At 41.8% G+C, this 144,179-nt stretch overlaps 2 protein-coding genes, 1 long non-coding RNA gene and 1 pseudogene across 3 annotated transcripts; all 4 read right to left on the bottom strand.

The window, feature by feature from the left end:
* Positions 1-15,583: 15,583 nt before the first annotated feature.
* Positions 15,584-81,302, bottom strand: LOC147887894 (uncharacterized; annotated as a pseudogene).
* Positions 68,556-71,626, bottom strand: LOC147887895 (heme oxygenase-like, multi-helical). Its single transcript, XM_087393569.1, has 3 exons — positions 71,391-71,626; positions 69,256-69,470; positions 68,556-69,136 (listed from the first exon to the last, which is right to left on the bottom strand). The coding sequence occupies exons 1-3, from the start codon at positions 71,556-71,558 to the stop codon at positions 68,818-68,820; spliced, it is 702 nt and encodes a 233-aa protein (XP_087249695.1). The 5' UTR covers positions 71,559-71,626; the 3' UTR covers positions 68,556-68,817.
* On the bottom strand, positions 69,477-70,806 carry LOC147887896 (uncharacterized). Its single transcript, XR_015543125.1, has 2 exons — positions 70,679-70,806; positions 69,477-70,558 (listed from the first exon to the last, which is right to left on the bottom strand). It is a non-coding gene; the product is annotated as an uncharacterized LOC147887896 (long non-coding RNA).
* A 49,694-nt stretch (positions 81,303-130,996) lies between the features above and the next one.
* On the bottom strand, positions 130,997-132,228 carry LOC147887897 (protein METHYLENE BLUE SENSITIVITY 1-like). The gene is made up of 2 exons (XM_087393526.1): positions 132,126-132,228; positions 130,997-131,768 (listed from the first exon to the last, which is right to left on the bottom strand). Exon 2 carries the CDS (start codon positions 131,748-131,750, stop codon positions 131,442-131,444), a length of 309 nt encoding a protein of 102 aa, XP_087249652.1. The 5' UTR covers positions 131,751-131,768; positions 132,126-132,228; the 3' UTR covers positions 130,997-131,441.
* Positions 132,229-144,179: the final 11,951 nt, after the last annotated feature.

Raw genomic sequence — 144,179 nt, forward strand, 5'->3', positions numbered from 1 at the left:
CCTTGGGAAAGTTGGAACTTCCCAAATATAATGGTAGGGGAGACCCTGCTCGCTTCCTCCAACATTTTGATGCCGCATGTCGAGCAGGTGGTGATCAATCCCATGAAACTAAGGTGGCTTGGTTTCCAATGGCCTTAACTGATGAGGCGTCGGAATGGTACCTCGACCTTCTCATGGAAGAACGTGCCACATGGGACCTACTTCAAACCGAATTCAAACGTCGCTTTCAAACGGAGAGGCTACAAGATGATCCCGCTCTCCAACTTAGCAAGATCGAATAAGGCCGGAGGGAAGATGTACGCACATACCTGGGAAAGATGAAGAGATTGATCGCCAAATGTGACCCACGCCCAGATGCAAAGTACCTCACGGCATGGTTCATAGCAGGTCTACGAAAGAAAATCCGCAAGGATATGAAAAAGATAAGTAGCTATGAAACATTCAGTGCTGCTCATGCGGCAGCCATTGACATCGAAGATGGCATGACAGATTCAGACACTAGCAGTGATGATGCCAGATCAAATACACGAGATAAGCGCTCGAAAAAAGGTAAATCAAAGGACACTGCCGAAACATCCAATGCAGATCGCCTCGAGGCCATGACCTTGAAGCTGAAAGAAGATATGATGCAGGCCATGGATCAAAACTTCACTTGTCTCAGCCGCCAACTCAAACATATCCACGGCGAGAAAATGTCTGGTGCCCACACTGCTTGGCAAATCATACAGCAAATGAATGCCCAGTCCTAAGAGCAAGAATCACTGCACAAGCAAATCCACTGCCACGGTTGTGGTGCCATATCTGTGTCGTCGGCGGCCATGATGAGACCACTTGCATCTTCAACATGCGCAACAATCCGCCTCGACCACCACAATACCAAGCGGCACCCATGCCAGTATACAGGCAACCGGCACTTGCACAAGTGCCCCCAGCTCCGAGACTAAATCCTGTTCCCGTTCGGACACAAGTCCCACAACTACTCAGGAATCCGAATCCACGACCGTATCCAAGAGCACCAAATCCAGCTCCCCAGGCAGTTCCCATACATCAATTACAAGCCGAGGAAGTAGACTCACTATTTGAGTATGAAGCAGAGTACCCAGTGTACTATGTAGAAGGTGCAGAGGGTCTAATACCAGTCTATGCAAATCAAGTGCGACCCAACACATTTCGCGCACCAATCAAGTGTTACGGTTGTGGAGAAAATCATAGAATCGCAGAGTGCCCTCATCGCGGTAGCCCAGCCACTTTCCAACCACTCTACAGAGATTGTGGCATAGGACATGCCTGTATGGATTGTCCCATGAAAAATAAGGTCCCAGCACAAACAGAGGTTAAGCCTGACGTCCCCATCAGCATCATTGGGGTGGACCATCAAAGTCTGGGTCCGGCAAGTCTAAGGTCACAACCTATCAATGTAATTACATGCCAACAGAAAGCGGCCACGAAGGACCCTATCATTCCAATCCAACCGAAGCGACTTCTGAGAAAGAAAGCACAAGTGCCTCCACCTTCGCCAAGCAATGAGCAGCCGAGTTCATCCACATCAACTCCCGAGCCTCGAATAAAAGAAGCTCCATTCCCGAATGCAGAGGTGGAGAAGGCTTGTTTTCAGGTACTTCAGCAATGGGTCCAAAATGAACAAGCTCAATTTGAGGCTCAGAAACAAGCTCAAGACCCACTCCATGACTTGGCCCCACAAAGTACTGATACTGTACTCGAGCCTTTGTTCCAACAACAGACTCCACAACAGAATGTACCGCCACGTCAACTTGAAGGAGCTGCACTCTCTAGCATCCTGAGTTGCCTTGTGTCCATTCCCATCGGAATCCTCTTACGAAATTGTCCCAATCTCTGGGAGAGTTTCAAAGGATGGATTGAACTCGCAAATCCCCCTCCACCTATGAACGACATTGATGATATCCCTGTGCGGATGGGTGAGAAAGATGACATACGCAACATCACTGTGCCTTTGATCCACAAGGCCTATAATGAAATCCAAGCCATAGTGGATGGTGGAGCAGGTGTCAATGTCCTGTCAAAGGAGCTTTACGAAGAATGGGGTCTCCCACCAATGCAAAAGGCTAATTTCAACATACGCCTTGCCGATGATTCACGGGCTAAACCCTTGGGAATAGTGAATGGCGTGTCCACAAAGATCGCAGGAGTCCGCTTTTCCCTTCAATTCACAATCTTGGATCTCCCCAAAAAATCCTATCAAATCTTACTGGGACGTCCTTGGTTACGGGAAGCATCAGTCCTCCATGACTGGGGAACGGATAGATTGACAATCCAGAATCGAGACACTGCAGTCAGGGTGAATGTGGGGACAGGAGTTATTAAACCAATTGTTCCTAGAGCATTGGATGACACATCTTCCACGACAATCTCGAGCAAATCAGATCCCTTGCAACAGCATGCCATAGCAGGTGACTCACAAAGCAATGTCAATAACTGGATACAAACATTGGCAACCATCGACAACTACCATTCAATAGACCCCATCTTCTCACAGATAGATGTTAACGCACTACAGGTCGATCCTCCACCGACACATGAAGAACAAATCGATCTAGAGATGCCATTCTTTATGGCAGACCTCGAATGGGATAATGAACCTGAAGAAGGTACCCATACCAATGATGACTCAGATTTTCCTTGGGACCCTGAAACAGAGGCTGCGAATGCTGAAATTGAAGATCACATCTTTGATAATGACCTAGCCATTCGGCAGTTGAGCTCCCAAAAGTTGAACCTCCACAGTTGAATAACAGCAGAAGATCCCGCAAGAAAGCTACCGGAGGAAATCGCAGAAAAGCCAAGGCCGAGCACTTCAATGAATTCGAACGAGTCCAAACAAGGATTGTCGAATTGTACCTTGCAAAGGCAGTCCCCTCAAAGTCAAAACCACCACCTCTTGAATGGTCCCCTGAGGGGCTGGAAGGAGTTTGTGCAGCACATGAACCCTTACTTGGAAACACCTTGCCAGTGGAAAAGTTACCCCACAGTTCCCAACGTAAGAAGTTTCGGAAATATAAGCCACATGTGCAGATGAAGCTTGATCAAGAGACTTCAGAAAAAGAAAGGAAAGAAGAGCCTAACAAATTACTAAATGCAACTATGCCACCCAGTACTCATGACACATCTCAGGCTAGTTCAACCCCATCAGAGGCCGATCTTCGAGAAGTGCCAGAATACTTTAAGAATTATACAAGTGGCAGTGCACCAATAGCAATGCCACGACCAATCAGAGAATCTGAAGTTCAAGAAACCGATAGCATTGGAGAAACTCCAATCTATGAGGGACCGGCAAAAACACGCACAATAAACCTCGCCCTTGAAGGGGAGGAAGAAAAGTTGGTTTTCATTGGGAAACAGCTCCGTCAAGAAGATGAAATCAAACTCAAAGACCTCCTAATGGAATACCGTGACTGCCTAGCATGGTCATACAAAGAGATGAAAGGAATTTCACCAGAAGTGGCAGTTCACACGATCCCTATAAGGGAAGGTTCTCGCCCTAAGGTATGTGGACCTTATCGCACAAATCCTAAATATGGCACCATGGTTTATGACGAGCTGGAAAAACTCCTAGATGCCGGATTCATCTACGAGATAGAGCACACTGATTGGGTTTCACCCATTGTCATTGTGCCTAAACGCAACAAGAAGCTCAGAATGCTAAACCCTTTGTTCCTCAACCCTTAAAACTCCATGATCTACGAGGGAGACGAGTTCTCCACCATGTACTCTACCCTAACCCTGGAACTCTTCCTGAACCCTGGAACCTCCTTCTAAACCCTGAAACCTCCTTCTGAACCCTGGAACTCTTTCTAAACCCTGGAACCTCCTTCTAAACCCTGGAACTCTTTCTAAACCCTGGAACCTCCTTTTGAACCCTTAAACTCCTCCTAAACCCTACAACCCCCAATGAAGGCGAAAGCCTTCATTACCTCAACAAAGATGGTTTACGTTTCTTTTACACATGCTTGCACTTTGTTTACTTACCACACTTAAGCCTACGTCTCTCACTGGAACACGACTCGAGGTCCTAAGCTACACATATACTACAACAGACAATCCCAATATATCTGTAGGTGACAAAAAGCCTTGGAACCCTGCAAACATAGAATACCCAGCTCTTCCTACGAAAGCAGTAGGAAACAAAAAGCCTCGGAACCTTGCAAACATAGAATACCCAGCTCTTCCTACGAAAGCAGTAGGAAAGAGCAAAAAAGGATCAAATAGTTGCTTCCAAGCTTTTGATTCAGAGTAGGATTGGTCTCTTCTAGGCTGTGCAAAATTAATACCTTGCTCCATCGTGTTCCTATCTCTAGCCAAAACGCTCTTCTCAAGTTTAAGTGATGATAGAGAATCCCAATCTTGGGTCCATTCCTCTTATCCATTATGGGCATAAATGGAGGTGACAAAGAAACATAACTCTCATATTTAGAACTAAACAATAAGAATCCTCCCTCACTATCACCAAAAGAAACTTGAGCCTTGAATTTGCTGGAAGCTAAGATAGCTACTCCACACAAGCCTCTAGAGGGATTGTGCAAAAATATTGGAAACCATTTTCAACCAATCATCCATCGACTTCTGTATCTTGATCTCTTGCAAGTGGGTTTCAAGAAAATTATGAACTTTTTCAAACTGAATATTATGACAATCAAGGGTGGGAGTTTGAGGTACAAGTCCCCAAAAGTCCAAGCAAGGTACCGAGCAACTGCCAACGCATTGACTTGGAAGTCAAAGATCAATTTCCACATGATGTTGAGGCTTTATTGATGCTATACTAATGGAAATGGAAATTTTAGGTATGGGAGAGGTTGCCATATTTCATGTGGCTACTACTGACCTTAATTTTAAGACAGAGGATGAAAAGTTGGAAGAACAACCAAATCTATATTTTGGTCCTTTCACTGAAGACGTGGATATTGAACAAGAACTATTTGATCCTAAGATCACAATCACTCGTCTTGGTTTAGGAACTTGGTTCTAGAACCAACCTAGGAACTCAACTCAATGGGTATGACTAAGGAGCCACATGAAGTTGTGGTAAGTGCCCAATTATTGGATGATTAACTTCAAGTAGGCAAAAGTCTATTCCTACAATATAGAGATGTTTTTGCATGGGGCTACACTAATTTGCATCGGGAGTCCCTCTAGAGATTTACCAGCATTAGACTCCCACTAATACTGGGTGAGCCAATTTATCTAGCAGTGATATAAGATAAATCCAAACAATGCCAAGAAAGTGAATGCTGAGCTTGATAGATCATCTAAGAAGGATTCATTTACACAATTGATTAGAGAAATTGACTATTTTCAATCATGTTGGTGCCCAAGAGAAATGGAAAAATATGAGTTTACATGGACTACACAAAAATTAATGCTAAAATAGTGCTGGATCTTTTTTGTTTGATCCAAACAATGCTGAAACCTTTTTTTTATTCTTTTCATTCTTGACCAGGTTGTCAGCCACAAGATGTACTCATTTATGGATGGCTATAGTGGGTACAATCAAATTTCTATAGCACCCGAGGGTCACTAGAAGACCATATTTCTCATAGAATGGGGACTTGCATATACCTACAAATTCATGCCATTTGGTCTACAAAATGCACCATCAACTTTTTAGGTTTATGGTTGAGACTTTTTAAGATTACTGGACCACGTTTATTGCCATCTACTTAGACAATTTCTATGTATATTCGATAGTATCCATGCATTTTTCTTGACTTGAAAGAGTTTTTGCAAGGTGTAGGTAGGTACGAATCTCCTTGAACCTAACCAAGTGCTCTTTCTATGTGAAGGTTGGTGTGTTGCTTGGTCATGTGTATTCCAAGAAAGACATTTGAAACAAGATGAGTAAGATACAGGAAATCAAGCAAATGCTTGAACTAAAGAATCTAATGTAGCCAAGATCCTTTTTTAGATTCATCAGCTTTTACAAAAGGCTTGTTAAGGATTTTGCTAAAATTGTTACTCCCTTATAAGAGTTGACCAAGAAGAATACCAAGTTCCAATGCACCAAGGGGTTGCTTGCAGCATTTCATGAACTCAAGAAATAAGCAACCAAGACACTAATTCTTAGATAGCCCAAGTGGGATGTGATTTTCCATGTCCATGTGGATGCATTAGGCTATGCAACTAGCATTATTTTGGCACAACCAGATGGTACATTGGACTACCTAGTCTATTATACCACAACTCTACTAGATGACAACACCTCCTATAATTACAACACTATTGAAGACTATATTAGAGAGTTTGGGAAGATCCAAATGCCCACAAAATAAAATATAGTCACTTCAAATCCCCATAACACTATTGAAGACTATATTAGAGAATTTGCGAAATTCCCAATCCCCACAAAATAAAATATAGTCACTTCAAAAGTAAAATTTGATGTTTTTGTTTGAAATATTGGATCCATTGAAGACCCAAGTTTCAATTATGTTGGGGGAGGCTAGATCATGAACACTACTTTCCCAATGAAATATTTGACCCACATCCTAGAACCCTAGCAATGAACCGTATGTTATTCTAGCAAATGGACTTAATAATAGATGTGAACACTCTTGAATGTTGAAATTTTTGGACCCATGGCCAAAACATTTGTTGATTTTGCTAGTGATGATATTTCTATGATGATTAACTATGATTATTGAAAGATGTTCATTGTTTCCTATAGGTCCAAACCACAAACAAAAGCCAATTTATAGATGTTGCATTAGGAGGATTTGTTGGATTAAATTGTATCAAATTCATTCAAAATGTAGATGTTTCTATGTTAATACATTGCATTATTGACATATGCAATAGGATTGTTGTAGGGCTTTGACATCCATCATATAAATGTGGTGTTCAAAAACAATTTTTTGAATAATTTGGATTGGCAATTTCATACATTAGGGGACTCTCCATCATGATAGAGTTTGTGGAATTCAAAGATATGGTCTTGTTGGGATAAAGGGCAGTGTGCCCACCCACTTGTACAATGCCCATGTATACTCATATATATATGATAGAGAAATAAGCTGGAGTAGCTTTCACTCCACCACTTTTGGTGTCTCCTTATCCCTTCCTAAGTGCTCCCTCTTCCCCCACAACTGGTATCAGAGCCAAGGAGAGCTTGGTGAGTGTGGCCAGCAAGGCTCGAGGGGGTCACTCATCATATGTAACCCTATCACGTGAGTTCAACAGAAGGATATTTTTTATTTATAAAATTTACAGAAATAAATATACATAAGGGACTATTTAAAATAGTTTTGGAAAAAATTTACAGATTTGTATAGAAAAGGGGCACATTTTATTAATGAAAAATTTACAGATAAGGGATTTTAGAAATAGGCCTTGAACGCACGTGGTATAGAGGGTTTATATATAGTGACCCCCCCGAGCAGCAAGGTCAGAGAGGAGCAGCCCGGTGGGAGCTTCATCGATCGAATTGGAATTGCAGTGAAGGCGAAGAAGCGGACAATCTGATAGAGAGCTCTTGCAAGAAGCTGAAGCAAGCTTGGGCTTGGTAGCTCATAAGAAGAAGGGTGGTTGGCAGCTTCTATGGGCAGTGTGAAGACTCTTGCAGATTGGTGGCCATGCTGACATAAGGCTTGGACTTGCTCTTTGTCGAGGCATTCTATTGCTTGAGGGTAGCGATCTATGCTGGCAATTCTTCCTCTATTCCTTCGACTCCTTAGCGCCACCATTGATGGCAGTGCTGGCGAGGAAGCTAACTCCACCAATGAGCATGGACGGAGTTGTGGTGGTCCGTTTGGAAGCACAACATTGAAGGTGTGGCACCGTTTTGTCAAGGAGCACTAGAGTCGTTAACATTACTGCTATTGAGCCCAGTCATTGGAGGCCTGCAAGCATGGGTGCTGTTGGAGCTAAGGTGCTAGCTGGGGAGTCGTCGGTGGGCAGCCTTCGATGGAGAGCTATCTATGGGTGAAGCCATTGTAATGAGAATCGTTTGGCCCGTGAGGTTGCAGATGGTGGAGCCGTGGACACTAGAGGTGCCCTTGAGAGGATGGCACGAAACAGGCTATTTCAAAAGGAAGAGATGTGAGCAAAAGGAACAAGAGCATCCCAGCACTAGCAGCAACTCCATCCCGTGAGCAAAGGAAGAGCAGCCCAATGATAGCAACAACATCCATTTTGGAGAAGATGAGCTATTGGGGAGCTTGTGGATTGCATGTTTGATGCAGTTGTATGCTTGGGAGATAGCCGGTGTTGCATTTGAGGTCTTGGAGCTAAGCATTGGCTGATTTTGGTCTCTTTGCGAGACATTTTGCACAAGTACGCCTTGTGGACATTAGCTGTGGATAGGTTGATTTGAGGCTGTTGCTTGGGCACTTTGCAGGACTGGTCATATGCCATTTTGTAGTCTTGCATAATTAGATGCATGGTTATTTGCCTATGTTGGATACATACGGTGGTACGGTGATGTATTGAGATCCTATCAGATTAGCATTGTTTGGAGCACATTTCGGGGCTGTTTTGCCAGTGCTTTTGGGCTATTTTATTGCTGATCTGTGAGCATTCTTGGGGCTGATTTGGTTGGGCATTGTACTTGCCATTTTGCTGGCGTTACAGTTGACATACGGGGTGATCTGCTAGATGTATTTTGACCATTTTTGGGGCTGTTTTTTGCCGGAGCAGATGAGTGCTGTAAAGGGCAACAAACATTCAAGGAAGCTGCTGTTGCTGTTTTTATGACAAAATAGTCATTTTCAGGACTGAATATCTCTTTCCTGGTGCAGAGTTGCACTTTGTGCCGAACTGGAAAGTTGTAGTTCACAGAACATACTACAACTTTTCTTTTGGAAGTAAGTTGATCCGGTATAAGCTGTAGGAGTTACAACCTCTGCAAGACCACAAAAAGTTGCGGTCTACTGTCTATTTGTGACCAATGTGCAGGAAGCTGTTTTTCAGGTGAGAATATCTGAGAATCCACAAGGATTTGGCTCTTGAGGTCAACTCACAAGTTGTAGATCTTTCTACCAACTACAACTTTGCTGTTTACAGCTTTGGCATCCGGTCTTTCGGTGAAAAGATATCATTGTTCAAAAACAAGGACAGTGTGTTAAGTGGATGTGATTTCTCTTGCACAACAGTAAATTACAAAAAGTGATTAGGATCTCACTTCAGTCCAAGGGCATTATTGTCATTTTGGCAAGTCACTTCGGCACATTTGGCAAGTGGTGAATGCTTTATTTTGTTGCCAAAGGATTGCGCGCTTGAGGTGATGCATTGGTGATGCAGTAAATGCCATTTCGATGCATTATGGATTTGCATTGGTGGATGCCGCACTGATGTTTATGGATAGTTGAGCTGGGCTCCTATTGCCATTGGTTGAGCAGGCATTGCTCATTTGATTCAGTGCATTTCTTACTTGGATTGCCAGGCTTTGGCAGGTTACTGGGCTGCATATATTCTTGTTTATGCCACTTTATGGCTGAGTGTTTTTGAGCATTGGATCAGCCAGTTTCTTTGGAGACCTGATTGGTCTGGACAACACTATATTTTTTGGTCATTTGGGTTGCCTATTGCACTATACTGCTCTTTGGTTGTGAGCTATTGTGCCACAGATATGGCATCTACAGCTGGCAGTGCCCTCTTTGATATTGAGAGGTTGGATGGATCAAACTTTCAATATTGGAAAGAGCAGATTTATGATGTGTTAGTGCAGAAGAGGCAGCATAAGTCCATTCAATGCAAAGGTGTCAAGCCTAATAGCATTAAACAGAGTGATTGGGATGACATGGATGAGCAAGCATGCTCTATCATTCAGTCATCACTCTTGAAGTCAGTCTACTTGCAGGTACAAGATGGTGTACAGGGTGTAGACTACCATGCATATGAGTTCTATACTCGTATATGCCGGATGTATGACCATGATAGTGTTATGTTCCAGCATGATGGGCTGAAATGTCTTGATGGGCTGAAATACAGCCTTGATATGCACTCCAAAGGTCAATCAATTGGTAGAAATAGGTCATGTTCAAGGGGGAATTCCAAGAGCAAGTCTAGCTCTTGGACTTGTGTTAGATGTTTCTATTGTGGAAAGTATGGCCACATGAAAAAGTATTGCTGGAAATGGCTGAGAAAATACAAGAAGAAGAGCAAGGTTAAGAATGACACGAAGAAGGAGAAGAAGCATGTTGAGCTTCAAGGCATGGATGCCAGGGTTTCCACTGACAATAGCAGTGATGAAGGCATTCTTTTGTCTATGTCTGACACCTCCTTCTTAGCCACTGATGTACCCATTCTCGGTGATTGGATGCCAGATCCATGTGCTTCATGTCATATGACCCCTCATAGGTCATGGTTCAGTGCATATTAGGAATGCATTGTGGAGAGTGGTTTGATGGGCATTGATCATTCTATGGATGTCTATGGTTATGGGGATATCCACCTTGTTATGCCTAGTGCCTCTATTCTTGTTCTACAGAGGGTTACACATATACCAGGACTTGCTACGAGCAAGATCAGTACTAGACAGTTGGTTAAGGCAGGTTATCATGTCTCTTTGGGTGCCCATGCATGCAAGATTGCTAGAGGCAATCTGGTTATGGCTAGGGGATCATGGGTTGGATTCTCTTATGCATTGCATGTATCAGGTGTCCAGGATAAGATGCTTATGATTAGTAAGCAGCCATCAGTTAGTTTATGGTATGCCAGACTTGGACATATGTCTACTGCAGGTATGGAAGCCCTTACAACATTGAGATACATTCCTGTTATGGATGTCTCTCAAATTTTATTTCATGATTGTGATGATGATCAGCAGTCAGGATCCTGTTTTGTGAGGAAGACAGTCAGTGAGAGGTATCTTGAGCCATTGCAGTTGGTTCATAGTGCAGTTTGTGGGCCTATGCCTACCGTTTCACTGGGTGGCGCCTCTTACGTTGTGACATTTATTGATGCTGCTACAAAGTACATATGGGTATATCCGATTCAGCAGAAGCATGATGTATATGATACATTTCAGCGCTTCTTGGGTAATGCTGAAAATCAGTCAAGAAAGAAGCTATTGAGCTTGATGACTGATGGTGATGCAGAGTTTACCTCTTCTAGATTTCAGCATCTATGTGATACACTTGGTATCAGGAGGGTGTTGAACACTCCTCATCTTTCTGCTCATGATGCCTTGGTAGAAGGCATAAATCGGATTCTATTGGACAAGATTGGTAGCATGCTACGGTATGCAGGTCTTACCGAATGCTATTGGGTTGAGGCATGTAAGACAGCTGCATACTTGCTTAGTAGGCCACCCAAGAGATCTCTGAATGGTAGAGTGCCATTTGACTTCTTGACAGGCAGGGCACCATGTTATGAGCATTTACGTGTGTTTGGCTGCGAGGCTTATGCTCATGGTTCCCAATCGAGGAGGTGTATCTTCCTTGGATATAGTGAGTCCAGTAGGGACTATAGGTTATGGGATTCTTCAACTAGAGAGTTGATACACAGCCATAATGTCTATTTCAGAGAGGATGCTATGTTTAGACAGCCCAGGACTGTGGTTAGCAAGAGAGTGGTGTTCCAGGAGGGTGTAAGTGCACTGATACCTCCAAATTCTTTGCAAGGGCAGCCCATATCCCTTGGAGTGGGAGGTTTTTCCCACGGTGAGTAGGTTATAAAGTTGGGACAGCCACGATTACTTCTTGATTTTGGTCAGAGACGGTCAGATGTCTCGAGGATTCCACAGGTTTATACTCCTATGGAGATTGTTGATGCATCTTCTATGGACAGTTACAATTTACTCTAAGGATGCGGAGTGCCTCTTGCAGATGAGGATGAGGCTATGCATGGTGAGGAGGATACCTTGGCTAATGATGCCTAGTATGATCCATTGGCTAGTTATGCCAGGACAGATGTGGTTTCTACAGTTATTGACTCGGGTCTGCACATGGGTAGGAATCATTGATATGTTTGCTTCGTAAGTGCCTCCATGGCCAGAAGCAATCCCCTCGTGCTTGGCTTCATAGGTTTGATACCGTTATGAGAGCTCAGGATGTGATGCACAGTGAGACAGGTTATGGTCTCAGTATTCAGGAGGTTGCTATCCTTCTGAGGTTACTTGCCATATGGTTCCTTATGGACAGGGATGCTTTGCAGTGGGAGCTGCATGGTCTTGATGATGTTTGTCAGATACTTGGTTGTTTCAGTATGGAGAGGGGGAAGTTACTGAGTACTCCATTGTCTGTATTGGCTCCATACTTGAAACACAGCAGGTTTGATGATCACAGATCAGTTGAGCAGCAAGTTATGGTTGATATGGTAGCCATAGTACTTCATGCATCCATGACTATGTTGAGACTTGGTTCTCACATGTTTGCCATTGGGGCTACACTTCCGGTTCTTGCTTCCGTTGTAGTGGGAGTTGGTAGCATGATTATGGCAGATTTTGGTAGTAGGGAAGCGGTTGTGGACATCAAGTCCTTATGCTTCCAGGAGCAGCATGCAGGTGATGCAGGTTGGGTAGACCAGCAGAGGTCTATTGTAGGTCATGTGCTTATGGTCATAGGTGATACAGAGACATTTTCTCTACACATTGACAATTCGGGTGCTATGGACTTAGCATAGGAGCACGTGGTGGTGAGAGTTCACTCTCCCAGTGAGATCTGGCATGAGATCTTGGTTGACAGGCATCTACAAGTTGTCATTTTCTATCCTACAAACCTGATGTCTGCTAGTAGCTTATCCTCTATGCACTTTGCACATTGTAAAGTGCCGATGGGCATAGGATGATGGTCTGGTCATCTTGTTTTTCAGCCTATGGCTGATTGTATTATGTGTACTATACTCCCTTAAAGGCACACTGGCTTTAAGTGGGAGGTTGTTGGGGTAAAGGGGAGTGTGCCCACCCACTTGTACAATGCCCATGTATACTCATATATATATGATAGAGGAATAAGCTGGAGTAGCTTTTGCTCCACCACTTTTGGTGTCTCCTTATCCCTTCCTGAGTGTTCCCTCTTCCCCCACAGGTCTTGACAAGCATATTTTTTTAAATTGCTTCCGACACGAGAGCTTTCCTTGTGATAAATATAATCAAAACCATTAACACATAGCCAATTTTGCAACTACATTTTGCACCACATCGTTTAACATAATCATTAACAATTCCATACTAGTATTCATACTTGCAAAGTATCTCATCTTTGAAGGAGGTATCCTTTATGGTTTGTATAGTAATGTAGCCATGGGCACCCAGATCTCCTTGTGACTTTTAAGCCCAGGGTGGTAACTTAGGGATGTATACAAATTGTAACATTTATTCTTTCTTTACAATACATTGAGCTATTTATATATCTAGTAATGTTTCTATACAATACATCTCCACATTTCACATATGTCAAAGGCTCAATTAATGGATCTTCAAACATTCCATAAGTCTTTAACCTTCAAAAAAATTTGGGGAGAACTCTTCAAGTATCATAATCATGCTTTGAACCATTTTATAACATTAAATCTTGTTTCTTCTTGATGCTCATCATTACAAAAAAACCCCAAGTATTGCTGATTTCTTTACTTCATAGTAGATGCCATTCATTTCAAACATGTGATCAATGGGTACGGGCATTTCATGTTTCCATACACCATTGGATGCAAGATCGAAATTCTTAATAAGGCAACTCTTCATCTTTTCAAGAAAATCTGCAATACCTATTATATTTGTAAAATCAAAGAATTATCCTTTTAGTAGAGGAATACAAACTCATATCACAAAGCATAAAGCATTTTTTGCACAAGGTACTTATAATTATGTATATTAATTCTTTCACAAAACAAATTGATACATAATGCTTTGTATAACCAAATAGTGTCCAAATATAAATCAAAATGTAGGTGCAACTGTGTTAGTTGAGCATTTGTGTTTGTAGGTCTGATTAATTAGCTCGCTTAGACTTAGATTCACTAGTGATTGTCTATGTGATAAAATCAAACCAAGTTGGCTAAGAATTCCCTTGTAGCATCGACAAAGATGCCCCTTTCCTTGCATCCAAGAACCATAGCAAAGCGTTTTGCCTCAATATCTTTGAATAGCCCCATTTTGGTAATTTTCTCTAGCATACATTCTTCCTCTTCACTCAATGTAACATGTTGAGCATGCACCATGCTTCTTGTAGTAGGACAATTCCCTCTCACTCTAGTTTTGGTTATATGTGAAGCAATACTTTCTCTGTGTCTTTTTTTTAGTCATGAGAGTAGACATATGAGACTCTACATCATCCTTTTCAGCAGTTCTTTGTTTTTTGCTTTGAATTCAAGGATCATTGATTGAAAATAATAGAACATCTCATGACCTTCGACAATTAGAGCTTGACCATATCTATTAGAAGAGATGGCATTGTGCACATCTACTAAATCATCTAGCATCCATATGTATGGCAATAACTCATCAAGCAAAATAGAATCACCACAATCTATATCAAATTTCATAGGGAAGAAGGAGTTTTCTGCTAGATTAACACAACCATTTTAAGGTAAAACATCAATGAATATTGTTCTTGTTGGTTTGCATTACTCTCTAAAACAACACCACACTCTCATTATTGGTTAAATTTTTTCTTCCACATTCACCCTATCTGGTCAGATAATTCTACTCTTTGTATGCTTGTGGCATGCCATCGCACCCCAAACCATGAAGAAATGTAGATTTTTGTTTTAGCATGATGCTCTAAAGTGTCCACCACGTGTTGTACCATGTCCTTTTCTCCTACTATTGACCAAATTCCAACATGGCAATCATTGAGCAACCATTGTAGAAACTCTAAACACCTAGGATGGAGAACAAACCAATGCTTCCCACTGTGCAATCTTATATTTTTGTTTGACTTGGGAAAAAAATGCATTAGCAATAACCCTTTCAAATCAATTATCATTGCTAACCTTATTTTGTTTTGTCACCTCTTTTGACATTATTTTTTAGGGTGACATTATGTCTTCTTCTTCACCTTCTAAGATATCTTCATGCACCTTGACTTCATACAATGATATTGCATCTTTTCCTTGACCTTCTAAGCTTGCATCCACATTTGTCAATGGAACATTAGCTCCAGATAGTGCATCCTCAACATTTTCAATCAACCATGTTGATCTTGGAACTTGCATGCTAATGTTTGAATTAGGCACAAAACGAATCATTGAATCTGGTGTCACACAATGCTTCTAGCAATTTGAAATTGAGGAGGCCATGATCTATTAATAAACAAGGAAATGAAATTCATAAGTAGAAACAAACTAACAAGGTATTGAGATGGAAAAACAAATTGTCAAACTTTATATTGATGCATGAATAGATTTTGGTTGTGTTCTCTCACTACAATTGTTTTTCTTTTTCAAAACAAAATTGTATTACTATTAAAATTGGAAATACAAAAAAACAAAACATTCATGTTCATTTCCTACAATATCATGCTCAGTATACCCCTAACCCAATGGTACAATTATGGAATTATTTCAAAATTAATTTGCACTCATCCAAAATTTTTAACATTAAAGAATGTTGTTCTCTCAATATAAACATATAAAGTTTTTCTCGTAGTGCAACATCTCTCTTTATTTGCATAAATCATTCTTCAATATCAAGAATCATGGAATCAATCTTTGTTTTAGAAATGACTACTGTGCCTTCCTTAATGTCATTTTGAATTTGCACAATCTATTCATCACTCAATCCAAGAAAGCATCTAGACATTGAGATGGTGGGTTGCCTGCCATCTTTCTTGCAGTATAATCCTCAAGGATGGAGATCCAACCATCATTAATCACATCTCTTGTGATGATCATATGTACATACTTCATGGCAAAGGTTGTGAAGATAGTGGGAGAGAGGAAGGAGTCTCACTTGCGGCTTTCTCACATACACAATGGGGGAATACACACAAAGGTGGAGGCTGAAAACTATTTTCCTCTTCGTAGTTGTGAAAGCCAAAAGAACTCTAATACAAAGAAATAGAAGAACCCTATATGTGGGTCTCAAACCAAACTCAACTAACTACGGTGGCATACTAACTAAGCCATGAACTAGAGTAGATAAGGATAGCTATCATCCAGCTATTATTCATGGGTGGTGTACCAACTGCATCTGCAGCTAACAAGTCGGTGACATAAATGCACAACGGTCACCCTGGCATATCACGAGTGGAGCTTGATATCTCAACACTCACCCTTGAGCTCAATTCCAATTCCTGTACACCAAGTAGGTCTCTGAACTTGCGCAGCTTCTCTGTGCCCAATGCCTTCGTGAATATGTCAGCTACCTGATCCTCTGTTCTGACATAAACTAGATCAATAAGTCCTAGTAAAACCTTCTCCCGCACATAGTGATAATGCACCTCAATGTGCTTTGTTCTAGAATGATAGACTGGGTTATTTGCCAAGTGTATTCTACTCATGTTGTCACAATAAATGACAACTGGCCCATCTGTAGACTGATGCATATCATATAGTAGCTTATGCAACCAAGCTACCTCACATGCGGCCATTGCTGCACCCCTGTACTCAGCCTCTGTGCTTGACAAGGCAACTGTAGGCTGTTTCTTGCTGCTCCAAGTGACTGCAGCACTCCCAAAAGAGAACACATATCCACTAGTAGATCATCTATTAGAAATACTACCAGCCCAATCAGCATCAGTGTATCCATGCAACTGTATTTGAACCCAAGCCTCATAAAATAGTCCATACTGCAATGTGGACTTCACATACCTGAGTATGCATTTAGCCGCATCCAAGTGCGGTTTCCTTGGAGCCTGCATAAACTGACTTACTAATCCAACAACATAGCTCAAATCTAGCCTGGTAATAGTCATATAAATCAAACTTCCTACTATGCATCTGTACATAGTAGGGTCTTCCAGAAGCTCACTTGCATCTATGCTCAGCTTCACATTCTGCTCCAAAGGAACTGAAATGGGCTTACAGCCTGTCATCCCATATTTGGATAGCATGTCCAATCCATACTGCCTCTGCAAGAGCTGTATCCCACTTGGTGATCTAATCACCTCAATGCCCAAGAAATAACGCAGCTCTCCCAAATCCTTCATCTCAAACTTTTGCTTCAATAGCATTTTCACATGAAGGATATCTTCATCACTGTCACCGGTGATGATCAAATCATCAACATAAATGACAAGCAGCATAATACCTTTCTTTGTTTTTCTCACATAGAGTGAGAAATCTTCCTTGGAAATCTGAAAGCCAATAGTGACAAGATACTGTCCTATCTTGTCAGACCATGCTCTAGGTGCTTGCTTCAAGCCATACAAGGCTTTCTTCAACCTGCAAACAAACTCAGGATGAATAGCATGAACATAACCTGGTGGCTGCTCCATAAAGACCTCTTCTTGCAAATCAACATGCAAGAAGGCATTATTTACATCCATCTGATATAAAGACCATCCCTTTGATGCAGCCATAGTAATGACTGCTCTTACAGTTGCCATCCTTGCAACCGGACTGAATGTTTCTTCATAATCAATGCCATATGTCTGTGCATACCCCTTGACAACTAATCTTGCCTTGTATCTGTTCACATAAACATTTGCATTGTGCTTGATCTTATAAACCCACTTACAGCCAATTGCATTCTTGTCTTTAGGCAAAGGCCCCAATTCCCATGTAGCATTTGCTTCCAAGGCATCCATTTCTTCATCCATGGCTTTCTCCCATTTTCTTTTCCCATGGCTTGCTCAAAAGAAGTGGGTTCTGCTTCCTGTATCACTTTGATCATATAGGCATAGTGAATGGCTGTAAATCCATCATATTTCAGCCTATCCACAGGATACCTAGCTCACTTCCAGGTGCTCTCAAAATATCTATGGTCTTCCTTACTCCAGGTGTAACAACAGAAGGAATACCCAACTCATCATCAATGCTCTGTTCTGAGCCACTGGATTCACCATCCACATAAGAGTGACCTGCATTCACATCAAACATGGGCTGATCTACCTTCTCTTTTCCTTTTCGTGATACTTGCGTACCACTATCTGCATTGCTTTGAGGAGATTCTCCTGATCTCAATCTACCTATCCATGGTGAAGTATGTGAACCACTGCTAGAGGACACTATAGGTCCACTGATATTTTGTGATTGGTGCTGTGAATTCTATGCAGCATTACCATTTTGTGCATCTACATCAATCATCACATTTACTGGTTTATACCAGCTTCTCATCTCATTAAAAACATCTCTGCTCACTGTAAACTTACGAGTAGAAGGGTTATAGCATCTATACCCTTTCTGCTGCAGAGAATAACCAATAAAGACACACTTCTCAGCTTTTGGATCCAACTTGGACATCAACTCATCTGGCACATGAACATAGGCAATGCAACCAAAAATTTTCAAATGAGAAATGTCTAGTTTCCTACCAGTATACATCTCCTTTGGCGTCATGCCATGTATTACTGCAGTGGGAGTCCTGTTCATTATGTAAACTTCTGTAGCAAGTGCTTCAGCCCAATAATAATCTGGTAGATATTTTTCATTTAGCATGGCCTGAAATACCTCTCCAATATGCCTGTTTTTCCTTTCTGAAAGTCCATTTTGCTGTGGGGTATGACTGCATGAATATTGTTGCTTTATGCCATGCTCCTGCTGCAGGAACCTTGCAAACTCATTTGAGAGGTACTCTCCCCCTCCATCTGACCTTAGGCATTTTATTTGTAGGCCTGTTTCTTTTTCAACCATAGCTTTAAAAGCTTTGAAGTGCCCAAACACTTCACTTTTCTTTTTCATAAAATACACCCAAACTTTTCTACTGAAGTCATCAATAAAAGTGACAAAATAGTGACAGCCTCCAATAGATGCAGCTTTAGTAGTCCACACATCAGACTGGATCAATTCCAATGGCTTTTTACTCTCTTGAACATGCCTAGGAAATGGTTTCCTTGCCTGTTTTCCAAATTGATAGGCTTCACAAACCTTATGCATTTCTGCAACCTTGAATTTAGGCAATCCTGCAACAATATTTTGGGCTTGCATTGATTTAAGTCGCTGTATATTAACATGACCAATGCGTTTATGCCAGATATCAATATCTATAACTACACCAGTCCCATGTGCAAACATTGCTGCACTCAATTTAGGCATGTCCGCATCCAACATAAACATCCTGCCCTTCTTCTTTCCTTTTGCTATCAAGCGACCGTTATTTTTCATATCCTCAACAAAGCATCCATGAGGATTAAATCTGACCTGCAAGCCCTGCTCAACCATTTGACCAACAGAAACCAGGTTCTTGGTGATGTTTAGGATATGAAATACATCAGACAGGTATTTCTTTTTCCCATCCTACATAGACAAAGGAATTTTACCAATCTGCACAATAGGATGTGCAGTATCATCACCAGTCTCCATAAATCTTGGTTTTTCCATTTTCCTTGCATCCTACATCGATTCTGCATGACCTATCATGTGGTTTGACGCACCTGAGTCAACATACCACACATCATTTTCTTCTTCTGCACTTGTCATAGAATTGGTCATGTGCTGCACCATAAATAGATGCTCATTTCTGTCATCACCCTGTCTACTAGAAGATGCATAATTGTCTTGTTGCAATTTTCCATTCATAATGTCATTCTGCTTTTTGTAGCAATCCCTAGCCATACGACCCATTTTACCACAGTAGTAGCATTCAACATTGCTGTTTGCATTTTGGCCTCTCTGCCATCCACCACGGCCTCTTTGGCTCCCCCTGCCTCTAGAGTTACCACGTCCTCCTCCATAGGACTGGTTTTCTTGAGTTTGTTGCATATTCTGATTTCTACCACGGCCTATAGATCAGTCTCCTCTACCTCTGCCTCTACCTCTTCCAGCATTTGAGTAGAAGATAGTTTCTTTTGAAGTTCCTCCTGAAGAAGATGCACCCTCATTTCTTTGCTCTTCAGAAATTAGAAGAGCAAACAACTCTTCAAAAGCAGGAAATTTTTCACGGACAGCAATGGATGTCCGGAACTGTGCATAATCCTTTCCTAGACTATTCAAGGTCACAGAAACTAGATCATCATCTTCCACTGGTGACCCAATGGAAGCAAATGCATGTGCAATTTTCTTCACCTTCATGTGGTAGTCATTGATGCTCATATTTTCTCTTTGCACATTGTGCAACTCCTGTTTGAGCTGCATTTTCCTGGCTTGTGTATTTGTGCTGTACATTTTTGCGAAAGGATCCCATGCCTCCTTTGGCATACTTGCATCCTGAATATGCACAATCATAGAATCCGAAATATTGATAGACAGCCAGTACATAACTTTTCTGGCTCTCTCATGCCATCCTTTAAATGCCTGCATTTCCTGTTGATTGGGAACATTAGGAAGAACTAGTTCTTCTTCATTTCCTGTAATGAACTCCCAATAGCCTTTTCCCATAAGGAAATTCGTCATTCTAAACTTCCATGCCTGGAAGTTGTTCTTGTCAAGCTTTTCAGTGACAATCTATGAAAGAGAATCAAACGCCATTACAGAACACTGTAAAATATTCTGTCACTGCAAAAAACACAGCTTTTGCCTCACACGGACAGATCTACAAAACTGATGAAAGTGGTATTTGACCACACAGTCACTTCCTAGTGACGATTTTGCATCAACAGGAAACACACATGATTCTGCAACTCCCAATATCTCTGCACATAGGCATACGATGCAATTTCTACGGCAACTTTTCACCGACCAGCAGAGCAGTGGTCGCACAGCAAAAACAGGGCCTTTTTTTGAGTGCCTGCAAAGAACTTCCGCCTTCAAAACGGGCCCCGAAATGGCCTCGAATAAAAAAAATAAAGTCACCAATGGCATCGTCCTCTCCCACAGCATATTTTCCCCTCTCGCCACACCACGAAGGGTGTCTCAATCTGAGACAGTGCACTCTTGCACTTCCGGCTATGCTACCTGCAGAGATTTTCCTCAGATTTTCTCCCAAACTCGAAAAAGGAAAGCAACACTGGTCCTCTTACCAGGACACCGCGAACTTGGTTTGGTTTCTTGAGCTCCTTACCACGAACAAGGCTCTGATACCATGTGAAGATAGTGGGAGAGAGGGAAGAAGTCTTACTTGCATCTTTCTCACATACACAATGGGGGAATACACACAAAGCTGGAGATTGAAAACTGTTTTCCTCTTCTTAGTTGTGAAAGCCAAAAGAACTCTAGTACAAAGAAATAGAAGAACCCTATATGTGGGTCTCAAACCAAACTCAACTAACTATGGTCGCATACTAACTGAGCCACGAACTAGAGTAGATAAGGATAGCTGTCATCCAGCTATTATTCGTGGATGGTGTACCAACCGTATCTGTAGCTAACAAGTCGATGACATAAATGCACAACGGTCACCCTGGCATATCACGAGTGGAGCTCGATATCTCAACAAAGGTATTGCCCAATGTTATCTTACAAGGGTTAATGAAAGCCTGCAAAATATATGAATTCATTAGAATGCAATAATTAAGAAAATTGACTCGTTAAAAAAAGGATCCATAATGGAATTCTATACTTACATCCCAATTCTCACAATCTAGATGTCCTTTTGCAAGACCTTGTTGTGCTTTTTTGGGTTTGTCAAAGAGTACATAACCTACTTTAGTATATCAATGTATGGGGATTGCCTCAAGATATTTTGAGACTCTATATTTTCCAACTTTAATATATTGACACACAAATGTGTTGGACAATTTACTACAATCTTGCCTAGTGGGTGCAGTAGTAGCTCTTTCTCCTATCTATCAGAATTGGATGTGAATATCTTAGCAGCATATATTGAATGTTGTCCGAACAGTATCCAGTAGTGTAATTTGGTTAGATCCTTTTTATCTACCCTTTCCAGGGGCTTCTTTGTTTCAATATTTAAAGGCATTAAATCTGCTACAGTAGGAGGCCTAGAGTTATAACTGAAGTCTGTAGAGAAAGCTTCTCCACATGCTCATTATTCAACCCTCTATATACATAGCTTGGAGAAGCTTTTTGACATCTTGCAACAAGGAATTAAAAATGTTGCATGCAACCCAAATGGGTAGTATTTTTCATATTCCACCAAGCCTGATGGTTTCTTTTGCCCTATTTTTCCTATGAACTTTCCACTTGGCTCCAATCCAGTACCATTGCATCTTCCCACAACTATTAGCATACCCTCTGTAGTTATTCATTCCTATTGTACATGAGTTGTAGTAAACTTTCCTTTCTTTGCCCCTTCCCTGCTACCACCTGGTGCATCAACTATAGTCTACTTTCCTTTCTTTGATCCTCCCTCGCTACCTCGTAGCACATCAATAGGCACTATTGTCTCTATGCCAACATGAACTTAGGTAGTACAGAATGTGTGTGTAGAGTAGCGGCAAAGCTCCGCTTGTACTTGCATAAGGCTAGGAATAACCTCTTTTAGGAATCCTCAACATGCATGTTCTACATGTGATTCCTACATGCATGTTCTACATGCGAGTTCTACATGTGATTCCTACATGCATGTTCTACATGCGAGTTCTACATGCAAGTCCTACATGCAAGTCCTACATGCAACTCCTACATGCAAGTCCTACATGCAATTCCTACATGCATGTTCTTCATGCAAGTTCTACATGCAACTCCTACATGCAACATGCAACATGCGAGTTCAGCATGCAACTCCTACATGCAACTTCTATATGCAAGTTCTACATGTAGAGAGAGAATGTCTTGCAATGCCTACATGTAGAGAGAGAAGCTCTCCAACTTGTATAAATACTTCATAATGGAATGAAGCCCACACTCTTTGGGGCATTGTGTTGAGTTCTACTTTAGTATTCCAAGCAATTGTCTCAAATGTCCATGCTTCCTTGCACTCCACATCCAAAAGCATGTCCTAACCTTGCAACTCCTCCTCCCGTCTCCTCCAACCTTGCAACACATCATCTCCCTCTCCTCGTCCCTCCTCTCTCTTCTTTCCCCCATGCTCTTACACCTTCTTCCTATCCCACTCCTATGCTTCCCCTAAACCCTTAGTTCCTCAACCCTTAACCTCCATGATCTATGAGGGAGACGAGTTCTCCATCATGTCCTCTACCCTGAACCTTGGATCCTCCTTCTAACCCTTGAACCTCTTCTAAACTCTGGAACCACTTCTAAACTCTGGAACCTATTCTAAACTCTAGAACCTCCATCTAAACTCTGGAACTTCCTTCTAAACCCTGAAACCTCCTTCTAAACCCTGAACCTCCCTCTAACCCTTGAACTCCTCCTAAACCTTTCAACCTCCAATGAAGGCAAAAGCCTTCATTACCTCAACCAAGATGATACACGTTCCTTTTACACATGCATGCACCATGTTTGATTACCACACTTAAGCCTATGTCTCTCACCGGAATACGACTCGAGGTCCTAAGCTACACGTATACTACAAACGACAACCCTGATATATCTATAGGTGACAAAAAGCCTCGAAACCCTGCATACTGAGAATACCCTTCTCTTCCTGCAGAAGTTGTGGGAAAGAGACAACATTTGGCGCTGCTATCGGGGAGACTAGCATCTCAAGAAATGAGTAAACATACGTAGGTATGTGTAAAAAACAAACTACTATGAATTTTCACGAACATAACACTCAAGGACAAGGAGAGAGAAATTTTATCCAACTCTAGCCAAACATATCAATCCCAAGCATCAACCTTGGGTTACTACCTTAAGAAATTTTCTTTATTTCTTAAAAAGAAGCCACTTGATAAACAATCAGGCTAGGTAGTAGACACGAATGCATAGAGCTTGCAATTTTGATCATTTCGCATTTTTGCAGAATAGCAAACCGAGCTAACCATGAAAAGTTATGACTCGGGAAGAGTTTAGGTTTTAACCCTAAACCTATACCCATTTCCTATAAAAACCCACTCCACCCCCTCATTCTTCATCTTTCACATCTTGCCTCCATCCTCTTCCCCATTTTGAGCCCTATGCAAGACACTCCTCCCTCTCCATCGACTGCCACCCTACTCCCATCCTCACATAGTGAGTGACTTCGAGCCCATCTCGCAACGATAACCTAGCCATCCACCCACCGTCCATTCATCCTCAACAATCCCATTACTTGGAGAGCATTCAGGTGATCATCTCTTCCTCCCTTCGGATTTTCGTCAAGTTTTTTGTCCATCAAGTTTATTTTCCCCCTCCCCCTCCCCCTCCCCCCTTCCCCTCCACCATTCCCCCCACCATCCCCACCCCCTCTACCCCTCCCCCTCCACCATCCCCTCCTCCATCTCCTCCACCCCCCCCTCCTCCATCTCCTCCACCCCCCCTCTCCACACCCCCTCCATTCCAACCCCCCCTCCCTCTTCTCTCTCTCTCTCTCTCTCTCTCTCTCTCTCTCTCTCTCTCTCTCTTTACTCCCCCTCTCTCTTCTACCCCCTTCTCTCTCTCTCTCTCTCTCTCTCTCTCTCTCTCTCTCTCTCGTCTCTCTCTTCTTCCCCCTCTCCCTCTTCTCTCTCTCTCTCTCTCTCTCTCTCTCTCTCTCTCTCTCTTTTTCCCCTCTCTCTTTCTTTTCTCTCCTTCTCTCTCTAACCCCCCCTCTCTCTTTCTCTCTCTCTCTCTCTCTCTCTCTCTCTCTCTCACTTTCTCTCTCTTCTTCCCCCCCCCCTCTCTCTCTCTCTCTCTCTTTCCACCCCTCTTCTCTCTCTCTCTTTTTTCCCCCCCTCGCTCTCTCTACCCCCCCTCTTGCCGGCCACTCCTCCCACTAGCCTATTCTATACTAAGGGCTTATAAGCCCTTGGTGCAAAAGGCACTTGCAGCGTCGCACGTAGCGTGCTCATAGAGTCGCTAATAGTAGCGGAGATGCTAGCGACGGCGCGCTAGCCAGCTACTCGGAGCGGCGCTAATCCGCCTTGCCCTCTTTTGATGCTACCTCCATCGCCTCTGCCCGCCTCCTCCTGTCATTCCATGATGCTCGCCTCCTCCCGCCATTCTGTGCCCACAGTGCCGCACTCCCCTCCAGCGCATCCTACCCCACCCGTCTACTTCCTTCAGCGAGAGGCCTTTAGGGCCTAAAGCTCTCCCTCCCCTCCTTCGTTCGCCCCCTCCATCCCCTCAGGCCACCGCTCAGCACCGCTCGACACCGCCGCCCCTTTAAAAAAAAACCTAACTAACCCTAAACTAACCTAGGCTAGGTTAGTACCTTAGTTTAGGTTAGTGTTGCTAATGGTTAGGCTTGCATTAGGTTAGGCTTGCATTAGGTTAGGCTTGATTTACTCTAATTAGGTTAGTATACTAACCACTATTAGTTAGACATAGATTTAGGTTAGGTGAAGTCTAGCCTAATTGTTGTTAGGATAGGTTAGCTGTTGTTAGGTTAGGTGGAACTTGTTAGGTCAGCTAGCTCAACTAGCTCTAGTTAGTTAGATCCATAGTTTGTTTAGGTTCAATTAGGATACACTAACTATTAATCATAGTAACTGCCCAGTTAAAGTAATTAGGCAATTGGGCTAATTGGCTAACTGGAATTGACATGGTTCAAACCCCTTAGTTGGACTTAAAGTCTACTCACACCAAACCTTAAGACCAAGCCTCCCCCCCCCCCAAACCCCACAAAAAAGGTCCATTTTTCCCCTTCTTTAACCCCTTTTAAGTCAGCCGTTTGGGACACAAACTAGACCCCGTTTGAACCACGATTTCACACACAAAAGCACCACACATATGGGACATTTTGCCAGCCCATTGCACACCATTTTGGCATCCCTAGGAATCGCTCATTTGTGCCCCTGTGTGGGCCTCGTTTTGCACTAATTCGCTCATATCTTTACGCTGTGACCTCGGATTGACGATCCGTCTGCACTGACACATTTCCCTACACACGTCGGACAATCTTAGGCACATTATTAACATGACGGTACCTACAACACTAACAACACTCTAACCCTCTAAACAAAATTACATCAATGCCCGCACTTGCAACAGCAGAGACACCGTTTGCAACGCTCGCCCAATCTACATGCAGCTATGCTCCAGCCAACGCCTCTGACTCCAATGCATGCTCGCCAAATCTGTATACAACTCCATTGCAATCACGGCCTCCAACAATCCTCTACCCCAATCCCCTTCTTGAAATTCAAGAAATCCCTTTACCTCCTCCACACCACAACATCACAAGACGCCGTCGCGACAATGATGGGGATATTAACCTCAATGCAGAGGCTGACAATTTCTTTAATCACAGAAATAATAAAAATCAAGGCAGGCGCCCCCTAGGAAAACTGGATCTACCCAAATATAATGGTAGGGGAGATCCATCCCGATTCCCCCAGCATTTTGATGCCGCATGCCGAGCAGGTGGAGATCAATCCCATGAAACCAAGGTCGCCTGGTTTCCATGGCCTTAACAGATGAAGCGTCTGAATGGTACCTGGACCTTCTAGTGGAAGAGCGAGCCACATGGGACCTGCTTCAAACAAAATTCAAAATGCACTTTCAAATAGAGAGGCTACAAGATGATCCCACTCTCCAACTAAGCAAGACCAAACAAGGCCGTGGAGAAGATGTACGCATGTATCTGGGCAAGATGGGAAGATTAATCACCAAATGTGACCCATGCCTCGATGCAAAGTACCTCACGGCTTGGTTCATTGTGGGACTAAGAAGAAAATCTAAAAGGATATGAAAAAGATTAGCACCTATGAAACGTTCATCTAAGAAAACAATACAACGTCTATGCTCAACAGATAATAGGATCTCATATGCAAGAGAGAAAAGAAGATAGTATGGAGAATAAAAAATTTGATTACTGTAGAACTGATACAATAGATGGCACTGCCTCCTAGCCATGCGCTCCTATGAAAGAAGCTTCGATGGCATGCTAGAAACAGTAGAGGACGGAGGCTGGATGCTAAGGAATCAGGGTTGCTGTAGCCAGTGCTGAAATGGGCTTCACCGGCTTACTCTTATATAGCCACCACTCATAGTCGGTTAGACCCAATTGGGTGACCAACCTAGTCCGCCAAAATGGCCGACTGGGGGTCGGTCTTGAAATAGGCCATCGACCACACGATAGAACCGTGGCACAAAATAGAGCAACTAACCTATGGTTGCCATTCAGCCCAAAGCCATCCGGGATCATTTGGGGCTCCAAACAGGCCCCGCAACTCGAGAGTGGGCTACTCGGGAAATGCTCCATCTACCCTCGGTGCGGTCAATCATGGGATGCCTTCCCGCACTTGCATCTAGCCTAGTTGGTGGTGTGCCAACTCTATCTGAAGCCATCTAGCCATCAGGCCACACATGGCCCCCATCTGGTGTCCAAACCAGGACCTACCAGATAACCGAGCTACTCAAATGCCTTCTCCTCATATGGGGGGCTTACAAGTAGAGTTAGATGGTTCCTGCGTAGTTACATGAGAGTGGAGCATTGATATCCAACACGCCCCCTCAATGTCCACCCGCAAGTGAACTTACTTTTTCGGTCCAATGCCAAGTCAATGAAGATGCCTCTCCAGCAAGTCTCTTCCAAGGAGCTTCCAAGAGCCTTTGTGAAGATGTTTGCAACATTCTCTGTAGTCAAACACTACACCAAGTCAACCTCTCCATCCATGATGAGCTTGCGTACAAAGTGATATTGAATCTTAATGTGTTTTATGCGAGCGTGGAATACAGGGTTCTTTGCAATCGCCATGCAACTATGATTGTCACATGATAACTGCATAGACTTGATTCTACACTACACCCATGTCCCCTAAAATCCTCCTCAACCACACTACCTCACAAGAAGCAAAACATGCTGATTTGTACTCAGCCTCGGTAGAAGAAAGAGCAACTATGGGTTGCTCCTTGCTGACCCATGACACAGCTCCAGATCCAAGTGAGAAACAATAACCTATCACTGATCTCCTGCTATCCATGTCTCCTGCCCAATCCGAGTCACAGAATCTGGTCAAGATGTTGCCCTTGGTATAGGTGATGCCATAATCAAGTGTGCCTTTGATGTATTTCAACACCTGAATCCCTGCCCTCTAATGGTTCTCTCAAGGCTTATTGGAAAACCTGCTTAGTACACCAGTCGCAAAGCTGATGTCTGGCTGCATGTTGCACAAGTAAATCAAACTACCCACAAGCCTTCTATACTTTGCTTCGTCCACCAGTGGTGATGAATCCTCGTTTGAGAGCTTCACGTCAACCTCCATAGGGGTGCCAGCTGTCTTGCACTCAGCCATGCCAAATGCCTTTAGTATCTCTCCAGCATACTTCAGCTGTGAGATGAAGATTCGTTTTGGCTCTTGCCAAACTTCAATCCCCAAACAGAATTGCATCAATCTGAGGTCTGTCATTTCAAACTCTCTTCCTAGCAACTACGTTGTCTAAAGATCTTTTCTTCATGGTTCCCTGTTATGACAAGGTCGTCCACATAAAGGACCACAATCATACACCTGCCTCCTTCTGTGAAGATATACAAATTTGCATCAGATGGGCTCCTCCTGAACCCGTTTTGTTGAAAGTAGGCATCAATCCATTGGTACCATGCTCGTTGGGCCTATTTCAGCTTGTAAAGTGCCTTCTTTAGTTTACAAACTTTACCTTTTGAACCGGGGATCAAAAACCTAGTGGTTGTTCCACGTATACCTCCTCCTTGAGATCTCCATTCAGAAAGGTGGATTTTACATCCATCTGAAACGTGGGCCGACTTCCCTGTGCTGCTAAAGCCAAAACACTGCAAATTGTGGTTAGTTGAGCTGTGGGAGCAAAAGTATCTTGATAATCAAAACCATGTACCTGTGTGAATCCTTTTGCCATGAGCCGAGCCTTATACTTATCCAACATGCCGTCGGACTTGTACTTAGTCTTGTACACCCACTTGGTGCTGATGACATTGTGTTTTGGTGGTCGATCCACAAGGTCCCAAGTGTTGTTCTTCATTATGGAGCCATACTCCGACTGCATAGCCTCCATCCACCTATCATCACCCTGTGCCTCTTCAAGACACTTGGGTTCTTCAGCACGGATCACCTCTGTCATCAAAGCATAGTTGACCAAGTGTTACTGTGCCCTTGTTTGCTCCTCTAATCTCTTGGACTGGTGGTGTTTGGATGGTTCCTCCTCAATGGCTGGAGGTTCTCTGCTATCCAAAATGTGCTTTACCCACTTCGGGAATGGCCATTGCCCTTGTGGTTTTGCAGGCTCTTCTTCCTATTCTTTATCTTGAATCCTCCCAATTACCATTGGGGGAGTTCGGTCTACTATTGGTGGTTGTACTGGATGGATATCCTAGTCTTGGTTGTCTGGGAAGGAAGCATCCTCCTCCAATTGATGCGGCTATTCTAAGAAGACCACATCACGACTTACTATTACCTTCTTGGTAACAGGGTTATAGAGACAATAACCCTTCACCTCTTCACTGTAGCCCAAGAAAATACACTTCCGGCTCTTTAGTTCCCATTTGGATTTGTTAGCATCAGGGACATGCACAAAACAGTCACATCCAAAAACTCTAAAATGTGCAACTAAAGGTTTCTTATATCCCATATCCTTCTACTATAGTCGTCGATCAGTATCATGAAGTAGTAGGAACCACCCAAAGCTTCCGTCTCCATCTTTCTGCAGAGGTCCGTGTGAATGAGCTCTTGAGGAGCCTTTGCCCTATTGGCCTCTTTAGGAAAGGGATGCTGATGCTTCTTGCCCATCATGCAAGCTTCACATACATCGGCGGGCAGATCCGTAATTTCTAGTAGGTCTGCAATCATTCCACTTTTATGCATCTTCTTTAAAGGACTAATGTTTAGACGACCAAACCTCTCATGCCATAGCTTAGTGTTCTTCACATCAGCTCGAGCACTGAAAGCTAAGAGTTTGTAGATGTTGTTGCACCCTGTACCTTTACCAACGACCTTCCCTTGAAGATCCAAAATCTGTGCACCATTCTTATCGAATTGAACTTTGAGGTCCTGATCCGTGATCACAGAAATGGACAACAAGTTCCTCTTAATATCTGGCACATAAAGAACATCGGACAACTGTTGGCACATAAAGAACATCGGACAACTGTTTTTTACAACTCCATCTGACTTGAGAGCAATCGTACCTTTTCCTTTTGTTGGACATTTTGCATCATTGCTGACTGTGTGTCATTCCCTACCGGCTGTAGAGAGGTATGCCAATCCTTCCCACTGGTCATGTGGCATGATGCACCACTGTCAATAATCCAAGGTTCATCTACAGGTATATGAACTGCCTCTGTGCGAATCTCCTCAATTGCTACGAACAGCTTTATTGGTACTGCCTGCGTGCTATTGCTAGACTCTTTCTTTACTCCATTCTTCTCATCTGCAATCTTCTTTCGGCACTCATTCTGCTTGTGCCCTACCTTGTTGCAATAGAAGCACTTGATCTTCTTCTTTCTCTTTTTATCATCAGAAGAAGATGGGTTACCAGAGTCCTTACCCTTACCTTTCTTTGATCCAACATAGAAAGCCGAATCTTCTCCAGTCCTCATCTTTTGATGCATCTCCTCCTCCAGAAGTGTGGCGCTGAAATCCTCAAAGTTGAGGGGCGGATTTCTGTTCTGCGTATTCAGTGTCGTAACAAGACTGTCGTACTTTGGTGGGAGAATCCATATGCACCTTCGTGCTAGATTCTCACTGGTGATGGTGATGCCAATCGCAGTCATCTGATCGCACAGATTCTTCACCTTGGTGATGAACTTCTCTGCCGTTTCAAACTCAGACAGTTTCTCGTTCGTGAGTTGAGTCTCTAGATTCTGAATTTGCATCTGATTCATGGTCTCGTACTGATTTTTCAAGATCGTCCATGCCTCCTCCGCTGTGGTGACATGTTGAATTAACGCCATGACAAAATCACTTACACTGCAGACAATAGAACACAATGCATCTGCACTTCTTCTTGTCCACGCGAGAATCTCATCCATAGTTGGTACTATCTGTTGTGCTGCATTGGCTAGATTCGGCAGTCTTGGAACCAGCTTCAGATCCACCCCAGTAGTAGTATCCCAAAGCTCATATGCACTTAGGATGATCTTCATCTTGAACTTCCAGAGTGGATAGTTAGTGCCATCCAACTTTTTCCTTTTGCTGAATGGTGGGATTCACAGTCTTGCGGGTTGGGCCATCTCTCACAATCTGCTCGCAAACAGAAACACACTACCAAATCTTCTTGCTAGAGCCCAAGCTCTGATACCATGTAAGAAAACAATACAAGATCTGTGCTCAATAGATAACAGGATCTCATATGCAAGAGAGAAAAGCAGATAGTATGGAGAATCAAAAATTTGATTACTGTAGAACTGATACAATAGATGGCGCTGCCTCCTCGCCATGTGCTCCTGTGAGAGAAGCTTCGATGGTGTGCTGTAAATAGTAGAGGACAGAGGCTGGATGCTAAGGAATCAGGGTTGCTATAGCCAGTGATGAAATGGGCTTCACGAGCTTGCTCTTATATAGCCACCACTCGTAGTTGGTTAGACCCAATTGGGTGACCGACCCAGTCCGCCCAAAACGGCCGACTGGGGGTTGGTCTCGAAATAGGCCACTGACCACATGATAGAACCGTGGCACAAAATAGAGCAATTGACCTATGGTTGCTATTCGGCTCAGAGCCATCCGGGATCATCTGGGGCTCCAAACAGGCCCCGCAACCCGAGAGTGGGCTGCCCCAGGAAATGCTCCGTCTACCCTCAGTGCGGTCAGTCATGGGATGCCTTCCTGCACTTGCATGTAGCCTAGTTGGTGGTGTGCCAACTCTATCTCCGTCCAACCATCAGTCCACACATGGCCCCCATCTGGTGTCCAAACCAGGACTTACCGGATAACGGAGCTAGTCAAATGCCTTCTCCTCATATGGGGGGCTTACAAGTAGAGTTATCTGGCTACCATGTAGTTACACGAGAGTGGAGCATTGATATCTAATAGTTCAGTGCTACTCATGCGACATCCATTGACATCGAGGATGGCATGATTGACTCTAATACCAGTAGTAGATGATGGCAAATCCAATGCACGAGATAAGCGCTCTAAAAAGGGCAAATCCAAGTCCACTGCCGAAACATCAAATGAAGATTGCCTAGAGGCCATGACCATGAAGGTAAAAGAAGACATGATGTAGGTCATGGAACAAAAGCTTCACTTGTCTCAGCCGCCACCTCAGACTTATCCAAGGCGAGAAAATGTCTGGTGTCCACAATGTGAAGAGAGTGGGAGAGAGGTAAGGAGTCTCACTTGCACCTTTCTCACATACACAATGGGGGAATACACACAAAGGTGGAGGCTGAAAACAGTTTTCCTCTTCTTAGTTGTGAAAGCCAAAAGGACTCTCTCTCTTAGTACAAAAGGAATAGATAAACCCTATATGTGGGTCTCAGACCAAACTTAACTAGCCTAGGTGGCATACTAAGTGAGCCACTAACTAGAGTACATAAAGATAGCTGTCATCTAGCTATTATTCATGGACGATGTACCAACTGCATATGCAGCTAACAAGTCGGTGACATAAATGCACAACGGTCACCTTGGCATATCACGAGTGGAGCTCGATATCTCAACACTCCCCCTCGAGCTCAATCCCAATTCCTGCACACCAAGTAGGTCTTTGAAATTGCGTAGCTTCTTTGTGGCCAATGCCTTTGTGAATATGTCAGCTACCAGATCCTCTGTGCTAACATAAACTAGATCAATAAAACCTACTAGAACCTTCTCCCACACATAGTGGTAATGCACCTCAATGTGCTTTGTTCTAGCATGATAGACTGGGTTATTTGCCAAGTGTATAATGCTCATGTTGTCACAATAAATGACAACTGGCCCATCTGCTGATGCATATCATAAAACAGCTTATGCAACCAAGCTGCCTCACATGCAGCCATTGTTGCACCCCTGTATTCAGCCTCTGTGCTTGACAAGGCAATTGTAGGTTGTTTCTTGCTACTCCAAGTGATTGCAGCAATCCTAAAAGAAAACACATATCCACTGGTAGATCGTCTATCAGAAATACTACCAGCCCAATCAGCATCAGTGTATCCATGCTACTGTATCTTAATCCAGTCTTATAAAATAGTCCATACTGCAATGTGGACTTCACATACCTCAGTATGCATCTAGCCACATCAAAATGCGATTTCCTTGGAGCCTGCATAAATTGACTTACCAACCCAACAACATAGCTCAAATCTAGCCTGGTAATAGTCATATAAATCAAACTTCCTACTATGCATCTATACATAGTAGGGTCTTCCAGAAGCTCACCTGCATTTGAATTGAGCTTCACATTCTGCTCCAAAGGAACTGAAATAGGCTTACAGCCTGTCATCCCATATTTGGACAACATGTCCAATCCATACTGCCTCTGCAAAAGCCATATCCCACTTGTGGATCTAATCACCTCAATGCCCAAGAAGTAACGCAGCTCTCCCAAATCCTTCATCTCAAACTTTTGCTTCAATAGCATTTTCACATGAAGGATATCTTCATCACTATCACCGGTGATGATCAAATCATCAACATAAATGACAAGCAGCATAATACCTTTCTCTGTTTTTCTCACATAAAGTGAGAAATCTGCCGTGGAAATCTGAAAACCAATAGTGACAAGATACTGTCCTATCTTGTCAGACCATGCTCTGGGTGCTTGCTTCAAGCCATACAAGGCTTTCTTCAACCTGCAAACCAACTCAGGATGAACAGCATGCACATAACCTGGTGGCTGCTTCATATAGACCTCTTCTTGCAAATCACCATGTAAGAAGGCATAATTTACATCCATTTGATGTAAAGACCATCCCTTTGATGTAGCCATAGCAATGACTGCTCTTACAGTTGCCATCCTTTAAACTGGATTGAATGTTTCTTCATAATCAATGCCATATGTCTGTGCATACCCCTTGACAACTAATCTTGCCTTGTATCTGCTCACAGAACCATCTGCATTGTGCTTCATCGAATAAACCCACTTGCAGCCAATTGCATTCTTGTCTTTGGGCAAAGGCACCGATTCCCATGTAGCATTTCTTCCAAGGCATCCATTTCTTCATCCATGGCTTTCTCCCATTTTTCTTTTCCCATGGCTTCCTCAAAAGAAGTGGGTTCTGGTTCTTGTATCACTTTGACCATATAGGCATAGTGAATGGGGCTGTAAATCCATCATATTTTAGCCTATCCATAGGATACTTGACTTTGGTAGACCTGTGCAAAATAGGCTCACTACTAGGTGCTCTCAAAACATCCCTTATCTTCCTTACTCTAGGTGTAACAATAGAAGGAATACCCAACTCATAATCAAGGCTGTGTTCTGAGCCACTAGATTCACCATCCACATAAGAATGACCTGCATTCACATCAACCATGGTCTGATCTACTTTCTCTTTTCCTTTTCGTGATACTTGCATACCACTATCTGCATTGCTTTGAGGAGATTCTCTTGATCTCCATCTGCTTGTCCATGGCGAAGTATGTGAACCACTGCTAGAGGACACTATAGGTCCACTAATATTTTGTGATTGCTGCTGTGAATTTTGTGCATCTACATCATCAATCACATTTACTGGTTTATACTAGCTGCTCATCTCATAAAAAACAACATCTCTGCTCACTGTAAACTTACGAGTAGAAGGGTTATAGCATCTATACCCTTTCTGTTGCAGAGAATATCCAATAAAGATGCACTTCTCAACTTTTGGATCCAACTTGGATCTCAACTCATCTGGCACATGAACATAGGCAATGCAACCAAAAAATTTCAAATGAGAAATATCCGGTTTCCTACCAATATACCTCTCTAGAGGAAGCATAATTGCCTTGTTGCAATTTTCCATTCATAATGTCATTTTGCTTTTTATAGCAATCTTTAGCCATATGACCCATTTTACCACAGTAGTAACATTCAACATTGCTATTTGCATTTTGGCCTTTCTGCCATCCACCACGACCTCTTTGGCTCCCCTTGCCTCTAAGGCTACCACATCCTCCTCCATAGGAGTGGTTTTCTTGAATTTGCTGCATATTCTGATTTTTGCCATGGCCTCCGAATCAGCCTGCTCTATTTCTGCCTCTACCTCTTCGAGCATTTGAGTAGAAGACAATTTCTTTTGAAGTTCCTCCTGAAGAAGATGCACCACCATTTCTCTGCTCTTCAGAAATTAGAAGAGCAATCAACTCCTCAAAATCAGGAAATTTTTCACGGACAACAATGGATGTCTGAAACTGTGCATAATCCTTTCCTAGACCATTCAAGGTCACAGAAACTAAATCATCATCTTCCACTGGCGACCCAATGGAAGCAAGTGCATCTGCAATCTTCTTCACCTTGATGTGGTAGTCATTGATGCTCATATTTTTTCTCTACACATTATGCAACTCGTGCTTGAGCTGCATTTTCCTGGCTTGCATATTTGTGCTATACATTTTTGTCAAAGTATCCCATGCCTCCTTCGGTGTGCTTGCATCCTGAATATGCACAATCATAAAATCTGAAATACTGATAGACAGCCAGTACATAACTTTTCTGGCTCTCTCATGCTATCTTTTAAATGCTTGCAACTCCTGTTGATTGGGAACATTAGGAATAACTGGTTCTTGTTCAACTCTAGTAATGATCTCCCAATAGCCTTTTCCCTTAAGGAAATTTGTCATTCTAAACTTCCATTCTTGGAAGTTGTTCTTGTCAAGCTTTTCAGTGACTATCTATGAAAGAGCATCAGACGCCATTATAGAACACTGCAAAAATATTCTGTCACTGCAAAAAACACAACTTCTGTCTCACAAGGGCAGATTTGCAAAACTGACGAAAGTGGTATTTGACCACACAGTCACGTCCTAGTGACGATTTTGCATCAACAGGCAATAAGAATGATTTTGTCACTCCCAATATCTCTGTGCATAGGCATACGATGCAATTTTTGCGGCAACTTTTCACCAACCTGTAGAACAATGGTCGCACAGCCAAAACAGGGCACTTTCTGAGTGCCTACGAAAAACTTATGCCACCAAAACGGGCACCGAAACGGCCTCAAAAAGTATATACTACCCTCTCGCTACACCGCGAAGGGCGTATCAATCTGAGACAGTGCACTCTTGCACTTTTCAGTTGTGCTACCTGCAGAGATTTACTCCCAAACACGAAAAAGGAAAGCAACACTGATCCTCTTACCAAGACACTGTGAACTTGGTTTGCTTCCTTGAGCTCCTTACCATGAACCGAGCTCTGATACCATGTGAAGAGAGTGGGAGAGAGGTAAGGAGTCTTTCTTGTAGCTTTCTCACATACACAATGGGGGAATACACACAAAGGTGGAGGCTAAAAACAGTTTTCCTCTTCTTAGTTGTGAAAGCCAAAAGAACTCTCTCTCTTAGTACAAAAGGAATAGGTGAACCCTATATGTGGGTCTCAAACCAAACTCAACTAACCTAGGTGGCATACTAACTAAGCCACTAACTATAGTACATAAAGATACCTATCATCCAGCTATTATTTATGGATGGTGTACCAACCACATCTGCAGCTAACAAGTCGATGACATAAATGCACAACGGTCACCCTGGCATATCACGAGTGGAGCTCGATATCTCAACACACATTGCATGGCCAATCATATAGCAAATGAGTGCCTTGGTCCTAAGCGCTAGGATCACTGCACAAGCAAATCCACCGCCAAGGTTGTGGTGCCATATCTGCATCATCGACGGCCATGATGAAAACAATTGCATCTTCAACATGCACAACAACCCACCTCGACCTCAACAATACCAAGCAACACCCATGCCAGTGTATAGGCAACCGGCACTTGGACAAGTGCCCCCAGCTCTGAGGCTAAGTCTTGTTCCTGTTCGGACACAAGTCCCACAACTACTCAAGAATTCGAATCCAAGAGCACAGAATCCAACTCCTTAGGTAGTTCCAATACATCAACTGCAAGCCGAGGAAGTAGACTCGCCATTCGAGTATGAAGCAGAGTACACTGGTACTATGTAGAAGGTGTAGAGGGTCTAATACCAGTCTACACAAATCAAGTTCGACCCAATACATATCGAGCGTGCTACGGGTGTGGAGAAAATCACCGGATCGCAGAGTGCCTTCATCATGGTAGCCCCACTACTTTCCAACCACTCTGTAGAGATTGTGGCATAGGACATGCCTGTATGGATTATCCCATGAAAAATAAAGTCCCACAACAAACAGAGGCTAAGCTTGACATCCCAATCAGCATCATTGGGGTGGACCATCAAATTTTGGGGCTGACAAGCATAATATCACAACCTGTGAATGTAATTACATGCTAGCAGAAAGAGGCCACCAAGGACCCTAACATTCCAATCCAACCAAAATGACTTCTTAAAAAGAAAGCCCAAGTGCCTCCACCTCCACCAAGCAATGAGCAGCCGAGATCATCCACATCAACTCCCGAGCCTCAAATAAAAGAAGCTCCATAACCAAATGCAGAGGTGCAGAAGGCTCGTTTTCAGGCACTTCAACAATGGGTACAAAAGGAACAAGCTCAATTTGAGGCTGAGAAGCAAGCACCAGATCCAATCCATGACTTGGCCCCACAAAGTATTGATATTGTACTCGAGCCTCTGTTCGAACAATAGACTCCACAACATAATATACCGCCATGTCAACTTGAAGGAGCCGCACTCTTTGGCATCTTGAGTTGCCCTATGTCAATTCCCATCGGAATCTGCCTACAGAATTGTCCCAATTTCTGGGACAATTTCAAAGGATGGATTGAACTTGCAAATCCCCCTCCACTTATAAACGACATCAAAGATATCCCTGTGCGGATGGGTGAGAGAGATGACATATGCAACATTATTGTGCCTTTGATCCACAAGGCATATAATGAAGTCCAAGCCATAGTGGATGGTGGAGCAGGTATAAATGTCCTATCAAAGGAGCTCTACGATGAATGGGGTCTCCCACTAATGAAAAAGGCTAATTTCAACATACACCTTGCCCCGTCGATGATTCACGAGCTAAACCCTTGGGAATAGTGAATGGCGTGTCCACAAAGGTCGTAGGAGTCTGCTTTTTACTTCAATTCACAATCTTGGATCTTCCCAAAAAATCCTATCAAATCTTACTGGGACATCCTTGGTTGCGAGAAGCATCAGTCCTCCATGATTGGGGAATTGATAGACTGACAATCCAGAATCCTGACACCATAGTCAAGGTGAATGTGGGGACAGGAGCTATAAAACCAATTGTGCCTAGAGTGTTGGATGACACATCTTCAATGACAATCTCAAGCAAATCAGCTCCCCTGCAACAGCATGCCATAGCGGTCGATTCACAAAGCAATTTCAATAACTGGATACAAACATTGGAAACCATCGACAACTGCCATTCATTAGACCCCATCTTTTCATAGATAGATGCTAAGGTACTACAGGTAGATCCTCCACTCACACATGAAGAACCAATCTATCTAGAGGTGCCATTCTTTATGGCTTGGGATAATGAACTTGCAGAAGGTACCCATACCAATGATGACTTAGATTTTCCTTGGGACCTTGAAACTGAGGTTGAGTGCTGAAATTGAAGATCAAATCTTTGACAATGACCTAGCCATTCTTCATGCCCTAATGGTAGTCGAGCTCCCCAAAATTGAACCTCCAAAGTTGAATAATAGCAGAAGATCCCGCAAGAAAGCTAAAGGAGAAAATCGCAGAAAAGCCAAGGTTGAACAATTCAATGAATTCGAATGAGTCCAAACAAGGATCGTTGAATTATATCTTGCAAAGCTAGCTCCCTCAAAATCAGAACCACTGCCTCTTGAATGGTCCCCTAAGGGACTAGAAGGAGTATGTGCAACAAATGAACCCTTACTTGGGAACACCTTACCAGTGGAAAAGTTACCCCACAGTTCCCAACATAAGAAGTTTCGGAAATATAAGCCACATGTGCAGATGAAGCTCGATCAAGAGACTTCGGAAAAAGAAAGTCAAAAAGAGCCTAACAAATTGGTAAATGAAACTATGCCACCCAGTACACATGGTGCATGTCAAGCTAGTTCAACACCATCAGAGGCCGATCTTCGAGAAGTGCCAGAGTACTTTAAGAATTACACAAGTGGAAGTGCCCCAATAGCAATGCCAAGACCAGTAAGAGAATTTGAAGTTCAAGAAACCGATAGCATTGGAGAAACTCCAATCTATGAGGGACCATCAAAAACTCACACGATAAACCTTGCCCTTGAAGGGGAGGAAGAAGAAATGATTTTCATTGGGAAACATCTTCGACAGGAAGATGAAACCAAACTCAAAACACTCCTAATGGAATACCATGACTTCCTAGCATGGTCATACAAAGAGATGAAAATAATTTCACCAGACGTGGCAATACACATTGACAAAACATGTGTGCCTCAGGATCTATGGAGCACTCTAAGGTGGATGGAACCTATGTGGAAACATGATGAAGAGAGTGCTCATGACATGTACATCAAGTTAGATTAGCTTGGACTCATAAAGAGAATCTTGAGATAGTGCATAGTGCTTGATTGATATTACTTCAAATGAACCTCCCTTTTATAGGTGAGGGTACTTACATCCATTTGCTTGCTCACATGTGGGATATGTCCTCCATGCCATGTGGCAGCTTGCCCTTTACTCATACCTTTGCTCTACATGTGCTCATGGCACCATAACTCTCAATACCTCCCCTTGGTGCCATAATCCTACTGCAAGGTGGTCAGATGTGAGTTACAAATCCATCACCTCCCCTTAGTGCATGCATTGCTACTTAAGGTGGTAAAGTGTGGTTTACATGTCAATACCTCCCCTGGGTGCTTTCATAGCTACTCTCAGGTGGTCAGGTTTGATTTACAAAACATAGGCAAGGTTGGCAAGGTTTTTGTTCCATTGATGTCACCTTTTGGCTCATGGCTTGATGATGACTCGTTTGCTTCTTTGTTGGGTGTAGCTACCTGCATGATGCTTTATTCTTCCATGTGCCTTGATGCTTTGTGTGTGGATGCCATGTTTCGGGCTATGGTCATCTCATGCAGTTGTGCTTTTGGCATGCTTTCTGCATTCATGCGTTGCTTTTTCATTTGTTGCAAAGGTCTTACCAATTGATTTCTTTCAATATTGGCAGTGTCTAATTGCATACAATGATTCTGATTTGACAGACGCGTAGAGCTTGAAAAGACGATCACTTTTCCTTTTTGGAGCATGTCCAAATTCTTTTTGGATTGAGAGTTACGGCTGGTCGAAGGTTCTGTGAAGAAGAGGGGCCTTTGATGATGTGGCATAGGGATACACATGTTGAATTCCATACTGTGCTTAACAACAGGCTGTGTGCTTTTTTGTTCATACGCGTCGAGTCGTTGGAGAAGCTTGGCGTGGCTGGCCATCCGTTGGTAGTATGTGGAGAGCTCCTACCTCTAGAGCCTGGTTTGTCCGTCTGTAGAGCCGTGAGCAGCGTCGCTTGTGTTCTTGAAGTCATGGATGCGCAGAGCCATTGGTCGTTTTAGAGAGGTTTCCTGGCTGCTCTTGGCACGCAGGAGCTGTGTTTGCCTATGCGTGGAGAGTAGAGGGTAGTCGATGCAGTTCGTTGGAGACTGGTCAGCTGTTCGTTGCATGCAAGAGACCTTTTTTGCATCGTTGGAGCTTGCTAGATGTGTTGTGAGAGCTGAAGTTCCATTGTTGAAGGTGTGCCGTGTGCAAGGCCTATCGTCCTCGTTGTCAGTGCAGAAGATGTTGGAGCATTGGCTTTGTATCCATACTTATCTGTTGTTGATACAAGAGGTAGATGGGCTGCCGTGAGCTTTAGAGCCCATGAAACATGGAGTTTCAAGGTCGTTGGAGCGTCGTTCATTGGTGGTCGTCAGACTGTAGAAGCTGGGATTCACGACTGAGCCCTCTGTTGCGTAGCTTCAAGCGGGCGGATTCCAAATTGTAGCTCAAGCGCTGAGTCTCCTATCAATTGCAGGAGCCTGTGAGCATTGCTGCAGCTGTTAATGTTGAGGCTATGGAGGATAGGCGTAGAAGGAGATGGTTGGCTAAGGTCATAGAAGGCAAGGGGCCGTTGAAGTCCATTAGCCCGTTCAATGGAGCTGCGTCAAGCAACTCCTACTCGCCGAACACTACAACAAAAGTTACTAGCAGTCAGCGCTCCAAGACTAGACTGTGTGTTCGAGAAACAAAGCTCAAGACAGCAGAGCATGCAACTACCTTAGTAAACGGCATCTTCACCTTGCATTGTGCAAAGTAGAACTCTCTTTAGATGGAAACTCTCCAAGAAGAACTCTCAAATCTCTCAGTAAGAAACACTCAAACTCACAATGAACTCAACTCTCTAAATGAAGAACTCTCAAGATCTAATTTAACTAATCTTACATTCTAAAACTAATCTAGGAATGGAAGCAATCCTAGTGAACTACTAATGAGCTAAACTAGGAGAGCTAAACCTATGCTCTGATACCATGACAAAACATGCATGCCTCAGGATCTATGGAGCACTCTAAGGTGGATGGAAACATGATGAAGAGAGTGCTCATGACATGTACCTCAAGTCAATTAGGTTCCAAGATAGATTAGCTTGGATTCATAAAGAGAATCTTGAGATAGTGACATAAGAAAGACTACCCATTCTACTTCACCAGTTGACAACTCAATGATGCAGAGATCAACTATACCACCACAAAAAGAGAAGCCTTAGCAATGGTGTATAGTGTTAAGAAATTTTGGCATTATCTACTGGCAAATGATTTTGTCTTCTACACGGACCATCAATCATCACTTTATCTTGTGAACCATCTGTGTACAACTAGAAGAATATCCAGATTGCTCCTCTTGCTTCAAGAATTCCACTCTAATATAGTGGTCCGCAAAGGTGCCCAACACTACTTTGCCGATCACATGTCTCGTGTCAAGTCGGGAGAAGAAGCCACTGGAGTAGAAGATGACTTGCCAGATGCCACACTATTTCATATAGATGATGTTTCAGATTGGTGTCATTGGGTACTTAATGGCAGGAAGGCTACCCTCTGAAATGAAAGCAGCAGATGCCATAAAACTAATTCTAAAGGATGCACCCTATCAACTAATTGCAGGACAACTGTACAAGATGGGCAAGGACTAGGTATTAAGAAGATGTGTAATGCCTCATGAGATCATGCCAATCATGAGTGAGGTCCATGAAGCCATTGCAGGAGGACACTTCCCAGGGAAAGCCACAGCAAGAAAAGTCCTCCTCATAGGCTATTGGTGGCCAACACTATGGGCAGATGCCTATGAATATGTAAAAGGCTATGATGTATGCCAATGGACTACTAAACCACAACACAAAGACTTCAATCCCCTAACAATAGTTGTTGCACAAAAGCCATTTGAAAAATGGGGGATTGACTATGTGGGTCCCATCCATCCAGCAACAGCAAACGGAACACATGCAAACTACATCATTGTGGCCACTGATTACTTTACAAAATGAGCTGAAGCCAAAGCAGTCACAAAGGAAGATGCAAGAAGGACAGCAAGATTCTTATATGAAAATGTGATCACCCGATTCAGATGCCTCATTGAAATTGTGTCAGATAGAGGCACACATTTTGTCAATGAGGTAATCCAAGAACTCTTGTCTAGCTTTATGGTAATCCATAGAAAAAGCACACCCTACTACCCCCAAGGCAATGGACAGGCCGAATCCACCAACAAAATATTATGCATTATCCTCACCAAGGTAGTAGAACCACAGCGTTCTGATTGGGCAGAGAAGTTGAATGCAGCCTTATGGGCATATAGAACCACACTCAAGGTCGGTACAGGGAACACACCTTTTCAATTGGTGTACGGCCTTGAAGTTGTGGTTCCACTAGAATTTGTAATACCAAGCCTATGCATATCAGTATAGGAACGCATGGGAGACCATGAATCCTTGAAAGAAAGACTCTATCAGTTGGAGAAGCATACAGAGACAAGACTAGTCGCCTACTATGCCATGACAATAGAAAAACATAGAAGAAAGGCATGGTTTGATAGAAATCTTAAAGCTAAAGACATCAAGGAAGGTGACTTGGTCCTGTTATACAATGCCAAAGTACACAAGGGGAAAGTGAAGTATCTAGGTCAAGGACCCTACCAAGTAAGAAAGATGAATCCCATTGGAGTAGTAGTTCTTCAGCCAGCTCCCGTTTATTGTTGTGTTGAATTGGACTCCATCCAATGTTTCTAGCAACAACAACACGCAAGCCATCCCCGATAAAAACAAAGATTTGGGAAACCAAGTCTTCCTTAGTTAGGATAAACGAGGCAGCTCTCCAGGCCAGGAAGGATGCAGAGAGTAGCCACAATGGAGCAAGTTGTAGCATCCATGGTGGAGCAATTTGTAGTAGCCGGTGAGGGTACCGTTGTTTTTCAAAACACTATTGGAAGTCCAAAGAGTAAGCTAGAACACCCTGCAACAAGATTACGATAGGGCTATGCACAAGCTTGCCGTGGCTTTTGATAGTTATGAAAAGCAGTCCGTCATGTTGAGAGATTTTTAAACTAGAGTGGAAGTCTTGGAAAGGGCCCATGAAGATGTTTTTGAGTAATTTAAGAAGCTTCAACAGATGCTGAGGGATTTAGATGAAGCTGTTGCATAGAGTGAGCAAAAAGTGGAGGAAATGAAGGAGAATATCCACAACCTTAGGATGAGGGAGGAAAGAATCAAGAAGCAACTTCATCATGTACAGAGCAAGACTCTAGTATTGATAGCTACAATAGTTAAATCGGATGCCTATCCTACTATGCAGCATCATAGATGACTGTTGTATCCGATGGCCTGCGTGCTACCACCCTGTGCAGTTTTTTTGCTTTGGGGTGTTTATGCATACAAATTTGCTATGTAGAGAATGCCATCTGCCATCGCCCAAGCCATGGACAAATCAAATGTGCCTACCTTCTATAGTTATCTACGATGAGAAAGTAGATATTGCAGAGCTCAATTTGCCATTTGGGCGAAAGATACAAAAGACAAGGAGCTCAAATTGAAGAAGGCCAAGACGACTACGAGGAAAAGAGCCTGAAGGGAGGAACTAGGCCCCTTCAAGAAAGGAGCAAGAAGGGCCGAGCCTGCAACCAGGAAGCTTAAATCAAGGAAAGAGGAAGCAACATGAAGGGAGGGGCTAGGCCCTTGCAGGAAGGAACAGCCCCATTTTAGAAAGGGGAAAGGAGGGCAAAGCCTATAATCAGGGAGCTCAACAAGGAGTCCTTGAGATGTGATATGAAGGAAAGGAGTCTTTGAGATGTAATATATGTAATTTGAGTGTAATCTATTGAATTGTTAATCTTCTCCAGAGTGTTGGGATATCTCAAGGTGTATGCCTCAAGCACACCTTATGTTTCTATGTGTGAGTGCTAGAGGCACAGTTAGGTGCCCACAAGCACAGTTAGGTGGTGGAAAAGCCACATAGGATGATTGAGTGAATCTAGGAGCAGATTGAGGAGATGATTGTGGAGCTTTGAGGTCATCAGTGATGTCAGTGACCTTGTATGAGGTGCCTACTTAAGGATCTCTCTTTTCTTCATTCTATAAGCAAGTATTCTGATTTTGTGTCCACTCTACTCTTTCCTTTCAGTGTTCCAACATGGTATCAGAGCCATTTGATCCCCCTTGAGCCCATTTCTGCCACATCATCATCTTCTTCCTCTTCTTCTTCTTCACCATCTCTCCCTCTTCTTCCAAAAATTTGCTTGAGCTTGTTCTCCTCCAATTCTCACCCATTTCCCATGCCCTTCCAGCTGGAGATCCCTCTTGTTGGGCGAATTTCGGGCTGCAAGCAATTGAAGAACTACACGCTCTGCTGGTCGCCATTGTACAAAAGTCGTCGATTCTTCTTCCTACGTTTTCTCTGTGCCTGCTCCGTCTTTGTCTAATTCCTTTCAGGGCAAGCTTCTCCATACCTAGAGCTACCTTGTGCTAAAATCTGAGTAGCAATGGCTACATATTAAAGGAGAAAACAGAGAAAAACCAGTCGACTTTGTTGAAGAAGGTGAAGGCGACCTGACGCATATTTTCGCCTCTTCTTCCCAGAGGACTTACTGTGGTATACCAGCTTTCTTTTGCCTTAGAAAGCCCCCTTTCTTTTGCTTTGAAGAGTGTGCTATGAGCCCTCCAAGTTCAGCTCTCTAGTTTTGACAGTTTTGACATGCTTTTAAAAATGATGCTACATAAAATGCTACTCTAGCATTTCTGGTCTTTTGAAGCTTTCAATAACTTCACTACAAGTGTTGCTTCAGTTTTGTTTTGACTTGCTAGACCTGGTTGTGATTGGAAAGTGTTTATTTCATCCACTTCTATGAAGCATGTAAAAGAAGCATCATTGTTTGAAATCTAGTCACTACTATTTGCTACATCAAGTGCTCATACTTTGGAAGTATTTTAGTTATTTTTGCCTTGTAAGAGAGATAGACACTGCCCAATATTTGGGTTAGACCCTCTCATGGCTACCTTATATAATCTTGAGAAGTTCAATGGAAAGGGCTTCCATACATGGCAAATGAAGGTGAAATTTGCATTGATGCGGGAGAACTTATGGGGACTTGTCAAACCTACTCCTACCGCTTCTTCTACGGCCTCCAATGCTGGACAATCTTCAACACCGACACGACCGGCAAGGGATCCAGCAAGAGAAGAAAAAGCATATGGTATAATTGCTTTAGCTTTGGGTGATGATTACATACATCATATCTCTGACTTAGAGTCTCCTTCGGAAGCTTGGCAGAAGCTAGACATGATTTTTGGTGCAAGCTCTCACATCTCTAAACTATCACTTAAAATCTCTTTCTTTGAATTAAAGATGGCAAGTGATACTACTTTAGCTGCTCATGTCAACTATATGCGGAGTCTTATGACTCAATTAGCTTCTATCAACTCTCCTATCACCCCTGATGATGCTATGGCAGTGTTACTTAAGAGTATGCCTGAAAGTTTTGATCACATTGTTAGCACTTTGAAGAATCTTCCCAATCCTAACCTTGAAGGCATTATCTCTGCTCTCCAAGAAGAAGAAAGGCATATGGAGCTAAGGAAAGGCAATGACACTGCTTATGTTATGAAATTCCAGAAGGGCAAGTATACTCCTTGCAATCACTGTGGAAAGACAAATCACCTTTCAAAGGACTACTTCAAAGTTAATCCATGCAAGCACTGTGGCAAAAACAACCATAGTGAGAAGTTTTGCAGAGCCAAAGCAAAGACAGAAAATTCAAATCTACTTACAGTGAATGAGCCTCCACAAGATGAGGCATCCTTTGAAGATTATGCATTTTAAACTCATCTCTATGTATGCTCCAGATCTCTCTTTTTATGTCAAGGTACTCAGCCTGGATAGTCCTCCAAAATGAATGAAATAAACTATTGTGTTTTATTGTGTTTTGTAAACACCTCTGGTCACCTTATGATGTAGGCCATGTGTATGTTTTGTTCCATGGTACCTCCTGCAGACATTGTGTGCATGTACATGCAGGGGAGATAACCATTGGAAGGTCTGTTTGTATCCCTTTTTGTTTACCTTACACCCAAGGGAACCCTTGCTAGCATGAGAACCTAGCCATAGATTAATCCTTGACCACCATGAGATGGCATGAGAAACTATGAGACTAGATGTATCCTTGACATAGCCTGAGGCATTTCCTTGAGGGGGGGTTTGTTGGGATATCTCAAGGTGTATGCCTCAGGCACACCTTATGTTTCTATGTGTGAGTGCTAGAGGCACAGTTAGGTGCCCACAAGCACAGTTAGGTGGTGGAAAAGCCACATAGGATGATTGAGTGAATCTAGGAGCAGATTGAGGAGATGATTGTGGAGCTTTGAGGTCATCAGTGATGTCAGTGACCTTGTATGAGGTAAATACTTAAGGATCTCTCTTTTCTTCATTCTATAAGCAAGTATTCTGATTTTGTGTCCACTCTACTCTTTCCTTTCAGTGTTCCAACACAGAGTTTACTTGGGCAATGTTTTCTTAGCTATGTGACTAGATAGTGTCCTTTGATCCATGCCAAGGACCATAATGTGAGACAAAAGATTTTGATTTGACAAGTAATGTGAGACGAAATATTTAGATTAGATCACTAATGTGAGATTGAAAGATTTTGATTAGTCAACTAATGTGAGATGAAAGATTTCGATTAGACAACTAATGTGAGACGAAAGATTTTGATTAGACAACTAACATGAGATTGACGAATGACAAGGTCGGGCTCAATGAACTCAAAGATTTTGATTACTAAACTAACATGAGACCGAAGATTGAGAAGGTTGGGCTCAATGAACTCTCTCCCTATTTAAGTGTAGTGCAAACACAACTAAGAGCCCATTATAAAATCTAGCCCCAAAACTTTGTACATCGATCCAAACTTTGTACATCGATCCACCTACAGCGAATATATGGCATACACAAATAACTTTGGAATGCTTTTGTTCTATCTGAAAACAATGTTGAATGCCATCCTCGCAGAAACCGACCCAGAGAAGGAGGAAAATAGCTACAAGGAGGACATGCTTTGGTGGTGGGTGTATTACTTGGAGTCGACAAAGACGATGAATATTAATTTCCCTAGTTACGGTTTTTCCTGCTCCTTTAAGTTGCTTGTCAACAAGCTCATGATGTAGGTTTCTTTTGGCAGCACATGATAGAGGTACGAAGATGTATAGAGTGCAAAGACTAGGATGAAGAGGATCCCCAGCGAAAGGAGGAGTTACTATGGGCATACAAGTCGACAGAGTCAAGCAAGCAGTGTGTAATCCAAGTGTGTGATGAGGTCTGCAATCGTGCATCAGACTGGCCTACAGAGCTAGGAAATGCTTGCTATAGAGAGGTTGATAAGATAGTTGGGAGTCTGAATTTAAAGCCTGTATTCTATAATGTTTATAGGCCTTTGTTTCGCACACAACTGAGTTAATTTCTTTTGGGACAGTAAGTCTAAATTTGTTGGAACTTGAGTTTGAAGCAACCATTCGCAGATCTATCAGTTCCGACTCAAGACATCCTAAATCTCCTTTTTGCTCATCATTTGCGTTCTAGTGGTGTTTATAAATAGATCTATTTGCTAAAACATTTTTTGGTCGGAGTGTTGGACTCGGTGATTGGGACCAGGGATGTTTTTATTGAAGCTCTACTTATATAATATTATAAAATCTTGGTGAAAGTTTCTCAAGCTAGTTTTTTTTAGTTTCATAACATTGATAGAATGTATTCCAATGTATTATCATTTCATTTGAAATTTGGAGAAAAAGTTATAAATCTTGGTGAAACTATAAAATTTTTCTCGTAAAAGTTTCAAATCCTGGCGAATGTTCCAAAACTTTATATTTTTTAGGGCATACAAACTTTCAACACCAATATAAAAGTTTTTCTTCTTAACAAAACTAGCAGGAAAAAATCATCCATGATTGGGACCATGGTTTCCAAAACCATCTGTTCCATTGCATTTCGGAGGCCCAAAAACCCCTACCTGTCAGTTCTTACATGATCCTGTGGAGATTTGGAGAAGTTCTGTCTCCTTGAGACGTCGAAATATCTTCTTTTTTCTCTCTGCCAAAAAATCATTCAAAGGTTTAATTTAAGTCAACTATAAGGGTTGACTGGCTTTTACTCCCTCATGGGATAAGATTTTAGAGATGCGGCAAAAAGGAGAAACATGTAGATTGCATCACTAAGTTTGGATATGCGATAACGCTCATGTTTTGAGGCATCTCATGATTTATTTTGCAGCATTGTTCATTGCTATGAGACCGTGAGTTTGGGCATACCTTATGCAGATCACTCTTATTGTAATTTGAGCCATGTTGCTTATTTGTGGTTTACATTGGGTCATAGTGGATGCTTTACAAGCCATTTGGATGCATTGCAGTCCTTGTTAGATGCATTGATGGGCCCATATTTCCTTGTGGGATGCTATTTTGATGGGATGCTTTGCATATGGATGCTACTTTATGCTGAGGGATAGCTTTGCCATGTTGCAATTGATGCATTGATAGTGCTATGCTCTCTTGGATGAGATATTGTTGATGCATATGCTCGTGGACGATGTTTATGCTTGAGGAATTTGGCACTTATTGGCATTTGGATTGCCATTGTAGTTGGCATTTTTTTATCGGCCAAATTTGCTCATATGGGGGTTATTGTTTACTTAACTGTAGCCATTTTGGGTAAGGTCTCAGGGGGGTCACTATGTATAAACCCTCTATATCACGTGCGTTCAAGGCCTATATTTAAAATCCCTTATTTGTAAATTTTTTCATTAATAAAATGTACCCCAGGCATAAATCAAAGGTTTCAAAACCTTAGAATGAAAAATGCAAAACAGAGCGACGAAATCAAATACACAGAGATCTATAACTCTGAAAATACTCCACTGAATCGCGCAAGAACTGACAGGTAGGGGTTTTGGGCATCCGAAACGCAATAGGACAAATGGTTTTCGAAACTGTGGTCTCAATCACTGGGTCCAACACACAGAATGAAAAACGTTTTTGGAAACAGAGCTATTTGTAAACTCCACCGAAGTGTGAATGATGAGCAACATAGAAGTTTTAGGACCTCCTGAGTCCACCGGAAGTGACAGATCTGCAAATGGTTGCTTCAAACTTGAGTTCTAACACCCGGGCAGAAAAACGTAAGAACTGACACAATGAGTCAGAAATCCAATGAAATGATCCCAAATTCAAGAATGAAGGTGTTTCCAAGCTCTTGAAGTGAAGTGGACACCAAAAGCAAGCAATAGTTGTCTCTACAAGTCAATACAGAGTCTCTGTCATCGAACGGAACAGGGAAAAGCTCAAAAAATGACTTTTTCTTTGAAAACACTTAACAGGCTCTTAAAACCACTTCGCAAAACCAAAGTGACTTTTCCAAAGGTTCCTCCAAGGTCTCTACACACTCGGATGCAAGTAAAGTCACCCACAAAGCTTCCCACAGAGTTTCTCCTTCCTCCCACAGAGCTGTTGAGCTTCATGCATTCACACACGCTCAGCTAGATCACCCGGGCTCTGATACCAGTTGAGAGTGCTCTCAACGGAAGCAAGAACGGAAAAGGGAGAGAGCGAAACAAAGAGCCACACAAGTTTTGGTGGGTGCAGAACACGCTAATCTTCGTTTTCATTCATTTATATATGTGTTTGAGTATTGTACATAACCTGGGTAAAGGCACAGTGACCTTTAACCCCCACATGGTCAACTGTCAACGAATTGCGAGAGGAAAGGTCTCCGGCTGACCGTTCCCCCATACGAAGTCAAGACATACTATGAGGATCGTGCGCCACTTTGTGAAGCCGTCAAAAGTATCTTACTACCGTAATCTTGTGTTAAATTGTGTGAGATTCTTTGTTCCGAAACTTGACAGAGTTATTTCTTCGTTGCAAAGCTTACAAGAATGCGAGACCGGACATCGCATTTTGTGATGTGTGAGAAAACCGGTTTCTAGTTATACGTAGAGACCGTGATGTTTCAACTATATGAGACGCTCAGTACTCGGCGCACTAGATAGCACGCTTCAATCTTGACAGAAGTATATGGTGAGCTATTGTTGCTAGTTTGTGGCTTGCTGGTTAAGCTTCAGCTCTTGCATTCAAGTTAAGGGCAGTAACAAGAAACAGAGCTTCACTACTTATGAAATTACCGTACGCTCTCTTAGCATTATGCAGTTAGCTCTGGTTGCTAACACAGGCAACAGATTTCTTACTTCTGCAACCTTGAATGAAACTTTCGGGAAAGGAACGGCTTTAAAGGTTCGAATTTACAACGCTCAAGCAACTGCAGCTCCAAGGAAAACAACCCTTACAATTTACAACGCTCGAGACAAGTGTAGAAGGAAGGATGACGGAGGAAATGGGTTTGCATCCTTTACGTGTCTCCTTTGCATTCACCACTTTAGAGCTTACAGCCCGAGACAAGTGTAGAAGGAATGGATGACGCTCGCGAAGGAAATGGCATTCCATCCTTTATGTTTCTCCATTGCATCCGGATCTCTACGATGGGTGTGTATTTCAGGATTGTCTGGCTTCAGGAGGCGTCTTGCGTGTGCCCCGATGTCACGTACGCGAAGGAGCAGCTCCTCTTGTAAAGGATCGTTGAAGAACTCAGGGTCGTCAATCAGCAGCCATTCCGAAGAATCAGTCGCAAGTCCTGTAAAGCTTTCAGCGCCATTAATTCTCAAGAACTGGAAGAAAGTACTCTTCCTCTTGTCGACAAGGTCGACGAAAGAAAATGCTGGGCCGTTGGGGAGGAGTAAATTAAGCTCGGCCCCGTATTCCTCTTCGTTGAACCATTCTGGGTCGTCGTTCCACAACTCACAAGCGAGGGAGCAAGAGAGCAACAAGAGCAACAAGAAAGGGAGCTGCTGCTGGTGCAGATACATGGCGAGATGCAGCTGAGAAGCGATTGTATGAAATGGAAGGGGAAGCAAAAGGTGCGTGAAACAAGGGAAGAAAGCGTGTTTATGAATGGGAAGAGGAGGAGGAGGGAAGAATTAAGTCGAGCGGGCAGGCAATGAGGATGGAGGAGGTGGAATATCAGGGTGATGGAGATGCAATGGCGGCAGATTACCTGGATGCATGGATCTAAAGCATTTGCAGGAATTGGAAGGGCAGTGGGTGATCATGTAAACAGGCAACCAAAGCACTAGAGATGGATTGACAGTCGGAAGAACATCGATCACGAAGTGTAAACTGCCGGTTGCTAGCACGTCGGTCCGTATTCCCATTGACATTACGTCCTACCTTTAATCTTCTTTTTTGCCTAAATAATTCGTCCATTAATTCTCGGGAATACCCCTATGTGACATGTCTTACAGATCAAGACATACCATAGCACAAGCTTTGGGTCACTTATAAATATGTAACATCACATAGCTCATTAGTGCACTTAAGGATACTTTTTTTAATGGGGAAACTTACAAGCCGTTTGCATGTAAGTCTCCCTACATGCCTCTGTCCGAAGGATACTTTTTTTAATGTGGGGAACTTACATGCCGTTTGCATGTAAGTCTCCCTACATGCCGTTCGTACACCGTACATGGAGGGGCAATTTTTTAATATACATGTTGGTGGGATTTTTTTAAATTACATGCCATTTGCATACATGAGGGGATTTATGTAATAGCGACTTAGTGCAATTTATATGTGTAGATTTATGGAAGGGTATAAATTCTAAGATTGAAAAAATGAAGACATGCAAGAGGGTATTAATTAATGAGAAAATGTGAAAATACAAGAATGGTGATACTTTTAATACATGCTTGCTCTCATGTGCTCTATGGGGTTTATGAAGAGTGACCCCCCCGTGAGCACAAATGAGCATTGAGAATGCCTCCTACCTCCTAGTATATTGGGAAGTACTTGTACATACCATTAGATATATAGAGTACCTCTTTGTCTTATTTAGAGCTTATAGTTAAATTTAGCTTGACATAACCTTTCACCTAAGCCACCTTTTTTCATGGAAATTGGCAAAAGGAGAATTTGTTTGTCTATTGTATGGTAGCTCATATGGAGAGGGCATACTTTTACCTACGTGATTTCATTCAAATCCCCACAAGGAATGACCAAGATAGAGTTGTATCTTAGGCAATGCCTTCCCTTTCCTTAACCTTATCTCAATATGGTATGGATTAGTTTTTTAATTTTTATAAAAGGAAAAATAAAAACTAAGAAAAAACTTGTTATTATTAATTAGGTTGATCACCTATTCAACAAAAAATGACTATTGCATTAATTAGTTGGAGTGAAAAAGGAAGAGTACTAATCAAAAGAAGGAGGAAAACTAGAGTAATGAGGGAGGGAGTCCCAATCCTAGGATGCCAACTCCCTTTAGTAAGAAAACCTATCAAAATCTTGAGTATGAGATGAATTTAACAATATGCCATGAGTAGAAATTATTCAAATTAACATGGTTGTGTTCTACACTAACAGAGCTTCAAATATGTCTAAGTGTCTAGAATTGCTAACATTGTGAACGCAAGTTTATTCATGTATACAAAGGTTTATATAACTGGTTCATCGTTCATATAGTTTAATATGCATATTTCTTCATTTTGGGTCATCATGGTACGTAAGTGTCTATAATTTCTATCATTATGAATGTGGATAGGATGAAGAGGGTGAGGTAGCTCTAAAGGGCACCTCAATATCAAAATCAAATAGTGACATCCTGTTAATGTATTTGATGAGAAGATTCTTGTTCATGGGAACTTCCTTGTCTAACCATAACCTTAACCCAAGGTTACCTACCCCTAACCACTGGTATGATTCTATCTGCCATGTGTCCTCCCTATGCAAGGACATACCACCAAGGGGGCCTTAACCGCTGGCGCATCATTGGCCCCCAAGAGCAGAAACACCCCCTAGTAAGGAATTGTGCAATGCTACAATACGTCACTACCTAGAGCTGCTATCAATTTGACTAGTTTTTTCATGTTTTCTCCTCACTTAGTGGACCAAATGACCTCAGCTTTGGACTAGAGCTAGTTCATAGCATCACCCATTTGCGCCTAAGAGGAATTAGAAAAATTCAAAGTAGATTAAGAGAATTTGCAATCGATCCATCGAGCAGTCTTTGTGGCGGTGCGACCAATAAAGGTAGAATTATGGAAATCCCTCCAGTGAGGATGTGCGTCCCATTGAGGTAGAGGTTGGCTGAGAGGGCTCAATGAATGATGCTTTAGAGGAAAAAATGAGCTTAGCAAAAACGTGCTTAAGAAGAAGGTGGAGGGTGAAGAGGAAGATGATGATGTGGCTCAAGAAGGCTCAAGGAGGGAAGTATGGCTCTGATACCACCTGTTGGGAAGTGGTAGGAGAGACGAGATGCATCATTACAAGAGATGATAACACAAGAAGAAGCCAAAAGTGTGTTCTATTGATTGTGAGAGAGAAGCCTCTCATTTATAGAGTGGGAGAGAGCGTGTCCTAGATCATAGGCACCTCTCCTACATAAAAGGCAATTAGCCCTACATAATAGGAACTTTCTAAATCATTAGAACCTCCTAGAGAGGGCACCTTCTACTGCATCATCACCTGTTTCATCGTCCTAGATAGTACTAAGTGTACTTTAGTACTAAGTTTTAATACTAAGTGTGCTCACTACACACACACACAAACATGTGACTACTATTAGATGCACACATGCACCTTAGAGCAAGCCCTTGATCACAAATATCCCAATAGATATGGTGGTAGTTCATTGCGAGTAGATACAATGGAACTTACTTCCCTAAATATTTATTATGACATCGAAGGTTATGCTGACACCTGAGGTTCAACTAGCACTCTATTTTTCCTACCAAATTGGTTCAGCATGTATGTTGGTTTAGATAGTCTAAGCCTCCCCTGTGAAGAGAGTGGGAGAGAAGTAAGGAGTCTCACTTGCAGCTTTCTCACATACACAATGGGGGAATACACACCATTATGAGATATAGAGCAATGGATTTGAACTTACCCTATAAAAAATGTTTTAGTCTGCGGTCTAGAAAAAAAAGGGTTGTCTACCATAAAACAATATGCTACGCTACTTGAAATGAAATTAAAACCTAGGAAAAATATTTATGCCATCATATATGAGAGTGATACCAAGTTTCATCTTCTTTCGACCATCGATGTCCAACATGGTTATTGAAATCCAACATTGGTGACCCACACATGTTCTAGTGTATGCGACGAGGTTATTTAAAATCAGAAGCCATGTATAGAAATATTTATGGGATATGATTTGATAAGGGGATTTGGTATAATATTAATGAGAATTATACCAGGTCTCAATCCATTATGAGATATAGAGCCATGGATTTGAGCTTACCCTAACAAAGTATTTTTTGTTGAAGTGCACCAAAGAAAGGGTTATCTAGCCTAAAACAATATGCTATGCTAATCCAAATGCAATAGAGGCTAGACATAATCTTTATGCCACCATCTAGTAGATTCCTACAAATTTTTGTCTTCTTCTAACCATTGATGCCACACATGGTTATGAAAATCCAACGTTGGTGACTCTCACTTGTCGTAGTGTGCACGATGCAGATTTGTAAAATAAAAAGGCATGTATAGACCTATTTATGCAACAAGATTTGGTACATTGCATGGGTACGATGTGAATTAGAGGCATACCAACTGTTGGTACATTATGAGAAATAGAGCCATTGAATTGACCTTACCCTATGAAAAATGTTTTGGCTCATGGTGGGGTACAAAATTTGTTATTTATTGTTAAACAATATGCTACACTACTTCAAATGCAATAACACCTAGCTAAAATATTTATTCCAATTTCAACTATCAATACCCAACATGGTTATGAAAAACCAACATTGGTGACCCACACATGTTCTAGTGTGTGCCACTGGTTTTGTTTTAAAAATAGGGCATAAGTAGAACTATTTAAGGTTGGCCACCTGGGGGGTTCACTATAGATGTTGTATGGTATCACGTGAGTGTAAGGGGAGGGGGGTTTTTGGAAGCAGACACTTAAGCGTATACATTAGAGGTAGACCCCTCTTCATTTCGTATATTGAACTTAAATTTAAGGAGGGGGTAGAGGGAAAAAAGAGGGGGGGGGATCCATTTGATCACCACTCTCCATAGATTAGTTTCTCAATGGCATGCAAGAGACCTTGACAACTCCATGCATCTAAGAATTGTTTCTTCAGACCCTCACTGCCCATCCCATCCTGTTGAACTTCCAGGTGCGGTGACAGTGTCCACAAACTATCCTCAAGACGATAAAGTGATACAACTAGTGAAGCCTGATGAACTTAGGCCATGGGTCTGCACTCTTGATAGCCTCCAAGCCGACATCAACTAGATGCAGACCTATGGTAGGGCCTCCACCATCCAAACGCAAGGGCACCTAGTTGCATATCGTTCCACTGCCTACCATCCCTTCAGAATAATAAATTTGTATAACTGGGTGCTACAGGACTCCCTCGAGTCCTTGGTCAGCAATTTTGAAACTATTCATGTAGCCTACCCTGAAGATGTCATCGAGGAAGGGCAGGAAGCCATATCCATTGTTACGTTAACTATAATACCGTATGACCACGGTATAAGGCGAGAAGCCAGAGGGCTTGACAACACTTGCATTAATAGGGCCTAAAGAGCTTAGATCTAGGGTCATGCCTAGGTCTAGGCATTTATGAGGTGGTGCATAAGGAGTCCTAGAGAGGGTTATAAAGAGAGGAGTCCCTTGTGGGACATGTGGCACCAAAGTTGGAGGCCAAGTGGCAAGTGCTGGGCTAGGAGGGAGGATTCTAGAGGGAGCCAAAAAAAGAAAGAAGGTTGAGGGGGCTCCAAGAAAAAGGAATCCGTGGTCAGGTGGAAGATTATGAGCAGAAGCCCTCAAGGTTTGAGGAGACACAACATTGCCGAAAAATGAATTAGAAAGAGCGTGGGAGGCTTGGGACAATTGCACTATGGGAAAAAACACTCTAGTCCAGTACATAGTGAATTATAGGGAGGCAGTCCTTAAGCTAAAGGGAATTGATGAATTCCAAAAGATAAGGGGTTTCGTGAGAGGTCTCAAAGACACTTATAAGGTTGAGGTGAAAAGAAATTCTCCAAAAGCCTTTGAGGAAGCCATTAAGTATGCCCAAAGATATGATGATACGACGGGGAAATTCAGAATTGGAACTTTGGAGCAAATAGGATTTGTTCCAAAGTTCAATAAATTTTCCAATTTGAAAAGGAAGGGGCACTTTAAGAAGGAGGTTCCTTAGGCACCACCTAAGAAACCTCAAACACAAAATCATCCTCTCTTGAAGAAAGAGGATTATGAAAGGGCCAGGCAAGAAAATCTTTGCTTCAAATGTCTGGACAAAGACCATGCTGCTTGGAACTATCCTAAAAATAAACCAGCAGGAGCTAAAGCCCCAAATAGACCTCCACAAAAACAAGTGCATGCGGTGCAAGTGTTACCGCTTAATGGTACTGAAAAGTACACTGAGGTAGAGGTCTATCATGAGGATAGCACCCACATGTGCTGTCTATCATTGGCAATGTGGTAGCCCACCTTTGGTCCTCATGATTTGATGAGGATGCATGGAAAAATTAAGGGGCAAAGAGTAAGAGTGATGGTCGATGATAGTGCAACACATAATTTCTTAAACTACTCATTAGTTGAGAAATTAAAATTGCCTGAGAGTCCCAGTGCCCATAAATATGTGGTCTCTTTGGCGAAGGGCAGTGATAAAAAAGTTTGGGACACCATGATATATGGTGTAGAGATGGATATTCAAGGCTATCAGAATGCCTTGGATTTCCAAATCATGCATCTCGACCAAACAGATGTAGTGCTTGGTCGAGAATGGCTATATAGTCTTGGGCATAGCGTACAGAGGAGTTATCTTAATAACTCCATTATGTTTGAAAAAGAGGGTAGAGTCTTTCAGATTCAAGGAGAACATGATGTGCCTAACTCTCCTCTTATTTGTTCGATGGAAGTGGAACGACTACTACACCAAGAAGAATGCGAGGTTTTATGATTTTATGTCTTCTACATCGAAAAGAAGTAATGTTGTTTTTTGTAATGTTAAAAAGTATAAATCTTCTTTAAAGGATTTAATGTTTGAATTTAAAGATGTTTTTTCGTCTGATTTACCTGATGGTTTACCTCCTGAGAGAGAAGTAGATCATAAAATAGATTTAATTCCTAGATCTACCCCCATTTGTAAACCCCCATATAGGCTTAGTCAAATGGAGGAACATGAGGTCAAAAGACAGTTAATGGAATATCTTAGAAAGGGCCAAATCCAAACAAGTAGTTCACCTTGGTCTGCACCAGTTTTACTGGTAAAGAAAAAAGATGGTACTATGCATTTATGCATAGATTACCGGGCACTAAATAAAATCACCATAAAAAATAAGTATCCTATGCCTCGCATTGATGAGCTCTTTGATCAATTGCAAGGGGCAAAATACTTTACTAAAATATATTTAAGATTAGGATATCATCAAGTACGAATTAGGGAAGAAGATGTCCCTAAGACATCATTTCGTACTAGGTATGGGCATTATCAATTTAAAGTAATGCCATTCGGATTAACAAATGCTCCAGCAACTTTCATGACACTTATGAATAGTGTCTTAAGGCCATATCTAGGGAAATTTGCTGTAGTATTTTTAGACGATATCCTTATTTATAGTAAAAGTAGAAAAAAACATTTGGAACATTTGCAAAAAGTGTTCCAACTGCTTAGAGATAATTCACTCTTTGCAAAAGAATCCAAATGTGAATTCTTTGCAAAAGAAGTGAAATACTTGGGACATATAATATCCCAAGAAGGGGTTCATATGGACCCTGACAAAGTAAGGGCCATATTGGAATGGCCACATCCTACAAATCTAGAAGAATTACATATATTCTTAGGTTTGTCAGGATTCTATAGGAGATTCATCCAAGATTATGCTAAGATTGCTATTCCGATGATGGACCAGCTTAAGGGGAAGGGAAGCACCTTCATATGGGATGAACCTCAAAAGAGAAGTTTTGAAAAATAAAGGTAGCTATAGCGGCAGCTCCTATCTTAAAAGTAGTGGATCCCAATGAACCATTCGTGGTTGAGACAGATGCCAGTGATTTTGATGTTGGGGCAGTACTTATACAAAAAGGTCAACCAGTAGCTTTTGAAAGCAAAAAGCTTGATCGTGCCCAATGGAATTACTCGGCATATGAGAAGGAACTATATGCTATAGTCTATGCTTTAAAGAAGTGGAGGCACTATTTATATGGTGCAAAATTTGAGATCAGATCATCTTTGATCAAGAAATCATTAAATGGATTTGTAATCAGCCAAAGTTTAAAGGTAGAAAAGCTAGATGGGTTGAGTTAATGCAAGAGTTTGATATACAATTGACATATAGGAAAGGGAAGTTTAATGTGGTAGCAGACTCTCTTAGCCGAATGCTAATTGTTAATGAATTGAGTTTTACTCAATTTCAGAATGATTTCCTAGAGTCCTTAAAAGGGAAATGTGAATTTGATCCTCACTTCTCTGAAATATGGAAAGCAATTAAAAATAGGGATCCAACTAATCGAGAGGCTTTCACTGAGGAGTCGCATGGAAATGACGACACACCATAGGTTGGTGATAAAGGACTCAAGTGGAGAAAATATACTATTGAAGATGGCTACCTACTCTACAAGGGCAGAGTATGTGTCCCGGATGATAATGACATTAGGCGCCAAATCCTTTTTGAATGTCATGATAGTCCGAGTGCTGGACACCCGGGAATTCAGAAGACATATGTACTTCTGAAAAGACAATTCTTTTGGCCTGGAATAGGTAAGGACATCCAAGATTATGTATTGAAGTGCCAAAAATGCCAGGTCACTAAGGTTGAATGCCTTAAGGTAGGAGGTCTCCTACACCCATTGGAGATTCCATCTAGCAAATGGGAAAGCATCTCCATGGATTTCATTGTGGGACTACCTAGGACACAGAGGGGGCACAACTCTGTGTGGGTAATTGTGGATCGGTTGACCAAGATGACTCATTTTATTCCTGTCAATGAAGATGTTAAAACTCCAGAATTAGCTAGGCTATTTGTGGAGCATATTTATAGATTGTATGGGCTACCAGCCGGTATTGTTAGTGATCGGGATAGCAAGTTCAATAGCCATTTTTGGAGGGTTGTGTTTAAGAGACTGGAAACTTCATTGAATATGAGCACCACGGACCATCCACAGAGTGATGGTCAAACTGAAAGAGTCAATCAGATCATTGAGGATATGCTTCGAGCATATGTAAATAAACGGCAAACTAATTGGGAACAGTATTTGCCCATATTAGAATTTGCATATAACAGTGCCAAACATTCAGCTATAGGTTTTAGTCCATTCATGATGATGTATGGATTTCAACCTAGAGCCCCAATGACCGTGGGACTTGAAAAAGAGAAGGTTCAAGCGGCCAAAGACTTTCTTGAGGATATGAATCTAATGCTTAAGTTAGCTAAAAATAGCATAAGAAGAGCTCAAGATAGAGCACGAAGTTATGCAGATCCCCACCATAGAAAGTTGGAGTTTGAAGTAAATGAGAAAGTCTACCTTAAGGTACCTGAATCTTCAGAATCTCTAAAAATATGTAAATGTCCGAAGTTGTCTCCTAGGTATTGTGGACCATTCACAATACTTAAGAGGATTGGAGAACTTGCTTACAAATTAGCCTTACCTGAGGGATGTAGAGTACATCCAGTTTTTCATGTCAGTAGGCTAAAAACAAAATTAGGAGATGATGATAATCTCATTGGAAATGAAGTCCTAGTTGAACTTATTGAACCCGCATCTTTACCACATGAACCAGAAAAAATTTTAGATACACAAGAAAAAAGAATGCGACATACTATATGGAAAGAATGTCTAGTTAAGTGGAAAGATAGATTTGAAGAGAGTTCAACATGGGAAAAGGTAATCAGTTTCCAAAGGAGGCTTCCCAATTTTGTTTTCAAGGACGTAAACAATTCTTAAGGGGAAGGGAATGTTACGTCAACTATAATACCATGTGACCACGGTATAAGGCGGGAAGCCAGAGGGCTTGACAGCACTTTCATTAATAGGGCCTAAAGAGCTTAGATCTAGGGTCATGCCTAGGTCTAGGCATTTATGAGGTGGTGCATAAGGAGTCCAAAGTTGGAGGCCAAGTGGCAAGTGTTGGGCTAGGAGGGAGGATTCTAGAGGGAGCCAAAAAAAGAAAGAAGGCTGAGGGGGCTCCAAGAAAAAGGAATCCGTGGTCGGGTGGAAGATTATGAGCAGAAGCCCTCGAGGTTTGAGGAGACACAACATCCATCTTCAATGCCACCGCCCCCGGTCATTCCACAACCCCCTCCTATAGATCCTATCCAACCCTCCTAGCAACCCACCAATCCGGTCCCACCCGCTCTACCCCGCACAAACCTCTTAAAGTACTCCTACGATGCCTCCAACACAAGCTCTACACAGCAGGGGACCTCCCAGTCCATCTCCTCCAATGCTCTAGTCAACCTTCCTGATGAGGCACTCAACACACTTCTGAAGCCGGTGAATTTTGAACCTATGCCCATCGATCCGTTGCTCACAGGGATTGCTAAGGAGGAACCTATTCCCATGGATGACGATGATCAGGGATGATTTTTTGAAGTTAGTTTCGTTAAGAAGCTAAACTTTTATAGTGTCGAAAGTTTGTATGCCCTAATAAAAATAAATGTTTGAAACATTTCTACGATTTGAAACTTTTATGCAAAAAAATATTTACATTTTTTCCTTCAAAATTCAAAAGAAAATATATAAAAAAGATACTACACTCTACTAATATTGTGAAACTAAAAAAATTATCTTGAAAACTTTTGCCAGATTTTATATTAATATATAAGCATTGCTTCGATAAAAATATCCCTAATGATGATGTCCCTCCAGCACCCCCCTCATCCCTTCCCAAAGATGTCCAATGGCAACTCCTTCCAAGACTTGCCCGACAAGGCCCTAATGCATCACTGGAAGGCTCAACTCAAAGACTCTTACCTCCATCTCTACAAAATTATGGAAGTTTTCCCCCTCACTCAGTTCATTACCTAATCCTTCAATGACTCGCAAGAGGAACCCATCCAAAGCGCACATGTGGTGGGTACCACCTCGCACTTGATGTGCTTGTTCCCCTCACCAACTCAAACACCAACCTTGAACCCCATTGTTGCATCCCTTTTTTGAATAAGGAGCAATTTTGGCACTGCTATTGCAGCACACACGTCGACCGATGAATCCAACCCCTCATTAGGAAAAAAGGGAGCTCGTTTTGGGGCCCTGAGAGAAATTCACGATTTCTTCAAATTTCTTTTCTCTAAAAAAATAAAATATGACATAACCCCACTAACGTATGGTGCAAAATTTGGTATTTTTGACATCACCTGCATGTCTAGAACGGGCCAAAACCCTCGAAAAGACTTTTAAAATGCCAAAAAGGGGCCCTCGGAGGCCCAGAAAGCCACCTATACAAATGAAAGCCATTTGACAAGTTGGACGGGGGTTTTGTCAGGCTCCAAAAATATCAATGATGTCAAAAATACCAAAAATTTCACCGTACATCATATATAATAAAGTAGCTCAAGTGTCCTCATTGAATGCAAACTCGACCACATTTCTTTTTTTTCCATTTTTAGCTTCCTTTTTTCCTAATTTTATATGCTCATGGAATGACGATGGACCTAGGCCCACTTCTAGGAGCTCCAACAAAAGGACTCCAATATTCTTTACAACTTCCCGAAGTATAATTTTCCCAAGGAAATGACTCAGGAGGGATTTTTCTTCTGCCTCCAGTCATTCAATGACACCTATAGCTCTGTTCTCAACCCCACAAACGGTTGCATCGGTCCACTTCAACCACCTCATCCTCTAGCTCCTCTGTGATCTCCCTGCCACAGTTGGCCCATTGACAACAAGCTCCATAATCTCAACAACCAAATTGTCTTCAACCCCGACATCGGCCCTTCTCAATTCTAGGACCTCTACCTCTACCTTCGATTCCGCCTCCATGGCCATCACATTCGCACCTTCGAGGACATGCATGCCATCCACTTTTGGAAGCTCTACTCATACTTCATGCAAATCAGCCCCCGACAATTGGATCGCTACGCAGTCCTCCAAACAATCCTCTCCACCCACCTACTCTAGCACAGCTAGCTCAGCACAATAAGAAGGGGGGCATATTAAGAGCCACAGCCATGGAGCATGATGACGGATCCAGCCATATGGGTTTTGAGTCACAAATGGCCATATAGGGTTTGAGCTGCAAATGGGCCGATGGGGTTTGAGACGCAAATGGCTCAACATCAACCTAGTCCTATGGGTTAAATGGCTTAAGACAGAGGTAGGCATCATGATCATCCCTCATTTGAAGATGAGAGGTGGTTGAGAGAATGCCTTGGTGCCATATGGGCCCGTGGTTGTAACAAAAGAGACATGAGAGAGTGGTATAAGGAAAAGTTCTGGCCCTCCCTTCAAAAGGTGACTTATATGAGGCCAAATGGTTGACTTTATTCTTCATTGTTGTATGCACAAGTTTGGAATACAAGCTCCCTCTTCTCTTCCAAGAGTGTCTTTGGGTGTTCTCTTGTTTCCCTTGTAGTGCCTTTGTGTTTGCCACTCATCCCCCTTCATTCTCGCCTTCCCCTCTCCCTCTCTCTCTACTGTCCCATCTCCCCCTGCCCCTCTCCCTCTCTTCTCCTTTCTCCCCCTTCCCTCTTTTTCTCATGGAAATGCATTGCAAGAATCCGAGAGCCACTTGAGTGACACTTGTGGATGGCTTGTGCTTTACATTACTCTCACAAGGAGTAGCTTGGAGTGGAGGATCCATTGGTGTTCCTTCAATATCCCCACAACATGTGATTCATCATTGAGACTACACAATCTTCATTGGTTTGCATCTTCTTGAATTTTTTCTTTGTTGGTTGGTATCTTCTTGAACTGTTTCTTCTCGAGCGTACGGCTTTAGCTTTCATGGATATAGTGGAAGAGTGGGTAGTCTGAATTGTACTTTGACTCTTTCTTGGCGGAACCTAGGAAGTGGAATTGATGCTTGAGTCTTTCGGAAGCCTGTATGAGCACTTTCCTTTATGTTCTCTTGCCATAGCTAGGGTAGCACCATCATCCCTCGTTAGTGTAGCTATGATGGAAACTATGGTAGGGACCGCAATTGATGAGGAAGCCATTTGTGGAATTGTGGGGTTCATAGGCTGCTTGCCGGACTTCCTCAATATAGGGGATGCAGGAATGGGGGACTTTGCAACAATTGAGACCACTCAAGTGTGACTATCATTAGTTAAGGTAGCCGTGTGTTCTCGCCAATCAATTTGGCAATTGGCTGCAAAGCACCATGTCCTTTCCTAGAATGACTTGTTCATCCATGGCACCTTCTGGCATAACATAAAATCGACTCACCATGCAATGGTTATTAATAACTGACAAAGGAATTTCAATACAACCGATGGTAGGGGAAATTTTGTTGTTTACTACACGAACCATAATAGAGGTGCGTTCTAGAGTTACCTTGAAGGTTAGAAGCTTAGTGCACATGTCGTATGAAATCAAGTTGTGGCTAGCACCTGGATCAATGAAAGTGTCAGCTGAGCATATTGTTTCCCTGCACAATTGCAAATTGGCTTGCACCCTCATGGGGGCAACTGTTAAGTCCTCCATGGGGCTTAACCCTTCCACAGTTGCCTTATAAATCAATAAAAGCCCTATTTTTTTTGCCTTAGCCTGACGTGCTCTAGCTTCTTCTAATGCTTTCTACTTCACCCTTGCAACCTCCAATTTTAGTTCCTTTTCATGTAATGTCTACAATGTCAAAGGGCCGTAGTAGCATTTAAGCTTACTACCATTAATATGGCCGTCCATCATGCTCTTTCAAATCCTTATTGCACAAGTTGTTGTCCAACCATTTTTTGCGATGTAGCTTCTCCACTTTAATACCATGGGTTGTTCGTAGCCTTGTCTCATAAAGCTTTTCTAGCTCGAGTAATCTCTCAAGAATTGCCACATTAGATATTTGATCCCTAAGTGCGACTTTGAGGCTTGGCACAATAAAATTCCATGGGCATGGTTGCCTCTACCCCAAATGCAAGGCTAAAGGGTGTGCAATTCATTGCCAATTTGTAGGTTTTTCGATAGGCCCATAGTGCTACATAGAGTTTATGCTCCCAGTTGGTGTAACTGGCCTCGACCGTGCCTTTCATTATTCATCACAAAAACTTATTTGATCTCTCACCAATTAGGGGAGAATTGGCATCTCAAAAGCGCCTCCAATTAGTGTTTCCTAATTTCAAGGGATTAGAGAGTGATTTGAGGTGTACCAATGAGAGTGCTAGAAGGTGTGGGGCAATGGTATGTTGAGGTGGAGGGTGGGAAGGCCTGCAAAGAGCCCCTATTGGTTTCTCCCCTTACACTAGGGACCACCCAAACCATCCTCCTTTCTTAACCCATGTTTGACCCTCCTACCAGGTGCACCTCCCCCACATGAGCCCAAAACTACCTTCAATGGGATGGTAGGGCCCTTGTGGTGAATTTTCTTCTCCCCTCCCTCTTTTCAAGACCTCTGCACATCCGTACAATCGCCATACGGACTCTCCCAACGTGTAGGCCCGTGCAACTCACCGTTTTTTTGTACATACGTTGCAAGGTGTGTATTTTGATGTCTATATATCAAGCATACAATTGTGGTGGGATTAGTTAATGATTCATTATATTCATCAATATCTATACCATCCCATACTAGTATGATATTGAGAAATAATAAAAAATACAAAGCATAATTCTTTTTTCTTATGATGCGAGTAGCAATAAGTGACATATACTATTCTGTGATCAACAGAAGGGTAGATGTATGTCATGTCTAATCACACATCAAATTTTTTATTTAACTTGGTAGATAATAATGATTCAATATGTATTTTCTTCAGTTGTTAGAAAATACATAGAAAATATTATTTGACATACCAACTACTTTTTATTATCTATAAAAGCAATTTTATAAGAAATTCCCATAGCAAAAAACTTGTTGCAAGCGAACAATCATGCATTCCCTCTTGCTTAGCAAAAATGTTGTGCTTTTTCTTCTTTTTAATTTTCTTCAATTTAGTTCACTTTATCGAAGCCTACCAGATGTATCCAGAGATGCCTTAGTCGCCTCGTCACAATGCTTGTATGCTTGATTGTTTCTACTAAGCTGACAAGAGAAATTGCCGATTGTTGTCAAAGCAATAACATGCATATAGTGTATCTATTTGTCCTTGTTTCATCTCTAGCTCTCGATTCTTAATTTAGTCCTATTGCTTTCTTCCAAATTAAATAGCCGTGGTCTTTCGCTTAGGGGATCGACATCCCTGTTGCAATTTTCATAGGACTTCCATTCTTGAAGTCACATGATGCTACTATTACTTCAAATATCATTCATTCTGTAAGAATATGAATCTTTTCTATCCTCATGTTTAGACCTGTATAAAAATAACATAAGCAATGAATGGATGTAGTATGGTACTTTCTCTTGGTACAAGATAAGAATAAAAATAATCTTTCATAAGTTTTAAATTGGCTAAATTCATTTTAATGAGAGCTTAACATCTCTTTAAGAAATTTTTTGACCATGATGATACTTAATAAATATCCAAGAGAGTACTCTTCACGTCTTTACTCGTTGACTCGAAAAGTCAAATACACAACTGAGGCCAGCTGCAATCCAAGCAAGAGGGATGTTACAAAAATCGTATTTCTAATATTTCTTGCTTTGGATATTATTTTATTTTAGGCTATGGCAAAGTATTCCATAGGAGCGCATCGAACGCAGCGAGGGTCCTAGTGGATGCTTTATGGGGTTTAGTTGGGGACACCTAAGTACCTATATATTGCTAGGCTAGATGGTTAGTATTGTGGGTGATTCCATGTTAATACTTATGTCGCTAGTGTTATTGCAATTGGTCGCAAGGTGTGTATTTTGATGTCTGTATATCAAGCGTACAATTGTGTTGGGATTACTTGGTATGATGATTCATCAATTGATTGTAATAACTAACACAATTGGTGGCTCGAGTACAAATGATGAGTTGGATAACGAGAAACGGATATGGTGAAGGTGATTTGGATTGATCCAAGTATCGAATGGTTGCCAAAGGCCATGAGCCATATTGTAAAGTAATGAATATTAAGTTGTGGGCTAATTTATTTTATTAATTGTGGATGAGGCATATTAAGCCATTTGAGCTCGTGAAGCTATGTTGAGCAATCCCTTCGATTGTGGAGAAAAGATGCTTTTGGATGTACTATTATTGGCTCTTTGCTTTTTGGAATTACAATTATAAATACTCTAGATGGGAAGCAAGAGCCACCATCTAGGGAGATTGGACTCCATGCAGTGTCGCTCTCTCTTTCTCTTCTCTCCCCCACTTATTTCATTTTTCTTGGTTTCTATGGTTTTAGTAAATCATAAATTTGTGATCATGTTTGATTTTGATTTTTGTAATAACTTGGACATAAATACCTTGAAGGTCAAGGTGAGACTATTAGCTCAAGGTGGAAGTCCCTAGGATTAAGGTTTAGAAACACCATTTGGATTGGAGGTCTAGGAATGAAAGGCACTTAGGATATATTTAGCCATGGCCAAAGGCTATAAATTAGCATGAGGGCTTGCGTAATGGGCATTCACTAATCAACACCAAGGCATGGCAAGCTAGCAAGCCAGTTCAATGCTTCCTTGTAAAGGGGATGCTTGTGGTATGGGATGTAAATTTCTATGGCAATAGGGTCAAGTTATAGACCTTACTCGTGACCTCTATGGGCTTGAGGTTGAGCTAGAAGAGCTAAATGGTTGGGAAGTTATAGTTGGTGATTCATGCATCTAGTCTCCGGCTTGGTGAAGATGATGATGGAAGCTAATAGAAGAGGGAGTTGTCTCAACTAATAACCAATGCATAAGATTGGATGCTATGCTCAATACATTCGATACACAACTAATAACCATTACATAAGAACTCATGTATTCTACAATTCATACAACTTTTGGTAAATTTATACCAAAGAAAGTTGAAATTAGTTGAGTATTTGCATGTATATATGTCAAAAGCTAGTTCTTATGTGTCATCACATTAATAGATCGTTGTACACTTCTACATATCACATGAAAATACTAAAACATGATATATATATATATATATATATATATATATATGTCAAAAGCTAGTTCTTATGTGTCATCACATTAATAGATCGTTGTATGCTTCTACATATCACATGAAAATACTAGAACATGAATATGTCAAAAGCTAGTTCTTATGTGTCATCACATTAATAGATCGTTGTACGCTTCTACATATCATGTACCTACATACCACATGAAAATACTAGAACATTTATGTTCTAGTATTTTCATGTGGTAAATACTAGAATATGAATATGTCAAAAGCTAGTTCTTATGTGTCATCACATTAATAGATCGTTGTACGCTTCTACATATCACATGAAAATACTAGAACATGAACCTACATACCACATGAAAATACTAGAACATTTATGTTCTAGTATTTTCATGTGGTATGTAGGTACATGAAAATACTAGAACATGAAGTACCTACATACCACATGAAAATACTAGAACATTTAATGCAGGTTCATGTTCTAGTATTTTCATGTACCTACATACCACATGAAAATACTAGAACATAAATATGTAGGTTCATGTTCTAGTATTTTCATGTGATATGTAGAAGCGTACAACGATCTATTAATGTGATGACACATAAGAACTAGCTGTTGACATATTCATGTTCTAGTATTTTCATGTGATATGTAGATCCATGTTCTAGTATTTTCATGTGATATGTAGAAGCGTACAACGATCTATTAATGTGATGACACATAAGAACTAGCTTTTGATATATATATATATATATATATATATATATAGAGAGAGAGAGAGAGAGAATCGTGATAATTTTAACAAATACAATTAGAAGCAGCAATGGCTTCAATATACTAATTTAAACACATCATTCTATAAATGGAAAATTTATTACTTCTTGGAAGAAATTTCCATTGAATATAACTCAATGAAGTAGTTTGAATAAATCAAATCAAATTTGCTTTCTACTGCTCATCTGTTACTTCTTAACAAAACAAAAATCGCAGACCTAGAATAGCATGTATGCATAATTCATATCATGAAGCTTCGCTACAATGATGAGTAGATAGATAGAGCGTTTGTGTCAAAGCAAAGAGGAAAGGGGAGGGTGGTGGAAATACTGTTTGTAAACTCACTAATTGCTCCTTTCTTATCAAACTCCATAATCTTCAGAGCTTGTTCATTTGAAAATCACTCAAGGGCAACTCCAAGAGAGTCAACATTAGTGGCTTTAGAAATGGCCCACTGAGATTTAACAAACTCACTTGGAACTGTCAATGCTCATGTACCAAAAGTCTATCTCATTTGACAGAACTTTCAAAAAGGCTTGTTCTGCCTTCGCTTGTACATGAGCAGGAGAGTCTTGAAGAAACTTATCAGCCATATTTTGCAAGGCTATGCAGTACTTTTTGAAACCCGGGCTTCCCCACCGTTCACAAGCACCAAGAAGGTCAGGTGGTGTCTTAACATCAGGCTCTAAACAGGCTGCAAAGCTTTCATTGTAAACAACTTCCATAGCCCAGAATGCAGCTAAAGCAACGGCACATTCGGTATGCATATCAGCTAGTTCATCAAGAAACCTGTGATTAAATCCAAATATCTAAATTAGAATTTCGTGTCTTCATAGTAGAGTAGAAAGGATGACCTTGTTTAACAATATTTTTCCCACATTTTTAAGATTTGAAATGGTATGCTGCACCTGCAATATGTTTTATTAGCAGCCTGAGGAGCCAAACCGCCGAACTGCACTCCCCATCTTGATCCCTCAGCTCGAAACCATGAGATCTCTTGCTCCAGAGCACTGATACCACTTAGCAATGTGTCCATAAAAGCCTCATCAGCTTCAATTGGTAGCTTCACGAGAAGGCTTGCAGCAAACCTCACAAACGATCTTACAAAGATATAGTCTTGGCCCTGAACATTGCAGGTTTCAAACACAGAATACAGCATTTAGACCTGCCACAGTTTTTATATCCTTTGTGTAGTATATAGAAGCTTCAATGGTTCTAGCCATCCAAAAGCACTATTGTATAGCAAGTGTCTTACTCTACATAATCACATAATCTTAAAATTAGGACGTACCGAGCCGTTAGAGTACTCAGATGTCTACAAATCATTCCAAATTACATAGATGTCCCACTTCAATTGTTCTATCACTGCCACGCATCAAATTTTTAAGGCACCCCACTCCTAAAGTAAACGCCTTTGAATACCATAGAAAGAAATCTATTTGATTACAAACATCAGGCCATAAGTACTTAGCACAAGAAGACCCTCAATCAGTCACATAACAACCACGCAAACAGGAGTCTCTTTGAAGTACCAAATCAGTCTCTCAAAGGCAGTTGACGTTAGAGGATCTAGGCATGTACCATAATTGACCTTGATACTGTGCTAAACCTTCCATGCAGTGGAAGAATACAAAACCAAAGGAAGGATCTTTGAACCAAATGGAAAGACTCTGGTAGATTCAACTTCAACAGACGTGTGTGCACAAGAATCACACTAAATCTGAGATAATAGACAGCAGTAGAAAAGCCAAAATAACTCAGACTATATTCCTCAAAACAAAGGTCAAAACCTAAGAACCTTCAAGCTCCCAGAGGGCAGCCAACTGCTGCCTTTAGATGCTCTATGATGAGGTGGTTCACTATTCCTAATTCTGCCTCAAACTGTGCTCACCTGGTGCTCCTATTGGAGTGTCTCTCGGCAAGGGCCCAAAATGCCCTATATATAGATGAGGAAGGGACCCAGTCTCCACTCCATATTCTGGCCACCCAGTTTTTCTAACAAGACTGCTCAGTCTGCAATAGCCGACTGATCTGTGGATCGGCCAACCCACAGACTGACCTCTTTGGCCGTGCTGGGCTTTATTAACTCCCACAAGTCCCTTGTAAACGCCCTTAGCTGGGCTACCACCAGCTTTGGCCGATTCCACACAATTGTTTCTGGCGTTTGTGCTCTGCCTACTTCGCCATATTCTTCGGGCTGTGAAGAAATCTCTGCAAATCAGATGAAATTTTTTCAAATTTTCATAATCACAGAAAAACAAGGTATATACATCCCAACCACAAAGATACCAGTCCTTTGTCTAAGTGTGACTCGATTTTTCCGATACAGACCTCTAGCAGCATCATATGATGGCTCTTTATACCTTGATAATGTCAACATGAAGCAATCTCTCTCTCAGTGCAACCAGGACCAAGCATTATTAATCCCTCTGGCAACTTTTGCATAGTCTTAGAAGAGGGTGATTCAAGTCTGTACCACAATAACGATCCTGTCAAAAGGAGTCTAAGGTCTGGGTCAGCCTTCAACAATTGACGTCATGCTTAGGCTTCAACTTGCATCAAGAAGCAACCCCCACTGTGCCTTTGAAAACCCAGTTGGAACAACCAGCCAAAAAGCTAGGGAGCAACCTAAAGGAAGTCCTGGGACACCGCAACAAAGTCCTCAGGCTAGTGCACACGTTAGCTAAGCAAGTACTCACAACATAGCAAGCTTTGTAAAGATTTCTTTCACTGGATAGTGGTCACCTTTCTCATATATTCTGAAGGGTGTCAAGCGGACTTTAATACAACCATATCATGTCATATCATACTTATGGAGTAATTGCCAAGATTTCCAGATTTCTCTCTACATGCGGTTTTGGTGTAGGAAGTTAGCTAAACGACGACACAAAGATAATGTCTTGAATCCTGAAGGAAAATGTAAATTCACGCAAGATATGCGCTGCCACTGGCTTCTTCATGAGTCCCATAGTCCCCAATTGTATCATTGCCATAAATTCTCATTCTAAGGGAAGGCGGGGAAAAGGGGACAAGATAGACACACCAGCCAACGCTTGAAACCGTCCAGGTCAACGGAACCATCGCGAATGCTTAGTATGAAGGGATGGCGAGTAGCAGATTGGTAGAGATCCGCATGGAGCTGGAGCCAGGATTGAGTAATGGATCGCTCTTCTTCTGCCATTGCCTTTGGTGACTCCACCAAGGAATTCATTGTGATTATTATGTTTAAAAGAGGGCATTCATAAATTTCCAAGCTACACGCCCACTCACTAACAACTCATTTAGAGGTGGTGTTGGTGGAGTAGGCTGGTTTTCAAGGAGAAAAGTGTGATTTTGGAGTATGAAAAGTAGAAGCTGCCATTTCCTTCCATAGAGTGTCATTTGCTCATTTGAGCTTGTTTTTGACCTGCCGCTCCTAGTAAATATTTCTTTTTCTGTGTTTCCCTATATTAAATTTTGGTGCATTTCATGACTTTCCATGAAGACACTATGCCATTGTAGGTTTTGGTGTTTTTGGAACAACAGATTTTGTCTTGATGAACTTTGCCTTCTACACCATAGTTACATTCCTTCTAGATTTGTTAGAAGTGACCACTCGAGTGGTAGCCTTATTGACGGTGGGTGAGCTTGGCAAAGCGAAAATAATTTCTAATCCATTTTTTGTGCCTTCTCTAATTTCCACCTTCCCTCTTTCTCTCTTTCTATTTCAAGGCAAGGCCCCCTCCCCCCTTCTCTCTCTCTCTCTTCTCTCTTCTCCTTGCTGCACATCCAAGTCCTCTCTCTCTCTCTTTCTCTTCCAAGCTCCGCATATGAGGCAGGCCTTATGAATGCTTTATGAGCATTCATCTTGTTTCATGTTTTTTGTTGTCACATTGTAGCAGTAGTAGGGATGATTGCTAAGGTGTACCAAAAAATGAGTTTGAATCAGTTTAAGGTCTTCTCCACCACCACCTTAAAAAATCTTCATTTTGATGCTTTTAAGTGGCGGTTTTTTGTGTTTCTTTTACTGGAGTAGGTAGAATAGATAGTGTAGCTTCCATTTGTTCTCACAAATCTTGAACACAAACTTCAAAATTCTCAGAGAGCACCAAAAACATGTTGGCGACTGTGCTAGACTGTGAGTCATTGCTGCTATAAAATTAACGTAGTGACTCAGTGAATCATCATTGCTATATAACACAGCGACTGACACGTGGGCTATCAATTGGCCACCCACCTCACCTAACACCAAGTGGCAGTTAATGAACTCACAACTGTCACTTTAGATGTCAAACATCGCTTTAATGCTAATGTAGTGATTGGTGACTTGACGCTTTATTATTAACGCAATGACTTGTGACCCGTTGCTTTAATCAGTCGCTGCTATAATCAATCGCTTCTTTATTTAGTCATTGCTATAATCAGTCTTGTTACTTTATTCAGTCGCTGCTTTATTCACTTGTTGTGTTATTCACCCGTGCTACTATATTGCTAATGCAGAACTGACAATGCAGCGACTCACTAAGTCATTGCTTTAAGGTTAACGTAACGACTATTGCTTTAAGGTTCGAAAACACATAAAGACTGATTCTCACTAGGTAGCCAGGCAGAGTAGGCGACACATGCACATGAGGTCTAGGAGGGTGATAGATGGTACTTGAACCAAAGGATAGCACTTTCGATCCATATGGTGCTGCATTGTCAGTTTCGTCCGGGATCTCAACCTTGAGCTCATACTCGATGTACGGTCCCGCACACATGGAGTGCTCAAGTTTGGAGGATGCTATGAGCTTCGACACTGAAATTAGAGAAAACTTGGACCCGAATCCTAGAGCCTCCATGGCTCCCAACTTTAGCTCTGTAAGGCCTACACAATGTAGTGCGACTCTACTGAGTGGTGACCAACAACAATCCGAAAACAAAATCTTGCAACAAATTGGGCTATCAAACATCTCTTCATGCATCAAATTGTAGTGTTTGGACCACCTCCAGTCTTAGGGTTAGCAATTAGCATATTTCCTAAATTAGGGTTTTAATAGTAAGGGGTCAAAAAGAATTTTTAAAAATCTATACTAGTGCATTGTGCGACTCTATACCATGCAACACTAGCTTGCTAGCTCAAATTGTCTACTGAGTGGTAATCAACAATAGTACCAAAACAAAATCTTGCAATAAATTGGGCTACTAGACATCTCTTCATACATCAAATTGTAGTCTTGGGACCTCCTCCAGTTTTTGGGGTTAGTAGTTAACATCTATACTAAAATAGGATTTTAATATTAATGGGTCAAAGAGAATTTCAAAAAATCTATAGTAGTGCACTCTGTGACTCTATACCATGCAACAGTAGCTTGCTAGCTCAAAACAATCTCCATAATAAAGAGGCCATTGCTAGCATTAGGAACTAACTCTCCATAGCAAAAAGTAACCACATTGGAGAGGGAATGCCACAGCTAAACTTGTTAGTTGCATCACTTCGTGTAAAAGATTTGACTGCTCCATTACTCTGTCTTTGCACCTTGGAATCTATGACTAGAGAATTGTATAGTATAGTAAAAGCATGATTTGTCCAATACAACTTGGAAATCTACAAAAATATGATTTAGTATGACTAGAGGTCTGAATTCTACACTTATGGGCCAAGACTATCAACACCACAAATATGAAAAAATGTGACTTATATTACTCAAAATTCACCATGGATAATATATGACAATGGTAGGCTAAGCTTTCAATTCAAGAATTCAATAGCGCCTACATGTTAATCTAGAAATTTACAAATAAAAATTGTTTCTCAAAGGTTTTTAATGTAACTTAATTAAAGCTTTGAAGGGAGTCATTCCACCCAACTATTGGTCAAGCACAAATGAAAGAAATTTGAAATGTCTTCATAAAGACAAAGTTAAGACTAAAATCTAGTTGGAATCAAGAAATGAATTTGGAGTTGCAAAGCAACCAAGTGATGAATTGAAAGCACTTTAGCATAAGGACAATTGGATGTGAGGCCATCTAAAGGTATAAATTTTCCCCCCTCTATTTTCATGAGTGAGATACATGGCTTTGCTTATTCCATTATAGGGTATTATGATGGCATAAATGCTCTGCGTGTGTGTGTGTGTGTGTGTGTGTGTGTGCCTCACACATACACACACACACATGCATGCACACACCTATGCACATGCACACGCACACACACACACGCATGCATGCAAACACACATGCTCATGCACATGCGCGCGCGCACACACACACACACACACACACAAAGCATACAATCTTTAAAAGACTTGCATGCACGTAGGTTTGAAGTTATTTTTTGCAGACACTTTTCTAAGTTTGGGTTTTCAAAACTAATTATGACATTCTCAAGGCATGTATTGGAGAATTACTCAAAAATCATTTGAGGTAACAACCATTGTTAGAGAAAATGATGAGGAATTGGTGCAAGCCTTGAATTTATTTCGAAACAAGACATCCACATAATCACAAATAAACTACATTAACTTAAACTACCTCAAATAAGTCCACCTGATCACATTTTCCCACATCTCTTCTTCAATGAGGATGTGAAGAAGTATTTCATTTCACTATGTCTTTACTCGACTAAAACAAGAGGTATTATCTAGGTGATCTATTGATCACATGCATTGCAGTCTTCATTGCCTTAGTCCAAAAACCACCAGAAAGACTTGCATAAGCATACATTGCAACCTTTCCTAAATGGTGCGGTTCATTTTTTATGCACAATGGAATTTGCTCTGGAGTACAAGGGGATGTGAGCTCCCTCTTGCCACGTGTATCACAAAAATGCTGAAAGGCATGAGAGAGATACTCTCCACCATTTTCAGTTCGTAGGCATTACCTGACTGATTTTCAACCAAAGCCAACCATTTCTAAAATACTTGGAACACATCGCTCTTCTGAGCCATAGCATAAGCCCACACTTTCCTAGTTGCATCATCAATGAATGTCACATAGTATTCAACCCTGCCTATTGAACGTGTAGGCATGGGACCAAAACATATGAAATACACCAAATCAAGCTTTTCAAGCTCTTTCTTCCCCCTTCTCTTATGGGCTAATTTAGTATGCTTCCCATAGAGACAATGCTGACAAAATTCAAAGTCAGAGAAACTCAAATGTGGTACATAACCCAAACAACATAAGAGTTTCATTCCATTTTGGCTCATATGGCCTAACCAGCAATGCCACAAAGAAGTACTTGGTTGCTCAATTATTGCAACAACATGATCAGACACCCCTGAAACATGTAAGGGATAAAAAGTCCCACACTTGGCACCCCTGGCCAAAAGCATAGATCCCTTTTGAATTTTCCAACTCCCGAAACCAAAGATGGTCTAAAAACCAACATCATGTAGTTGACCCACTGCAATGAGACTCTTGATCAGCTTAGGCACATGTCTCGCCTTTTTCAAAACAAAAGTGGACCCATTTGCCAAAGAAAACTTTGTCACCTTCTCCCACTATGTCACATGCATAGTTATTTCCAAACTTGTCTTTCCACTCTCATAAGTGGAGAACCATTCCCAATGGTGAGTAACATGGAATGAAGCACCAGAATCCAAAATCCAATCCTAGGAATATGCATCATCTGAAGTGATAAGCAACTCTGCAGGTAGGCTAGACATGAAAAGAATGTCATTGTCACTATCATAAGTGACTGCATTAATCTCCTCGATCTTCACTTTTCCTTTGTCCTCCCTTGGTTGGAGTGGGACTTCCTAATTCAATCCCTATAGGATATGGGTATCAAAATCCTTGTCACCAATGCCATGGCTATCCTCTTCCTTCTTATTTGCACCCCAATTTGCATTCTTTTTCTTATCCTTTTGCTCTCTTTTTAGCGTGTAGCAATCCTTTTTCATGTGGCCCTTCTTGCCACAATGGTAACACTCAATGTTCTGTGCCCTGGATTTGCTATGAGACTTCCCTCTTTCTTGGGACTTCCCCCTGAATTGTGATCTGCCCTCTTTCACATTAAAGGTTGCATCTTGCTTGTTGCCATCCATAAACTTTCATCTATCTCCTTGGCCAACAAGTTGCCCACAACATCATCAAACTTCAGTACTCCACCAGGTGCAGAGTTACTGACAGCTATATGGAAGGTATCTCATGAGGATGGAAATGAACACAGGAGGAACATTGCCTTAGTCTCCGCATCAAAATTCAGCTTCTGAGCCTAAAGCTAGCTCAAAATAATATTAAATGCATTCAAGTGAGAAGCAATGGAGACCCATTCCTTCATCTACAACTCAAACAACCTCTTCAAGGTAAACTTTATTAGAGGCAGTTTCCTTCTCATAAGTGGCACATAATTTCTTCCACAAATCTTCCGTCGTCTTCTCATTTACTACTATGAAATAATTTGACTCTATAAGATGAAGTCTAACAATAGACTTAATCATCTTGAGACATAGTTGCAGGCTTAGCTGCAATCCCTTTCAAGGGTTTAATCTGCTTCTTTTGAATAAGCACATCCCTTATCTATTCTTTCCACAGAGAAAAGATTGTCCCATCAAACTTTTTAATGATGAAAAACTCCTTTTCAGAAAGGGAAGAGGATGCCATGATGCAAATAAAGCAAAATCCCAAATGCTAGTGCCTACAAAAAAGAATCACACCAAATACTAGGTGCACCCAAATGTGTATGCCACAATAGAGTGCAATATCACCAACACTCAAAGCTCAAAGCACTGATCAAAATGCAACTAACTCATGTGCATATACTATGCATCCATGGGTCAACGTTTGCTTGGGTGTACCAATCATGGAACTATTTTTGAGGCCATTTTGGGGCCACTGCGACGTGATGCGCTGCTGGGTGAATATTTGAATTTTGTGCAGACTCATGCTCTCGCAAAAAATTTTCTCGACGTCATGAAGGTGCAGTAGCATAATAATGAGATGCAATTTATTTGTTATGAACACCGCATAGCTCAACACACATCATCTTTGCACTACTTCGCACAGCGCAGTCTGTCGCCTGACTACTTATCATCATGCAGCCTTTTGCTATAGCTTTGCCACCTGTCATTGCTGGGCACCACACCCATGCCGATCATTAAATTTGAAGGTTGGCTTGGAGAGACCACCGTGCTAATTCTTGGCATAATAATTAGATGCAATCTATCATTTTGAACACCATCGCAGTGCAGCAGTCTCTGGCCTAACCACCTATCATCATGCAGCCTTTTGTAGCATCTTCGCCCGTAGATCTAGTTTTTGGCATAATAATGAGATGCAATCTATCATTTTGAGCATTGCCTCAGTGCAATCTCTGGCCTAACGACCTGTCATCACGTCAAGATCTCAAGGTTGTCTTGGAGAGACCACCGCACTGGTTCTTGGAGTTATAGCTCCATCACCTATTTTTACGTATTATAGGAGCAGGTCTACGATGACCAGTGCATTGGCAAATAGAAGGAGATCTATGACAGCCACCACACTAGTTCTTGGAGTTATATATTTTTGTACCAAGGAAAATGTATTCCATTGTGCAACCAAGCAAAATGCAATTGATGATATGGCTTTTGAGGGGTTCCCTTTAGGGGCAAGGGCCATATCGACATGCCATTTCTATCCAGTGGCATCCTGGATATTGTATAATGCATGCCGATATGGCCCTTGCCCTTAGAGGAAACCCCTCAAGGGCCAAATCGTCAACTGCATTTTCTGAAAGTTTAATTGTATTTTTTTAGATGTATCTCCATGCAACCACAACGGTGGGTCATTGGAGTTATTTTAGCACTATTTTGGTCATAAACCAAGGAAACTGTAGTCCTTCTTTCCTGGTATTTTAGTCCTCATTCAAGTAAATATAAATGAGGGAAAAAATTTATTGAGTGAAATTCACTGAAGACATTCTTCAACAAGCGAAGGTCACCTTGCAAATGAGAAAGCTTAAGGAGGCATATACAACCATCTACCAGAAATGAATGAGATGCACTCCCAAAAGATAATCATCTCCAAGGTTGAACTCCAATTGCTAGTGCACAACAATGAGGCAATGGAATACAACACCAATGAAGCCCCACTACAATGCACAACGATGGTGTACCAAGAGCTGTGGCTGCTCTGCAAGTGGAAGATCACCTCAACGCATGCGTGCTTATCCAATGGAAGCAACTCCAAATGAGGATTATATCCTCTCATTCAATAATCAAATGGGAACGTTCCATAGGGACCAAAACTTTGTGCATAATTTTCCAAGACTTGTCCGAAGAAAAATATCTTCTACCTGTTACACATGGTGGGTTCATAGCACTCAGCATGGATGCTTTCATTACATATGTATGCCTCATGGGTAGTCCTCCCCTTAGTGCTGGTTGGTTGCCATTGCTACAAATGCCATCACTATTATTTGCAAGGCATGACATAACCGACATCCCACCCATGCAACTGATGATCCCATCGCACCAGCAAAAAGAAGTGTCGGAAGATGGCAGGGCCTATCTCACATCCAACTTCCCATATCTAACCACTCTCTCTGCCAACCTCATAAGCTCACTTACCTTTGCTGCTACCACCCTCTTAACCTTCCTCGAGCTCCATCCTAACATCTATTGCCTCCATCGTCTCTTTGCTCATGCCTCTCACAATTTTCAACTAACCCAACAATCACAAACTTATGAACCCCTCACATCTAGCTTCTTCCCTTCCCTTGCTAATCCTACCCTCGAGGATTACCAAGCTGCTCAAACCATTTTCCCAGTTCTTCCCCCCCTCCCCTCTGCTCCCCCTTCCACAACTAATACTCTTCCATATTTCTACCCCATGTCCCCAAATTCTCTCCTTGTCCCGTCATCACCTTCAACACTACTTGTGCTTCCATCAGTAGAAAATGACACAGTATTTGATTTTGAATATCAGGATCCAGATAATCCAATTCACACTCCCATGCCAAGTTCCAATGATGGGTATGATTTTGATGAGATACCACTTCCCAATAACCCCATCAAGGAATTTTGGAGCAAATATCATGATATGAAAGCTCGAGGTGGATGGACTTCCCTACCAACCTTCTTTAGCATCAAATTAGTGAAGGTTGGATAAGCAAGTTGGATCCACAACCTAATTGGCACCGTCCCAAGCTCTTTGATGTAATCTTCTTGAAAGAGTACCTATGTGCACCTCCATGTCTCAGAACCCACCCATCCCAAGTTCTATGCAGTTCCACGACGTAAAAAATGGGAAGCCAACATACACACTTTGGATGAAGGTCGCACCATTAATTGGCCAATGATTGAACCATACTCTGGTGTAGAATGGAATATCTAAGGCACAATGATCTGAGCACTTCAGCAGCATGAGAAAATAATGTGCGGCAACATTGATCGCTTCCTTCGCCTAAGTGCTATCTTCTGCAAAACATTGGAATACATTCTGGAGGTCCCATGTTACCTCGATGGCCATTTGCCTCCACTCAGTTTCAATCCCAATGAACGGGTCAATGCTCAGATTACAAGCCAACTCTATCAAAGAGTGATCTTCTTAGACGCAGGCCACATATCTTTGTTTGAACAAATGGTGGATACAGGCTACCTGGAAACTGAGAAAAATTTGTATGGTGCCAAGGCTTTACAGTAGGATCAATTGGCATGACACAAGTTCCATAGCCACTAGACTAAAGACATGGCAACCCAGCTACATGCTCGCAATAAGCCATAACCTGAGGATGGGTAATAAAATGGATCCGGTAGTATGTTGTCTTTGTGCCAACATGAACTTAGGTAGTATAGAATGTGTGTGTAGAGTAGCGGCAAAGCTCCGCTTGTACTTGCATAAGGCTAGGAATAACCTCTCTTAGGAATCCTCAACATGCATGTTCTACATGTGAGTTCTACATGCGATTTCTACATGCATGTTCTACATGCAAGTTCTACATGCAATTCCTACATGCAAGTCCTACATGTGATTCCTACATGCATGTTCTAAATGTGAGTTCAACATGCAACTCCTACATGCAACTTCTATATGCAAGTTCTACATGTAGAGAGAATGTCTTACAATTCCTACATGCAGAGAGAGAAGCTCTCCAACTTGTATAACCCCATAATGGAATGAAGCCCACACTCTTTGGGTCATTGTGTTGAGTTCTACTTTGGTATTCCAAGCAATTGTCTCAAGTGTCCATGCTTCCTTGCACTCCACATCCAAAAGCATGTCCTAACCTTGCAACTCCTCCTCCCCTCTCCTCCAACCTTGCAACCCATCCTCTCCCTCTCCTCCTCTCTCCTCCTCCTCCCTTCTTCTCCTCCTCCTCCCTCCTCCTCCTCCCTCCTCTTTCTTCTTTCCGCCATGCTCTTACATCTTCTTCCTCTCCCACTCCTATGCTCCCCGTAAACCCTTAGTTCCTTGACCCTTAACCTCCATGATCTACGAGGGAGATGAGTTCTCCACCATGTACTCTACCCTAAACCTTGGATCCTCCTTCTAACCCTTGAACCTCTTCTAAACTCTGGAACCTCCTTCTAAACTCTAGAACCTCCTTGTAAACCCTAAAACCTCCTTCTAAACCCTGAACCTCCCTCTAACCCTTGAACTCCTCCTAAACCCTACAGCCTCCAATGAAGGGGAAAGCCTTCATTACCTCAACCATGATGATACACGTTCCTTTTATACATGCATGCACTATGTTTGCTTACCACACTTAAGCCTACGTGTCTCACCGAAATATGACTTGCGGTCCTAAGCTACACGTATACTACAAACGACAACCCCGATATATCTGTAGGTGACAAAAAGCCTCAGAACCCTGCATACTGAGAATACCCTACTCTTCTTGTGGAAGCCATGGGAAAGAGCCAACAAGCACACTCTTGTGATTTTTTAGTATCACTAAAACTTTGTGATATGATTCTATGATTGTTGGCACTGTGTGACTGTCATTTCCATCAAATGATTCGGCACTTATCTAGACTCTTGTGTGCATGTTATTATCCACATTAGACTTCATATGGGATATTCTATGTGACCAAATCTTGTGGGCTTCTTTAAAAGCACCAAGGCCTAGGGAGATTTAGATGTGTGACCAAATCTTGTGGGATTCTTTCAAAGCACCAGGATCTTGGTGATTTGTCTATGCAACCAAATATTTTAGGCATAACAGCGAGTCATGAAAAATGATAATGAGTCATGAGTTGTCGTTTGCAACATGCTATTTTGATTTTCACTAGTCTTAAGTATTGATCAATCTTACAATCCTTTGGAGACATTAGTGAGAACTATTTTCATAACTTTTACAAAATGAGCATAGTTTCAAACTTCTTTTGAAAAATGTACATATTGCTAATTGAAAGATGAAAAAGTTTCTACTTTTCACATCAAATGACAAATTGAAAAAACCAAGATCAATGATACGATCTAATATTCTTTGAAACTACTAATAATTCATGCATCTCTACGTAAAGTGAAATACAATATTTACTAGAATTATAAAAATGTGATTTTTCTTCTACAAAAACTTCATCCCAATCATTGAAGTTCATGCTTGTCATTGAATTAGAGAATATAAGTGGTGTTAAGATAAGTAGGTATATGTCATCCATAGACAAAGAAGAGGATTGTTGAAAGAAAATATTTTGATAGATGTAGAAAGAAAATCAAATATCTGAACAACCAAATTTTAGATGATTGTGAGCAGTACAATTTAGTGGTTTACTTTATTTTAATCTAAATATGAATCATGAAGAGGAAAATAGTTGTCCTTTTTAAAAATGGATTCTGGAATCCACTTTGTTGTGATAAAGTTGAACGGATAAAAAATTTCGTCAATGAAACAAACTTTTCATCCACATAAAGGAAAACTTGTAACATGAATGAATGCAAATGTCATTCCATTAGAAGGAAAAACATTTCATCACATAAAACTTTCATCGATAGAAAATTTCTGTCGTAGGATTTTTTTTCGTGTTGACAGAATTTTTTTTGTCAAAGAATTTTGGGATTCCAAAATCCATTTTTATCAATGAAATTTGGGATTCTAGAATCCCACTGGATTATGGAATCCCAAAACTCTTTGATGGAAAAAATTATTGTCGACGAATTGAAATTTCGGTCAACAGGGAAAAAAATCCACTGACAAAACTCTTTCGTTGATGAAAGTTTTACGTGACAAAGTTTTTTCCCGATATTTTTGTTCATTCATAAATCAAATTTTATATTTTTTCATATGAAAAATTTATTCTATTGACAAAACTTTCTTTTTTTTCAGACAAAAAATTCATTATGTTCATGCTTGTCAACATAGTGGATTCCAGAATCCAAAATTTCATGAATTTTTCAAAAAGACAATTGCTAACATGCTCATGCTTCCAAATCTAGACTAAAATCTATATTTTTTCAAAGGCTAGAGCTTTCAATCGAACTAATAGACCGAAATAGAGTAAATGATAAATTGTACTAATCACGACCATTTACAATTTGACCATTTGTGTTGATGGGCTTCTATCTAAATCTATAGACTTGCTTGCTTTGAATAAACCGCTTCTATGGTCGTGGACTCCATATATACCTACCCATCTTAATGTCAAAATATATTAAAATTCAACCATTTGATCAATTGTGTATAAAAAAGAAAAGTTGTTTTGTTAGATAATGCACTAAAAGTGTTTCATCAAATTGTATTAGATCTTAAAGTAACATCATTTTACCAATTATCAATTTTTGGATAGCATGCTATGTACAACAAGTATTTTAGAAATGTATACTTATCCACCATGAGGGCATGTTGTTACTTATGTGGAAGTCAATTCATAAAAATTTCTTTCAACCAATGGACTTAAGGGAACATATCATCTAAATAATGCGAAAAAAGGGAAAAAAAGTGGAATTCATCGAGGTGTGGATATGCTTGATTTGCAATATGTAGAAATCCTTGTATATGGATTTGAGTTAAAATAATGGACACTCATGAAAAACAATTGGTATTTTAAAGCAAAATGACTCTCTTAGTTGAATGAAGCAATTTCTTCTCTTTTGTAATTTGTCGTGCTTTTCAAATTAAAGAAGAGAACACTTTTTTCAATTGATAATAATAGACATTTTTGGCTTTTGGAGTAAAATGTAAGTAATACTATATGCATTCTTTTTTAATAAAAGTACTAGTTTTTAAAAATGTTTGATATGAGTGTATATTTTGTCCCTCTAATTTTGAAAAAATGCACATTTTTTGGGGTTTTTTTCCAAAAATGAAGTTGACTTGTCATTTGCATGATTTTGTTGTCGTTTTTTATGACTCGGTGTTGCATCTTTTAAAGCATCAGGGTCTGCGGAGATTTGGGCATGTGCAACCAAATGTTGTGGGCTTCTTTCAAAGCACAGGTTCTGGGGAGTTTCGGCTATGCGGCCAAATCTTGCTGGCTCCTTTAAAAGCACCAAGGTATGTGGAGATTTGGCTATGTGCCCAAAACTTACTAGCTCCTTTCAAAGCACCAAGATATGGGAAGATTTGGCCGTGCAACCAAATCTTGTTGGCTCCTTTCAAAGCATCAAGGTTTCAAGAGGTTTGGCCATGTGGCCAAGTTGTTTGTTCTTTTAAAGAAGGCAACAAGGTTTGGCCACCCTGCCAAATCTCTCTAGGCCTTATAGCCAAGATCTTAGTGCTTTGAAAGTAGCCCATAAGATTTGGTCGGATGGCCAAATCTCCCCATTTAAAATTCAAAATTCAAAATTTAGAATTCAAAATTAAAAATTGAAATTTTAAAATTCCGAATTCAAAACTCAAAATTTGAAATTCAAACCATACACTAGAGATCCTACTTTCAAATCACACTAATCCTACTTTCAAATCATATAGTATAGTGGCTTATTTCAAATCACACTTCATACTTTTCAAGGCTCTTGCTTTCAAATCTTGGTTTTTTGAAGATGGAGAACATGCAAGGACCAAGTACAATTTTTATTTTTTGTGGTTTTTTCTTAGTTGTATGATGCAATAACCATTGTTTGAAGAGCTCAACATGTAGTTGAAGCATAGTTTGGGTTGCAAGGGCATGTCAACTTCTAAGTTCAACCACATATGGAACTCCAAATTTGCATGTAAAATTTTCAAAAACATGTGAATTCTCTAAGTGTGGTTTATGTGGTGCAATGAAGGCTCAACTTGTAGCAACAAAGTGTCAAAATGAACATAACAAAATGATGGAAGATCAAAGAAAGCACTTGTTACAATAAAAAAGTTGTAGAAATGTGTACTACACATGGCCAAGTTTTTTGAAATGTGTCCTCAAACATACTTTTGCATTATACATGATAATATGGACCAAAAGAAGACATTGATCCCTAGATTACATAATTGATCAAAGGACATAGACAAGTCCTTTCAACTTCCTTTGTCTTTGACTGTCATGATAACACATGGACATGGTTAAGGACATTATGGTCACTTTTCTTTATCATTGTGGCCATCAGATCCTAACTTCACAATTGGTTCACTGTGTTTGAGGAATCTTGAAAGAATTGATAACCATACACTTGGAGATTCGGTATATGGTGGGATGCCATGGTCTAACAATGCTCTCCTAAATGCACTAACCTAAAGAGAAGCATTGGCTATGTCTCCAATGATAAGTAGCAACTTCATATTAAAGTAGTGGGTGGCACATTTAAAGACCTTGGACCTGGAAGTTCCAATCAATAAAATCCTTACAAGAAACTACCCAAACACCTATTGTTGTAGTATGGGTAATTGCAGTTTGGGAAACAAGAAGTAGGTACTTGTTTGCATACCTATTAGTTCTTTTTTCTCAAGGGATTTTCAAGTTGATCCAATTGGGATTAAAATCATCTTTCACAAAGTTCTACAAGCTGGTGGTGAAGTATTGGAAGAACATGATTAATGTTCTTGATAAAACAATAGTGTAGAGGGCATGTATGAGAGGTTTTGGCCAAAGATTCAACACATCGATTGTGTGTAAGTAGTTCATAATGAAAATGAGGAGTTTCAAGGAATTGAAGAGTTGAATGACCACTACTATGGACCTCAAAGGAAAAAGCCAAAACAATCATTCAACCCAATGGTTGATGTATTGTTAGCCGGAAAAGAAATCAGGACAAGAAGCTAGACACTAAGCATGGCGACGCTCAAGGGCCATAGAGGAAAGGAGAACGTGAGGGTGAAACGTTATCATGGGAGGGGAAAAGGGATTAGAAGGGAAGGGAATGAAGAGGGAGACTATGGCACAAGGGGAAAGGGAGTGGGGGAAGAGAAGTATGTACATGATTGGAGGAGGAATGTAAAGATGGAGACATCAAAGAGGACCATGCGTTATTTGAAAGGAAGGGAAGGGGAAATCAAAGTACTAGCTAGGTGGCTTTACAAGAATGAGTGTGTCCCATCAAGGAATAGCCCACTCCTTTTATAGCCAAGAGAGGGGGTCTCTCCCAATAAATGCATCCTCCCACATGCATAGTGTATGTGGAAAAGTCTGCCATGTGGGCTAAGCAGTTACGCACTCTCAATTGTGTGCAACAACCCTTTGCCTCATTTTTTCACATAAATCAAGCCCCATATCTCAAGTCTATGATACTCCCTTGGTCTCTTCCCAATTTTATAATACGTTCAGACCTCTAGGAGGACAAGTGGAGGGTTGGCACAAGGAATCTTGCCACCTCATCCTACTTTCCCCATTATTTAACTTGCACTCTTGGACCTTCGATACCTCCCCCACATGGGCCTATCCTATATGGAGGGAATAACCCAATATAATATCCATCTCTACCTATTTTATATTACTTCTCCCATGGACTTTGAGCCATATCTCACTAAATGCAGGCATGGGACCACCTAGGTGGAGGGGTGGCACATGGAGGAGCCATGCCACCTTACATTTTATAATATTACTACCATGGATTATGTACAACACACCTTATGGGTCCTCTTACGTGGAAGGGTGGCACACATGGTCATGCCCTGCCACCTCAACCCTGGGCCCTATGCACACCATATTTTATTATACTATTGCCACACATACAAACACACACTCATACTTATGCCTTTTTACTTTGGTCAAATTTATCCATAATAGTTCCCCCCCCCCAGGCTGGGAATGCACAACATTTCCATGCCTGGGACCATCATGCACAAAGAAGGGCTTGAGGTAATGCTTATTGATCACCTTCTTGCCATATGGCTCATGCAACTCCTAAACTTGTACAGACCCACTGCTACGTTCCTTGATGACTTTGTATGGACTGGTCCACAGTGGCAGAAACTTCTTATCCATTTGGTGGTCCAATCTGTTATCAAAGCATAGCACAACATCCCCCTCAGCAAAGTGTCTTTCCCATCCCTTGTGAATCTTAGCATCCAAGCGAGCCTTTTGTCGATTCTTTTGGATGTCTATTTGGTGTAGTGCAAGGCGTCAGGTTTCACCTAACTTCTCAAGTTGTACCAATCTGGCCTCTACATGTTCATCTTTTGTCATCCTCTGTTCTTGTGCCAATCTCAAGGCCGGAATCTCTATCTCTAGTGGTAAAATTGCCTCAGTACCATACACCAACTCAAAAGGAGTGTGACCTGTAGACGTTTTATGAGTGATGTTGTAAGCCCACACGGCTTCAGTGACCTTCTGATCCCACTGGCTCCTGTTCCCTGTGGCCATTTTCCCCATGGTTTTACAAAGGAGGCCATTGGTCTGCTCCATTTGACCCATGGATTTTGGATAATAGATGCTAGAAGTGCGATGATCAATACCCATGTGATCCATGAGTTACTCCACTACTTCATTTAAGAATGGACTCCCATGGTTAGAGACTATTTCCATGGGTGTCCCAAACCTTGTGCAGATACGTTCAAATATGAAATTTGAAACTACCTTACCATTTGCAGCGGGGAGGGCGATAGCTTCAGCCCACTTAGTGATGTACTGAGTGGCTACCAAAAGATACTTCTTTTTGCGGGCAGTCATGGGCAAGGGCCCAACAAAATCTATTCCCCACTTCTGAAACAGATGGATGGACATCACTGGGTGATGTTGCCCAGGACGCAAATCCTTCCTACCAAATAATTGGCATGGTTCACAGGTTTTGCAATACAAAGTGACATCCTTGAACAAGGTTAGCCAATAGTGGAGCATGTAAAATCTTCTTAGCTGTATAGTCACTGGCATAGTGGCCTCCACAAAAGCCATCATGATAATGCTTCAATACCTTAGGCACTTCATCTACATCAATGGCCCGTCTTAGTACCCCATCCATGCCTTGACGGTACAACACCCCATCAAATAGGGTGTAGTGCCTACTATCTCTGTGGATCTTCTTTCTCTCATAGCTAGTACTTTCTGGAGGAAAGGAGAAAGCAGTTAGAAACTTGTAGATACCACCATACCATGGATCCCCAAACTTCTATGGCCGCTACAAGGGTTACATCACGGCACTCCTCTAAATCAATCAAAGCATTCTTCAAGTTGGAACAACCCCCTTTTACAATTTTGAAAGAAAATTCATATTCTTGTAAAACTGCCAACCATGTGGCCAACCAGCCCATGGGATTTGGTGATTGAAGAACTTGCTTTGCAAGACCAGTGCTAGTGAGTATAATGAAGGACTTCCCAGCCACATAATGCTTAAATTTCTCAATGTAGAACACCAAATACAAGGCATGCTTATCAGCCTCTGAATAGCGTGGCTCAATGTTGAGCAATTGTCAAAATGCAAATCGAATGGGATACATGAACCGATCCTCCCCTTGCTGGAGAAGAATACCTGCCAGAGTGTGCTCACCAAACCCAGGATTGATATAGAAAGCCTTTGACCAATCTGGATTGCGTAGAATGGGTTATGAAGCTAGAGCATTCTTGATTTGTGCAAACCCATGATCACACTCCTCATCCTAAGAGAAATCAGCCCCATCTTTTAATAGCATAGTCATGGTTCATGTCAAAGCAGCATATTGATCAATGAAGCGATAGTATCTGCTAGATTGACAAATGAGCATAACTGACATTTGGTTGTTGGTGGGGAGAGCTTGAGGATGGCTTCTACCTTCTTGGGGTAGGCTTGACGCCCTCAGATGAGACAATATGTCCTAGTAACCTCCCTTGAGTGGCTCCAATGGTGCATTTCTCAGGGTTGAGACTTCTATTCGCATCATTGACCCTTTGGAAGGCCAACCTAACCTTCATGACGTGCTCCTTACGTGACGAGAATATACAAAAATCATCTAAAAACACCTCCAAGAAATCCCCCAAATAAGGAGCAAACACCATCTGCATAAATCTTTGAAAGGTAGTAGGAGCATTGGTGAGGCCAAATGGCATTACGGGGGTCCCCCAGGGTGTGGCAAATGTGGTTTTAAGCACATCTTCTTCGGCAATTTTGATTTGATAAAACCCGGAGCTCACCTGGAGTAACCATCACAGAAAGTATACATCTCATGACCACTTACCTTCTCAAGAATGAGGTCTTGAAAGGGAAGAGGATGATGGTCCCTCTTGGTGGCCGCATTGAGTTTCTTATAGTCGATGCAGACCCGCCACTTGTTGTTTTTCTTTGGGGTGACTACCACTTGTGAAACCCATTCAGTATTGTGAACCAGAATGATAAACCCAGCTTCAAAAAGTTTTTGCAACTCTGAGCACAAAGCATCGGTCTGTAGGGACCCTAATCTTCGATACTTCTGAGCCACAGGCTTCGCATCAGCTCTATCTTGTGTTCTATGGCAGTCACATGGCGAAGGTGGCGGTAGCTAGTTGCGAAAAGGTCAGGGAAATCTTTGAACATTTCTAGGAACTCATCTTTCTTACTTGGAGTGAGGTTTGGGGAAAGCATAGATTCTAGCTGTTACCTTTTCTGCAGGTGGTGGGATTGGAGACACCCCCATCATGTAAACTTTCTCATCTGAGAACTCTCCCCCCATCTGATCTTTCCATTGATTTAGACACCGAGGATGAGAGAGTACCACTGTCTTGCTCCTCTTCTTCTTCTGGTTCTGTGGCACCTGGTTGCACCGGGATCTTCTCCTTAGAAGCACCAAAAGACATGTGTCCTGTCTTCCAATAGCTGACTGCATCACTCTTTCTCAACCATGGTCTCCCGAGTATGGCTGGGTAACTCCTGCCTGTATCTTCGATGTCCACTACATAGAAATTGATGGTGGTGGTCAACCCATTGATAGTGATGGGCAAATCCTCAATGACTCCCAGGGTGGCAAGTCGTCGACCATCTGCTACCTTGATTCGAGTGGAGGAACGCCTTGTGCATTTCAAATTCAATTTCTTCATGATTCGGACACCATGATATTACATGCAGCTCCCCCATCAACACACACATTTTTGACATGGCAATTATCTATGATGACATCTACTATATGTGGGTGCTGATCAATTTCTTCAGAGATGGAAGATACCTCTCGTACCTTTCCCTTTTTCTTGTTCCTCCTTGTTGAGAGACCTTGCTGCAGCTCATGTCTCACCTTAGGGCTTAATGCTATTAGTTGAGGGAGCGTGATGCTCAAAGACTGATGAGCAAGGTCTTGAACAACCGAATCGTCCTCTTGCCCTGAGCCGATGGGAAAATCAGAGGGCAACCACTTCCTCCTGCGAGATCTTTTAGTCTTCTCTATTGGTGGGTCTGCCATCTCAACATCTGAGGGCTCTGAGGAGGAGACCTTCTTTCTAGGGCGGCCTGGTCCACCGTTTAGAGAGGGGTCTGAGGTGGTACGACTTCTTTTCTCGAGGTCATGGATCTCTATGTCAGAATCCTCAGAGCCTGATTCACTTAAAAGATTCACCCTTGGAATATTGGGACATTCCATGCGATAATGACCCTTTTGGTGGCACTCGTAGCATACAACATTAGCACGGTCTCTTGGGGGGTGGTTGGCTTGATTTTTGATGCCCACCATCTCAAGCTGAAGATCATTCAGGGCCTTGGCAAGGTCATTGACTCTGGGTTCTTTTACAGGGGGCCTCTTTAGCTAGAGGGGCCGAGGGAGTAGAAAGGAGGGGGGCTAGTGGGCGAGACTAGGAAAATCTTCGAGGCAAAGGGTGAGAATATACACCTTGTTGAGGGTAAGCATCTAAGGGAGGACCACACATTTGAGGTGGAGGCAATGGATACATCCCTGATGGGGGTGGGAGTATGCCCCTGAGTTACACCCCCCAGGTTGTTGTTGCAAGAATTGAGGGGGTTGTGGAGGGACAATCATCTTTTTTGAAGCAGGGTCAGACTGAACTTTATCAAACTTTTGAGCAATCTCATGTGCTAGCACCATAGTTTCTGGATTCTCCCATTTAAGCTTGAGGCGAAATTCGTCACTTGCTCCTGCTACAAGGTAGCCCAACACATGCTGAGTCATTCCAGCTCGAAATTTGGCATTGTCCGCCTGCATGGCAATTATACGGTCTAGGAGCACGGTCACTCAATCCACATATCGTCGTACCGTCTCACCTTCTGACTGCTTCAAGTTTGTCACCTGCAGGTACACATTCTCCAGCTCCTCTTCTTTGCCAAAATACTCAATCATCGCTGCTGTCAACCTTGGCCAGCTTTGGCAAACATCTTCGGCCTGCTTCTCATATCACACTTGAGCCAAACCCTCTAGAAATGTGGGAAGAACCAACAGCCATCTGTCTTCAGTAAGAAAGTTGAGAGAAACACAACGGCGCTTAAAGGCCACAAGATACTCATTTGAATTTTCTTCAACCCATCCACAAAACACGAGAATGTCAGCCATGCTTGGAAAATGGAAAAGAGAGAGACGAAATGAGGCTTATCTATGGGCAAACAATGGAAAGAGGTAGCTTGAACTAAAAATCAGGTGAAGATACATCCACAAAGCACACATAGGCAGGGTAGGGTGTGACTGGTGTATTGTGAAATACTACCCGGGAAGAATTTTCAGCATAGAATAGCTCATAGACAATCTTAAAAGGACCAACCCTCATGATATCGCAGCCATCTTTACAAGTGAGGGTTAGAGATGCGGCGCTGCATGAGGTTGTTCATCAAGGCAAACAAGAATGCCATGACAAATGTCAATAGTTGGAGAGCTTGCACATCACCTTCAACTTCTTCCAGTTCTTGTAGTTGCCATGCTATTTCTTCAAGGGGTGTGCGGTCTGGCATCCTTCTTTTGAGCAATGTCCTTGAGGACCTTTCTGATGATCTTCCGAAGTCGGTAAACTCATATCAAATATGCCCAACACTTAGTTTCATGATGACCACAACCTTTGCATTCCTTACAAATGATCACCCTCCTTCGTGGCTTGCAGCTTTGTTGGGTGGTGCTTCCACTCGCGTCATGCGTGATTGAAGTACAAGCTTCACGTGCCAAGAAATCAGCAACTATATTTTGAGCTCGAGGGATATGCTGAATTTTTACCTCTTCAAATTGGTTGCACAGTTCCAATGCTTGTTGATGTCGTGGAACCAAGCCTTTGCTCCGCTCCTTCCACCTTCCACTAACTTATTCACACACTATTGAGAATCTCCTTGCACCTCAAGTTGCTTGACGTGATGTTCTTGTGCCTTTTGTAGCCCAAAAATGAGTGCCGAGTACTCAGCTTGGTTGCAAGTACTTGCAGTTGCAAGTACTTGCAGGTGCAGACTTGCTATAACAATACTCCTCACCACCTGGTGAAGTGTGCTTCACACCCACGCCAGCACCCCTTGGTCGAAGGTTTGTAAGCTCCATCAAATTAAAGGATCCAAGATGTCATCACACCAAGACTAAAATTCGGACATCCCAAGTTTCTCAGTAGTCCAAGATAGGTAGAAGGAGAGGGTGGGGAGAATTCAATACTTGATCCAACCATTCAGCACCAAATAAACTTGCAATCCTTTGTTGATAGTTTATCTTTAGACCAAAAAGAATTACAACTTGAAGCTCAAAATGAGGCACAAAAGGTTGATTAGGTACAAATGGATTCCTTGGTCAAAACATTACCAACCATAGCCGAGGCCTAGAAACCTTTGTAGTGAGATTGAGAATAAACCATTCAAGATGAGCTTATCCATAGGAATTAATAGGCAGATGTGCCAAATCTCCCCCCAAGCTTGGGGAGCATCCCACCCTTCGAAGAGGACACCCTTTTAATTACCTCCGAAGCAACAAGTAGCTCAATCACCGCACAATGAGTAGAATTAAAATCAAAGTTCTCCCAGTGTATCACTAGTTCTTCACCTTGAATCATCCATGGTGTATCATCCCACCTCTCATCTCCTTGAACAATGCACTAGCCGTTGAAGGTCGACATGAAGATTAAGAAAGAGATTTCGCCAATTGGTAGCCGTAATGAGTAGAGGACCAAGCACCAAATCCTTAAACTCATCGAGAAGTGACATAAATATCCACCCTCCTCATGTGGCGTGCATCCATGAAGTGAACTTGGAAAAGTTCTGAATCAGCGATCTAGTAGGAGATGTGAATAGAGCACATGAAACGAAATACTTTTGCTTTTTACAGCAAGAAAAAACTCCCCATGGTTAGAGAGTTACAGTTCCCGAGATTTCAATATATAAGCAAAAATCATTACATTTTCATTACTTCCTACTTGTTGGCCCAATGATAAGTCTCCCTTTTGTGAAGGGAGAGGTCTTGGGTTCAAATCCCACTCTTTAATAAAAAGAGAGGAGAGGAGAGGAGAAGGAGAAGAGAAAGAGAAGGAGAAGAAGAGAAAGAGGGGGGGGCGCGGGATCTGTTACAGTATTGCAGAAACTCAAAAAAACTGTTCGTGACCAGAAGATGCAGGAGCCCAAAAAACCATCACGATCTATCCATGATGTGCATGGGTGTACACAGTGGATGTGCGAATGCACGCATAGGAGCTTAGAGGGAGCACAGATGTTGCAGTTCTGCAAATGCGATCGGTACAAGTAGAAGATTCGCCAGCCAGAATACACGTAGGAACCGCAAGCAGAAAGCAGGCAGACTGGAAGTGCAAAAGCAGGGAGGTTTTGCAGTCGTAGGGACAAGGAAGGCACACAATTTGGAGGTTCAAAAGTAGAGAACTACACACGGAAGAGGCTGTAGAGCTGCACCCAGTTGTAGGAATAATAGATTTTACACCACTAGCCATGGAGATTTCAATCCCAGCAGCCACACCAATTCTGTTGGCTGGAAAAGAAATCAAGACAAGAGGCTAGACACTAAGCATGGCGACACACAAGGGCCATAGAGGAAAGGAGAACGTGAGGGCAAAACGTTATCATGGGAGGGGAAAAGGGATTAGAAGGGGAGGGAATGAAGAGGGAGACTATGGCACAAGGGGAAAGGGAGTGGGGGAAGAGAAGCATGTACATGATTGGAGGAGGAATGTAAAGATGGAGACATTAAGGAAAGAGGACCATGCTTTATTTGAAAGCAAGGGAAGGGGAAATCAAAGTACTAGCTAGGTGGCTTTACAAGAATGAGCATGTCCCATCAAGGAATAGCCCCCTCCTTTTATAGCCAAGAGAAGGGGTCTCTCCCAATAAATGCATCCTCCCACATGCATGGTGTGTGTGGAAAAGTCTCCCATGTGGGCTAGGCGGTTACGCACTCCCAATTGTGTGTGACAACCCTTTGCCTCATTTTTCCACATAAATCAAGCCCCATATCTCAAGTCTATGATACTCCCTTGGTCTCTTCCCAATTTTATAATACGTTCAAACCTCTAGGAGGACAAGTGGAGGGTTGGCACAAGGAATCTTGCCACCTCATCCTACTTTCCCCATTATTTAACTTGCACTCTTGGACCTTCTATACCTCCCCCACATGGGCCTATCCTATATGGAGGGAATAACCCAATATAATATCCGTCTCCACCTATTTTATATTGCTTCTCCCATGGACTTTGAGCCGTATCTCACTAAATGTAGGCATGGGACCGCCTAGGTGGAGGGGTGGCACATGGAGGAGCCATGCCAGCTTACGTTTTATAATATTACTACCATGGATTATGTACAACACACCTTATGGGTCCTCTTACGTGGAAGGGTGGCACATGGTCATGCCCTGCCACCTCAACCCTGGGCCCTATGCACACCATATTTTATTATACTATTGCCACACATACAAACACACACTCATACTTATGCCTTTTTACTTTAGTCAAATTTATCCATAACAATATAAAAAGAACACTTATTTCAGTCCCACTAGTAGAAACAATTTGCCCAATTTGGCTAGGCATTTCTCAAATTGATGTATGGAAGGATAATAAATCTAAACATTCGTAGAAGGTCTTCACACAATATTTGGAACCTATTTGCGAAAGGCAGAATGCAATAATTGAGGAGGTGTATGCAGATTGTTGGAACAAGAATTGAATGTGCAATAAAAGTGATCCTCCCCATTGGGAATTTATTGATGCTATTGTATAGTCATGAGTTTCAAGAGGTAACCTTTTGAAGAAGGTTTCCTCAAAGAAGATACCCACCATTTTATACAAGTGATATTTATCAATTTTGTCTCACATAACAGATTTTGACTTAGATGCTGACTCCACAACAGAGTGAAGGTGCTTGAAAAGCATGGAATTTTTTTCTTGCATATTGGTAGTTTATTTTAATATGGCAAATATTTTGGAAGGTAGGACATAATATTTTTTCCTTTATATATATATTTTTCCAAACCATTTCTTTGTGGTTGCAAGTTCTGCATACTCGACAAAATATCAAGGACTAGTGTTTCATCCTTACTTTTTTTTTTTTCGAAAAAGCTCATCCTTACTTTTTGATCCACATGAATCTACAAATGCAATTATGCAACTAAACATTCCCCATCCCCACAAGCTCCATTGTGGTAGCTGGTCCTCCAACAAGGTGTAGATTCATATAGAAAAAGGGTATCCTTGAATCATACAATATCCACAAATAAGGAATTTGAAAATAAGGCCATGAGCACATGTGATATATAGAGCTTACATATATGACTCCCCCATCCCCACATCCTCCGCTGTCACAGCTAAGCTTCCAACAAAGTAGACCAAGTCTTCCACTACGATATGTCACCTCAACCATGATGATGGGACATGGCCATCTAATACATCTCTCGGGTCAACATTTGCTTGGATGTAGCCAATCGCGAAACTATTTTCGGGGCCATTTTGGGGCGTGATGTGATGCGCTCCTAGGTGAATATTTGAACTTTGCATGGACCCACACTCTTGTCAAAAAAAATTTCGACGTCATGAAGGCACACTGGCATAATAATGAGATGCAATCTATTTGTTCAGAACACCGCATAGCTTGACACATGGCATCTCCGCACTGCTTTGTGCAACATAGTCTCTAGTCTACGCTGCCTGATCACTTATCATTGCGTAGCCTTTTGCTATAGCTTTGCCACCTTTCACTGGGCACGAACCCATGCAGATCATTAAAATTGAAGGTTGGCTTGGAGAGACCACTATGCTGGTTCTTGGCGTAATAATTAGACGCAATCTATCATTCAGCCAGTGGCTTGACCGCCTGTCATCATGCAGGCTTTTGCCGCTTCTTTGACCATAGCCCATGCAAATCATAGGTTGGCTTGGAGAGACACCATGCTACTTTTTGGCATAATAATGAGATGCAATCTATCATTTTGAGCATCACCTCAATGCATTATCTAGCCTGATGACCTATCATTGCCCAGAATTCAAGGTTGTCTTGGAGAGACCACCGCGTTGGTTCTTGGAGTTATAGCTCCATTACCTATTTTTACATATTACAAGAGGAGGTCTATGACAACTAGCGCACTGGCAAACAAAAGGAGATCTATGAATGCCACCGCGCTAGTCCTTGGAGTTATATATTTGTGTACCAAGGAAAATGTATTCCATTGTGCAACCAAGCAAAATGGAATTGACAATATGGCCCTTGAGGGGTCCCCTCTAGGGGCAAGGGCCATATCGACATGCCATTTCTGTCTAGTGGCATCTTGGATATTGTATAATGCACGTCGATATGGCCCTTGCCCCTAGAGGGGACCCCTCAAGGGCCATACTATCAATTGAATTTTTTGAAAGTTTAATTGTATTTTTCTAGATGTATTTCCATGCAACCACAACGGTGGGGTCGGAGGTATTTTAGTGCTATTTTGGTCATAAACTAAGGAAATTGTAGTTCTTTCCTAGTATTTTAGTCATTGTTGCAATAAATATAAATGAGGGCAAAAATACAATTTATCGAGTGAAAATTGAGCAAAATTTATTACAATGTACATCTATATCTAATAATAGGCTATATAAAAATTATCAACTTATACCGAGCAAAAATTGAACAAAGGATCTTACATTTGTAAAAGCTCGGCAATTGCTGAGAGCCTTAAAGGCCAAAAGATTATAGGTAGCAGCCATAACCATTCAAATACAAATATAAAAGTTAACAACAGTGCATACTGAGAGCCTCAAATTGAACAAAAAGAGATTACATAAATGCCTTAGAGACCAAAACATTACACCCAGTGAGACAAAAGATCATTGAGAGCCCAAAAGATTACATCCAGCCATTGCTGAGAGCCTTGTGTGAGCAAGAGGGAATTTGTACAACTCAGTTTTTTGCCAGTCTAGCTTGTTGCATTAAAATTTTCCAGAGAGCCAAAGGAGGATACGATGGAGAGGCCGAAGACCATGCACATTGCCAAGACTCAGATTACGGCCCCCCCAGCAAGTCGAGAGTACTCTACTCTAAAAATATTGAGGCCTTCATCAATATCTAGGGGGAACCCATACAACACAACCATAAAGAGGCCCTCTGTGAGCATGTCATCTAAGGTGATGACATTTAGATGTGTGGGGAATCACCTATGGGAACGGACGGTCTCCACTAGTGCTAGCATTCTGCTCCAGGTGAGTGCAACACAATCACCTTATATGAGAAGGCAAATATTATTGGGATCACAGAGCATCGAGGGGGGGTGGTAGTAGGCATGCAAGATGAGTGATGAGAAGGGGAGTAGATGTAGTGACGAGAGTTGGAGGAGGGAGCATGGAGCAAAGTAGAGCAGGGGCACAAAAGAGCTAGAGGAGGGGTGTGGAGAAAAGTAGTAGAGCGTGTGGAGCAGAGTAGCAGAGCATGGGCGGATCGGAGCAACATAGAAAAATGCCAAATGCCACGGATCTTATACATATTATAAAGTTCGAGCCACCACAGTGGCTCGAGTTCAAGGTTCCATCCATATTAATTACAGGCACCGCGGTGGAATCTCCTAGACGGGTTGGTAATCATGAAGAAGACACCATGTGATGCCACTCCGATGGCTCTGGTAATTAACTACTAGCCTGGTGGAATGTTAGCCACAACAGATATGGCTAATGAGAGCCACCACCACCGGGTAGTAATTCCCACAAAGGTAAATCACGAAGCTCTAATCACTCATTACCATGCACTCTAGTTCTCTACTGAGCATGCGAGCTCGGTGATTGGTAATTTTTACTACACTCATAGCGATCATGCATGCTAAAGCATGGTGGTGGGTGAGGGGTGGCATGGTAGAATCATAGCTGCGATAGACGTAGCTGATGACAACCACCACCATCAACTAGTAATTCCCACAAAGATAAATCATGAAGCCTAATCACCTCTAATCCCTCATTACCATGCACTCTAGTACTCTCTTGAGCATGCAAGCTCAGTGACTGGTAATTTACTACACTCATAGTAATCATGCATGCAAGCCCGATGGTGGTGACTGAAAGCTACGTAATTGTGCACCATTGCGGTGGCTAGTAATTAACTACCAGCTCGGTGGGTCTTAGCCACCACCACCACAGACATGGTTGGGAATCTTAGATGCCACCACCTCTAATCATTCATTACCATGCAAGTCAGTATGGCCATCTTGAATTATTCAAAATTTGTGCAATTTCTTTCTCCCTTGCAATGAGACTCTAAATTCAAGCCTCCACCATTCCATTTCCTTCACTGTTTCATCTTTTATCCCTTTCAACCATTTCTATCTCCCTTGCAGTCTTCTTGCAACTTCTATCCCCTCTCATAACAGACCCTGCATAGTCTAGGAGCTCCTCCTCACACAATCTTTCCTCCCACTCTGCAGCATAGTGCGAGAGCCCCTCCTCCCTGATCTTGAAATCGTGACATATGGGAGCTCCTCTCTCGCTCTTCAAAAGCCCAATTTGGATGCTCTCAAAAACTTCACCAGGTTGGTATAGGAGGTGAACGTGAAGGAGGGACAACTAGTCTATCAAGATCAGAAGATTACCATCAATGAAAGTGTGATTGAAAACGCTCTAGGAATTTCTGGAGACAGTTTGCAAGCACACGTTTTTGAGAAGCAATGGAAGAGACAAGATATTCTAGACACATGCTCCAAGGCTTACATTAGTAAAGATGGTGGAGTCAAGATTTCGAGCTTGCCAACAAACCTCCAAGATGTGGTGAAGAAGATCATTCACTTCTTTCCTAATACAAGAGGAACCTGAAAGTTTTGGTAGGTTCAATGATTGTTTAATCTACTTAAAGTGGATAGATAATCTTAGATTTTTAAATTTTTATATTTACTAATCCATGGTTTAGTAAAAGGAGCCTTGGAGTAGTACTCTCGGAATCTAAAAGAATGCTAGGTGGTTGACCAAGGTTAGGCCAAATTCACCTTGGGTTTGACCAATGGTTGAAATTTGGCCACATGGCAACCCTATCCTCTCATCTATCCACATCATCATACTAGCCTATCAATAGTGTCGCCATGTCAGCAACCTAGTTCAGCATGCCCAATTAGCTTATGCCATGTCATCAGTGCCAGCTAGGTACACTTGTCTCATCATAGGTGTAGTTGTAATTAGCATGTGACCTCTCATGCCACATCACCCTTCATCAACCTCATCATTTTGATTACCCTCTTGGGATCAAAGTTTGGCCATCCGTTCGAGAACCATAACTTTTGATCCAGGTAGAATCTGGAGGTCATCCAAAAAGCAAAAATGATCGCTAAGTTGTGCTCTATGCGGTGCTGAGCACCTTAACCCCAAATTTTGCATTATCCAAAGGTTAAAATCATCAAATACTCATCGTCAAAACCACCTCCTATTCCATTGCAGGGTACCCAGCACATAAAATAAATCCAGATAAAATTAATTTGCTGCATTTTGCACTTTGACATGCAGTCTAACTATAGACTAGCATAGCCATAGAGGAGATTCAATTCCACCAAGCCAAGTAAGCCATTGCCATATCACCCGATTAGTCCCCAACAACATCAATCCATGTGGTTCTATCATTGGTATGCACATTCGCACATCTAGCTCCAGTTCAATATTCTCAACAATTGGTAGTTCATCACACTTTGTGACACTTGGCAGAGTGATCTTCCTTGGATTCAGGATTGTTGCACAGACATGCCATCCATGTAAAGTCACACATTATTGACTATTTTTTTGCATTAGTTCCTACACACAAACATCATCCTTGTACACCCTCCTGGCTACTCCCCACACACAGTTGTCATCACTTTACTACACGCTTGATCCTTGGCATACACATGTTCTTCCATCACATGGTTGGTTCACATAAGCCTTACAATGGTAGCTCTCACACAATGTTCTCATGGGTTGACACTCTCAACATTACACAGGTAAGCCTCTTGCACAGAACATCAGACCACCTCCAGCATGGAGTTATCCACATCACATAGTTGATGATAGACCGGTCATGACTCCAGACGAGATCCATGAAAGAGAACCTACTTCCACTATTCATTGCCATAGGATATGTACTAGCTTATGATGCAAATTCGAGACTCATTGGTCTTGAGCAAGTTGGATGCAAATGTTCCACATGTTATCATGGATCAGCCATCACATTCTAATCATGCACATTTCTTGGTGAGCCCTCATCATTAGGGCATGAGGCAGTCCCATCTTCATCATCACAGTCTGATTTTAGTGATGTACGGCCATCACTTTCATGCATGGATCCAACTCCATCTTTTGCCACAGATGATATATATATGCCACAGGAGTTTAGCAGTTATGATCATGCAGTTATTCAGTAGGTAAGTCCTCAGTATGAGGCACTCACATCTCCAACCACATGCAGAGATACATGCCATGATGCATCAAGCTCTTTACTAGGTGATTTCATTTCATCATCGATCCCTCATGCTTTTACCTTTGATACAGAGCTTATCATATCCTTGGACATAGGTCCCATGAGTGACACAAATTAGCATATCCCAACATTAGCATTTGGTACCGCATATGCCTCAGGGACACCTTGTGAATTTCTAGGAGCTTCTAGGCTTTTTTTACTGTCAGCTCCTTCTTGATGAGCCATTGACAAATGCTTCATCCTATGCCAATGGATGTTTAGCCATGCACACAGCTGACGACGACCTTCAGCTCATGATAGTTGAGCATATAGGTTTGACAAGTTGCCATACCTTGCCAGTTTTATGGGCCGCTTATCAGTAGAACAGTGTACCACATTTGCACCCTCAGCCCCAATTTTTCAGCCCCTAGATCACTCTATCCACATCGACTATGTGCTGGTCTTTTTCAACCCTGCATCATTTGACAGAGATTATCATTCTACTGCAACATACCTCCGACATTGTTGTCAATTCTTTTGGGTTGGTTACACCCTCATATGTCACAACCTCCTGGATTTTTTCTTCATAGCTACATCGACTAGCTTCACATCTCGATGCTTCTTCTATAGAGCAGCTGCATAGTCCATAGCGACTCATGACATGCTCAGCTTTGACATGTTCAACATACAACCATACACACCATTCTTCATGCAGTCATCTTTCGATCGACCAGTCTTTGATCCAGGTGTACTTGACTTTATACATATTTCCTTCCTCTTCCCTTCGGCCTATCATTTTTTGGGTTTTATTCCCAAAGGTGAAGGATGGCCTACAACTTAAGAGGGGAAAATGTATGTTATGTACAAGATCATATAAGTTGTACTCATTGCATAGGCTTCTGCTACATAGTCATTGTGCCCACACATGCAATACTACTCTGATTCTTTTCAGTTTTCTTTTTAGTTTTGGATGCTATCATGTGCACCAAACAAAAGCCACAAAAATGTCTTGTACATGCACCCTCTACTTACCCAGTGCAATTTAAGAGGGCCAGTTAAGGATGGTGCAAAGTGCACCATCTATATAGGGCATTAGGGACAAACCCTAACCCTAACCCTAAGGGGTTCACATGTATATATTCATGTTTATGTTCAATACAACATAATGTAGAAGTAGCTATATCATGTGTAACCCTCCCCCCCATCTCTCTCTCTCTCTCTCTCTCTCTCTCTCTCTCTCTCTCTCCACTTAATCATTCATAAACTTTTGTATTCTTGCTATTTTTAAATATATAGTAAGAGAGTTAATGCTATTATTTAAACCTTTGCACTGGCAACCATATGTTATATTCATAATAAAGAAGAGAAACAAAAATTCTCCATGCTTACCTATGGAGTTGAAGTAGTGGTTTGCCCTGGGGCACCAACTCAATATGTAATATGTTACTACCCTTATCCAAAATCTAGGGTATGGGGGGACAAGGTCCATATATAATATGCATGTATTTCCTTAAAAAGTTTCAAATATGCAAGGGAAAAAATATAAAAATTTCATGTCCCCCCTTCCACAAAATATAAGGTATATACCTTGAAAAATATGCAAGATTTTAAGATTTGTGCATATTTTTCATAATATGTGAGGCCCAAGGGGGGGGTCTTTTGGATGAGGGGGGGGTAAAACAAAAAAAACACTAAAATATAAAAACCCATCTCCTTTCAAATTAATGTAACTTTTTCATGTGTTACCCAAATTTGAAGATGTAAAGACATATTTGAAGCTGTTTTAGTGTATAACACAACCATATGAATTTGAATAATTTCTACTCATGGCATATTGTTAAGTTCATCTCATACTCAAGATCTTGATAGCTTTCTTACTAAATGGAGTTGGCACCCCAGGGGACTTGCACATTGATCTATCCATGGATATTATCCTCACATCTTGCCAGCTTCACAAATAGCATTTGTCTTAGATACTCTTGACTCTATTATGGTTGAATAGAGAAGACCGAGATATTGACATGTTGATTTTTTAAATATTTGTGTCAATTCAATGGCATAGTCTTGGAGATAGGTTGTGTCACTACCCGGGGGTTCCATGTAGCACGTGGGAGCAAGCATGTATTAATAATACCCCTAATCTTGCATTTTGGCCTTCTCTTATGTAATTAGTGAACCTCCACATATAAATTACCTATTTTATAAATCTTCTCATGCATATAAATGGCATGTAATCCCCCTATTAAAAAAATACCCCTCCTTGCACTAATGTGCTATGTTACATCTTTCTTGAGTGACGCCCCTAGCTGTTGTTGCTCTGCTCCTTAGAGTATACAAGGCTTCTAGAAGATATTTCCTTTCCTTTGACAACAACCACACGATGATTGAAAATTATGTTCTTCCATTAATAGCTAAATCCACATCAAAACCAAGGAATGCATGGTCAAATGTTTTTTATATTGAGGGGGAGGAGGACATTCTCACTTTTAGGAATCCCTTGAGACCTCGTGAGGCTAAAAATTGACTTCTTGCAATGTTTATATTGATTTATATTTTGCATACCATAAATGTTATTGTGCTAGATGCACTAAGATTTTCATGTGCTTTGTAGCATGCTTCCTACCTACGTCGAGGCAATGGCATGACACATGGAGCTGAACTTCATTGATAAAGAGACTAGTCAATAGACTTGTAGGAGAAATAGGATTTTAGATGATGAAGCATATTTCTCATCAAATGACTAGGATCACTCTTTTCACTTCTCATATCACTTAATAGTTTTTTGGATATAGTCATTGGTTTAGGGCTTGGGCTTTGCTACATATTTGGATATTTTATCCACATTGACATTGGGACTTCTTTTTGTTGATTTAGAAAGACACTATTATTTGAGATTGTGGATACATAAGAAATCCATCTACACTTAGACTTGAAGCTCTAATGAATGGAAATGTGCAATCCAAGGATTAGGCAAAAACTGACTTCGTTCTTATTTTTTAACTTGGAAATATTTTTTTGTTAGAACATTATTGCTTTTTCATCTTGATTCACATGTATTGGGTTATATTTTGTTGCCATAAGTTCCTCTTATTTTTGGATTTAGAAATCCATTACTACTACCATTTATTGATTGATTTATGAACTAATTTACTATTGTGCTTGAAGCATTAAAGTCTTGGAGTGAGTGTCCAATCCATGATGAATATGTTGAATAGTTAGAAATGAAAAGGAAAAATATAAGTGAATTCTCTAAATTATATGTTTATACATTTGTTGATGCTTTTAGTATGAAAGGACCATGTTGTTCATTCTTATAGTTTGGGAGTGCTTGGTCCTGCACCTAGGCTAAATAATAGGTGAACAAAACTTACTTCCAAAAAGTTCAATAGAAAAGGATGATTTTTTCTATGAAGAGATTCCTAGCCATATTACTCTACATCAGCATATGTCTATGTTAGTGAATGGGGTAAGTAATGCATGCCTAGTTGAAATAAAGAAAAATATTAAAATACAAATAATGGTCGACGTGGGTGTGTGAGAGCACAATCACAACAATACCTCTCATCCAAAAACCAAATGTTCAATGTAGTCCTTCTTGATATGTACTTTCCACAAGTGGGCATAATTCTATGTTAGAGAGATAGTTACAATTGTCTTTGGTGTGGTGTGGCAATAATGTTATCTTCTAAACCACTAATAGAATATTTCCTAGGCCTTCAATACAGTAACCTTTAGCACTACCACTATCATGTCAGAGTAGAAATCTGGACAGCTTTTGGGTTATTTTTGTCAAACATTCAATTTTTTTCCCCTTAAGTAATTATTTATTTTGATGACTTCTTATTAATTGTGTTGCTAAATCTCCATGGGTTTGTAATCCATAAATAGCTTTGAGCTTTAGGTCTTGTTAGTGCCTTTATGATCTTCATTTCATGGGGTTGTAATCTATAACTTCATTTATGATTGTTCTGCTTTTATCCAATTATGTCATGCTATCCCTTTCAACTGAAACCTTCTACATACTTAATTCAACCCACACCTCTTAGAATGAAAATAAGAAACACCATATTCCACCTCCTTCTCATGCTTTCACATTTGCAATAGCATGTCTATTATAAGTTTTTCCATTTGTTAAAATAGATCTAAAAGCTTTGAAAGAAATAGAATAACGTTTTCACTCTGAATCACACATCAAATTGCACAAAAGAATGAATAAATTTTATAGATTTCACTATCCCAAACCTCTACTATGTGAGACCAACACCAATAGAGGATAGTAAGAAAAATAATTACAATGAAATATATTTTAACTCTATTGATCTTGAAACGAATTTGACATTTGGAGAATGGATAGACTTGATTAAAATAGATATGTCAGCATACAAATTCTTGATACAATCACAAACAACTTACTATACGTCATACATCACAAAATTGTATAACTCAATAACAAAAAGCCTTCAAGAAAAAATGGGAACATGCATGCAAAATAACCCACGTATGCAAGAGAGATTAAGGGAAATGGTAAATGCATTTCTAGATGCACAACCACTAATGAGTGCACAGTTAGCACATTATCCTTACATTGCATAGAACAACAAGAGAATTCTAACTTATAAACACAAATAAAGAAGAAAATAGAGCATCCATTGTTAAATGAAAGCACCAATCATAAAAACTACATAGTGGATCAACAAATATAACATGTGACACTATCATAGTCAAGCATATAAACGATAAAACATGGACAATATTTGCCCTCCCACATTTTCCTCTAAATGTAAGTACAATAAAGGGACAATTTCAAAAAATCAATGCCTAGGAACATAAGATTTATAAAATTCAATGTGGTTGAAGACTTAAATAACTATGGAAGAAAATAACATGAATGAGCATAAAGAAATTGCCAACACTCATCATATAGAAGAAAATCTTTTTCCCAATTATTATATCACATTTGACATGAAAAAAAACTAAAACTTGTTATTGCATAACCATGTGGGTTAGCAGTAGTGTGACTATGAGGGGTGTGCAAGGGTAGGTTAGCCACAACAATTGGTGGTTCAGTCCTCCAAGTGGTTGAGTCTTCAATGGTCTCTAACCCATAATCGGTTCTTGTATGCATGCTATTACTAGCATTCCAACTCTATTCTTGAGCGCACTTGTTAAGAGAGCTCTTGCTCTGAAATACAGAGTTCTACAGTGTTGTGTCTTCTATTTGTGTTCTCTGTATTCTATCTATAGATGTTGCACGTATTGTTTTATCTCTATTTTTTGTAGCATCTACGCTAAGTTATGACACTACACATTGGTGATCATGATGCACATTCTTACCATCATGAAAGGGATTTGCGATCTGGCGATTAACTTGTGTCCGGCACATGTTTTGGCAAGCTCATGTCATTCGCTCCTTGTTGTCACTGTAGAGGCACTTCACATGGAGGTTTGCATGTAGTAGCATGTACTCCGATGAAGCTTCAAGAGGAGATTGCAGTGGTGCAGCATCACATCTATGGTTTTCAATATGAACTCCAGCGGCAAATGCAAACCGATCCCCAGTACCCTGCTTACAGTCGAGCGAGTGCGAAAATCCTAGTGAAGAACCTCATCTGGTGGTCTTGGTGGCAGTGCATTCTACAATTGCTATCTTTCCAATAGGCATGCATGCACACATGCTCTCAAATCCCTCATGACCCTTTGACACCAACGATGTGGTTATGTGACGACAAAGTAGTGATCCCGAGCATGGAGACGTCATGTCACAAGGCTCTCTGGGAGGAGTTGATCGGCATCAAGGGATGCCTTCTCATTCACTTTGATCACCATGACTACGGTCAGGGCAACGGGTGTGGGTCTCATTGGATGGACACTGGGTGTTGAGTGCATCCTCGTCTCCAACTGTGGGGGTTAAAGGTCACTGTGCCTTTACCCCGGTTATGTACAATACCCAAATGCATATAAAAATGAATGAATAGGTTGTTCTACACCCACTAAAACTTGTGTGGCTCTCTGTTTCTCTCTCTCCCTCTTTTGTTCTTGCTTCCATTGAGAGCACTCTCAACTGGTATCAGAGCCCGGGTGATCTAGCTGAGCATGTGTGAATGCCTAAAAGCTTAGCAGCTTTGTGGGAGGAAGGAGAAGCTCTGTGGGAAGCTTTAGTTTGGAGCAACCATTTGCAGATCTATCAGTTCCAGTGGACTCAGGAAGTCCTAAAACTTCTATGTTGCTCATCATTCGCACTCTGGTGGAGTTTACAAACAGCTCTATTTCCAAAAACGTTTTTCAGCCCATGTGTTGGACCCAGTGATTGAGACCACGGTTTCTAAAACCGTCTGTCCCATTGCGTTCCAAACGCCCAAAAACCCCTAGGTGTCAGTGCGATTCAGTGGAGTATTTTTAGAGTTATAGATCTCTGTGTATTCGATTTTGTCTCTCTGTTATGCATTTTTCACTCTAAGGTTTTGAAACCTTAGATTTATGCCACATGGTAGTGGATAAGTGTTGACTCCCATTTCTCTCATCGGTTGGGATTTTGGAGTTACGATGGAAGAGAGATATTTGCAGATTTTCTTGTTGAGTTCGATTATGCAATGGCACCCATGTTTTGAGGCATCTCAGGTTCTATTTTCAGTGGCAGTCTTTTTCATGGGACCATGATTTCTTGAGCATACCTTATGCAGATCACTCTAGTTGTAGTTTGAGCCATGTGCGCTCATTTGTGGTGTCCATTGGGTTGTAGTGGATGATTTATAGGCCATTTGGATGCATTGCGATCCTTATTGGATGTGCTAATAGGCCCAGATTGCCTTGTGGGATGCTATTTTTATGGACGCTTTGCACATGGATGCTATATTATGCTGAGGGACAACTTTGACACATTGCAGGTGATGCATTGATAGTGTTATGCTCTCTTGGATGAGATATTATTAATGCATATGCCCATGGATGGTGTTTATGCTTGAGCCATTTGGCATCTATTGGCATTTTGGATTGCCATTGTAGTTGGCATTTTCTTTTGGGCCAGATTTGCTCATATGGATGCATAGTACATGCACATGAGTCAGCTGCATCTTTTGATGCTTTGAGCTTTACGTTTTGGTGATATTTCAGTCTATTGTGACATACACATTTGGATGCACCTGGTATTTGGTGTGATTCTCTCTTACAGGCACTAGCATTTGGGATTTTGCTTTATTTGCATCATGGCATCCTCTTCCATGTCTGAAAAGGAGTTTTTCAACATTAAAAAGTTTGATGGGACAAACTTTTCTTTGTGGAAAGAACAGATAAGGGGTGTGCTTATTCAAAAGAAGTAGATTAAACCCTTGGCAGGGATTGAAGCTAAGCCTGCAAATATGTCTAAGGATGATTGGAATGAGTTGAATGCATTAGCAAAGTCTGCTATTAGACTTCATCTTGCAGAGTCAGTTTATTTCACAGTAGTAAATGAGCAGACTATGGAAGATTTGTGGAAGAAACTGTGTGCCACTTATGAGAAGGAAACTGCCTCTAATAAAGTTTACCTCATGAAGAGGTTGTTTGAGCTGCAGATGAAGGAAGGGATCTCCATTGTTTCTCACTTGAATGAATTCAATATTATTTTCAGCCAGCTTCAGGCTCAGAGGATGAATTTTGATGAGGAGACTAAGGCAATATTTCTCTTATGTTCATTGCCATCCTCATGGGATACCTTTCGTATAGCTGTCAATAACTCCGCACCTGGTGGAGTACTGAAATTTGATGATGTTGTGGGTAGCTTATTGGTCGAGGAGATTAGAAAAAAGTCTATGGACGGCAACAAGTAGGATGTAGCCTTAAATGTGCAAAGGGGCAGATCACAGTTCAGGGGGAAGTCCCAATAAAGAGGGAAGTCTTGTAGCAAATCCAGGGCATGGAACATTGAGTGTTACCACTGTGGCAAGAAGGGCCATATGAAAAAGGATTGCTACAAGCTGAAAAGAGAGCAAAAGGATAAGAAAAAGAATGCAAATTGGGGTGCAAATCAAAAGGAAGAGAGTCATGGGTAGGACAAAGGAAAAGTGAAGATCGAGGAGATCAATGTAGTCACACATGATAGTGACAATGACGTTCTCTTCATGTCTACTTTATATGCAGAGTTGCTTACCACTTCAGATCATGCATATTACCATGATTGGATTTTGGATTCTGGTGCTTCATTCCATGTTACTCCCCATAGGGAATGGTTCTCCACTTATGACAGTGGAAAGACAGGTTGTGTGCATCTTGGAAATGACTATGCATGTGACATAGTGGGAGTAGGTGACATAAAGTTTTCTTTTGCAAATGGATCTGCATTTATTTTGAAACATGTGAGACATGTGCCTAAGTTGACCAAGAGTCTTATTTCAGTGGGTCAGCTAGATGATGCTGGTTTTCACACCACTTTTGGCTTTCAAAGTTGGAAAATTCAGAAGGGCTCTATGCTTTTGGCCAGGGGTGCCAAGTGTGGGACTTTGTATCCCTTACATGTATCAGAGGTATTTGATCATGTTGCTGCAATAACCAAGCAGCCAAGCACTTCTTTGTTTGGAGCTGAATCTTGTTGAAGCCTAGTTCAAGTGGTTGCCTTTCTTTGTTTACACAATACTTGTTCTTTTTGGCTCGACTGATTTTTTTGTATAGATGTGTGGCTAATGGGGTGTATTGGTGTTCATTATAGAGAAACTTGCTAATCACCAAGAAGGGGTTGATTAGGGGAAAGAAGTAATGTCATAAGACACAACAAAGTTCTCTTGGCCAAGCATACATTTGGGCCAAACTTACATTGTTTGATCCAATTGCACACCCACATGCACATTGAGGCCAAGAGGCCTTTTTGAAATTGAGTTTTGGGTAAACTTCAACAAGCAGCAAGAATAAGACAACAATAATAAAACAACATAGATTATGATTTTACTTTTTTCATGAGAATGATAACATTTATTTATTTTAGAATGAAATAATATCAATTACCATAGAAAGGGCAAGTACAAGCAACCTCCATTGGGGAGCCGAAATATAATGTCTACAAAAGGACACAATATAATATAATAGGTGTCCTCTAAAGGAAAAGAACACATACAAGATAGATAAATGTTGATGGGTATAGTGGTAAATGCTAAAAAATGACCACTTCCATCATGTTGAAGAAGATTCTTCCCTCTATCTTTGATTGCCTCAATGTTATATCCATCCATGCTCAAGTTTCTTGAAATCCAATCGAGATTACTTCCACATATTTCAAAAGATTTGAATAATGTTTATCCAATAAGCTATAGGGAGAAGGTAGTTCATAATTCCTAGACGTAGCCCTCATGCACCATGTGGCTTGCACCCTTTGATTGATTGCTTGCTCCACCGCAACCTGCCAAGAACACATTTTGTCACATGTGCTTGTAACTCAGGGAACACTTCTACTTCTTGTTGGTAACATTGAAATGGAACAATGAGAGATGTGAGAAAATAGATTTGAGTTACTGAGTGAAAGTAATTAAATAAATTAGATTACAAAATAGCTTTGTTGTTACACTATCAACTACCAAGCACCACATTGTAGGAGAATCTTGCAATGGAGCCATGAGAGGGTTAGAAAAGCGATGAAAAATAATTATGGTGAGAAGAAAAAGGATTCAGGGGTTAGAAAGTGATTAGGTGAGAAGAAGAAGGATTGAGGACTGTGGTGAGTAGAAGAAGGATTCAAGTATTAGAAAGGGATTTGGGTGCATATGCATGGTTTGGGGGAAGGTTTGGAAGGGTTTCAGGTCATTTTTGGCACTTTTGAAAAATTTTAAATTTTTGGAGGGAGTAGTACCTGCGAGATACTTTTTAGGAGGAAGGACCACCTTGGGGTATAAAGAGGGTGGACTTCTTGCACATGGTGGGGATCCTCTAAGTGGGAGAGGGAGGTGCACTTCTTGGGACCACCAAAGCCTAGGGAGGTGTACTTTTTTGGACTCATATGGGGGTGATGGGACCCTTTATAGACCTTATTAGTTCTTAATCCATTTTGCTAATCCACTCCTTATGAGGCCCTTTTTGGGTCCAAAATTCCCCTAATGAGCAAGTATTAAGGTATCACATTTTTTTCCATGTGATAGTGTTGTATATGCAAGTCCATGTTTGTGAATCCCCCTTGGTGGAAAGCTTTATGAATTGTTTTAGCTACAACTAGTTGGATTGGAAATTGTAATTGAATTAGAATACTTGTTCTTGATGGACCAATTTGTACTTCCTTTGTAATTCAAAGTATTGGTGTCTAATTATCTTTAATCTTTGTTATACATGCATCTTTGTTTTTGTGTCTTGTTTCGTGTCCTATTTTCATATTTTAAAATTCTATCCATACAATATCATTGTTGTTGTCATAAAAAATTGATCTACACCATTTACTAGACCATCTTATTGGTTAATGTCTCTTGAGGACAACTCAACCAACATTCCTTCTTTTATTTGTATTATTGTTCTTAGTATGTCTGTTGCTTTAGGGTCTTCCAATATTTTAGAGGAATGATAAGTGTTGAGGATGAAGTTGTCGATTGCTTTAATGTTGTATTCTTTACCTTTCCTTATTGCATACCTTTTCATTATGTCTATTAATTTCCAAATTAGCATAGTATAGATGAGGGAACGCATGATCTTGTGGTGGTCTCATGGAAGCATTTACAGTGTTTGATGTGTGTGCATTTTCTGAATGCATTTTATGCATCTATTAGTTTGTTATTGTTTTGTCTCATTGTTTTCTTAAGTTAACTTACCCTCGCACACCCCTCATAGTCACTCCTGCTAACCCGCATGATTATGCAATAACACATGGCACTCACGGTGGACTGTGCAAATCCACAACAGATACCCATCCCCTACGATAGATACAAATAGTATATGTGCATCAGTGCAACAATAATTTTGGGCATAGCCTCGGTAGAGAACTAAGTGTAGTAAGTTTATCTCAATCCTTCACTCAGTACACATGAACAGAAGCATCTCTTTTCCGAATCTATCTAGAATTGAAAAAAAACATCAAACTATCATTACTTATTAATGCCTATCTTTGAACGTCCTATGTTGTCATGTGCAATAGCACACTACATTCCGGGTGCTGTTTATCCTGTAAGGCCACCCAAAATCCATCGTCGGATCTCTACTCTTCATCCGAACTGGAAATGCACTGAATAGGTGCATAAGTTACCCCCACCTTGCTCGTTCCCACATCACTGCCTCCTTCTGCAACTGCTTTGCAGGTTTCGTTCCAGTCAAACTTGCACGAGTAGTTTCCAACTGCCTCCTCCACAACCAAAGCTTCAACCTTTGATCCTGCTCCATATTCATCAGCCACTGCAAAGGATGCAACTTTGACCAATCCACTGATTGATGCTTAGGCCATTGTTTAGTAGGCACCACCTTCTCAATCCATGCCCCCTGTGGCAATTGCTATTGCCAGCCCTCCTCTTGTGTAGCTAGTCGCTGAATTACCATAGGATCATACAAAGGAGGATTAGGTAATCCAGGAAAAGAGGTGTGCTTATTATAGGACCTTTCCAAAAAATGATTCGCTTCATGCCACCAAGGAGGGCGAGGAGGTAATGACAAACTGAAAGAATGGGCATATAGTTCTAATAAAAAACACAGAGAATGCCTTTGTCGCTTCAGCACCTCAACTTTTTTGCTAGAGCGAACAACAGCTTCCACAATGCCTTTAGCCAACTCTTCATACTTTGCATTCCAATCCTCCCCAATAGGTAGTGACTCTGCTACCACTCCTTTCTGCTTATTCGTACCACATCTCCCACCTGCGGAATTACTGGAACCCATCGGCTCAGACACTGTTTGCACCTACGAAACACTTTGCGGACTAGCACCCGCATCCCCATCTCTCGACATGTTTGCGGAACCACAGCTTCACGCTAGTGTACAAATTGTCTATCCCATTCCGCATGAACATCCCCCTTGGAGAGCAACAAGGAGCGAGCCCATCTGCTCCATATTAACTCTGACATTACCTGAAAAAGCCCACAAATACTCAGCCAGTCATCGGTAGTATGTTGGCATAAAAATTCCTCCGGAATGTCAAAAACATACTCCGAATGTAACTGTTGAGTGGCTTCCAAGTGTGCTTTTGCAACCTACACCTGTGCCTCCAGAACCACAACCCTGTCTTCCAATTGCTACATTCGTGCCTGCTGACTCCACAAAAATTCATTCTCATTCTGCACCTTAGATTCCAAACTGGTCACTCTTGATGGATGGCTCCCCGCAAAACACTGCGTTGCAAGGTGAGCAAGTAATTGCGCATAGAACTACAGCTGCACATTCATTGGCTGCAATCAAAAGGAGGACACTCTGACTGAGGGCATTGAAAGGCCCACCCCAGGCTCAGAAATCACCGCCAGTTCCTCTGCTGTAGACACCCACACTGCTTCAGACGCCACCACCACCACTGTAGTAGAGGTTGCTGCAATGGTCGTTGCCGTGTGCTGAAATTGCTCCAACCATATTTGAGTGAGTGATCCCCCCACTAGTGGACTGCCTCCGAAAACACCCATCTCAGTGGTTACAAGAGCTACCAACACCTTCACACTTTTTGCCATGACTGGTGGGGAAGGTGGAGGCATAATATTGATTTGAGTTGATGCCACCCCATTGCATAACAAACTCCCCATCCCACCTGCATGAGAAGGATTCAAGGGTGCAAGAGAAGAAACCACGCCCTGAGTGATACGAGGCCCTTGACATTGCTGCTTCTTCGGTGCTCCACCAGTTGAACCTTCAGCCTCCTCCTATAAAGGTCCTTCGGACTCAAGAGTAAGAATTAAGGCCGTATTCCGTCGAGGTGCCGTAGACTCATGCCGTAAAGGAAATAAAATCTCCAAAATTTGGCCGATCTTTGAATTCACAACTTGCTTTTTATCAACCACCGTCGCCACCCTTTGAGCCTCTGCATATATGTGCTCCTTTAGCACACATGCCCATGGCACTGCTCGCTACTCAGCCACCACGATCATCTTTGCCTACAAAAAGATTGACTCAAGAATTCAACGATACAGGTTCTGAACTTGAACATCCTTGCATGAGCTGAGCTTGTACCCTCCCCTGGAAGGAGTCCCAAACTCAACCAACATTGACTTTGTTGAACAAGTCGGCTGCACGAACAATGCTCGATCCATCGACAAAAATAGTCATTAATAGATCAATTGAATGGCTAGCTCTCGATGCTCACCCAAAAACTCCACCGCTGATCCCATAGCCAACTACTGGCAAAGCACCAACACTACTGGATGAACATTCACCCTTAGCCAATTAATGTTGTTGAAGCAACGAAGGCAAAGACATTGAAGATGAGCATCAATAGATTGCGAATCAATATAGACCAGTGGGATGAAGGGGTGAAACTACACATGTGCCATCACCATAGCGATGCGAAGTAGAAGGAAGCAAAGAGCGCTGAATGCAAAGAAAAGCTAGAAGTCAAAGGAGCTGAAGAGAACTGCAAGTGTGATGAGGAATAGCAAGCAAGCAATTGGTACATGCAAACAAATGCCCAAGAATTGCATTCCAGGTTGCCAATACCCTGCCTTGATGACAGGTAGTTGCATGGCGGATGGGATAGGACCTTGCAAAAGATTGTTGTCATCATCCCTCGGACCCTTCTGCCACATGTCCTCATGGGATTGATCTGCTGCCTCCACCTCAACCCAGGAAATTTGTGCCTCATTAGATATCAGAAATGGGCACTGAATACTACCATCATGACGATATGGACGCAGTCGAAAACCATTAATTGGATATGGAAGTATGTGCCCTTGCAAATCCGCAAGATAGAACGATGTAGACCCGCAATCATGAAAAATCCGAAATGGACCAGACCATCGCAATTTTAGCTTCCCTAGCATCCGCTCAAGGCGAGTGTTGAACAGAAGCATCAATTGCCCATGCTCGAATGATTTTTTCTTTGAAGCCAAATGCACTCTCCGCTTCCGCCTTACTTGAACGTCCAGAGTCAGATAGTGGCTCTCAAGCCGCATATCATCCAACTGATCTAGAACATCCAACCGTAATACCATAGACTCCTGTAGAAGAAGCCTATCCTCCATTGTAATCTGCAAACTCGGAACGATATGCTCAATTGGTGTAATTGCTTCTAGCCCAAATGCCAATTTCAAAAGAAGTCAACCCAATTGCCACCTTGAACGATGTGCAGTAAGCCCATAGTGCTGCCAGCAACTTATCATCCCAATCTGTGCGGTGCTCATTCACTAACAATGAAATAATCCACTTGAAAGTATGATTTGTAGATTCATCCAATCCGTTAGCTTGCGAATAATAGGGGGAAGACTTCTTGTGAATCACCATATAGAAGGAATTCATCTGCTTAATGACCTTCTTGACAATGTGGGTCCCCCTGTCATCGCTGACGATTTCAATTGGGCAGCCAAACCGGATGAACATATCGCTTGCAACTGAATTTGCGTTATTATCCTACAAATCCTAGGCTTCCACCCATTTGGTACAGTAGTCAATTGCTACCAACATGTAACAGTTCCGTGTGTGGGCAACTGTTGGCTTGAATGGAACCATGAAGTCCAGACCCCACTTTTGAAATGGCTCTAGTGGTGGGGTAAAATGGGGTTAAGTTGCATTCGATCACAAACTGTGGGTTGGCCCAACCACTGGTAGAGGTCATAACTCTTTGCAATCCACCTAGCATCCTTATGCATGGTTGGCCACCATAAGCTTGCTTGTAGAATTTTATTTGTGGTTATTTCCCCTGTAAAATGACCACATAAAACCCCGTAATGGGCTTCCATCAGCACTGCCTCCTGTTCATGAGGCTGAACACACCGCAACTGGGCCTCCGTTAGATGCCGTCGGTATAGCTATCCTAAGACTACTTCAAAAGATCAGCTCCACAGTGCCAATCGTTTCCTTTGGTCCCTATTCATGTACTTGGGCATTAAGCCAGTAGTTAGGAATGGAGCATCTCATCATACCATGACCATGGACCTTCCGGAACTACTTCGGACTCCACCTTGATTGGATCTGCTCGAAAAATAGCCACTAGCTCCATATCAGGGAACTCATCTTCCACTCACATTAGTAGCTCCCCAGACTCCAATCGAGATAAGTAATCTGCTACCGTATGCTGTGAGCCCGGCCGATGAATAACATCAAAGTCATATTCCTACAGTAACATCCATTGTGCCAATCGACCCATAAGACTTTGCTATTTTACCAAATACAACAATGCAGAATGATCAACATGGAATACAAATGATCGGCCCAACAAATAACGCCAAAATTTTTTGACTGAATAAATCATGCTCAGTCCTTCTCTTTTCATGATAGAGTAATTCTTTTCGGTAGTTGAGAGCCGTCAGCTTGCGTAGTAGACTGGACGATACCATTTGTCCACATCTTCTTGCATTAGGACACTACTAATAGCTTTATCTGAAGCATCAAAAAATACATGAAAATTCTTTTCCCAATCTGGAGAGATCAGCATCGGTGCTCTGGAAAGCTGGATTTTGAGTTATTGGTAAGCTTGGTCACACTCCGTGGTCCACAAAAATGCCTTCGGTTCCACTTGAGCAAGTGCATTCAAGGGAATTGCCATATGAGTCAAGAACCGTAGATGTCTGCCATGCCATCGAATTTGACCCAAAAAGCGCAAGCATTCTTTAGGCGTTGTTGGAGTAGGTGCTTGTAGAATCACTGCCACTTTGTCCAAATCCACCGCAATCCTTCTGCCGACATTATGTGACCTAAGAGATGGCCTCTATGTACTGCGAATGCACCTTTCATAGGGTTCAAGTTGAAGGATACTTCCCTACATCATTGGAAACTCTTCCACAAATGCTCCAGGTGCTCGGTGAATGTTCCGAACACATTGAGATAATCAAGTAAGATCCGCATGATGTTTGTCAAGTACGAGCTAAAAATATCCTGCATTGCTTGCTAAAAAGTAGAGGGAGCATTCCGTAATCCAAACCACATGACTGTACAGACATAGACTCCCCATGATGTGATGAACGCTGTCTTGGGTTGGTCTTCTGGAGCCATCCTGATTTGATTGTAACCACTATACCCATCCAAGAACAAGTATACCTCATGCCTTGCCACTTCATCCAGCATAGAATCCATGTACAGTAGAGGAAAGGGATCTGGTACCATGGTGGCCGCATTTAGCTTGCAGTAATCTACACAAATCCGTAATTTCTTATTCTTCTTCAGAAGGATGACAATAGGAGAAATCCATTCTAGGTTCTCCATCAGTGCAATGAATCCCACCCGCAGCAAGCACTCCAGCTCCTCTCGCACTTGCTTGGCCACATGCAGATTCATGCGATAGCACTGCATCTTTGTCGGCATCCGGCTTGAGGTTAACCCGATGTTGGTAAAATTTTGGATCCAATCCTTTCATGTTAGCATAATCCCATTTGAACACATCAGAGAAATCCCTCAGTAGGGCTATTAGTTTGCTGCGGAAATCTACCGTCAACAACGTGCTAATTTTGACTGGCTTAGATTCACCATCATCCCCTAGATATATCATATCTAGAGCATCTTCTTGTACCCATGTGACTCGTCAGCTCATGCATTTCTTGAACTCTCTCTCTTACTGTAGGAGATCCCATAGATCCAGATTCGCTACTGCTTGCTGAGGTTCGATCACCTCCTCTAGAACTGTGCTGATTGCAGTCGCCAGAAGATTATGATGTAGGTATCTCTCCGTAATGCCTTCCACATCGATGGTGAATATTGGAACCAACTACGAATTTTCTTAGAGAAAGGCTTCCTCCTCCTCATCCTCTAGTCCTTCAGCCATGTTCACCATCTCGGCCAACATAGGTTGTACCGCATCAGCCAAAGGTGCTACCACTCCCATTGTGACCTGAATTTTCTTTTTGCCTCTCCACACAGACATTCGGCTCCCAGTTCTGATTGACCTTTGCTTGCCACAACCAGGGCTGCCCAAGATTACACTATACTCCGGTGTCGAGGCTTCCATATTGAGCACCACGAATGAAACCACGAATGAGATGCCCGCACCTCCAAGACCACTATTCGCAAGATTCTAAGTGGTTGAACTCGACGTTGATCAGCCATGTAGACTAAGAATGGTGCCCATCCCATTTCTTGGCAAGTCTTCAAGGTGACTATATTGACCCCCGAACCTCCATCTACCAGAACCTGTGTGGAAGTCTGACCTTGTGCTTTTGCTGATATCACCCGAATTCTCAATTCCATTAGAGGGACCGCTGGTACAAGAGAGGAGTCTTCTTGGCACAAATCCACCTCTTCTAGCTCCAAATTTGTGTGGAGGGAGTGCAACAACTTTTGGTGGAATCTAGGAACCAAGTTGAGTAATCTACCTAGTGAGATCTGGATTGATGCTTCCAGAATGCGTTCACCCCGGTTCCCTTTGTGGAGAATTTTCCCGCTTCTTGGCTTGGTTAGCCACCAACAAGGGAGCTGCTTTGATAGCCTTTGGACCGTTCCATGGCAAGTGAAGTTTGAACTTGCCTTATGCTATCTCTGACTTCGGTTGGACAAATGGCTCCACAAACTGCAACTTGTGTGAGTGTCATGCAGCTTGGGCTCAGAGGAATTTGCAAAAGGACAAGCACAGAGGCAACATTACACGATAGATCATCGAGTAGTCTTTATGTTGGTGTTGCACGTACAACGGAGAACTCTCTAATTGCTTGCAGTTGGAAGGTCACCCATACACTAGGAGTCTGTAGCTCAAAGGGTTTCAGCAATGGTCGCTTGTAGGTAGAGAACATGCTCTCACAAAATTTGGGGAAGAAGGAGGAAAATGGAGAAGATGAAGAAGCTTTGAGAAAACTAGTAGTTTATGCTAGAGAAAGCATCTAATGCTATGCTAGGCTAGATCTAGAACCTAATGCTCTGATACCAAGTGTAGAATCCCGTAGGATAGAATAGATGCATCTTGCAAGATGTGTGAGAGCACAATGAAAGAAAGATGGTAGTTCACTATTATGATTGTGAGAGAGAGGACTCTCTCTTACAGAAAGGGGGAGAAGGTAATACCTTCCCTAGATAAGTGGCAATTAGCTCCTACATCAGTGGGAATCAGTCCCTACATCAAGGTGAACACATAACCAGAAGTGGATCTCCTACTATCCACATGCCCTGCATAGTATGAATCTATGTACCCAAGTACATGCATGTCTCCTTTACCAAAGCAGATGCACATCTCCTTGGTACCCTTCATGTACCTCATGATGCACTTAACTGCCTCCCAATGTCTCTTTCCTGGATTAGCCATATACCTGCTAACAACTCCCACTGCAAATGCAATGTCTGGTCTAGTAGCTATCATAGCATACATAAGAATCCCAACTGCTCATGTATAAGGAACCTTGGCCATCATGGCCCTCTCCTCATCTGATTTGGGACTATCTGTATGACTCAATTTCACATATGGAGGCAATGGAGTACTCACTACCTTCCCCCCCTCCATATTGAAACACTGCAATACTTTTGTAAGATACTCCTTCTATGAAAGCCAAAGGAGTTTCCTACTCCGATCACGCGTGATGCTCATACCAAGAATATGACCTGCAAGTCCCAAATCCTTCATATCAAAGGCCTCATGAAACTTGGCCTTTAATGCATCTAGCTCATAAGTATTCTTGCTAGCCAATAGCATATCATCCACATATAGTGCCAGGATTATCAGGCTATTATCCTTAGCCCTTTTAGTGTACAGGCAATGATAAATTTCACTCTTCTAAAACCCTAAGACCAAATGAAAGAATCAAACTTGTGATACCATTCTCTAGGCGCTTGCTTAAGACCATAGAGACTCTTCTTCAGCTTGCAAACTAAATGCTCTTTGCCCTTTTCTTCAAAGCCTTCCGGCTGCACCATGTAAATTTCCTAATGCAAATCCCCATGCAAGAAAGCTGTCTTGACATCCATCTGCAGAAGTTCCATATCCTCTACTACCACTAGTCCAAGCATGCATCTAAGTATGGTCATCTTCACAACCGGAGAGAATATCTCATCAAAGTCCACACCCTTCTCTTGCTTGAATCCTTTAGCGACCAAACGGGTCTTGTACCTAGGCATATCATCACCTGTGACCTTCATCTTGTAGACCCATTTACATGGCAATGCTTTCTTTCCATGTGGCAAAGAAACCAAGTCCCAAGTCTTATTCTTCATAAGTGAACTCATCTCTGATTGCATATCATACTCCCACTTGCGTTGATCCTTGCGCATCATAGCCTCTCTGTAGCAAGAAGGCTCCCCACAATCAGTAAGCATCACATAGTCTACCCCTGGAACAAACCTATCAGGCGGTCTAGACACTCTAGATGATCTTCTCAAGGGCATTTCAGCTTGCTGTCCCACCTGCATATCAGCCACATTTGGCTCATCATTTGCACCAATAGATGATCCATCATCTACCCTTGATTGTATACCTATGGGAGTATTTGGTGGTACCATTTCTTGCACATTTGGTGCATGGACAGCTTACTGCCTATCAACATATGTAGGTGGATTCACATCTTGGAAAGTGATTCTCCTCATTTCAACATCCCTCATGGGTGCCTTATGCATCTTCTTCTCATTGAAGACTAGATCATGGCTGCGTATGATCTTCTTTGCTTCTGGATCCCAGAGACGATAGCCCATCTCTCCACTTTCACCATAACCCAGAAAGATGCATTTCCTAGACTTAGGATCTAGCTTCTTTTGAAGCTCTTTTGGCACATGTGCATATGCCTCACACCCAAATATACACAAATGAGAGTAAGAGGGCTTCTTGCCACTCCATTCCTCTTCAGGAATACCACCATCCAAAATCTTACTAGGTGATCTATTGATTACATGCACTGCAGTCTTCATTGCCTTAGTGCAAAAACCACCAGAAAGACTTGCATTGGAAAGCATGCATTGCAACCTTTCTTGAATGGTACGATTCATCTTTTTTGCAACTGGATTTTGCTCTAGAGTACGAGGGGATGTGAGCTCCCTCTTAATCCCACATGTATCACAGAAATGTTGAAAGTCAACCTGGGGCCATCTGGCCATTTTTTTCAATTTTTTTTAAGGGGAATGTCTTTCCATGCCCCAAATACTGGTCCCCATGCCTACATGCAGGTGCAATTGATTTGATCTAGCAAGTTTTCTTTTTTCTTTTTTCTTTACACTGGGAAAAAACAGCCCTATTTGGAGGCCCATATCTTACAAATGGTGCAAGATATGAAAATAATTCACAGTATAACTTTTAACAGTCTTTTGATTCCCTACAACTTTTATCATCATCTCTTTTTGCCCAAACTCGCCATCTAAGGCTTCAAGTTTGCATTTAGAATTGGGCACACAAATCCAAGCCAAGAAAACACTTTAGAGTGCCTTTTTTACATCTTTGGGCCATTATTTGCCCATCTGAATGATTGAACCATGTAAATCACAAAGTATCAAAGTTGTAGCTTGGTGTAAAATCTACAACTCTCTCTTACAAACTTTTCCCAAAATCAATCGTCTTCTCAAACATATTTGCCTTTCCAAAGTGCTCACTCTCAATATGTTGATGAAATTGTGAAAACAGATCATGGAAGCAAAAATACAGTGCAATGACCTATGGCCTCACAATGGGTACTCACAAAAAGTATACATATTATACTCTATAAGGTTGGTCTACAAACTCTATTCATGGTTTATATATGTCCCATACGCATCCCTTTCACTTTTGCATGCATATGCATATTATACCCCAAGATTGAACTATTACATAAATTCAATCATATGTATTTCTTATGTATTATGTCCTTCTCTAGTTATTGTTTTAGTGTTTACACTAAAACCAATAAGAACAATTTGTCATTATCGATAATTGTTACCTTATACAAGAATCATCGATATTATACATATGTATGCCCCTTATTGTACCTCAATTCAATATCATGGATATGCATGGACATGTTCTATGCTTATGGTACAATTGATCTATAGGTGTTGCTTCTTTTAGATGCTCGAATACTTTTACTTTTGGATGCCAAACATTAGGATATGATATGGATATCATTCATCGAGTCTTGATGGATATGTTAACTTTGAACCTTCATTTAAAGCTTTCCACTTCTTCTAATAAATAAAATTGAACATTTTTTTCCTACCCTTGTCCTATCCTATCTTCTTACGGGATCTTTGCATGCTTGATTTCCACATATTTTTAATTTAAAAATGATGCATTGTGTTTATTACATCCAAATTTTTGGTACATTTGAAGAAGATCTTTAAAAAATGTTATATAATTGACAAAAATTATAAAAGCAAAGTTTTTTAATACATATTCAATTATAATATCCCCTCTAATGAGTCAAAGTTATTCATTGAATTAAAAAATCAATCTAGCTCTAAATATAAGCAATACCTGAGTAGAACCTTCCCAAAATGTTACTTGGAGTATTCCATCAAAGCATGTATTACTTGGGGGTTCAAGTTGCCAACTCCCATTCTATGTAAATAATAAATACAAGTGATCACATGCAATTATGTATGATTGTTTTCAAATGTGATGTAATGTCCAAGAAGTAAATATAACTTCCAAATAGCTACATACATATTTCATATACACAACATAATATATATTAATTTGTCTCATCCATGCATGAGGTGGTGTATTCTGGCACCATTGGAATTTATTAAGTAAATAAAGACTCATATCTAACTGAACCTACATAATCTCTAAAAGTAGTACATTTTCAAAGACCATATACCCGTTGATTCAAAACCCCAAACACAACACGTACATCTATACCTCATCCACAAGATACCAAAGACAACCTACTACCTAATAAAGGAATTCATTCTAAAGGAATCCATGCCCCATCAGTTGTTATCAAGACTTACATCTACACCTCATCGACAAGATCCCATAGACAACCTAGCTACTCTCATCCATGCACAACCTATTGTTCTTCATCTCACTGATTCATGTAGTAATTCAAAGTTGTCCTGGCTAACTAAATATAACAATTAACCTAAAGTAATACATTATGAAAGAATTAATACGGTAATTTACAGAACAAAATATAGATATCCAATGTGGTATAAAAAATTTCTTGGCATATTCAATCAAATCATTTTTAGCCAATGTACATGAATGCTTCCATTCAATGAAAGATAGTATTACATCCATCTACCTTTTCAATAACTTCTTGATCTTTAACTTTTTGATCTATAAAAGAAAATAATAATCATTGTAAGGCATGCCCCATTGTGGTCGTGAATTCACTTCTCATAGATATTGTAGTAGCGGTGCTTGGCACGTCCCTAAATGGTCAATATTAATGCATCCTAACAATTGCAGTAAGTAAATCATTAGTATTTCTTTTAAATCATTAACTTAGTAATAGAAAAGAGAATATCTACAAAATAACTTCAAATCAAACAAAGCCTAGGAATCAAATCAAATCTTTATTGTGTCCACTACATCATGATCCATAGGAATCCATTTGCATCTCTCTCTCTCTCTCTCTCTCTCTCTCTCTCTCTCTCTTACACACACACATTTTTTTTAGTGAAATCACACACACACAATGCATGGGAATCCATCTCTCTCTCTCTCTCTCTCTCTCTCTCTCTCTCTCTCTCTCTCTCTCTCTCTCTCTCTCTCTTGCTCTCTCTCCACAACATAGTCCTCTTACCCTCGCTCCCATACAAGCCCCTTTTGAGCAATCCCAAAATGAAGTACTCCTTCAAAATGTGTCTTACATCTGGTCTAGGGGAAGAGGAGCGCTTCATAAATATGGAAAGAATGGGAGAAAGAAAAGAGGAAGAGATTGAGAGGACAAGGCTAAGAGCAACAAGAGGTTGTGAGGATGTTGAGAGGAGGATAAGGATATTGAGAGGGGGAGGATGAGTGGAGGTTGAGAGGAGGAGGTTGAGGGGAGGTTGAGAGGAGGAGGTTGAGAGGAGGCTGAGAGGAGAAAGAGGCTAGGAGGAAGGTCGAGAGTCAATGGGAATATTTTGGGGGGCCTCTTGGGAGGTGTTTGGGGGGTTGGGGAGACTTTTGGAAATTTTTGATTTTTTGGAGGGAAAAAAACTCACGATTTTGGGGGCCCACGGAGTGAGGGAGGAGGGTAGGGGGACCATGAAAAATTCTTGGGGGGGAGTAAATGCCCCAGGAGGTGGTGGGGGAAAGAGGAGGCAAGTGGGAGCCTAGTGGGGACCAAGGGAAGTCTCTCAACCAATGAGAGGCCAATATGGAATCCTCCATTCTTTTAATGCCCAAGCCTTCCCATTGGCTAGTTTGCTAATCACAAATCTTAAGGGACTAATCCAAGAGGCCCTTTTTGAGTCCAAAATTCCCCTAATGTCTTTTCAGCTAGAGAAAAAGGTATGTACACTTTGCATGCAGAAGATAAGAGAATAAAGAAAAAAAAGGAGACTTTTGGATTTACAAAGTTTAGGGACCTTGAATTTCAGTTTACTAAAATTCTCTCTTAGGCTCTTCAAATAGAAGTAACAACTCCACCCATTTGGATTATGCACTACACACTTGTTTACATCATACCCACACACTTGTTTACATCTGTGGCCACATAGTACATTGGCCATGTTCCCTAGAGCCAATCATGTTTGAGTTCATGTGCCTTTTGCGTGAGAACACTTACCCTTAACCTCTAGAGTATGTTGCACAAACATGATACTTTTAGCACCCCATTGTAACACTTGGAGAGAGTTACATTGGTTGCATAGAATCATGCTTACCTAGATTACAAGTATTAATTCCTTTGTATCTTAGGCATGTACAAGGTTGAATTTTACAAGTATGGTATTGTATGATGTCCTTGATGGTAGTGTGGTTTCACTCTTTGAAGTCTGGCAATGCGGCATAGTAACTAAGGCTCCGTGGGCAATGAGGGCATTCCTCTAAAAAATGGCAATGAGATACAAAGGAGGGTCCTACCTCTTCACTTATTGCTTGGTCAAGGGTAGTGTCTACTCTAAGTTACAAAGGGCGCTGATGTGCATGTTGATTCCATGATACTCAAAAAGGTATCGAGCCAATTTGTGACTATATATTTCTCTCTTCTCTTCTACACTTTGTTGGAACCTTTTTTTTGTATCTCTATCATAGAAATGAGTTTTATCCAGCTATGCATTTTGCTACTCTCTTTTGAAAGAGCTTTTGTATCCTTGTCACTTTTATAAAGAAACAACTAGTCAACTATATAGTTGACTAGATTATGAAACCTTGCAAAGTTCTTAAAGGGGTCAAAAATTAGAATCCACATGTTTGCAACCTAGAAGGTTCTAAAAACCTTAGCAGAAAACATAAGAAATGAGTCACCGTCAAAAATAATCACAGAAACCCGTGGATTGATGGGCAGCCCCCTGAAGCAATTGAATCATGCTTAAATATGGTCTTACAATAAGTTATAGCATTCAAAGACTATTTGCTTTAGCTAAGAGAGACCACTTGCAACTTTTACAACCAAATTCTCAATTTTCGATGGCTAGTAAATAGCCACAAAGCAAGAGTAGCATAGCAACAAAAGACATAGTCTTCGGAGGACTCGTGAAAATAGATAGTAAGTGATTTCTAGGGGGAAACGACGATGGAAATAAATATTATATCTATTGCAATCACCTCTACTACTATTCTAGCTTTGTCTTGCTGTCCTACTTTTTTGCACTAGCTATGCTTATGTTGTGCTTTCCTTATAGCTTGATTGCCCTTTTGATCACTTGCTCTAATGTGTTGGCTTTTTAATTCTACTTGCATTTTGATTTTTGGTGCTGGTTGCACCTTTTTGCTGCTACATGCTTTGATTTGTTACCTACTAGCCTTTTTGTTACACTTTGCTATTGTCACTTTTATTGTGTTGCTGCATTGTTTTGCTCAGTAAATATTGTGTGTTGGACCCACAGTTGCCTCATTTGTTTGTGATCTATTGTTGATCTACTACGCATTGGCTTTGTTGTTGCCTATTAAAATAGTTGCTTCACTTGCATTGCTAGGCTTGGTGTCACTATTAACAATAGCAAAAACATCAAGTATACTTTGCAAGAGGTAGAAGCAAAGATGGCGACCAATAAGGGAGAAAAGCAAGAAGGAGAGAACTAGAGGAAAGCCTTATAGGGCTCTTATACCATTTCGAAATTCTAGAGGAGAGTGCATAATGAAAGAGAGGTGAGCGACACAAAGAGAGATAGTCATGTCTATAGAGCTAGAGCAAAGAGCACATAAACTTTGCATGAAAAAGATAAAAGAATAAAGACATCAAAGGAGACTTAGTTTAGGGACCTTGTATTTCAGTCCATGAAAAGACACTCTTAGGCTCTCTAAATAGAGACAAGAGCTCCAGGTTATGCACCACATACTTAATTACACAAGTCCACACAATTGTTTACATTCTTGAAGGGATTGTACATTGGCCGTGTTCCATGTGAGTCCATTCATGAGACCCATGTTTTACTCATGTGCCTCTTTTCATGGAACCCATGTTCTCTTTTCATTAGAACCATGTGCACTCTCACCTTTAACCTCTAGGGCATCTTCCACAACCATGATTGTTTCACTCCAACCACGAAAACACGAAAATTTCTTCGTTGAAAAAGATGTCCACAAAGAAATGGAAAGACTATCAGATGAATCAAAGTGGAAACTCTACACAACAACAACAGAAGACAACTAACTTCCACTACATAAATAATCACTCAACTTCCATGTTGTTACAAAAATTTATCATTGTTGAAAACATACAAAAAATTGGACACTATGGAATAGAGATAGCAATAGCTCATATAAAACTTAAAAACAAAACACACATTTTTTAACATATACAAACCACCATCTAAAAACTATAAGATGTTCTTTACATGATTACAAAAATTCCTCCTAAACGTTCTAAAGAATAATATTGTTATATTACTAGGTGACTTCAACATTGGCATGTCACAAAAAACAAAAAAATCATCAAACCTACTTTCAAGGTACGTCCAATTACTCTAGAACAATATATACAACATAACTAGATCCCATACAGACCAACATATCACAAAAAAAGACCAAGTCTGGAATCGCATACGCATACTAGACAGAGCAATGATTTATATCTACAAATGAACATATTTTGCACTCTCCTGAAAGATTCCATTGTGACCAATACAACAAAAAAAAAAGGTTTCACTTTCCATCCCCAACATCACAAAAAAATTTGTTGGCAGAAGAGAGTGATAAGACGTTTAGTGAAGCAACAAGAGACTTGCATTGCACAAATCAAAAGCATGCCATAGAATCTAAAGTTCTATGTGATATTGCACTCTTTATTCACATACAAATCGTCAATTATTATCATTGTAGTCCAATCACAATCAACCCTTCATGCAATACACTCTGCGCATTCTCTCAAATATATAGCTTCCATGATGTTGTGGTTTAAGAAGGAACAAGGTTGGGAAACATTCTTGGTACTTTGAATTCGACGCTCATGCATTTTGCATCCAAACCTAAGGTTTCCCATGTTTGGTGCTTCTACTAAGGTTTCCAATGCCTAAAAGGACCATCTTTAGGAATGCCTCTTACACTCCTTCTGTCACTAAAGTAGGGCAAAATGGTTTTGCCATCTTGTTATCTTTGTCCTCCTTTAGTGTGATTCGCCTACTAAGCTTTGACTCGCCACCTTTGGTTATCAGACTTTGTCTACCTGAGTGGTGGCAATTCACAAGCTAGCAACCACAAGTTCCTATGAAACTCCACCAAGATTCACCTATTGGCTTCATAAGTTGGTGCACGAAAATGAAGGGGATGCATCCTTCCATGTAATGCAAACAAGCACCACCCTACACTTTACCTAGGCTAACAAAGCACCTCGCTTATCGACCATGCATTGAACAAAATCTTGGAAGGCAATTATCAAGCCCAGATTCCTTTGACTAAGTTCTCAAGCCGGTCCTTTGTGCCATCCTAGATTCAATCTCGAGGGCCTAGCCTGTTGAAGACTTCCAAGAGCCAACCCAAGTTGAAAGAGGACCCAAGCTAAAGCCCCCGCTCTATTGAAGAAAGATCCAAGAAAAACCAATGATGAAATCAAACAAGGAGCATGCATACTACCTTGAAGCGGTACTACAAATCTTGACAAACTAAAAGCTTTTTGCCAAGCCATAAAAAATGTAAGCTTGCTCCGCATGAGGTATGTGAGTCAAGTCATATTGTCACATAAGAAGTAAGCAAGGTTGAACACAAGAAGATGGAGGTGGTTGAAAGCACCTTAAAACATTGGACTATCGATATGTTTCCTAGGGGATTCATTACCACTTCTAAAAAATTGCAACAGCCCAAAAGATGATAACTCGTCATCTCTTGGAGAGAGAGAAACTTTCTTGTAGGAGTGGGGCACAATCAAGCTTTGAGAAGCTAGCATTGGCTTTAGTGACAGCTCTAGCTCAATATGCAGCACCCCAAAAGATGACAAACACTTATCTTTTGGAGAAGGATGTGCCTTCTTGTAAGAGTGTACCAAATTTTCTATGCCTTTTTTGCTCATAATTGATGCTACTACGTATGGTCTTAGAAAAAGAGAACACAACAACTAAAGCCCTATCTCGCATTGGGAGTATGAAAATGGATGATCCCTATAATATGCAAAAATATTTGCCTTTCATGAAGTACTACAATATTTGGCCAAATTCAAAAAAACAATCCAAAAATTTTATTTAGCCATTTAGAAGAGATGGAAGACACTTTGTGCAAGGGCCTCCTGCATTTGCATATCTAAACATCATGCTCCTTTGGGGGCAAAAAATCTTATTTTGTGGAGTAAGAGGGCAAGGAAGTGCAAGGCAGGGGGTTTATTCTCCCAATTGTTCTTTAAGGATACTTATCGAAAGGTGTAAGAAACGCTATCTACATGATCAATGGCTTTGTGAAGTATCCCTTGATAGAGCTTTAATTACAAGCTCCTTACACCATCGAAGTTTAATGGGGAGTAGAGACAAAAGAGAGGGAAGTTCCAATGTGAATTGAATGGGATTGTGATCCAAAAGATGCTATATGTTTTGGGACCAGAAATTGAAATACAACACTAAAGTCATATTTGATATTTGATAATGGCTGGAAATCCTCAAGCAGTACTGGAAATGGAGTTCCCCAAGCTAGACCCTCTTGAATTAGCTACCTAGGGTCTAGCCTAGGGAAACCTTAGTTTATGAATGTTCAGCTAAGGTAGGAAAATTGAATCTCTCATTGTAAGGAGGAGGAAAACTTGTATACAGTGGTGGAAAACTCACACAGGCCACAACTTTGAAAGATAATTCATGATGACAAAAATGAATGTTGTCAGTCAGCAGTGGTGGCCATAAACAGCAATTTGACTTCACTAAACATGAATGGTCTGCATGAAGATAAAGCTAATGGCACTCGCTCAAAATAAGTTGGAGATCTGAGTAGGGGCGAAAGGACTTCAATCAACCCTGCCATTCAGGATTATGCAGAATATTGTGGGCAATTGGAGAACCTTGATTTGTAAGATCCAAGCCTTAAAAAATAAACTGCTAGTTGTGACCTAGGTTGGACATAGCAATGTATTTTACAATCAACCATCTGCCTTAAACTAGCACAATCCCTCAATGACACTGAGCAAAATTTACAATAGATGGTACATTCAACAATATATCATTTAGAAAGAAAAAGCTGTCATAGAGTGGCAACTCAATTTGTGATGCAGCTTTCAAGACTGTCACATCTTGAACCACTTGCCTGCAGTTGGAAAGGTTGAAGCTACTCATAATGCCTTGAATCCTACACAACTTATCAACCAGATTCAACGCGAATTCGCATGATTTCCTAATGCAACTATGACTGCATGTATCCAGGGTTTCTTTTTAAAACTATGGGACACACTATCACAAATTCAGCACCTGCACTTGGGCAGCAGCATGGCTAAGCCACTCCAGCAAGCAGATACAGCTGATACACAACTATCCCAGATCCATGTTGACCAGAAGCTGCTGTGCAGAAGCATTGATTTCCATAGCTTGATCCATTCAAAGGCAACCATCTACAGCTAGAGCCATTTGATGGTGATCGCTGGATAGTTCTTCCAAATTTTGAGGACAAAGCCCTTCAATCTGGGAGGAAAGCACCTCAGTTTGTCTACCCAGTAGCTTCATTAAAAAGGCCGTGTTTAGTAGACGATCTAAATATTTGGCTTGATCCATTTGGGTAGATATGTAGGCATTTCATTCTAGGACTGCTATGAGACAGATACATCTGTCAGACAAGAATCTGCTCATGCCACCCTTGGAAAGGATGAATGACACTTGTAGACTTTGATAGTCCACTGTAAGTACATACATTAATTAAGTTCAATTTGAATACAAGCAAGGAGGATTCCCAAGTTCTTTAGCAAAGGACTTCACACATCCAGCCCTGTTGGTCTTGGGAAGCCTACAATAAGTTGTACAAAGCTTCTTTATGCAATGATCTGTTTCAGCGTTTCTGTGTCCTGCATTTGTTAACTGCACTGAAATGCTGCGAATGGCAGAGGCACTCATTCATTTAAGAAATAGGTCCTGTCTTCACACATGGAAAGGCCACCATTAAAGACGTCTTAAAATGGAAACTACCAACCATTTTGGCAATGCAACACCTTAATTGAGAAAAAACTGATGCCATAATATCGTCAAAGATGATTTAATGTATCTAGCAGACAAGATAGGGGAAGAGGGAGGAAAACAAGGAACAAAAAAGCAAGGAAAAGGGGAAGGAGCAATAACAACAAAGCAGGAACTGAGACTAAAACAACCGGGAAGGTTGCTACTCAACAAGCATTCCCCAGCCAATTTCTACGTAACATTCCAACTCCTAGACATGACCAGCTTGATTCCAACTCCTAGACATGAGCAGTTTGATAAAATGCATCTTTTAGCATATGGTCTATCCAGCATATGGTCTATCCAAAACTGTCAAAGCATGAGATAACTCTGGACGAATGATCATGAACTTTCTACGGAAACATTTGTATCCCAAACTGTCAAAGCATGAGATAACTCTGGCTCATCAGTTTACAAGATACATCGACATACGATCATAAACCTCTAAATCTTCAAATTTGCAACCCAGGAAAGAATCCCAGGGGATGGCTCTCATGATTATACCATATGCTCTTTTGCCCCTTCTTTCGTTGGTAGGCCTATCAACGCACAACCAGCTTCGACCGCTTCTACCTTCTGGATTCTCAAGCCAGCTCAAAGCCAAGTTCCTAAATGTCAAAACCTTTCTGAGCAGAAACAAGGTGGCCGCCAGGATTTTTTAAAAACAAAAGGCTATAAATCGTTCCATATAGCACCCAGAACCAGGTTGGCTCAAAGAAAGGAGTACTTGTAGATATTTGAGAAAGAGCTGGATTACATGAACTACTTATAGGAAGCAAAGCGGGTCAGGAGGGGAAACACCTTCCAGTTCACAGCAAAATGTTAACGCTTCCCCAAAATAGGGAGACCATAGAGTAGCTCAGCATAATTTGTATAGTTGCTCCACAATCACGTGGAAGGTATTGCTAGACCAGCTTTAATTAAAGTGGGCATTGCCCTCTCGCTGGGCATTCCGTAACAGCAAACAGAGTTCAGCATAGCAATAACCAGAGATTCCTCGTCAGACAGTATCAAGTGAGATGGCCGATTACTCACAAACGAGTACACATAGGATGCAATTCATAAACAAAGACCCACAAACAAGCGAAGTAGCAGAAAAACTCGTGAGGAGAATATAACGGTTCATATAAACAATAAACCCCCTAAAACAGCGGGACATGAGCTCAAATACGACACTCAAGCTACATTCAGCCTGAAGCTACAGAGCAAAGATTTTCTCCAGCGTTCCTACCGAGTTTTCCATAAACTTCTTGATAATTTTGTGAAATTCACAAAAGCAAGATAGGTCGCCTTCGAGAATAGCAGGTCTAGTATTGCTCATACACGTAAAGCACCTGAGGAACGCCAAAGAGCGCCCACTTTCAGCTCAAAATGAGGACTGCAGCTCCATCCAGTCTATGACATCTTAAAACGCATCACAGACATTCCTGTACAATACGACAAGTATATTAACCAATTAGAAGGAGCCCCCGCCTGACTTGCAGCCGTGGCCTTCACTCTAACTGGTTCATTTCTTAAAACTGCCTCGAACCCCAGGCTTGCCCTTCTCTATAGGAGCCGTAGCGTGCATGTTGATCAGCTTATCATCTTCGAATGGCATCTTTGGATGTCGCGCTTCGTGGTGTATCTGCATACTTTTCACGTCTGGGGCAGTCGCTTTGCAAATAGGACACGCTAATTTGGCATGCCCTCCTTTATCAGCACCCGTGCGGTCTTCCAAACCGGCCTTTCCCCCTCCCCTGCTAGTAGTGGCAGCATCTACCTTCGCAGCAATTTCTTTGGCAGTATGCTTCTTTGGCTTCGCCTTCCCAGTCATGGTGGGCAGCAGAAGATTCTAGAAGGAGCAAGCAGAAGCAGATGCAAATCAATACTTGGAAGAAAGAACAAGTCCGTGAATTGAAACGAACAAAAGATTAAAGGCCAGTCACAAACAGCATTCCGATAGGCCAGAAAACCATTGGTGGAAAACAGCAGGGTCAAAGAAGAGCGCAACCTACTTCAAGAAACCACAAATGAAGCAAAAAAACGCCATTGATGCAGCAAGGACAGAGCCAAACTCTGCCGTGCGAGGAGGCGATCAAATCATCATCATCCTCTAAACGAAAGGTAAGGAAAGAACGGAAGAGGCAAACAAAAGTGGGGAAAGGAGCAAAAAACAAGAGGAATAAGGGAAATGGAGAAGCAGACAAACCTGGAGAAGCTATGGAGTTGCAATGAGGCGAGCAGATTGAGAAGGAGACGATCGAAAATAGAGACGATGAGGAAGACGAAGAAGAAGATGAAGCAGCGATTGCAAATGAAAAAGCAAAGAGCCTCGAGTATATTCTCTTTGCCCTAACCGTAACCGTAACTGTTACCGTAAACCCTCTCCTGCCCACATGCCCAACCTCTAACAGTTGCCACCATAGTTCACAGAAACCAACCCGTGTGCACAGCAGCTTCACAGAAAACATTTTTCTCAACAAATCACAGAACTTGAGATTTCAGAATTTTTGTTTCTCGTCTATTCACAGAAAACATTTTCCTCAATTGACTTATCACAGAACAAAGCTTGAGGTTTCAAGATTCTGCCGGTTTTTCTAGAGAATTTGCAGATTTTTAAAGCTAAAATATAGTTGAATTGCCTAAAATCTTGCAATTGAGAAAATGTTTTTTACAAGTGAAAATGAAAATGTTGCATGCTCATTGTATATAGTTTGCAGGTTTTCTGCGAACACTTCTCCCGACACTCTCTCTGCCAAGGCCCGGTGTCGTAGCTTAGTGGTCAAAACAGGTGCGTGTGCATGGGGTGTGTGTGAGCTCGACCTTGGCTATGGACCTTGTGCCCATTGGTCCATCGCAGTGTGCCCCTCAAATTGGACCACGTGATGAGTGGAGTGGGGGATAATGAGTAATTAATCTTTGTTAGCTTGTAAGCAACTCGGAAAAGGAGGATGAACTAAATTATGTGTCGCTTGTTGATATGTCCCTAGAGCAAGAGAGAACCAAGCATAAAAGCTACAAGTCCACCATTCAAAGTGCTCCAAAAATTATTAAAGTGCTTTAAAAAGTTTGTTTTTTAAAGTGAAAAAGAGAGCTTTTTGGTGCCCTCCACCCCCCCCCCCCTCTCTCTCTCTCTCTCTCTCTCTCTCTCTCTCTCTCTCTTCAGAATGAGCATTTTATAGAGTTCAGAAGGGCACTAATCAGAGTTCAAAAGGGCACGCACCTTAAATGAAATGTGAGAGTCTCCTAGGGGGAGTGTGTAATCCTAGCGGAGCTAAGATCACAACGTGTGATGTTGCATGGAAGCTTGTTGCCCACTACCCCACACGCGTGAACATACACAGGCACGCACGCACGTAAGCACATGCACGTGTGCACACATACACACACACACACATGCACGCATGCACACACACACACACAAGGAGAGAGATGGGTCATGTAGAGATTTGGAATTAGTGAGAGAGAAGGGTTGGAAAGGGATAAAATACATCGTCTTTAGTTAGATGTAATTGATGTTTTTAAAGACTACTTGCCTTTTGCTTCTTGGAGAAACAATGATAAAATTGTGTGATGCCTTAATTGAGCTAACAATTAGATGAGCATGCATAGTGTGCAAAGAGTATGATGAGCATGCATAGTGTACAAAGATTATGCTCTTTTGTAGGGTCAATCACGCTCAACTAGTCATGATATATAGTGTTCATTGAATCTTCTAATGTAGATTTATTTGTGCCTAGGAATAGCTATGAAATTTAGACAAACATAGGATAGGAATCTTGTTAAAGTGCAATATCTTTTAATGTCTAAATTAGCTATGGCAAAAAGTACCAAAGGTGAATGTGGTGCAAATTCTCATGGTTACATCCATCCTTGTGGAACAATTGGTGGAATAAAGTAGTGTAGGAATAGTTGTGAAATTTTGACAAACATAGGATAGGAATCTTGTTAAAGTGCAATATGTTTTAAAGTCTAAATTAGGTATGGCAAAAAAGTACGAAAGGTGAATGTGGTGCAAATTCTCATGGTTGCATCCATCCTTGTGGAATAATTGATAGTAACATGAGTGCTTTAGGCTATGGAGGGTTTTAACACAAGAGGGACATCGGCTTGAGTAAAATCCTTTCATCAAAGATATCACCAAGATTTTTTAAAGGAGACTCTTGTCTCCAACTTTGATTCTTTGATCTCAAGCACTTCACATCACAATTAGCTTTTTTTTCATAGTTTATTTAATTAAAGCATATAAAGTCACTTTAGTCTCTAGAGGTTGAGATGAAATTGTAAGCTTTGTGGGAAATTTTAAAATTCAACCTTTGCTATCCTTGGCATTCTCCTTAGCTCGCATTACAAAACATTTACAATAATGAAGGGGGCCCTAAAAGAGAGCCCTTCTTGCGGGAATATGGAAGGTTATAATGAATAAATATAAATATAAATTTGGCTTGTGGCTAGTGGATGTTGATGCCACATGGTTTTCCCACTTTTAAATTCAAATGGTCCAAAGGGTGATCCAAATCTCCCTCTAGTGTCCTCATCTCCCCTAACCACATTTTTGAAATTTAAACAAACTCACAAACTAGAAATATCAACCCAAATCTCTTGAAACCAAACCCTCCCATCTAGGAACCACTTCCCTTCTATCTCCCACATTTCCCCCTTTACTTTTGGGCCCCCTTTTGCTTCTCTTGTCAAAACCCCTAATTTTGAACCTCCTCACCCTTGGGTGCCATTCTTTATTCTTGTTGTTGTCTACTAGTTCTCTCCATCATTCTTTTAAATATATTCAAAATCTTAAGTGAGATTTTATCCACTTGCTTTTTCAATTTTCACAATCAACATTCCTTCTCCCACCAACACTTCCCTCTTTAAAATGATTCAAGCAAGGACACTCAAGATCTTTGAGGTTCTTCCTTTGAGTTTGTTGCAAATTCAATGGGGCACCCATGTGAAATATGGTAGCGTATGGTGGCCCTTTTGGACATAAGGCAAGAAATATGGTTACCCTTTTGGACACAAGGTAAGAAATCGAGCATCCCATATATGATAGTTGTTATGGCTTCCCTCTTATATGTATGACAGTTCTTAGAGCTACCCTCTTAACCATAAGGTATGGCATCGGGCAATTCTTATCGCTATCCTTTTGATCATAAAGCAATTAGTTGTGGCATGCCTAGCCTGTTGACTCACCTAGATGCTCTAAGTGTTGAGTGCAGGTGAGTGCCTTTGACCCATTAGGGGGATGGATAAAGTGCACGCTTGGTTGCTTCCATATCCTTTGGATAACCTCTCTACCCTTAGAATACATAAATATATAAATAATTAAGCATATACATATACAAGTAACTTAGCATATATATATATATATATATTCTAATTATATGATTATTAAATTAGCATTAAAGTGGTATTGTACAAGGAGGGTGTGGTCTTGATAGAGGAGGAGGGTAAGCGATGAAGAGGCAAAGAAAAAGAGCAAGAGGAGGAGGTGGTGGTGGTGGTAATGGTGAGGTGGGAATGGGGCGGTGACAATGGAGAAGGTGGAGAAGATAGTGTGATGGTAGAGAAGATAGAGGTGGAAGAGAAGGTGTGGTAGGCAGTTGGTGACAATGGGAGCATTGATGGGGATGGGGATGGGGATGGGGATGGGGATGGGGATGGGGACGGTGATGGTGATGGTGATAGTAATGGTGATGGAAGAGAAGGTGGTGGTGATGCCATAGATGTAGAGGTTTATGAGAAATTGGACATGGAGGTGGAGGTGGAGGTGGAGGTGGAGGTAGTCATGTTGGTGATAGCATGAGTGATGATGGTGGTGTTGGTGACTGTGGGAGTGGTGATTGTGGGAGTAGTGATGGTGTTAATATCCACATAGTACAGCCGCCAAATGCAGGGTAATCAGTGAGTAAAGGTGACCAGGCCGCATGATCTACTTCATCGGACAAGCTCAGGGAGTTTGACCCCCAAATACCCCAAGGCCAGTGATTACAAGCATGTGCACACGGAAGGAGTATAGCTCAAACTCAAGGAGTTTGATCCCCAAATACCCAATGTCTGCTCCAAAGTCCAAGGATTCAAGGATTCCAGGCACAAGTTGTATGTTCCAACTAACACCAAGACCAAGGGAGTGCAAGCAATGTGCACATTTCATGTCCACATCCATGAAAATAGCCATGCCAATGAAAATAGCCATGAAAGAAAGGAGTACAGCTCAAACTCAAGGAGTTTGATCCCCAAATATCCCGAGGCAGGGTTACCGTTGGGTGTCTCGCGGAAGTTAAGCCTCGCCACTCCAGGTTTTGAGCCGCATTCATGGGGTTTGAACCACAAATGGTTTAAGGCATGAGAGTGCTCAAGGAGTTTGAGCTCCAAATCACCTAAGCCTAGGAGGCGGGAGGCTAACACAAGCACTCTTTTGGAACTAGTTAAACCACCTCCTAATTCCAGGCTTGTCCCAAGCGCTCTAATATGGTTAACACAAGTGCTATTTTCATAGTAGGGAGAGATGCTAAGAATAGCAATATGCCTTGGCACCCTACAGGCCCAAGAGCCCTTGGTTGTAAAGAGAGGGAGAGTGCTAAAAAGGAAAAAGGTTGGCCCTCCCTTCAAAAGGTGACTTGTATAAAAGGCCAAATGGTTGACTTTGGTCTTCATTGTTGTTTGCACAAGTTGAATACAAGCTCCCTCTTCTCTTCCAAGAGAGTGTTTTGGGTGTTCTCTTGTTTCCTTCATAGTGCCCTTGTGGTTGCCACTCTATCCCCCTTCTCTCGCTTCTTTTCCCCTCTTCCTCTCTCCTTCTCACTCCCTTCTCCCTCTCCATTCCCCTCTTCCCCTTCCCTCTCTCTCTCACGTGGAACCACATTGCAACAATTCGGAGGCCGCTTGCGAGACACTTGCAGACGACTCGTGCTATGCATTGCTCCCACAAGGAGTAGCTAGGAGTGGAGACTTCGTCAACATATCTTGAATATCCCCATGACACGTGAGTCACCGCGGAGACCCACTACATTTTTTATGCCGCTATCGGGGAGAAAAGGTATGCTTTTGCATTTACACTTGTCTTCCTTCGATATATTCCCATTGCACAAATCTTCAAGCTTAACTTGGAGCTTGTTAGTAGAGTTGTAGGAGAAAAGAGAGGGAGAAAGTGAAAGTGAGGACGAAAAACTATTTTTTCTTGTAGGAAAGCCATTTGAGAGTGTTGGAAGCTTGTCTTTGATGCTTTTTGGTATTTCAAGTTGATAGAAACTTAGTGGGATTGATTGCTAAGGTGTGTGTGAGGTCCAAACACCTCAAAAAACAACAAAAATAAGGATTCTTGCCAAATTTTGAAGTAGTTTTGTGTCTTAGAACTTACCCTTTCTGAAATTTTGCATTTTGGCTTTCAAAAACTAATGACCAAGTTCCTAGGAGGAGACCTCGTCTCCCACGTGGAACGGTTTGAGCAGGTTTGCGAAGCCTTTAGGTGCGCCCGACGACCTAGAGATGGCCAATGCGTTTGGCCTCATCCTGGATGGCAAGGCAGGCCAATGGTATAGGGCTCTCACCCCAGAAGAAAAGATCAACTGGGAGACATTGAGAAAGACTTTTATTGTCGGGTTCGCCCCCAGTGGCCATAAATGGGATCCGATCAACCAATTGTATGGGGTAAAACACAACGACAAGGAATCCCTGAGGGATTACATTGCTAGGATCAAGCACCTCAATGCCTACTGTGAGCCATATGAGCAGATGAGCGACGAATGACTGTTGCCTCGCTTCCTTATCGAATTGGTAGGCCCGAAGCTGCACGACCACCTCATGGTGATGAACCCTACCTCCTTTGATCTATACAGCAAGGTGGCCATCCGTATATGTGACAACATGATGGACAAGGTGAATTCGAACAAGGCCTCGACCCCCTCCGAAATAGCCCCATCGGTTAGGTCCTCGAGTGTAGAGTCAATCAAGAAGGAGGCTAACGAGCCTAAAGGCTTGGATATGAGTGAGTTGGTATCCAATCTATTAGATCAGCTAGGCTAGAAATGGAGGACAGGAACCTCCAAGGAGGTGCCGAGCAACCCCCCCTTGTTTCCACGGAGAGACAATGTCTGGTGTGGGGTATGCAATGGCAACCACCCCTCCAATGAGTGCCTGTGCCTAAGGGCAAGGTCGGCACTCTACTGCACACACTGCCAAAGGTGGGGAAATCATGATACCTACCAATGTTGATTTTCGAGGGCCCTTCCCCAACCCATGTATCAAATGAGACACCCATTAGCCCTAATGGCCCCGCATAACACCCAGATCTCTCAAGGTGGGCCCATGGCTAATATAGGAGTCAGCTAGCTCCGCTACCACCACCCATATCATGTCCACAGCTCGTGCTACCTCGTATAACCCTAGTTAATCAAGTGTTGGTTGAAGAATTGGCCAATGACTGGGAGGAGATGGATCTTGATCATGGACCTCATGATTATTACCCCTATGAGGAGGGAAGTGGTACCCTGATCCACTACCTCCCACCAGAGGATCAACAAGTCCCCATATTCCAGACTGCCCTCATAAATGCAAGGGTGATAGATCTAAACTCAATCGCTTGGAGACCCCCACTCCAATGTTACACCTGCCAGGGTCCCCATAGAGCAAGCGAATGCCCCTACCGAGGTACGTCAAACCCTCCGGTGTCCTATTTCAAATGCCAGGGCCCACACTTCTTGAAGGACTGTCCATATAGGGATCGTACTCCCACTGCCCCAACCACGACCAACCCCACCCCTTTGTGTGCGAGATGCGGAATGGAGCATCTGCTCCAAGACTGTCCCACGAGGAGACTGACCGCCTCAATCTGCTTATCATTGAATAGGGCCATGTGGCCGCAGTGCCACTACAAGTCATTGCGAGGATGCAAGCCAAGGCATTAGGCAAGGCAATGAGGAAGCTCAAGAAGAAGAATAAGGGATCCTTGTTGCCTGGCCTCGAGATTCCCCCACACCCTCTAACCTGATCCAAGAAGGCCATTCGAGTAGGTCATGGCTCCAACCAGGTAGTACTCATCCAGGATGGTTCTGATGAGGAGATAGCTACCCTTGCCACCTCCTATGCTTTCGAACAGTCTTCCACCTAGGGTGACCCTGAGGTGCCCCTGATTCCAGAGGTGAGCAAACCAATGCACACCCACGGTCTGGCACCCTCACCCACCTATAAGGAGACCTATCCCGACCTGGTATTAGAAAAGCAATACATAAAGGAGACCTATCTCGACCTGGTATTAGAAAAGCAATACATAAAGGATGCCCAGAACTTGGTACAGGATTGCCAAGATAAGTTTGAGCATCGACTAAATGCCAGTAGGGGGTTAGATACTATTCATCCAGCCCACCTGATGGGCCACCAAGGGGCAAAATCGCTCAAGGTGCTAGGAAGGGTGGAGGAAGAGGAGCACCTCAGCTTGGAGCAGTCAGAAGCTCCGGATTTGATGCAGAAAATGCTCTAGGAAGACCCAATTTTGCATAACCTCCAAGACGAAGGAGACTTGTACCGCTTCGATGACATGTTGTTCATGGAGGAAGAAGCATCACCAAAGCCCTGCGATAGCGCCAAATTGGCTGCTTTCCTATCGACAGAGGTGAGAATGCCGATCGCTTCACTGCTGCTTGCTGTTAAGAGGGAATCCCATCCTATGGTGTGATCTATCCAATTGGATGAACATACCATTCTTACCTCCAACCCTTGCCAGCCCTAAGCCCAACCAATCAATGTTAGAAAAGGGGCAGAACCTACCAAAGGTTCCCATCAACAAGCTAGGCCAATACTTCGAGGGTGATGACACAAATGCCTCTATCCCCATAGTCTACCAAAACCAGAAGGTGGAAGCCATCTTGGATGGCGGAGCAGGAGTGAGTGTCTGCACCAAGGAATTCTGGGAGAAATGGGGAAAACCTGCACTCGAGCAGACCCATCTGGTAGTAAAGTTATCTAATGGGGGAACCACTGAACCCCTGGGAGTGCTGACTGGCATAAACATTAAGGTATTTTGATTCACGTACTACATCAGGTTCATGGTCATGGACTTCACTCAACAACGAGGATATAAAGCTATCTTAGGCAGACCCTTCTTGTGAATGTTCGAACTAGTGCATGACTGGCGCAATGATAATATCTACTTGCAGCACGAGGAGCAAACCATGAGAGTGGACGTGCACACCTACAAGGCCCACCCATTGTCAGGACACCTCTTTGCCGCGGAATCCGACACCACCGCCTGAACCACCTCCATAAAGCTATTCCAAACTTGTGACAAGGAAGAGGATGAGAAAGAGTCTGACGACTTCTGGTGTGCACCTCTCCTCGAACCAAAATTCTTGCAGAACTGGATGCACATCTTAGCCAACATAGATGTCCCATAAAGAGGGGTTTTAGATCACCTCCCCAAAGCTCGAGGGTTTGACCCCGGTGGTTCCCCTAAGAATGTTTAACATGCTCAAACCTAAATCAAATCTTCACTGGCTATCTTACGTAGGTGCCACAACTACTCACCACCATGAGTTCTCCTCTAACTGGGGAAACAGGGTAAGTAGGGTAACCACCCCCGTCAGCTCTATAAGTACAATAGAAGAGCCCCCTTCAGGTCCCAAATCCCCTGTATCCAAAGGCAAGGCTAAGGCCAAAAAGACCACTTCTCTGGCAGAAAAAGAGGAGGAGATTTAGGAAGTTGCCATGCTAGTACGGCAACGCCCCTACCCTATGAATCCTAAATACACACTCATAGTGAGGGAAGAAATCAAGAAATTCATAGATGCAGGATTCATCTATGAGATCGAGCATAGGGACTGGGTACCACCCATTGTGATAGTCCTAAAGAAAAATGGAAAATTTATAGTATGCATGGATTTGAAAAAGGTTAATGGTGCCACGATACCCCTTGCCATTCACGGAACATGTTCTAGAAAGGGTAGCTAGAAAGGAAGCATATAGCTTCCTAGATGGATTTTCAGGTTACAACCAAGTATCGATTGCACCCCAAGATCAACATAAGACTGCCTTCGCAACCAAATGGGGTGTATATGCAACTAGGGTGATGATATTTGGATTAACCAATGCCCCTGCTACCTTGCAATGGATGATTATTATAGTATTCAAGGAATACTTGAGGGCCTTTGTGGAAGTCTTCTTGGACGACATCTGCGTAAACTCGAAATGGGATGACCACATGAAGTATCTCATCGTCCTCGAGAAGTGCCGCTTATACCACATATCCCTCACCCCCTTAAGTGCCAATTTTGGGTCAAACATGGTGTCATCTTGGGCCACATAGTGTCTCGGAATGGAATCTCTATGGACCACAATAAAATCAAACTCATCTTGGAGTTACTGCCCCCCACCAATGCCAAGGGAGTCCAACGATTTATTGGCCACATGGGCTATTACTAGAGATTCATCTTGTTTTATGCAAACATAGCCCGCCCATTATACAAATTTCTAGTATCCTTTGAGTGGACCAAGGAATGCCAAACATCCTTTGAAACCATCAAATTGTGGCTCTAGCCACCGTACCAGTGTTGAGGTCACCCGCGACTGGAATTCAATATTCCATGTCCATATTGATGCCTCTAACTTTGCCATCGGATGTGTGTTTGCCCAACCAAGAGAGCATAATTTGGATTACCCAGTATCCTTTGCGAGTTGTCAAACTAAACGAGGCCGAAGTTAACTACACTGCCACCGAAAGGGAAGGTCTCACCATGGTCTATGCAATAAAGAAGTTCAGGCACTACTTGTTAGCTCTAACAAGTTTGTCTTCTTCGTGGACCATCAAGCATTGCTATACTTGGTCAACAAACCCTGCATGACGGGACGCATCACTAGGTGGATGCTGATCTTATTAGAATTCAACTTCACAGTCGCTGTACGTAAGGGAAAAACCCATGTCCTGGCTGACCACCTATCAAGGATCCCGAATGGTGAGGCTCCAATGGGAGTAGAAGATGATCTCCCTGATGCTTCTCTCTTCTTGCTCGACATCATTCTTGAATGGGCCATTGAAATCGGCCATTACTTGGCCAACGGACTACCCCTAGGCCAGGCCCTTAAGAAGGATAGAGCCGGTAAACTCATTAAGGACACAACACCATATTAGCAGCAGCTGATAGCAGGCCAACTATACCGCATGGGCAATGATGGCATACTGCAAAGATGCATGTGTGAACAAGAATACATCGAGGTGCTTGAAGAAGCCCACTTAGGAATCACATGACGTCATTTTGTCACTGATGTTACAACATGTAAAGTGCTGCAAGCTGGTCTCTAGTGGTCAATGCTCTTCAAAGACACGGTCAAATTCATCAAACAATGCGACCCCTACCAGCGTATCCAAATCCCACACAAGGCAGACGTGATGCCCCTGACCGGAATCTTGGCCGACCAACCCTTCAAAAAATGGGGCATCGATTTCATTGGTCCCATAAGCCCAGCAACTAGGGGGATCGGGGCCCGATACATCATTCTGGCCATCGACTACTTCACCAAGTGGGTAGAAGGAAGAGCCACGATGAAGGCTGATGCGAGATCCACCGCCAAATTCTTATATGAACAAGTCATTATGTGGTTTGGATGTCCGTTGGAGTTAGTCAACGACCAAGGAACTCACTTCCTCAATGAAACCATGGCAATCTTGAGAGTGAGTTTGTGATCATTCATAGGAAGTCAACGCCATACTACCCTAGAGAAAATGGCTTGGCTGAGAGCTCCAACAAAACATGCTATAAGATCTTTACATGTATGGTAGAAGCCCAGTCGTACCAACTGGGAGCATAAGCTCATAGCAGCATCATGGGCCTACAAGACCTCCTGCAAAGTGGCAACACATTGTACCCCCTTCAAGTTAGCCTTCGGGGTGGAGGTGGTAATGCCAATGGAGTATGTAGTTACTAGCCTCCGCCTTGCCGTAAAAGAAAGACTCACAGAAAACACGCTAGCTGAATGGCTAGTCAACCTCAAAAAGTTAGAAGAGACAAGGTTGCATGCAGCCTACTTCTCTGGGTAGAAAAGGCTCGACGTAAAAAGTGGCTCGACTGCAACCTCAAGAACAAGGACCTGGTAGAAGGACATTTGGCGCTCCTATACAGCATCCACAATACCAAACATAAGCTTAAGTACCGAGGTATGGGACCTTACCGCATAGTTGAGATCACTCCCCAGGGGTCGTGCCGAATAGCCACCCTTGATGGGATAGAATTGGATGGCTACCTTAACGGGAGCAAATTAAAAAGATACTATGGACCACTCACTCTCTCCACCCTTCAAGCCGTGCATAGAAAAAAAGAACTCAAGGCCGAGGTGGCCAGGATGAAGTGCCAGGCCATTGAGGAAGCCAGAACCCAAGCCAAAGAACTCGTAATGCTAAGCTTCGATAGTGTAGGCAAATGACCTTGCTTAAGGAAACGATTGAATAGATGCAACTAACGGATGAGCTAACAATAGAGCCAGCCACGTTGCTTGTTCAACTGTAGGTTCCGTGCATGTGCATCAAAGCACTCGAGGGCCCAGGAGCGGACGAGAGCCACAACTTCCTCTCCCGAGAGGTATGGGAAAAGCTACAGGTACCCCTAACCCTCACTGTCGCTTCAATAAGAGCTATAAACGGCCAACTCCCACAAACTTTGGGTTATGTGAATCTAAGTCTAATGGTTGTTTGCCAAGCAGATATACACTTTTATGTTCTCCCTATAGAAGCAACCGAAGAACAGATTATACTAGGAAGAACCTAGTGCTACATTGTCAACTGTCAAATCGACTAGCATGCCTGAACTGCTTCTCTCACCAATGGTGGCCAAACGGCGGTAGTTCTGCTATGTGGACCAAGCCCCCCATCTTCAACTCTGACCTTGCCGATCCATGATAATGAAGCTACACAACAGGAAGACCAGAAACCCCAGCCTCCACTAGCACCCCACTTAAGGTCCCAGCTCGCGAAAAGAGAAGAAAGCTCACCGCAATGGTAAACCAATGCCATTTCCTGCTCGACCGATGCCACCATCCTCTACCCAAGAAATCTGAGAGCTGCAAGTACAAGATGCTATCCTCTGTGCCCAACGTCACTTTGATCGGAACTGATGTCTAGAGAATGTTAAAGCAGCAAGGACAGCTCTGATCACCCCAAGAAAGCCTCCTTCGAACCCATCCATTACAAGAAAAAATATGCACCAGTCGCCTGCGCTCGTGCCTCATCCACCACCCGGGGTATTCACTCTTAGTACAAGGGGGACGTCACCTGCGTGCATCA

Source organism: Dipteris shenzhenensis, chromosome 22, assembly GCF_047967505.1.
Source record: "Dipteris shenzhenensis isolate YYH24624 ecotype China chromosome 22, Dip_SZ_1.0, whole genome shotgun sequence".
Lineage (NCBI taxonomy): Eukaryota > Viridiplantae > Streptophyta > Polypodiopsida > Gleicheniales > Dipteridaceae > Dipteris > Dipteris shenzhenensis.

Bases quoted from the DNA above. Each gene is read 5' to 3' on its own strand.
- LOC147887895 (XM_087393569.1), bottom strand. From the start codon at position 71,558: ATGAATTCCTTGGTGGAGTCACCAAAGGCAATGGCAGAAGAAGAGCGA. The intron at 69,471-71,390 runs GTGTGTCTATCT...TGCAATGTTCAG, and splicing joins ACGGTTTCAAGCGTTGGCTG to GGCCAAGACTATATCTTTGT. The intron at 69,137-69,255 runs GTGCAGCATACC...ATTTAATCACAG, and splicing joins GCTAATAAAACATATTGCAG to GTTTCTTGATGAACTAGCTG.
- LOC147887897 (XM_087393526.1), bottom strand. From the start codon at position 131,750: ATGACTGGGAAGGCGAAGCCAAAGAAGCATACTGCCAAAGAAATTGCT.